The following is a 121,896-nucleotide window of genomic DNA, read 5'->3' as shown; positions in this document are numbered from 1 at the left end:
TGAAATGGTAATACAACATAACAAAACGGTAACAAAGAAAAATTTAATTTTAACAAATGTAAACAATAATATACAAATTATGTGAAAATACCTCTGTTGAGATAAACTGTACTGGTAACTAAATGAGGGAAATGGATCAATGTAATCTTTTAGTACACATACAACCTATAAGAACACAAAGATGCTCAATTTCTAAGATTGTAATTAAATTTATATTAAACAACTTGTGAAAGACATATAATGCTAAAACTGTAGTGCTAGAACAGGGGGATGGGTGGAACATGTTCCCAGAGTGAGACTCCTCGGGTTTGCCTCCCGCACCACTAACCAGTTGAGTATCCCTTGCTTAACCTCTTTGCTTCTGCTTCCTTTTCTGCAAAATGGAAATAGAATCTACCTCACAGTGTTGTTATGAGAATTAAATGAGTAAATACATAAAGCAGTTTGGACAGTGTCTGGCCTGAAGTGCTCAATGCTTCCTATATTAGAAAATAAATCTGTGCAGTCCTCACCCTATCACTTCTCTATTAAAAACCCATCATTAGGTCCCTATCATTGACCAAAGGAAGTTATCCCACTCTTAATCAAAATATCTTCTTCATACATCGCCTCCTATTTTGGCTGTCAGTATCTCCCTCGCCAGACCGTAAGAGCCCAGATCCTCTTCCACTATCAGTTCCGTGGCAGGCATTCAAAAATTAGTTATCGAACTTTTTTCACGAGGGACAAAGGTCCTTAAAAAAGGAAAGAACTCTAGAAGCGATTACAAATCACCATGTGAAGTTTACGCATTAGAGCACTTAAAGAGGATTTACAAAACAAATTGTCTGCAGACTGGCCAACCACGCGAATCCACCACCAAGCCAAGCTTTTTAGTAAAATTGTTTCTCACTGACGTCACTCTATCATTGACCTCTGACGCACAGGAGGCGGGATTATGGAGACAGCTGGACTTCTTCCTGCTCCTCCCTCCTCCACCGGACCGGCTGGCGCAGTGGCCAGCCTGCCTCTGGTCGATTTGGTGTTTCCATTGGTCAGTTTCCCAGAGGAGGCTGGCTGTGGGGCTGACTCCGCCCCCCTGTGGGCGGGGTCTCTCCGCTAAAGGGGCTGGGGACGGTGGGGGGGGTTGCTGTAGCCGCCATCTTGGATTCCGCGGTAGCGGTGGCGGCAGTAGGGCGCCGCGTCTGGGGAGTGGCTCTCCCCTCCCCCTCCCCCCGGGTTCGGTGGCGGCGGCCCCTCCCCCTGGGGGGGTGGTGCGACGGCGGTGGCATCTACGGCCATGGCGGCGACTGCTGCTAACCCCGGTAAGGAGACGGAGGACTGGGGTGCCTCTAAAGGAGGACGTGCCGAGGGGGTTGGCAACTCAGGAGACCAGGGCTGAGGGGCCGTAGTTGGGGCTGAGGGCGCTGGGACGCGCGGGGGTGGCGAGGGGGCGGTGGGGGAGGGGAGTGACCTGAGGGAGGGGCCGGACTCTGGGGAACTGGAGAGACCCGAGGTGGAGGGAGGGAGCGGGCGGGTGGGAGTTGGGGGTTCCGTGCCGCGAGTTCTGTTGGAGCGGCTGCCCGCGCTGCGCTGGCCCGCCTCCACTCTTCTGGCAGCGTTCTGGTGTGCGATGTGGTCCTGTTTCAACCCTCTGCCCACTGGAGCTGCTTGATGCCGAATAACTGTGGGCAGAGTGGCTCGTTTCACTTTAAAAGTAGTTTGGATTCATAAACACCGGACCACGTTGCTATTTAGCGGAGGTGTTACTTCCAATCGTTTAAATATTTAGACTTTAAGTTAAAAAAATCTTTGAATATATACTCACCGTTTCTCTAGGCTATGCCTCCCCCCCCCACCTCCCTCCTCTTAATCCCGGGCTATACTTTGAAACTTGAGTTTATGTATTGAGGTGCCTCTAGTGCCTTTAGCTGCTGAGGGCCGAGGTTTGTGTAATGGTTGAGGTTCAGGACCGGTCTTGCCAACAGCAAGCATCCAGAAAACCAGGTTTAAATCTTGTTAGGTGTGGGTTGAGGCACTTCCCATTCTTTAAGAAAAGTTCAGTTCCATGCCATTTCTCAATGAACCATCTCTTCAAAAGGGAGTGCTTGAACATTTCAAAAAAATTTAGCCAGTCATGTCTAAGAGATGGAATGGGGTGTAGTGCAGCAGGTCTAGACAGATAGGTCTTCAAATTCCTAGTCCCAGTCCTTTTCCCACTATATTACAGTTACTTCTCCTTGGGAAGTATTTCATTTTAGGGGTCCTAGTTTACCTTGGTGACGTTGGCCATTCTCTTGCAAAATAGAATGCTTTCCCAGAAATCCATTTCTTTGATAGCCTTACAAAAGAAATGAATTTCGAGGTGGGGGCGAATTTCTTGAAAATACAGCAGTGGCCTGGAGGAATTCACTGCTGTTCCGACGTTGAAATTTAAGTTGGATTTTTTTTCCGTGTCTCTGAAAGGCAGTATTATTTTGCAATAGCCAGATTTTGCTGTTACAGTTGAATCACTGTGAAATTTATTGTCCTTCCTACTGTGTTTCTGGGAACAGACCTATTTAAAGAAGTTAATTTGTCACGTGGCGATATCATATTTTTAAATCGTTTTAGTTTTTTTAGAGGAAAAGGAGATAAAATTAATTGCTAAAATTCTATTGCAGGAAGTGCTGAGTGATGGAATAAAATTGGAAAGATGCTATTATTATGGCAGACCTGACTGTGTAGTAAAATAACCTGTTAACTAGGGAGTAAATAAACAAGATTTTAAACTGACAACACATTGCAAAACACTTATATAACCCTAGTCAAGTTGCAAAGTATTTCTCTTATTAAGAGGTGGCCTGCGTAAACAAGTTTAGTGCATATGTCAGAAGCTTTTTCCAGCAGTGTGGGTGGGGTTGCTTTATTTTGTTTTGCTTTTTAAACAACAGTAACCAGAATGACAGTGTCTTGACCACATTTTCATTAGCTGATCAATATCAGCTAAATCTGTAAGCAGAAAATAGCATTTATTTGTGTAGAATACTTGCTAATGAAACAGTTGATTTTGTTTGTTGTCCTTTAGCAGCCTGCTTCTGCGATTTCTAGATTTCTTTTTTGATGTTGAAAAATTCTTCCATCTCTTCCAAGTTATTGATCCCACATTCAACACATGATGATTAAATCAGAAAATGTATTTTCTTCCTTCATTTCTCCTTTTACCCCTTTATATCAGAAGGAGGAGATCATAGATGTATTGTGGACTTTTAGTAGCCTGTTGCATTTTGGGAAATGAGGACCATGACTGGAGAGACACAGGGTGGAAATGTACTGTGCTCAGTGAAAAGAAAGTAAATGGTTTTCAGGTCAGAATTCTGTTGCATGGTCAAACCTTCTTTCCTTAAAGCTATTTTGGGTGCTAGGGACATCTTACCTATTTCTTTGAGTTTTTTCTAATTTCTTTTTCTGGTTGTTAAGTTTCCCTACAGTTCTGTCTTCAGATATGTCTGCAAAGGATTTTTGTAGTCTCTAAGCTTCATTTGAGTTAATCGTTAGCGTTAATGACAATGCTTGATGATTGTGTTAATTGTACTCAGAATATGATTTAGAGACCATGGGTGGCCCTTCAGTGTCTTGCAGGGGATCTGGTTCCTTTGCATTTTTCACTGTGTCTTAACATGGTGCTGGGTCAAAAGAAGAGTAAGACATGGTTTATACTGTACCCTCCAAGAGTTATGTTGAAGTAATAGTTCTAATGTGATGATGGCTTTTTTTCTGTATGAATTGGTAATTCTTAATATTCTATTATTTTTCTCTAATTCTACTTACCATTGGCAAGTAGAAGTGGATGGGTAGATGGTCCATGAAGTCTTAGGCTGTATCTTTCTTGTTTATGGAATACTAACGATTTTGAGGAACACTTTTTAAATTGCACGTGTGATTTGTAATGCATTGGCTAAGGCGCTGGTTGGGAAGAGGTTGGGTATTTGATTTATAATTCAATATTCAAACCAGAGCTGTGAAGGAGTTTGTAGGTGGGTAGGTTTTTCCTCTCTTGATTCTGGTGTTCTCATTAGTGGAGATCTCTTTTTGTGCTATTAGGGACCATTTATTGTGGATGGAGAATGTGGTAGAAGGCAAAGAAAGGAACACTATTTGGGTTTGTAAGGCTGACATTTAGGAAAATTTTTCTTTTCACACAATTTTCACCTATATAAATTATAGTTTTAAAAGCATCAATTAACAAAATTCTTTATTTTATTTTATTTATTTATTTTTTTCCCCGAAAGCCCCAGTAGATAGTTGTCTGTCATAGCTGCACATCCTTCTAGTTGCTGTATGTGGGACGTGGCCCCAGCATGGCCAGAGAAGCGGTGTGTCAGTGCGCGCCCGGGATCTGAACCCAGGCCGCCAGCAGCGGAGCGCGCGCAGTTAACCGCTAAGCCACAGGGCCGGCCCGAAAATTCTTACCCATTACCTTTACTTACCTTTATCAGGTACAGGAAAATAGGAATTTATGCAGTGTAAAATTAAGATACCAAGATGCTTTATTATATTCTATTGCAAAAACCTTTTTGAAAAATGTTTAAATACATTTTACTAATCCAGCAATTGAAATACAATTAACATTTTTGAAAAAGAACGTTAATCTGCCTACTTTTTATGCTGTTAGATTTGTGACACTAACCTGAATTTTCTCTGTTTTCTAAGAAATTAAGAAGTAGATACTTCTGCATTCCTGGAACTCTAGTTTTCTTGTTGTTTTGAAATAGTGATCTCTCAGCTTAGTTTTTTGCTTTCCAGCCCTACCCCTCTACTCAAACAATCCACTAACAGATCAGAGTAATATGTTGTTTTATGGATGTTTTGTGAAAGTCTTTTGTGGTTCGCTGCTATGGATGACTTTGTTGTAAGGCAATAACAATAGGGATTTCCGCAGTGCCAAGTGATGGTTGATCTTCAAAAACTAAATTGCAACCCTCAAGGAAACTAAACCCTTTTTCCTTGATTTTACTTAGGCCATGACATCTTGGGGTTATTTAATTCCAAGACTAGTAAAATTTCAATCCTTAGTTGTGGAAACTGTCTTTGGAGCCATCTTTCTTTTTTTTCTTCAGGCTGTTTACTATATTTATTTAAATGTTAATTTCCTGGTGGTAGAGTCCTATATAGAAGTGCAAGGGTAGCCTTTCTGTGAGTGCTATCCTGTGTCTCTGCGGTTGTATAGCTGATTTCATTTAGATGTAACAATAAAAGAATACATTTAAGGCCCTTCTGAAATGCAAGGCCTGAGCTCAGTGGAGTCTTTCTGGGCCTGTCATCCATACCCAATGATAGGCCCTGCTCGTAGAGTTATCTGTTTTTAAGAATGCTGCATAGTATGGCATGGTGACTTCAGTAAGTTGACATCAGTGAATGTTGGAGTTGGAATCAAGATAACTCCCATATTTTACACGTAAGAAACAAAACCAGAGAAAGGAATGGGCACATTTATTAAACATTTATTAAGTTCCTACTATATGCCAGGCTACACGTTCCTGTTTTGTTGGCTATTCTGTATGTAGGAAACCATCTCTCACTTTCCAAATAAATTCGCTAAATTTACCTCTCTTTTCTTCATTTCTTCATTTTGTATTTTACCCTCCATGTCCTCCTGTAGTTGAATGGACAAACTAAGTTTATGACTTTAACATTATAGTTGGAATTTAAGTTCCATGAGAGCAGGACCTTCAGCTTCCTTGTTCACTAGGGCACTCCAGTGCTCACAGCGGTGCATGGTGTGTAGGACTAGAGTTCAATAAATGTTTGTTGAAATGAAATGAAATTAATGTTGTAAAACCCAGCATCGGAGGTTCATATCTTTATGCACTATTAACATGAAAATACCTTTGAAAGGAGAACGCTAATTAAGCCATTAATATCATGAATTAATTTATAATAGCTAACATTAATAGTTACATGCCAGCTATTGTTCTAAATATATTATCTCACTTAATCCTCATGTTTATTATCTCATTTAACCTTTACAACAATCCTAAGAGATATGTATTAATATCTTTGTTTTACATATGAGGAAACTAAGGCACAGAGTGAATAAGTAGTTTGTCTGAAGTCACATAGCTAGTAGTGGGTAGAGACAATTTGATTGCTGGCAGTTCGTCTACACAGTTAACATTCTTAATCTCTAAGTTGTAAGACTTTTTCCGTTGTGACTTGAGTCACTTTCTACTGAAATGTGGTACGATGGATATCTTTTGAGAAGGAGGAGGGTGGGATATTGTCTTTTTATGTAGATGAAGAAGGTAAAAGAGCAGTTTGGGCAGCTAGGAGGGCAAGTTGCTGGGATGGAGAGGTGAGTACAAGGTGTAAAAAGGAGCTGGAAGAGTGTCGCAGTTCCTAAAATCTTTTCTATAACTTCCTATGTTTTTTCCTCGTAGTTGTTTTTCAGCTCTTTAGATAATTTTTAAGGTTCTTACTGGAATCCTTCTCCTAGTTCTTTGTACCTCAGAATTGTGCCATTATGGTGAATCTCTCCTTGGACTTGGCTTCAGAGACATTGCATTGCTTGTTCTTTCTTACTGTTTCTTCTTTGTCCCTTTTGCCTGCTCATTTTCTTTTTCTTGTTCATTATGCTTCTCCTTTTCTAGTCTCTCTCTTGGGGCTAGAACTCTTAACTAATTAATAAGCCAGTCAACTTCCTTCGTTTGTATCTATTTACCCACCTTCCTACTTGCTTGCCCTCCTGCCTCAATTAAACATTTATTTGGTAACTACTGTATCCCATTCCCTTCATTTATCTTTTATGTATTGAAGAGTCTCTAAAATTTTCATTCCTTTCTTCTCACATAAGCTTCTTTCCTATATTTTTATCTATTTAAAAGACATCTCTACTCCAATAATCTTTAACATACTATTTATGTATATGTCTACCAGTATTGCCTTCAAATCTGCTGCCCTTCCTAACTTTTCTGTATCTTTCATGACTATGATAGTTTTTCCAGTTCCCCAGGCTAAGTAACTAGAAGTGTTTGGATTCTTTTATGCATTATCTGGTTGGTTATCACATCTTGGTTTTTTCGCATTAAAAAAAATTTTTTTTTAACATATAAAGATATTAAAACATTTTTTAACTGTTTAAAATATATAGTTAAAATAGATAACATTTAAACATTTAAGCACGTATATTTAAAAAGTTACTTTAGGGGCTGGCCTGGTGGCATAGTGGTTAAGTTTCCTGCTCTGCTTCGGCGGCCTGGGGTTCGCAGGTTCGAATCCTAGGCTCGGAAAGTATGCACCACTCATCAAGCCACGTGTGGTGGCGTCCCACATATAAAATAGAAGAAGATGGGCACAGATGTTAGCTCAGGGCTAATCTTCCTCAGCAAAAAGAGGAGGATTGGCGACAGGTGTTAGCTCAGAGCCAGTCTTCCTCACCAAAAAAAGAAAGTTATTTTAATCAAAATTATCCATGCTTATATTTAAAGACTTAGTTTGGGGGCTGGCCCAGTGGCACAACTGGTTAAGTGCGGGCGCTCCGCTGCGGCGGCCCGGGGTTGGCGGGTTCAGATCCTGGGTGTGCACCGACGCTCCGCTTGTCAAGCCATGCTGTGGCGGCGTCCCATATAAAGTGGAGGAAGATGGGCATGGATGTTAGCCCAGGGCCAGTCTTCCTCAGCAGAAAGAGGAGGATTGGCAGATGTTAGCTCAGGGCCGGTCTTCCTCGCAGAAAAAAAAAAAAGACTTAGTTTTACATGATTTGTTACAAAAACAACAGTCCTCTACCCTCTTCTCTTAGTTCCTTCTCCCCAGTGACAACCGTTTTTCTCTCTTTTAACCAAACTTTTTGTTTTTGTTTAAATAAAATGCTACAGAAGTAAAAGACGTGAGTTTTCAAATTGAAGGGGCCAGACCAGTGAATGAAAACACACCCACATCAGGGCACGTTATCATGAAATTTCAGCATCAGATACAAAGAGTATCCTACAAACTCCAGAGAGAAGAAAATTGGTCAGTTCAAAAGAATCAGGAATCATATTGGTCTTGCTTCTCAGTAGTCATACTGGAAAGTAGAAGACAATAGAGCAATGCCTTCAAAATTCTGAGGGAAAATAGTTTCCAACTTAGAATTCCATTCCTAGGCAAACTATCAGTTAGCGAAGGAGAAGAAAGATATTTTCATACATCCAAGGTCTCCCTTATACTGTTTCTCAGGGACTTACTAGAGGATGTACTTCAGTAGTAGGAGAGAGTAAACCAAGAAAGAGGAAACATGGAATACAGGATAGAGGCAGTACAACAGGAGAAAAGTGAAGCATCCATTTTGCATACATTGCTGTTAGTTTCCCTGTTTTCAGTATGGTACCCTCACTTTCATCTTTGCCTGGTGCTCCCCAGAGGTCTAGACTCTTCGAAAAATAAATCAGTGTTTTGACAGGGTGGATGAGGGGCAGTTTCCCTGCTAGAAGGCACTGGGAGAGGATCTGGGAGTCCACCTGCCACTTAAACAGATGTTGAACCAATCCTTTTTATTTTAGCTTTCATTCACCCTGTCCCCCACTCCCCCACAAAGAGGTACCTGGAATCACCAGTTCCTGAGACTTTGGGGGATTCCAACGTGTAAATTGAATTGGTGTTCTGCTTTTTCTCTTGCTGACTTAGGATTCAGTTCTCTTGGGTCTACCAAGGCAATGTTCCCAGTTTGTAAAAATTTATTGCTCTATTCTTCCATTTTTTCCATCCGTGTGGTTTTATATCTTGCATAAAATTGTTTTTCTCCTTTATATAATTTCTTGGGGGGGGGAGGGAAGAAAGTAAAGAAAGTAAAAATAGATGTATGTATTTAACCCACTATCCTTGTTCAGAAGTTGCGTAGTTTTAAAATTTTAGAGGTTCCTTCACCTTTTCATTCTGCTATCATACTAGTTTAGGCCTCTGTCACCTCATTTTTATTTAATCTAATCTGTCTCTCTGCTTCTATTACTTCAAACTTTAAATCTGTCATATTAATCTTTTAATTTACATTTTCTTCTTGTCACTCAGACTTAAAGGTATATTTTGTCTTTCAGTTGCTTATTGACTGAGGTCTAAGATTTCATCTTGGCATTCAAGGCCTTCTCATAATTGGGTAGCACTTGACATCTTGTTTTTTCTCCTAAATATCGACTCTCTGCTCTGTATAGGTCTGTTTCCCTACAGCTCTTCATAGCTATTTTCATACCTCCCTTTAGGATTTGCTCATGTCCATTTGTCTATGTGGAATGCCTTTTTCCTGTCCTTTACTTTTTCTGAGGCCCAGCTTGATCTATCTTTTTGAAACTTCCTGACTGGCTGCATGCCTGCCTGCCTGTCTTGTTTCCTTTAGTTTTTCCTTCCTATTGAGTACCTTCTCTGTGCTAGGGATTATGCCAGACCTTAATTTAAACCATCTCAGAATCATCTTTTCTTTCTCTAAATTCCTCTAACTCTTAGATCCTTGATAAACCTATTACTAAAAGTATGAACTTGATTTTCTTATGGGAAAAAATCGCTTTTTCTTAGGAAAGTTACTTATATTCACTATTTAAAATTTACAGGATGATATAGAAAAAGTTAACAGCAATGACGTATAAAAATATACTCAGTCTTACTAATAATAGAGAAATGCACATTAAGTCGACAGTGATAATCATTTTATACCTAGAAAATTAGTAAAAATTTGAAGGATTGCCAAAACTCAGTGCTAGTGGAGGTATGGATAATTTGATACTGTTGGTGAGGCTCTTAATTAATATAATCTTGTTGGAGGGTAATGGGCAAAGTTTTAAATGTGCTCCCTTAGACTCAGCAAGTCATTTTCAGAAACTTGTTAGTATAGAAACATTGGCACCTGTGCATAAAGATACACAAGGATATTCATTGATACATTATTTATCAATGATAGTGATAGTTTGAATGTTATATATACATACATTTGTACTATGAAGTACTATACCTGTAGCTATTAAAAAGAATGAGTTAACTCTGTATTTATTGACATGACACACCTTCCAAGATATATTGTTACATGGAAAAAATTTAAGGTTCAGAAAAAATATAATATGATCCCTTCCATTTTTTATGTAAAAATTATCCAAAACTCTATAACATATGATATATAGAAAAAAAGATCTGAAAGGATTCATATCAAAATGTTAACAGCAGTTACCCTTAGGGGGGGAAAGTGGGATTGAGGTGTGTGCGTGGAGAATTTTACTTTTGACTGTTTGCTTCTATGTTGTTTGAATATTTTTAGAGACTTCTACATTTGATTTTCTGTATATTTATATTGTATTTTAATATATTACTTTTGTAATGAAAAAATTAACAATGGCAAAATCAGTTAACATTTTGGTGTTTGATATATTTTTATAAAGTGACTGTTTAAAGGGTACTTAAAGTGTGTCAGGCACTATGCTAAGCACTTTTCACATGCAGTTATCTAATTTAATCTTCCCAAAAGGTAGGTACTGGTGTTAGCTACATTTTACAGATAAACTCAGATTAAGGAATTTGCCCAAGGTCATACAAGTTATAAGTGATAACTCTAGGATTGGAATCCAGGTTTATCTTACTTTAGAGTTTGAGCTGTGTTCTCTCAGATTTTCAATATGTGCCATACACAAGGCATACACATATACATTTTCTTTTTTAAAAATTGGGATCATGCATTTTCTGGTTGTAAAAGTAGTATATGCTTAATGTAAAAGGCAAAACAAAATGGATATACAGAAAATCAAATGTAGAAGTCTCTAAATGCCATCCCAAAGATAATCACCGTTAATAGTTTTATTGTGTAACATTTGCTCACTCCATTCTAGCCATGACATCATCCACACTATTTCTAGAACTTAATAGGCATGCTCTCACCTCCTGGTCTTTGCACTCTGCCTAGAATGCATTTCCCCCAGATACTTGCACAGTTTATTCTCTTACCTCCTTCTGATCTTTCCTTAAATGTTACCTTTTCAGTGAGGTCTTCCCTTACTATCTAAAATTGCTACCCTCCTACCCTTGAACATTTACATACTTCTGATTTGACTTCTCCTGGTTTATTTTTCTCCATATTTATCACTATATAACATATTATTAGATTGAGCCATATGAAGTAACTGATATTTTTTACCTGTAAAATTTCAGTTTCATATTATCAACCTAATTTATATTTTAATTATTTCTTTTGTTTATCTCTCCCACTAACTTGTAAAATTCATAAGAGTTAAGACTTTTGTCTGTTCTATTTATTGTTTTATCTCTAGGGCCTGCAACAGCATGTGGCATATAGTAGACATGCAATAAATATTAAATGAATTCTTCCAGGCTTTGTTATGCATATAAACTTTAAAGAAGATTATATTATATATACTTTTCTGTAGCTTATTTTTCCATAATCATATATGTGGATAGCTTTCCATTTCAAAGATATAGATAGACCTTAAAAATTCTTTTGTATGTTTAAAATATTTTTTTATTGTGGCAAAATACACATAACATAAAATTTGTCATTTTAACCATTATTAAGTGTACAGTTTAGTGGCATTAGTATATTCACATTGTTGTGCAGTTGTCACCACCATCTGCCTCCGGAACTTTTTTTGTCTTGCAAAACTGAAACTCTGTACCATTCCCCAGTCCCTCTAGCCCCCCGAAACCACCATTCTGCACTCTCTCTCTGTGAATTTGACTATGCTAGGTACCTTATATAAGTGAAATCATATAGTATTTACCCTTTTGTGACTTATTTCACTTAGCATAATATCTTCAGGGTTCATCTCTATTATAGCATATTGCAGAATTTCCTTCTTTTTTAAGGCTGAATACTACTCCATTGGATGTATATGCCACATTTTTTTTTAATCCATTCATCTCGATGGACACTTCAGTTGCTTTCACGTCTTAGCTATTGTGAACGGTGCTGCAATGAACGTGAGTTGTACAAGTATCTCTTCGAGGCCCTGCTTTCAATTCTTTGAGTATATACCCACAAATGGAATTGCTGGATCATATAGTAATTCTGTTTTTAATTTTTTGAGGAATCTCCATACTGTTTCCCATAGTGGCTGCACCATTTTATGTTTCCACCAACAGTGCACAAGAGTTCCAGTTCCCCCACATCCTCACCAACACTTGTTATTTTCTTTTTTTTTTTTTTTGTTTATGGTGACCATCCTAATGGGTGTGAGGTGATATCTTGTAGTTTCGATTTGCGTTTCTCTAATGATTAGTGATGTTGAACATCTTTTCATATGCTTATTGTCCATTTGTATATCTTCTTTGAAGAGATGTCTATTCAAGACCTTTGCGGATTTTTAAATCAAGTTGTGTTTTTGTTATTGTTGAGTTGTTGGAGTTCTTTATATATTCTGGATATTAATTCCATATCAGAGATATGATTTGCAAATGTTTTCTCCCATTCCATGGGTTGCCTTTTTACTCTGCTGATAGTGTTCTTTGATGCACAAAAGTTTCTAATTTTGATGAAGTCCAGTTTATCTCTTTTTTTACTTTTGTTGCTTGTGCTTTTGATATGTACAAGAAATTGCCAAATCCAATGTCATGAAGCTTTAATTCTAAGAGTTTTGTAGTTTTAACTCTCATTTAGGTCTTTGATCCATTTTGAGTTAATTTTTGTGTATGATATTAGGTAAAGAAGGATACAACTTAATTCTTCTGCGTGTGGATATCCAGTTTTCCAAACATCATTTGTTGAAAAGGCTGTCCTTTCCCCATTGAATGGTCTTGGCACCCTTGTTGAAAATCATTTGACGATACATGTGAGGGTTTATTTCTGGGCTTTCTATTCTATTCCATTGGTCTATATGGCTGTCTTTATGCCAGTACCACACTGTTTTAATTACTGTAGCTTTGTGATGTATCATCATTTTAATGGTGGGTATTTGAGTATCCTCTTTATCTAGTGTTAAAGGCAGTTATAAATGTTTGGGCTTGTAATAGAGGACATGCCTAGGGGCCGGCCCCATGGCTTAGAGGTTAAGTGCGCACACTCCGCTACTGGCGGCCCGGGTTTGGATCCCGAGCGCACCGACGCACCGCTTCTCCGGCCATGCTGAGGCGGCGTCCCACATACAGCAACTAGAAGGGTGTGCAGCTATGACATACAATTATCTACTGGGGCTTTGGGGAAAAAAAGGAGGAGGATTGGCAATAGATGTTAGCTCAGAGCCAGTCTTCCTCAGCAAAAAGAGGAGGATTAGCATGGATGTTAGCTCAGGGCTGATCTTCCTCACAAAAAAAAAAAAGAAGAAGACATGCATAAAAGAGGTTTTGCGTTTTGAGGTTAGGTGTAGTTTGTTATAAATATAATTTGGAGGTAGATTTTAGGAATAATAAATAAAACATTAAAAAACATGTACAAATTGGTTCATATTTTAGACAACTTGGGAATATGATGACTTATTGTTACCAACATTTATTTTTGAACATTTTATTATCTATTCAACTTTTTTTTGTGTGTGCGTGTGTGAGAAAGATCAGCCCTGAGCTAACATCCATGCTAATCCTCCTCTTTTTGCTGAGGAAGACCGGCTCTGAGCCAACATCTGTTGCTAATCCTCCTCCTTTTTTTTTTTCTCCCGAAGCCCCAGTAGATAGTTGTATGTCATAGTTGCACATCCTTCTAGGTGCTGTATGTGGGACGCGGCCTCAGCATGGCCGGAGAAGCGGTGCGTCGGTGCGCGCCCGGGATCCGAACCCGGGCCGCCAGTAGCAGAGTGCGTGCACTTAACCGCTAAGCCACGGAGCCGGCCCTCTATTCAACTTTTAATGCTTCCTTTATAACTCCTGTTTTCCTCAGTCATATGATTTCAATGACTTAGTTCTGTATTGTTTCCCTACTTCAAGAAAGGAAGTTACGTTTAGAAGTAGCTTTTCTGTAAATCTAGAAGACTATGATGACTGACTAAAATATGTTATATTTACCATTTTTCTGTAATTTCTGTCAAATTGTCATTTTAATAGAAGTACTTGAGTTCAGTGCACTAAGAATACTCCTTAACTATACTATCCTTACATAACACCAAGTTCCTCTTCCCTTTAAAAGGAGCTAATCTTAGTAAATCAAATCCAGAGTATATTAAAAGAATCATACATCATTATTGTATTAGTTTCCCAGGACTGTTGTGACAAATTACCACAAACTAGAAGGCTTAAAACAACAGATATTTATTCTCTCACAGTTCTGGAGGCTCAGAGTCTGAAATGAAGATGTCATGAGGTTTGGTTCCTTCTGGAGGCTCTGAGAAAAAAACCTCTCCCTCTTTTCCAGCTTGTAGACACATCACTCCAATCTCCGTCTCCCTCTCCAAATGTCCCTCTCCTTGCACTTGTAAAGATAGCAGTCATTGGATTTAGAGCCCACCCTAATCCAGTGTGACCTCAGTCTTACATAATTTTATCTTCAGAGACCCTGCTTCCAAATAAAGTCACATTCTGAGGTTGTGTGTGTACATGCAGTTTTATACTATTCAACCCACTACAAGTATTGAGTAGGGTTTATTCTAGGAACTCAAAGATGAGAAAACCTGTATAATTCATGTCATTAACAAACTAAAGGGGCTGGCCCTGTGGCTTAGCGGTTAAGTGCGTGCACTCCACTGCTGGTGGCCCGGATTCGGATCCTGTGCACGCACCGACGCACCGCTTCTCCGGCCATGCTGAGGCCGCGTCCCACATACAGCAACTGGAAGGATGTGCAGCTATGACATACAGCTATCTACTGGGGCTTTGGAGGGAAAAAATAAATAAATAAAATCTTTAAAAAAAAAAAAAAACAAACTAAAGGGAAAAAGATGATACCTCAATAAATGCGTTACAAAAGCATTTGTTTCTGATAAAAGGAATCCATTCCTGATTTTTAAAAAATGGCTGTTAAATCAGAATAGAACTAAACCACCTAAATTAAGTCCAGTGAAATCATGAATAAGTCAGAGATATCAATATTTATTTTGGAGATTATCTAGACCAAGGTTGCTTAACCTTTTGTATGACATGGACCCCTTCGGCTGTTTGGTGACACCTGTTGAACCTTTTTTCAGCCTCGTTGGGTCATTGTGAGAATAAATGAGAGGTGCACAAGTTGCTCAGCACAGTGTCTGGCACACACTGAAGGCTTAGAAAAAATGTTATTATCACTAATTATCTATGCATTCACTGCTCCCCCTTTACTTCCTGTAAAATCAAATAGCAGTACTTCTGCTTCGCAGGTCGGAAAGTTCTTATTGCACTTTCGTGTCACGCCCACCCCTAAATAAATACCTCCTCTGATCTGGGCCAAGTTGGAGCCCCTCGCCAGGGGAGGAAAGACTCATCTGGTGCATGGTGGTAAAAGTTGGTGAACTGGCTGCTCAGGGCCATGGGCCCCTCAGATCGCCCTGGGCTGTGGCTTGCTCTCCCTGTTGAACCCTTCTTAGAATGTTATTCTGTGCATAAAATAGCAATACATAGTAGTACAAAGAAATAAATTCTATTAAAAATACAGTTATCAAAATATTAAAAATTACAAATTTATGATAGAGTAATTAATGTTTATTAATGATAAATAGCAAGATGTAGTGACAAGTTGAATAACTACCATATTTTTATAGTATTGACTCTAACAATAATTCTAGATATTTGTAATAACTGTCATGTGATATAGAAATATCTGATTTCTATTGATGACAGAGTCACAGATACTGCTAATACTACTGTGGTTTACTGTCTACTGTCATAATTGAAGGAAATGCTAAATTTTAGTTAGAGATTAACGAAAATAAAGATATAATTTTTCCTCGTCCAAGTTCACCCCTCCCTCCTGGGATTTTAGCCAGTGACCCACAGATTAAGAACTCTTGCAATAATGCAATAAGAGAAGAAAACAAAATGGTGTAAATATTGAATAAGGAAGGGAAAATAGTCATTCCTTGCAGGTGATGTGATTGTATACTAAGAAAATTCAATAAACTAAATGCTTTTTGATAAGATAATTTAGTAAAGTTATTTGGGTACAATATAAATATACTGAAATCAATAGCTTTCTTTTATTCTAGCAATAATCAGTTAGAAGTTGAAATGGAAAAAAGATGTCATTCACAGTAGTATTAAGAACCATAAAATACCTAAAAATAAATAGAACGAGAAAGATGTAAGACCTATGTAAAGAAAACTATAAAATTTTATTAAAAGACATTAGAAAAGATCTGAATAAATGTAAGACATACTCTTTTCCTGGATGAGGAAATGCAATATCATAATGCTACTATTCTTTCAAAATTAACATAAATTTAATGTAATTGAATTAACCACATGAGTTTTTTGTTTGTTATTAGAACTTGACGTAGGTTTTAAAGTTCAAAAGGAAGATAAAGTGTATGACGTTAAAAGTGTTTTTGAAACTTAACTAAACTTTTTATTTTGAGATAATTTTAGGTTCATATACAGTTAAGAGAAGTAATGCAGAGATCCCCTACCCTTCACCCAGTTTCCCCCAATGGTAGTATTTTGTGAGACTGTAGTACAATATCGTGAGCAGGATATTGACATTGATACAGTCAAGTTAAGACTGTTTCTATCATCACAAGGGTCCCTCATGGTACTCTTTTAGAGCCACACCCACTTTCCTCATACCTCCATCCTCTCCTTAATCTCTGGCAGCCACTAATCTTTTCTTTATTTTTATAATTTTATCATTTCAATAATGTCCTATAAATGGAATCATACGATATGTAACCTTTTGCAGTTGGCTTTTTTCACTCAGCATGATTCTCTGGAGATTTCATCCAGGTTGTTGTGTGTATCAGTAGTTCATTCCTTTTTGTTGCTGAGTAGTATTCAGTGATGTGGGTATATATCACAGTTTCAACCATTCACCTGTTGAAGGACATCTCTCCCCACTCCCCCGCCCGCCCCTCCCCCTCCCTCTTTTTCTTTCTTTTCTTTCTTTCTCTCATTCGAGGAAGATTAGCCCTGAGCTAATCTTCCTGTATTTTATGTGGGACACCTGCCACAGCGTGGTTTGATAAGCGGTGCATACATCTGTGCCCGGGATCCAAACCTGCAAACCCCAGGCCACCGAAGCGGAGCGCTCGAACTTAACCACTACGCCACCAGGCCGACCCCAGCATGTTTAGTTTTTAAAGAAACTTTCCTGAGTCACTGTACTGTATTACATTCTCACCAGCAATGTATAAGTGATCTACTTTTTCTGTATCCTTGCCGGCATTTAGTATTTTTAATTTTAGCCATTCTGATGGGTATGTAGTGCATCTCATTGTGGTTTTAATTTGCATTTCCCTCATGGCTAATGATGTGGAACATCTTTTCATATGCTTGTTTACCCTTTGTATCTTCCTTGGTGAGTTGTGTCTTCATATCTTTTGCCCATGTTCTAATCAGACTGTTGAGTTTTGAGAGTTCTTTTTATGTTCTAGGTACAAGTCCTCTGTCTGTTGGTGCATTGTTTTCTCCCACTCTGTGGCTTGTCTTTTCATCTTCTGACAGTCTTGCACAGAGCAAAAGTTTTTAATTTCAATGAAGTCTAATTTAGTTTTTCCTTTCATGAATCTTGCTTTTGGTGCCAAGTTTGAGAACTCTTTGCCTAGCCCTAGATCCTAAAGATTTTTCTGCGTTTTTTCCTAAAAGTTACGTTTAAGTATGTGATCTATTTTGATTAATTTTTGTATAAGGGATAAAGCTTAGGTTGAGGTTCATTTTTTTGCCTGTGAATGTACATTGCTGTAGCACTTTTTGTTGAACAGGCTATCTTTCCTCCATTGAATTCCTTTTGCACTTTTGTTAAAAATCATTTGGGCATATTTGTGTGGATCTCTTTCTGGGTTTCATTGATCTATGTGTCTGTCCCTCTGCTAAGACTACACAGTAGCTATACATTAAGTTTTGGAATCAGACTGATTCTTCCCACTTTTTCTTTGTCAAAATTATTTTAGCTATTATAGTTCCTTTACCTTTCCATGTGACCCGCCCCTGGTGGTCTAGTGGTTGAGATTTGGCACTCCCACCGGCAAGGCCTGGCTTCGTTTTCCTGTCAGGAAACCACACCACCCGTCTGTTGGTTGTCATACTGTGGCGGCTGCATGTTGCTTTGATGCTGAAAGCTGTGCCACCAGTATTTCAAATACTGTCAGGGTCACCCATGGTGGACAGGTTTCAGCAGAGCTTCCAGACTAAGGCAGGCTAGGAAGAAGGACCTGGCCACCTACTTCCGAAAAAATTGGCCACAAAAACCCTATGAATAGTAGCAGAGCATTGTCTGATATAGCACCAGCTGGTGAGAGGATGGTGCAAGAAGATAGGGCAAGTTTCAGCTCTGCTATATACAGGTGTTGTTAGAAGTTGGAATTGATTTGATGGCACTAATAGCAACAAACCTTTCCATATTAATTTTAGAATAATCTTGTTTATATCTGCAAAAACATCTTGGTAGAATTTTGATAGGAATTGCTTTAAACCTGTATATCAATTTGAAGAGAATTAGCATCTTTAGTATGTTGACTCATCTAATCCATGACCGTGCTGTCTCTCCATTTATTTAGATCTTTGGTTTCTTTCATCAGCATTGTGTAGTTTTCAGCATAAAATTTATAAATTTATAAATATTTATATATTTATAAATATTTTTACTTTTTTATAATTAGAAATGGTTTTGTGTTTTTAATTTTGGCTTCTATGTATTAATTGCTAGTATATAGAAACACAATTGATTTTTATATGTTTATCTTACGTCCTGCAACTTTGCTGAATTCACCTGTTCGTTCTAGGAGGTTTTTTTTGGTAAATTTCTTAGGATTTTCTACCAAGACAATCATGTCTTCTGCAAATGGGGACAGTTTTATTTCTTCCTTTTTGATCTGTATGCCTTTTACTTCCTTTTCTTGCATTTTTTGCACTGGCTAGAAGTTACCATGCTATGTTTGAATAAGTGATGAGAGTGACTATTCTTGCTTAGTTCCCAATCTTGGGGAGAAAGCATTGTCTTTCTCCATTAAGTATAATATTAGCTGTGGGTTTTTTCTTTTTTTTTGGTAGATTCTTTTATTAAGTTGAGGACATTTCCCTCTATTCCTGTTTTTCTGAGTTTTTATCGAGAATGGGTGTTGAATTTTATCAAATGCTTTTAATGCGTAGGTCAATATGATCATGTTATTTTTCTTTAGCCTATTAATGTGGTGAATTATAATGATTGATTTTTAAATATTGAACCAGTTTGCTTCCCTAGAATAAATCACACTTGGTCATATTATATAATTCTTTTGCACATTGCTAAATTCTATTTGCCAATATTTTGCTAAGGATTTTTGTATCGATTTTCATGAGGAATATTGATCTCTAGTTTTTTGCTTATTTGTTTTGTTTTTGTACTGTCTTTGGTTTTGGTATCAAGGTAATACTAGCTTCATAAGGTGAATTGGTAAGTGTCCCCTTCCTCCACTAGTTTATGGAGGAAGTTGTGTAGAATTGTTGTTAACTCTTCTTTAAATGTTTGGTAGAATTCTCTGGTGAAATCATCTGGACCTGGAGATTTCTTTTTTGAGAGTTTTAAAATTACGAATTGAATTTTGTGTTGGGTCTGTTGTTTTAGTTTGTGTTTTTTTCAAAGAATTGGTACATTTTGTCTAAGTTGTCTGATTTATGTGTGTTATTCTTACTGTTCCCAGTTATCTCTTTGGTTTCTTCAGGGTCTGTAGTGATATCTCTGTTTTCATTCCTAATAATTGGTAGTTTGTGTCTTTTTTGTTTGTCTTGCTAGAGGTTTGTCAATGTTATTGATCTGTTTAAAGAACCAGTTTTTTGTTGCATTTATTTATTTTCTCTTTTCAAATTCATTGGTTTTTTTTATTACTTTCTTCCTTTTGCTTGCTTTGGGTTTATTTTTTTCTCTTTCTGGGTTTTTGAGGTGGAAGTTTACGTGATTGATTTGACTTTTCCCTCTTTTCCAATATAAGCATTTTAGTACTATAAAATTTCCTCTGAGTATAGCTTTTGCTGTGTGTTACACATTTTGCGATCTTTTATTTTCAATTCCATTTTAGTGCATTGTGTTTTTTAATTTCCTTTAAGACTTCCTCTTTGACTCATTGATTGTTTAGAAGTGTGTTGTTCAGTGTCCAAGTATATGGAGATTTTCCTGTTATCATTCTGTTACTGATTTCTAGTTTGATTCCATTGTGGTTAGAGAATATAGTCTATGATTTCAATTCTTGTAAATTTGTTGAAGTTTGTTTAATGGCCCAGGATGTAGTCTGTCTTGGTGTATGTTCTGGGGACACTTGAAAAGAATGTGTACCTGCTGTTGTTGGGTGGAGTGTTTCTATAAATATTAGACCCTGTTGGTTGATGGTGTCATTGAGATCTTCTGTATCTTTGATGACTTTCTAATTGTTCTGTTAATTGTTGAGAGAGGGGCGTTGAAGTCTCTAACTATAATTATTTTATCCTTTCTGTTCTGTCGGTGTTGGTATAACATATTTTGCAGCTCTGTGTTTGGTGCATATACACAGGGTTCTTCTTGGTGGATTGCATCTTTGTTACATAATGTCCTGCTTTGTCTCTGGTAATTTTATTTGCTCTGGAGTTTACTTTGTCTGATTATTGTTATTAATATAGCCACTCTTGCTTTCCTTTGATTAATGTTTACATGATATATCTTTCTCCATCCTTTTATTTTGAGCCTGCCTCTACTGTTGTATTTGAAGCGTGTTTCTTGTAGACAGCATGGGTCATGTTTTTAAATTTCTCTGCCAATCTGTGTTAACTGGTGTATTTAGACCATTTACATTTAATAAAATTATTGGTATGTTAGGGCTTAAGTCTGCCATTTTATTTTTTGTTTTCTGTTTGTTTTTTGTGCCTTCCTATAGGTAATTTGAACATTTTTTAGAATTCCATTTTGATTTATCTGTAATGTTTTTAAGTGTATCTCCTTGTATAGCTTTTCTAGTAATTGCTGTAGTGGGCATTCCATTATATATACATAACTTATCCCAGTCTATTGTTGCTGTCATTTGACCAGTTTGAGTAAAGTGTTAAAATCTTAACTCCCTTTACCCTCCCTATTTATAATTTGTCTTAAGTATTTTCTGTATGTACGTTTATAAACATATCAGCATTGTAATTTTTACTTCAACCATCAAAGATAATTTAGAAAACTCAAAAGGAGGAGGAAAGCATATTGATTTTACCTATATTTTTGCTTACTGTGTTCTTCTTTCTTGATATTCCAAAATTCCTTTTATAATTTCCTTTGTGTTTAGAGAACTTTGCCATTCTTTTAGGATTGGTCTGTTGGTGACAAATTCTCCTTAGTTTTCCATCATCAGAGAATGTGTTGATTTCTCCTTCATTTCCGAAGGGTGTTTTCACTGGGTATAGGATTCTGAGTTGGCAGTTAGTTTCTTTAAGCACTTAAAAAATATTATGCCACTTTCTTTTGGCTTCCATGGTTTCTGATGAAAAACCTGCTGTCATTTGAATTGTTTTTCTTTTATAACTAAGATGTCATTTTTTCTCTGCTCTCAAAACTTTATCTTCAGTTTTTAGAAGTTTAATTGTGATGTGTGTTGGAATGGATTTCTTTAGGTTTATCCTTATGGAGTTTACTCAACTTCTTGAATCTGTAGGTTACATCTCTTGCCAAATTTGGGAAGTTTTCAGATGTTATTTTTCAGCCTTGCCTTCTTTCTCCTCTCTTTCCAGGACTCTAATGGCATAAATATTGGATCTTTTGTTATAGTTACACAGGTCCCTGAGGCTCTGTTAACTTTTTTTCCTGTTCATTTTCTTTCCCATTCTATTTTCTTCCTGTTCAGATTGGGTAATTACTAGCGTTCTGTCTTACATTTCAGTGATTTTTTTCCTTTGTTCCCTCCTTTCTAGTGTTGAGCTCATCCACCTAACTTTTCGTTTCAGTTATTTTTCAATTCTAAAATTTCTATTTGGTTTTTCTTTATATCTCCTATTTCTTCACTGAGACTATTTCTTTAGTGGGCCTTTCTATTTTTTCATCTGTTTCCACTGTGTTAGTAATTGCTTATTGAAACATTTTTATCATGGCTGCTTTAAAAATTTTTGTCAGATAATTCTAACACCTGTGTCATGTCATTGTTGGCATCTGTTGATTGTTATTTTTCATTCGTTTTTTGATCTCCATGGTTCTTGGTAGTGAGTGATTTTTAGAAAATTGAAGCCTGGACATTTTTGTATTATGTTATGTGACATTGGATCTTATTTAGACTTGTTTTAGCTGGCTTTCACTGATACTCCTTTGGAGGGGAAGAGGGAGTGCTGCCTTGTTATTGCTAGGTGGAGATAGAATTCCAGGTTCCCCACTCAGCCTCTGTTGACACCTGAAGTGGAGGCTTCTTGTTACTGCTGAATGGGGATGGAAGTTATATATATCCCCACATGGTCTCCAATGACACAGTGGGGGACAGGTTCTTGTTTCTGACCAGAGGAAATGAAAGTCCCAAGACCTTTATTGGCCTTCTCTGACACCATCCCGAAAGGAGTTTTGGGGGTACTTTGTTACCACCTCACAAAGATGGATATTTGAGTTCCCCACTCAGCCTTTACTGGCAGAGTACAAGCGGAGTCACAGTTTTCCTGTGGTATTTGGCTGGAGTAGAGTAGTTGTCCAAGAGTTTTCTGTCTTGGTAAGCTGCCCCTTTTCCTGGTCTTTTGACTAGAGAAAGCAGGCATTTTGGGCCGCTATTTCTGTAGGTACCCCTTCATGTTCCCAGGTGGCTGACTTTTTCAGCCCCATGTCTGGGATATGTGAGGCAAAAAGAAAACCAGGAAAACTCATCACTGTATCATTCCTTGAGTCCTGAGATTCCCAGCTGGTCTGCCTTCTTCTTTCCACCTTTCAGAGTATTCTTATGTTTGTTTTATATATAATGTCCAGGACTTTTAGTTGTACTTAGCTGGAGGAATAGGGAAAAGTACATCTACTTCATTGTCCTGGAAGCAGAAGTCAGTATGTGACATTTAATAAGAAAATTTTGTCAAATAAATTAATGAGGAATAGAGGACTGTCCTATTTGATAATTAAAGTGTACTGTAAAGCTGTTGTAATCAGAGGTGTTCATTACTGACACAGGAGCAGGAAAATATAATAATACAGAATAAAAGTGTAGAAATACATCAGTTATCTATAGACACTGAAAGTATAATAAAGGAGTCATTTAAAATAAGTGAGGAATGGATGGACTATTCAGCAAATGATATTAGAATAATTAGTTATCCATTTGGGAGAAAATAGAGTCCTACCTTATGCCAGGTAGGCATAAGGTAATAAATTCCAGGTGGGTTAAAAATCTAAATGTGAAAAACAAAAGTATTATAAGAAAATATAGAAATAACCTGGAGGTTGGTGAGCTTTCCTAAGCAAGACAGAAATCCATGAATTATTTAGGAAAACATTGATAAATTTACCACCATAAAAATGCAAAGTGTTGTATAGTTAAAGGCAAGTATAGGTGATGAGAAAATATTTGTGATACGTAATAAACAAAGGGCTTAATATCTTTTATATACCAATAGATCCTACAAATTAATTAGAAAAAGACATTCAGCATAAAAATATTAAAGATATGAAGAGTCAGCTCATTAATTTCAGATGACTAATAAATATAAATATAAATAATAAATAAATTAATTAAATAAATATAAAAAGAAATAAAATACAAATTAAAACAGAGCCATCAGCCCAACCATTTTTACCAGTCAGATTGGGTAAAATTAAAAACTATAACATCCAGGGTGCCGGCCCGGTGGCATAGTGGTTAAGTTTGTGTGCTCCACTTCGGCAGCCTGGGGTTCACAGGTTCGAATCCCAGGCATGGACCTACACACCACTCATCAAGCCATGCTGTGGTGGCATCTCACATACAAAATAGAGGAGGATGGGCGCGGATGTTAGCTGAGGGCCAATCTTCCACAGCAAAAAGAAGATTGGCAACAGACATTAGCTCAGGGCCAATCTTCCTCACCAAAAAAAAAAAAAAAGTGTAATATCCAGTACTGGTGAGGGAAATAGGTACTGTCATATCCTTTTAGTGGGAACATAAATTATAGCAGCCTTTTTGGAATGTACTGTAGCAGTATCCGTCAGAATTTTAAATGCTTATATACTTGGACATTGCAAATTCCGTCTCTAGGAATCTATGCTAAATAAATAGCAAAACATTTAAAGTTCTATACCTAGATGTTCTTGGAGCATTATTTATAATAGAAAAAAAAATAGTAAAAAATTTATTATAGTAAAATAGTAAAGAAAAACAACCTAAATGTCAGTCAGTTGGGAAATGGTTGAATAAAATATGGTATATTTATACAATGTGAAGTCATAAAAAAGAATGAGGTATGTATGTCTCTGATTTTGTGTGAGTGTGTATAGATATCTGTGATGTATATTTAAATGACAAAAGCAATTTGCAGATCAAGATTCCATTTTTATTAAGAAAAAACATGTCCGTTTTTGAGTAGAGACATAGGGATGTATAATCTGAGGGAAGAAGTAAGATAAGATGAGATCAGCTGTTACCAGTGGTTACTTCTGGATGATGAGATTGAGTTGGAAAGAGAGGGGAGGGGTACAGGGGGCAGGAGAGGGAGCCATGATGAGGGATTTACAGTTTTACTCTATATAATTTTTTTTTGAGTATTGGAATTTAGGTGATTTTTATTTTTGAGTCTTTATGTATTTTCCAAATAAAGTGAATCAAAGGAGCTAAGTTATATATATTTGTTGTATGAGTGAAATGTATAAACTAGTTTGTGTTTTGGATTAATATTATGTCACTTTTACAAGCTTTTAAAGGTGAAGGCTGTAGAATATAGTACTCCCTCTTCCAAACTCGATGAAGTGGGAGGAATTGAAGTTATGTATAGGGAAGTCTTTTACCAGTGTAAGAATTCAAGAAGAGCAATCTGGATATGAGCATTTGGGTTTTCCAGCAAACTAATGAGATTTTATCCATACCTTGAGCTTTTCTTCTAAGTGACTTGATAATGATGATGTTAAGCAAGGACCGTCTCTTTTAAATGTGTATTTCTGTTTTTTTCTGACAGAAATGACATCAGATGTACCGTCACTGGGTCCAGCCATTGCCTCTGGAAACTCTGGGCCTGGAATTCAAGGTGGAGGAGCCATTGTCCAGAGGGCTATTAAGCGGCGACCAGGGTGAGTTTGGGTATAGTGTGTCACAGATGTCTCTCCTATAAATCAGCCTGATTTAGTTAGTTGCTGAACCCTCTTGGCTATTCCTAACCCTCTAACTTCAATGGGTTACTTACTACACTGCTGACAGATAACTCTCTTTAGTCCTTGGATTTTTTTTTTTTTGTGAGATCAGCCCTGTGCTAACATCTGCCAATCCTCCTCTTTTTTTTTTTTTGCTGAGGAAGACTGGCCCTGGTCTAACATCTGCCAATCCTCCTCTTTTTTTTTTTTGCTGAGGAAGACTGGCCCTGGGCTAACGTCCGCCAATCCTCCTCTTTTTTTTTTTTTGCTGAGGAAGACTGGCCCTGGGCTAACATCCGTGCCATCCTCCTCCACTTTATATGGGACGCTGCCACAGCATGGCTTGACAAGCAGTGCGTTGGTGTGCGCCCGGGATCCGAACTGCCGAACCCCGGGCCGCCGCAGCGGAGCACGTGCACTTAACCGCTTGCACCACTGGGCTGGCCCCTCTCTGGATTTTTTCTTTATAGAAATTTATAGAATTGATGTTTTTATCTAAGTTTCTTATAAGCAGTTTTTTTTTTTTTTTTGGTTTTCTTCTTCCTTCCTCCCTCCCTCCCTCCCTCCCTCCCGTCCCGTCCCTGTCCCTTCCCGTCCGTCCTTCTGTCCGTGTTTCTTTCTTTCTGTCTGTCTTTTCTGTCTGTCTTTCCTTCCTTCTTTCTTTTTGCGAAGAAGATCAGCCCTGAGCTAACATCCATGCCAGTCGTCTTTTTGCTGAGGAAGACTGACACTGGGCTAACATTCGTGCCCATCTTCCCCTTAAGCAGTTTTTTTTTTAAAACCAAAAATTTTTGCAAGGTGAAGTACTGTGGCTAAGCCCAAAGATTTCACTGTTGCTGAGAAAACTTCGCTGCTTTCATTAAGATTTGTGTCTGCGTTCTCAAAATCTTTTTGGCAGGCTTTTTATTTTTCTGAATTTAGAGAATGCTGAACTCTAGAATATTGGTTCTCAAAGTTATTGATATGTTGCTTGATTTGGAATGTAGAGTGCATCAGTTCCAAAAGTATTTATTAAATGCCTAATTAGTGTAAGGCATTGTGCTGATTGCTAGTAGGATACAAAGATAAATGAGATACAGTCCTTGTCTTTAAGTAGCTTATGTTCTGACAGGGATAATTATTACACACATAAATATAATACAAGATAGAATATGTCAAGTTTGCTAAGAAAGAAACAAATATAGTGTTGTGTATTTCAGTCTATGGAAATAGCACAATTGGTTTGTAAAGACTGGAAAAGGCTTCAGAAAGGAGGTTGCTTTAGAAAGCCCTGGAAGAATAGGTAGTATTTTATCCATTTTTTGGTATTAAACGGCCCTTTTTTTTTCCTTTTCTGTTTTAAAATTATGTAGCTAATATTATAGCTAGTCTTTGTTTCATCCCACCAATAGTAATGCAAGAGTGATCCTTGGGTTAAAGTGGTGACGTGAGTAAGATATTAAGACTTGCTATGTCTCCAAGAGCTTTACACATTTTAAGTCATTCACCAAGGCATAGGGTGAATAAATAACTTAACCAAAGTTCTAAAACTAGTAAATGGAAGATCTGTGATATGAACCTTGGGAGGTTAGCTTTACAGTCCACTCTCTTAAATACAGTGTTATGGATATATATAATGCAAACAATTAGAAGCAATATAAATATCAAAATTAGGAGATTGGTTCAGTAAGTTATAGTGTATTTAAAAATGGAATACTGTACATGCTATTAGAAGTGACTAATATGTATCAGTACAGAAAAATGTTCACAATATATTGAGAGAAGAGCTTACAGTGTATGTAATATACCGCTGTATTGGAAAAAAATACGTATAACGTGTGCATAGCAAAAAAATTGAAAGGATACTCATCAAATTTTTGCATGATGGGATTATGAGAGACTTATCTCTTCTTTTGTTTTTAATTGTTTCCAGATTTTCTGAAATGAATGCGTATTATTGGCAATCAGGAAAATATATTAAAAGAAGTAACATGTATTCTTTTAAAGAAAGATTGGAAAATATAGAAAGTTAGAAAAATAATATAGCAATAATCCTACTACCTAGTCATCTTCCATCAGTTTTTTAGTGTAATTCCTTCATTCTTTATTTTGTACGTAGATCTTTTTTAAGAGTTATAATCATATAATTATATGAAGGCATACCTTGGAGATACTGTGGGTTTGGTTCCAGATCACAGTAAGGCAAATATTGCAATAAAGCAAGTCACACGAATTTTTTTGGTTTCCCAGTGCATATAAAAGTTATGTTTAGGGGCCGGCCCGGTGGCGCAAGCGGTTAAGTGCGCGCGCTCCGCTGCGGCGGCCCGGGGTTCGCTGGTTCGGACCCCGGGCGCGCACCGACGCACTGCTTGGCAAGCCATGCTGTGGCGGCGTCCCATATAAAGTGGAGGAAGATGGGCACAGATGTTAGCCCAGGGCCGTCTTCCTCAGCAAAAAAAGAGGAGGATTGGCGGATGTTAGCACAGGGCTGATCTCCTCACAAAAAAAAAAAAAAAAAAAAAAAAAAAAAAAAAAAAAAAAGTTATGTTTAAACTATACTGTAGTCTATTAAGTATACAATAGCATTATGTCTAAAAAACAATATACATACCTTAATTAAAAAATACTGTATTGCTGGGCCGGCCCCGTGGCTTGGTGGTTGAGTGTGCGCGCTCTGCTACTGGTGGCCCGGGTTCGGATCCCCGGTGCGCACCGACGCACCGCTTCTCTGGCCATGCTGAGGCCGCATCCCACATACAGCAACTAGAAGGATGTGCAGCTATGACATACAACTATCTACTGGGGCTTTGGGGGAAAAAAAAGGAGGAGGATTGGCAATAGATGTTAGCTCAGAGCTGGTCTTCCTCAGCAAAATGAGGAGGACTAGCATGGATGTTAGCTCAGGGCTGATCTTCCTCACACACACACACACACAAAAAATACTGTATTGCTAAAAAATGCTAACCATCCTCTGAGCCTTCAGCAAGTTGTAATCTTTTTGCTGGTGGTGGGTCTTGCTTGATGTTGATGGCTGCTGACTGGTCAGGGTGGTGGTTGCTGAAAATAAGGGTGGCTGTAGCAGTTTCTTAAAATAAGAAATTTGAAGTGAAGTTTGTTGCATTGATTGACTCTTCCTTTCATGATTTCTTTGTAGCATGCGATGCTGTTTGCTAGCATTTTACCCACAGTAGAACTTCTTTCAAAATTGGAGTGAATCCTCTCAAACCCTGCTCTTGCTTTATCAACTAAGTTTATGTAATATTCTAAATCCTTTGTTGTCATTTCAGCAATCTTCATAGCATCTTCACCAGGAATAGATTCCATCTCAAGAAACCACTTGCTTTGCTCATCCCTAAGAAGCAACTCCTCATCTATTAAAATTTTATTGTATGATTGCAGCAGTTGAGTCACATCTTCAGGCTCCACTTCTTATTCTGGTTTTCTTGCTATTTACACCACATCTGCATTTACTTCCTCGTCTGAAGTCTTGAATTCCTCAAAGTCATCCATGAGGGTTGGAATCACCTTCCAAATTCCTGTTAATGTTGATATTTTGACCTCTTCCTATGAATCATGAATGTTCTTAACGGCATCTAGAATAGCGAATCTTTTTCAGAAGGTGTTCAATTTACTTTGCCCAGATCTATCAGAGGAATCACACTATCTATGTAGCTATAGCCTTATGAAATGTACTTCTTAAATAATAAGACTTGAAAGTTGAAATTACTCCTTGATTCAGAGCTATAGAATGGATGTTATGTTAGCAGGCATGAAAACAACATTAATCTCATTGTACATCTCTACCAGAGCTCTTGGGTGACCAGGTGCATTGTCAATGAGCAGTAATATTTTGAAAGGAATCTTTTTTTCTGAGAGTAGGTCTCAATAGTGGGCTTAAAATATTCAGTAAACCATGTTGTAAACAGATGTGCTGTCATCTAGGCTTTGTTGTTCCATTTATAGAGGACAGGCAGAGTAGATTTAGCATAATTCTTAAGGGCCCTAGGATTTCTGGAATGGTAAGTGAGCATTGGCTTCAACTTAAAGTCACCAGCTGTCTTAGCCTCTAACGAGAGAGTCAGCCTGTCCTTTGAAGCTTTGAAGCCAAACATTGTCTTCTCTCTAGCTATGAAAGTTCTAGAAGGCATCTTCTTCCAATATAAGGCTGTTTTGTCTACATTGAAAATCTATTGTTTAGTGTAGCCGCCTTCATTAATTATCTTAGCTCAATCTTCTGGATAACTTGCTGCAGCTTCTGCATCAGCACTTGCTGCTTCACCCTGTACTTTTATGTTATGGAGATGCCTTCTTTCCTTAAACAACTCTGGAACCAACCTTGGCTAGCTTCAAACCTTTTTTCTGCAGCTTCATCACCTCTCTCAGCTTTCATAGAATTGAAGAGAGTTAGAATCCTTGCTCTGGATTAGCCTTTGGCTTAAGGGACTGTTGTGGCTTGTTTGGTCTTCTATCTGGACCACTAAAACTTTCTCCATCCCAGCAATAAGGCTGTTTCATTTTCTTATCGTTCATCAGTTCGCTGGAGTAGCACTTTTAATTTCCTTCAAGAACTTTTCCTTTGCATTCACAACTTGGTTGTTAGGCGCAAGAGCCTAGCTTTCAGCCTGCCTCGGCTTTTGACTGTCTTCTTCCCTAAGCTTAATTATTTCTAACTTTTGATTTAAAGTGACAGATGTGTGACTTTTCCTTTCACTTGAACACTTAGAGGCCATTGTAGGGTTATTAATTGGCCTTATTTCAATATTGTTGTGTCTCAGGGAATAGGGAGGCCTGAGGAGAGGGAGAGAGATGGGGCAAGGGCTGGTGGGTGGAGCGTCAGAACACACAACATTTATTAAGTTCACCATCTTACAGGGATGTAGTTCATGGTACCCGAAAACAATTAGAATAGTAACATCAAAGATCACTGATCACAGATCACCATAACAAATATAATAATAATAAAAAGTTTGAAACATTATGAGAATTACCAAAATGTGACCCAGAGACACGAAGTGAGCAAATGCTGATGGAAAAATGGCACTGATAGACTAGCTAGACGCAGCATTGCCATAAACCTTCAATTTGTAAAAAAACGCAGTATCGGCAAAGTGCAATAATAAAGTGAAGCGCAATAAAACGAGGTATGCCTTTAGTTTTGTATAGCCTGGTTTTTTTCATCTAATGGTATAATAACCTTTTTTTCATATTGTTACATATTCTATATACGCATAATTTTTAGTAGTTACATAAAGGAGTGTTATTTGTTGGGAGGTCATTAATATACTACTCTTTCATACCCTTTGATTTAATTCCTATTTGGGGATATTTAAATTGTTTTGAAGATTTTACTATTATATATATATTTTGGTACATAAATTTTTCCTCTATTTCAAGTTATTTCTTTAGGATAGATTCTTAGAAATGGAGTTATTGGGTAAATAGGTAGACTTGGACAGGTGATCAGGGCTCTAGGGAGGAAGAGGAATGAACGCTTTCAGGATTGATGCTATGTACTTCATATATAACCCATCTAGAGGCCCATAATATCAGGTTATCACGCTAGTAGAGACGCTGAGAGTGATCACTGGGTTAGGGTGGTAACATGAGTCACGTTTTAATTTAATAGAGTACAGAGATTAATAGGAGATTGGCCTACCTTGTTATCTGTAATCTTCCCTAATCCCCTGAAATGAAAGTCACCTCTGCTTTCACTAATAGTCTATAGCATATTGATTGTGCTTTTCTCATGGCACTTTCCTATTTTCACTTGTTTTATGTTTATATTTGTCTAGACAAAGAGTCTCTTGAGGGCAAGTCTCTTGTTTTCACCTCATCTAGCCCAGTGTCTTGAATGTAGCATATATTACATGTTTATTAGATGAATGAAGGAAAGAAGCATATTTAACAACCTTTTGAGGTCTTAAATTGCTCCCTTATGTAACATCACTGTTTTGAAAGATGTTTCAGATAGCTGGTAACATAGCTTAGAGTACTCTATAGAAATGAAAAAGGAACCTGAATTATTCACATTAACTTTTTCTTGTCCTTTTTGAGTGGATTTCTGCTCCTTTTGTAGAGGTTGTACTCTGATGTGAAACTTTGGCAAAGGTGGACTGCTACCCTAGGAAAATGTAAGGTAGCAGTAAGTACTTTTTTTCGATTGCCCTGTGTCTTTGCCCAGTTTGGTGCAATGAGGAAGAGGTAACGTAGCTTTGCTTGACTTCTGTCCACTTCCTCTTTTCCTTCTTCCATTAAGGTGGGTGTTCAGGTAGCTTGTGGGTTGAGAATTTTTAATTTCTTAATATTCTGCATTATCAGTAGGCTTATAATATTTATTGTTGGCTTTCCCCAGGTTGGATTTTGATGATGATGGAGAAGGGAACAGTAAATTTTTGAGGTAAGATTTTGAAAAACTTTCCCTAGATTTCTGATATTAAAAATTAGTTCATGATCTTTATATTTCTGACTTGTAATATTTTTGTCCTTAGGCATAAGAAGAGTGCTTTATCCTAAAACTAAATTTTTCTATTATATTTTACCCCATAAAATTTTCAGGCATTCTGTAAATAGCTCCAGAGGAAGAAGCTCAGTAAAGAGAGGGCAGAGAATTTACAAAACCTGCTGTATCAGTTATCTATTGCTTTGTGGCTTAAAAACAACGTTTTATTTCTCACAATTCTGTGGATTGGCTAGGTGGTTATTCTTCTGATCCTGCCTAGACTTGCTCGTAAGACTGCATTCAGCTGGGAACTGGACTCAGCTGACATAGCTGGGTATCTCTTTCTTTGTAGTCTTTTATCCTTGAGGAGCCAGACTCAGTTCCTTTACATAATGATGGCTACAATCGAAGGGCAAGTCCCAAAGTTCTTATCAAGCCTCTGCTGTATTGACATTTGTCCCATTGGCCAAAGCAAGTCATATGTCAAGTCCTGAGTCAGTGTGGGAGGGGGCTACACAAGGGAGTGGAAATTGGGAGGTGTAATTTGTTGGGAGGTCATTAATGTACTACTCTTTCATACCCTCTGATACCTATTGACTTCTACAGAGCAGGAATTGAAATTTGTATCTTTGAGTAATGAATTTTGTGGAGCACTGAAAACAGACTTTTTGATATATTGATGAAGGAGTTCTTTCAGAGAAGGGAAATACTTATTCTTGTTGAAGACCAATTACTTCGCTTTGTTTTTAAGTAAGGAAAACTGTAAGAGTCAAAGAAAGGAAGATAACCTTGACTGCAACCTGCCTTTTTCCCCCCAAAGTTGAAAATATTACCTAGGTAGTGTCTATATTGGAGAATAACAAATATTTAAGGAGAATAAACAAAGGAGCCTTATTTTTAAAAAACATTATTTTAGAGCCAGTCCTGATGGCTTAGTAGTTACAAGCTCGTTGCTCTCACAACTTGGGCAGCCTGGGTTCGTTTCCCAGTCGTGGAACCACACCACCCATCTGTCAGTTGCCATGCTGTGGTGGCGGCCCACATAGAAGAACTAGGACTTACAACTAGGATATACAACCCCACATTGTGGGGCTTTGGGGAGACAAAAAAAAAAAAGGAAGATTGGCAACAGATGTTAGCTCAGGGCGAATCCTTCCCTGCAAAAAAAATATATATATTTTATTATGTCAGGGCCCAGATTTCATTTCATTCATTTATTAGTTTATTAACTAAAATTTTTAAAGTAATATAAATATATTTTATTGCAAAATTTTTAAACAGCACAAAGTTATATATAGTGCAAGTACATCGTCTTTTCACTTTAGACCCCCAGAACCCTTCCCCTTAGACAAAACTAGTTTCCAGTTTATTGAGTATCCTTCCAGAAATACTCAGTGTATATTTGTGTATTTAAATGTATATGTGTGCACCATAAACACACTTGTAATCTCCTCAGTTTTTGTTTTTAAATAGAGGATGCCCATATTGTAAATTGTTTGCTATTTTAGTGTTATAATACTTAATTCAGTCAGTGATATCTATCTATTTTTCCTTTGTTTTTTAGTAATGTTTAAAGTTAAGGCTTGTATTTCTAGCTACTCACTAGTTGCTAAACCCTGCCAGATATTCTTGAAAACAACAACCGTGACTTGGCTGCCATGAAGAAATAGTTGCAAAATATTGGAGAAAATAATTCTCTAAGAGAGCTCTTGAGACTTAATAAGTGTAAATAAATGTGAAGAGCAGAAGAGATTTCAATTTCTGGGAAAGGATAGACTTTTTCAAACAGTTCTATTGGAAATTACTCCAACGGAGAATCCCTAATTATAATGGTAGATGCAATTAGTGGAACTATATTGTGCATATCAATGGGATAGCGGTAACCACTGGTCTTATTTATATCTGTTAGCTCTAGCCCTGAGTCATTGCCTCCATTTCCACAAGATGTAGTAGTTACAAACTATAATCCAAAAAGGTTCACTTGTCCTTTCCTCAGCCATTAAAAGAGACTGTCACAATTCATCTTACCAGATGGATTATTATGCCTGTGAGAGGCATCACCAAATTGCTTTATTTGACCATCAATACATTTTTTTTTAATTAGAATTTCCCACTCTGGTCAATGAGTGAAAGCCTTATTTGCCTTGTATCTGTAAATCATCGTTAAATCTCCTCGGTGACGGATGCTACTTTTGAAAGTTGTAATCCATTATGTCTTTTCATCACTTTGTTCAAATGTTTTGTTATATTCTCCAGACAACATATATAAAATAATTTTTAAGAATATCAAGGCTTTGGGGCCGGCCCGGTGGCGCAAGCGGTTAAGGGTGCGTGCTTCGCTGCGGCAGCCCGGGGTTCACCAGTTTGAATCCTGGGCGCACCGACGCACCTCTTGTCAAGTCATGCTGTGGAAGAGTCCCATATAAAGTAGAGGAAGATGGGCACGGATGTTAGCCCAGGGCCAGTCTTCCTCAGCAGAAAGAGGAGGATTGGCAGATGTTAGATCAGGGCTGATCTTCCTCACACACACACAAAAAAAAAATCAGGGCTTTGAAACTCGAGGTACAGTATCAGAGTTATTAGTATCTAGAATAGTGCTTCTCAAACTGGAATGCATGTACAAATCTACGTCGGGTTCTTGATAAGATGAAGATTCTAATTCACTAGGTCTGGGGTAGGGCCCAAAATTCTGCATTCTGATAGATTGCTAGGTGATGCTGCTGCTGTGGTCCACTGACCACACTTTGAGTAGCAAGGATCTAGAAGACTCATTCTTGAGATTCAAAGTTATTATGTAAATTATAGGTCTGTTTTTTCAGCCTAGGTCACTTGTTTTCATTAGGAATTTGTAGCATCTGATATATAGCTTATTTTGTGTCCTAGAAACAGACTATTTGTCCGTGAGCTGAAATTCCGCCATACCCCATGTTTGCTCATTATTCTACTTCTGTTGTCTGGTTATTTTCAAAAGCTTTGAAAATTCTTGGGGTCACATTAGTTGAGGATTATAGCCTCAACTATAGTGAATGAGCACTATAAATTCTGGCTCTAATTTAGTAACTGGTTTAACTGCAAATTTTGTGAGACTTACCTATCTCCCAAAAATACTTTCTGCCGAAAGTTGATAGATTTTTGCTATGTCCTGGGGCAATGAGAAGAGGAAAATTTAGATCATCCAGAGAATAATGTTTTTAGAGTTAGGTTTTCCTCTCTCAACACATCCTCCTTTGTAGTTTCTGTAGTAGCAAATAGGATTTCTCACTTATTAAGTAGAAGTTGTTGGGATGAATGGATTGTGTTTCCTTGATCAAAGAGATAAAGTGTATTGTTTAAATCATTATTTAAAACTCTTAAAAACTTCTGCACATCAAAGGAAAGTGAAAAAGTAACCCTGGAGTGGGAGAAAATATTTGCAAATCATATATCTGATAAGGGCTTAATATCTATAATATATGAAGAACTCCTACAACTCAATAACAAAAAAACAACCCGATTTAAAAATGGGCAAAGGACTTGAATAGACGTTTCTCCAAAGCAGATGTACAGATGGCCAACAAGCATATGAAAAGATGTTCAACATCATTAATCATAAGAGAAATGCAAATGAAAACTGCAGTGAGATATCACTTCACATCCATTAGGATGGCCACCATCAAAAAAAAAAAAAAAGGAAAGAACAAGTGTTGATGAGGATGTGGGGGAGTTGGAACACTTATGCACTGTTGGTGGGAATGTAAAATGGTACAGCCACTATGGAAAACAGTATGGAGGTTCCTAAAAAATTAAAAACAGAATTATCGGGCCGGCCCCCGTGGCTTAGCGGTTAAGTGCTCGCGCTCCGCCACTGGCGGCCCGGGTTCGGATCCCAGGCACGCACCGACCCACCGCTTCTCCGGCCATGCTGAGGCCACGTCCCGCATACAGCAACTAGAAGGATGTGCAGCTATGACATACAACTATCTACTGGGGCTTTGGGGAAAAAAATGGAGGAGGATTGGCAATGGATGTTAGCTCAGAGCTGCTCTTCCTCAGCAAAAAAAAAAAAAAGAGGAGGATTAGCATGGATGTTAGCTCAGGGCTGATCTTCCTCACAAAAAAACCAAAACCAGAATTATCATGTGATCCAGCAGTCTCACTTCTGGTTACGTACCCAAAAGAATTGAAAGCAGGATCTTGGAGAGATATTTGCACACTCATGTTCATTGCCCCATTTTTCACAATAGCCAAGAGGTGGAAGCAACCCAAATATCCATTGACAGGTGAGTAGATAAAGAAAAGGTCGGGGCCGGCCTCGTGGCTTAGCGGTTGGGTGTGCGCGCTCTGCTACTGGCCGCCCGCGTTCGGATCCGGGCGCGCATCGATGCACCGCTTCTCTGGCCATGCTGAGGCCGCATCCCACATACAGCAACTAGAAGGATGTGCAGCTATGACATACAGCTATCTACTGGGGCTTTGGGGGAAAAAAAAGGAGGAGGATTGGCAATAGATGTTAGCTCAGAGCCGGTCTTCCTCAGCAAAAAAAAAGAGGAGGATTAGCGTGGATGTTAGCTCAGGGCTGATCTTCCTCACAAAAAAAAAAAAAGAAAGAAAGAAAATGTGATATATATTTCCAATGGAACATTATTCAGCCTTAAAAAAGAAGGAAATCCTGTCACATGCCACAACATGGATGAACCTTGAGGACGTTATACTAAGTGAAATAAGCCAGTCACAAAAGGAGAAATATGTATGATTCCACTTATATGAGGTATCTAAAGTAGTGAAAATCGGGGAGACAGAAAGTAGAGTGATGGTTGCCAGGAGCTGGGGATGAGGTCGGGGTGAAGGGGATGGGAAGGGTAGTGTTCAGTGGGTATAGAGTTTCTGTTTTGCAAGATGAAAAAGGTCTAGAGATCTGTTGCACAACATGTGAATATAGTTAGCACTAGTGAACTGTGCACTTAAAAATGGTTAAGATAGTAAATTTTATTTTACATGTTTTTTGTCATAATTAAAAACAAAACTGTCCCTAACCTCACAGTGATGCTGACAGGGCAGTCAGCTGTGCCCTCATGAGATTGTCATCTTTTTTGGAATGTCTGATAAGTAAGGGTAAAGGAGACATCAGAAACCTGACAAAATATAGTTATGGATTTTTTAAGTTCTATGGGATGCGGTTATTATCTCTATTTCTTTGTGATGCTTTTCCGTGGTTTTTTCCCTGTTGAATATTTTTTGTATCCCTTTTTAGTTTTCATTTTAGAGTGAAATAGACATAACAAGTGTAATGCTTTGGGCTAATCCTTTTTTTCCTCCTTCAGGTGTGATGATGATCAGATGTCTAATGACAAGGAGCGGTTTGCCAGGTAATGAGGTAGAGCATCTTGGTCCATGTTGTAGGATCAGGCAATTCAAGCATACTGAGTTTTAATTTTATCTCAGTGAGAGTTAATTTCTCTGTCCAGTCTCTTTCCTATTCTGAAAGCTGGCAGAACTTAGTGTTATAATTATTGTTTATGTTCAGATAACGAGGCTTCAGACTAATCATATATCTTAACACAGTGTTTTTCATGTATATGCTAGCTGTAGAGTGTGCTTGCTGAATGTCCACAGGAACACAAACAATACAGATTTCTTTGTTGCGTTTATTATTAAATGAGTCTATAAAGTCTGTACAGATCATGGTTTTATTCTTTTAAAAGTGACAACAGAAAAACAATTTTTTTGGAGACTAGGGTTTTGATTGCAATAAATTTGTTTACATTATCTGTCAAGATTGTGAAAAATACTTTGCTTTTTTATTAAATAAATCCTTCTCAACTCAGATATTCTATTTTTAGAAAGTTCATCCTGTATATTATTAAGCAGTAAATTATTTTTTTAAAAATTGTGTTTGCAGCCACCTCAGAAAAATGAATAATCCAAAATCCAGTGCTTAAATGAGCACTTACTATTTATTCATTGCTGATGCTGCTGGTCTGCGGACCATGCTTTGAGAACCACTGATGTAGAGAGCTAAGAAATATCAGTCAGAGTAGTTTAAAATTACTCTGAAGCAGTACGATGCCATCATAGACTTTGAGTGAGAGGATAACATAAAATACCTATGGACTTTTTCTCTAACAGCAGTATATGGGATTGATAAAACAGAGGCATTCTAGTCAGAGAGGTAGATAGGAGGCTGTTGAAATAATAAAACAGCTGTAAAATCTTGAGGGCCTGTGCTAGAGTGGTAGCAATGGCAATAGGAAAGGAGTGAATTTAAGAGGTTTTTGAAGAATTTGTTTATCGAAGCAGATACTTATACACACTTCAGGATGTGAATCATCTCTAAAATGAGAAGTTAATCATAGATATTTAGGGATTAGTTTTTCAAGCTGCATTAGAAAGTCAAGTATCAAATAGCAGCATTGGTACAGGTTCACAGTCTCTTGACTGAAATTCCAAAAAGCTGTGAAAACATGACCTGAACTATTTTAGTCTTCATTTGTCCTGCTTAATGTAAATATTTATACATTCATGTATTTCATTCAGAAGTATTGGAGTGGATAAGGGCTTATGGATCTGTAGGAATAGGAATAGTAGTAATAGGAATTTCAGATATTTAACTTTGAAACAACAGAACTCGTTCATTTAAGGTATGATTTGTTAAGCGAGTTTTCTTCGCATATCCTCCTTGGGAATTCAGTAGAAGGTCTTCAACAGCTGAAAATGTGTGAAGTTTCTCAACTTTTTGAAAAAATGATTTGTAGTTTATTGAGGAACTATAATAATTCAATGAACATGAAACTATAAACTACTTAATATCACTCAGTTCTCTTTCTCTTCTAGTCAGTGTACATAAATTTTCACATGGTTCTCATCGTTACTGTGTTATTTTGAGTCTCTTTTTTTCCCGCTGACCATTTTATAGAAGCTTTCCCGTATATTGATAAAGTCATTGTACTTGTCATTTTTAATAGGTAAATAGTCTTTCAACCTGTTATGTCGTACTTTACTTAGACATTTTATTTGAGGCTTCATAATTAATTTATATATATATGTAAAATGGAATTGATTACTGATACACTGGCCTACCAACACCAAGGTGTTTCTTCAGTTGCCACCAATCCTTGGAGTATTTCAGTTTTCCAGAGAAACTTAGTGGTAATCCTTTGTAGCCCCCTCCAGGGGAAGAGGAGTTGGTACTGGGGATCCAGCAGTGTTGTTACTTTATTACAGAGAAATGGGAAAGTGACTGAATAGAAATTTACTACTTAAGGATCAAATCAATGATAGGGGATATGCCAGAAACCTTCCTCTTAGGTTTAATTTATATAATTTCTCCAGTGACACCTGGTTGGTTATTTTGTCTGTGAATGCATGTGGGTTATAGAGAGAGTATATTTGTGACCACTTGTTTGACATTCTTATCATGATTTACTCTTTGATTTTTTTCATTATAGAATAGCATAGGTGGATATCACTTTCTTTCCAGATTGGGAGCAGTGTGTGAGAATGGTATTTCCTTGTTTGGTTCTTGTTCAAACTGTATATCCTTGGTCTCCACAGAGATTTACTGGCAAATGCTTTCTATATTCAGATTACGTTAATTTATAATGAATATTGGCCTTGCTTTTATGTTGATCTTTGTCCTGTAAGTTACTTTTTCTTTATCCTAACAGATGGCTTTGTAGAGTTACAGGCAAGGTTCCTGTCCATATTTCCATTTTCCTTTCTCTTCTGTGCATCTATTTTGTTCTATTTCCTTTATCCTGTCCTCTCCTCGCCTTTCGTCTCCTTTCCTTTTCTTTCTTTTCCTTCTCTTTTCTCTCTTTCCTTCCTGCCTTCCTTCTTTCTCTCTTTTTATTTTAATTTTAGCTTAGTTCATTAATTCTGTTTTTAGGTCGGATGATGAGCAGAGCTCTGCGGATAAAGAGAGACTCGCCAGGTAGGAGAACAGTGTCTTTTAGCATGATGAAGCAGATGGTGCTGCTTTTTCTATCCTTTTTCTTACTTGCTCTTTTCTCCCCCTTTATCTTTGTGTTTTTCCTTATCTGTGGCAAGAGAGGACAAGATTTTTTAGAAGTTTTTGTGTGATAGGAACTTGGGCTTCCCCCATCAGAAAGTGTGTGGGTTGAGGGAACTTTACTTAGGTTTTAAGAAATTGCTATTAGTTTTATAGTTTTCTCTTTTCCTTTTTATTGCAGCACCAAGTTTCACAGAATCAAAAGCTTTTAGAAACAATGCAGCTGTGCCAGTTGGTGCTTTAGCAGAGAAATACTCTTTTATCAGAAAACTAATAAGTATATCCATGTTTGCAATTAGTTCCCGGTCCTTAGGGCTTTCAGCGTTTACTCCACACCTCTCTAGAAAGCTCACTCATATTTTCCTATAGATTCGCAGCCTAGATTACTATGTCACAGCAGTACTGGTGTTGCTTTAGTGATTAAATCTTTTGTGGTTTCCTGGAAAAGTTTTAACAGCTTCGATGTGGCTATTTAAAAGGTCAGCCTTCTGGACTTGTGTCAGAAGTCTGTCAGATACTAGGAAGATGGATGCTTTAAGTTGGAGAGTAGAATTTTACGTTTCTCAGGCAGAGTAACTAAATATGGACTTATGTGGCAAGACCTTTTCACCATTTGGAGAGGAGACTCTAGAGTTCTCTTTGGAGACTGTTGTTGATAATGTAGAAATACTGTGAAAGAAGTGTTATGCCCGTATTTTTCTGTTTTCTGGTCTCTGTCATTTGGGATGACTCAGTAGGAGATAGGTCACTGATACCAACACCTATTTTTACTGCTTTCCTCTGCTCTTATCTCTCATTACCTCTTTTAGCTGGGCCACAAGCTCATTTTGATGCCATTTCAACTCATGCCTCCTACTAACTCACTCTTCAGAAAACTGATTTCACATTGTATGGTGGGAAGAGCATTGCAATCATTGGGAACGAGGGCAGCCCTTGGAAAAGCCACTTAATAATTACCGTTTGACCTTAGTTTGCTCTTCTCATTAAAAAAGTGATTTATGTTAGATTAGTTATTTTCTTTTTGTTTTGACAAAGAACTTTTGTTCAAATAGAATCCTTAAGTGGTAATAGAAGTAAATAAAAAAGATAAAAGTGAAGCTGCTCAAATAGAAGCAGGAATGTAGCGTATAGTTTGTTTCTCTCCTTGAGGTGTCCCCATGGAAGACACTATTGGGCTTTTCAGAAACCCAATTTGGATACTACTGGATTATTATTTGTAACAATGATATCATTCTGTCTTTATTTTGAGGAAGTCGCTATTGGATATGTGATCTACTTACCCTGGTGAGGTCTGCATTGTCTATTTTAGGCCTTTAAGCATCCTCCTCACCACTACACTCCTACTCTCCAGTTCACTTTGTCTCAAACTGGGGACCCATAAGGGACCTCTGGTAGATGGTATCTTACAGTCTCTTGAGCTCAGTGCACTGGCACCACACTCAGAGAAGGTAGGACTTCATGCATTAGTGGGACAAATAAAATGTCAGAATCTTTCAATTCTGCCTTCTAGTATTTAGAATAAGAGAGAAGCTTAGAGCAAACAACATTTTATAGACCAAGGGAATCTATACCATCAGTTCTTATATCAACTGTTGAGCAACATAATTGTGTTGGAAAAAATTAGTTATGTTTTCAGTCTTTAAAAAGTTGAATTAGTAAACATGGAGTCAACCAAGCTATTATTTGTCTTTGAGAAACTGAAGTGAATAAAATCAGCGTTTTTTAAGACTATCATTTCTTAAAACATTTTTTGTTCTGAGGGAGCGGTAATTTACATAGGAAGTGAAGTTTCAGGAGATAGAATTGCTGGTATCTGCTTATTCTCTGTCTGCCTTGTTAGTTTCTATTCCATGCTTGCTCTGCATGAGAAGGTTGGCAAACCTTATTCTAACTTCTGAGACTTAAACACCCCTAAATCTAAATACCACATTTCTTTAGCAGCTCACTTGGTATCCATATCACTCTCCCTGCTCCCAAATGGGCAGATATGACCACCTGGATGGGGCTTCTCCTCTCTCTCTCCATGCAGGGAAAATCATAGTGAAATTGAACGGCGGCGACGGAACAAGATGACAGCCTACATCACAGAACTGTCAGACATGGTACCCACCTGTAGTGCCCTGGCTCGAAAACCAGACAAGCTAACCATCTTACGCATGGCGGTTTCTCACATGAAGTCCTTGAGAGGAACTGGCAACACATCCACTGATGGCACCTACAAACCGTCTTTCCTCACTGATCAGGTCTCTGGGATGTACAACTCTGAGAGAGTCTAGAATCTGTTGAAAGTTTTAATCTTTTTGAAGTAATGACCATAATTCTGAATAGTGCATTATGTTGGGAGTCAGAGCAGAGCTGAGTCTGTAGATAGTTTAAAGGACAAGAATTCATTTCTTAGGGAAAACTTCAGACCATGGAAAAGTGAGTTTTGATCCCTGTCTGTAACGTTTATTAGCATTGGAACAGTGAGTAGAGAAGACTTGTGAACACCATTTAGCAAGCTCATAGGTATTTTAGAATTTCACTTATGAATACAGCCTACAAGGTGGAAGAAGAAGAATGGAATCACAGGGAGAGGAGATGGCTGTGTCCATGGAACCAGTTTTCTTCCTTGGCCTTAGGGTTATAGAAAGAAGAAGAAATTTATTTCTTATTCCTGAAGTGGCTTCCAGTTTTAGTGATGAAAGGAGTCTAACAGGCAGTCATCATTTCTTACAGATGTGCTCTGTTACATTTGATGCACTATGAGAAAAATAGAAAAGGCAAAAAACATTTCCAGCCTTTCAGGACCTCACTCTGAATATGAATATGTGAGTGGCGGGAGACACACATAAGTGAAAAATGATAAGAAAATGCATCCAGAGAAGAAATACCTTTTAAAAACTCATTAATAATGTATATGGTACTAGATAGATATATATTGGAGGGATGGTTGAAGTGAGTAGAATGACCAGGCCTAAGGGAAGATGATCAGCAAAGACTTCTAAGAGTAGGGAAGCCATATTCTGTTTTGATTATTAAAAATAACACATGGTTATTGCAGAAAAATTTGGAAAATACAGAAAGTATAAGGAAGAAAAAAATTGACCTGTAATACCACCCTTTTAGTCAAAGGATTAGAAGAAAGGAAGGAATATGGTTTGGAAGGAAGCACACATAGCACAGATTTTATATATATGTACATTGAAATAGTTAATCAATTTGTTCTAACAGTATACATACAGATATTGATTAAGCAAACGCTAGTTATGCACCTTTTGTGGGCTAACCAGGTGCTTTGTGCTGTGAGAAATATAAAGAATGGTAAGAGATAGTCACTGGTGGAAACAGACATGTAAGTAAATAAATCATAATAAACACAGAATCAGTTCTATAATAGAGGTGCAATAATAAGTTCTGTAGAAGTGCAAATATGGAAAACAAAGAATAGGGGAATAGTGTTGTAAATATTGGGAATAACTTGAGCACAAGCCTAGTGAGAATGATTGAGTTATTCAAGGAAAATCAAGTAGTTTAGCATGCCTTGGGAGATGTTAATAGGAAGGTAGGCTAGGACCTGATGATGGAGTGTTTAGGTGTTATGTTAAAGAATTTAGGTTTTGGGCCGGCCCCGTGGCTTAGCAGTTAAGTGTGCGCGCTCCGCTACTGGTGGCCCGGATTCGGATCCCGGGCGAGCACCCACCACCGCTTCTCCGGCCATGCTGAGGCTGCGTCCCACATACAGAAACTAGAAGAATGTGCAACTATGACGTACAACTATCTACTGGGGCTTTGGGGAAAAACAAAAAGGAGGAGGATTGGCAATAGATGTTAGCTCAGAGCCAGTCTTCCTCAGCAAAAAGAGGAGGATTAGCACAGATGTTAGCTCAGGGCTGGTCTTCCTCAGCAAAAAGAGGAGGATTAGCACAGATGTTAGCTCAGGGCTGATCTTCCTCACAAAAAAAAAAAAAAAGAATTTAGGTTTTAATTTTTAGGCAGTGAGGAGCCATCAAAAATGTATTAGTAATAAAAAAAGACAAAATCGTCCCATTTGCAACAACATGGATGGACCCGGAGGGTATCATGTTAAGCGAAATAAGCCAGACAGAGAAAGACAAACACTGCATGATTTCACTCGTAAGTGGAAGATAAACTAACACACAGACAGAACTGTTTGGTGGTTACCAGGGGCAAGGAGAGTGGGGGGTGGGAACAAGGAATGAAGGGATACATTTATATGGTGACTGACAAACAATAATGTACAACAAGAATTTCACAATAAAGAAAAAAAAATGTATTAGTAGATGTGGTAGCATTTTAAGGGTGAATTGGAGAGAGTGAAAGCAGGGAGACCACTTCATTAGTCTTGGCGTAAGATGACTATGACAGTGACATGGTATTGGAAAATAGAATTAATAAAGCTGAGTTATCCTTGGAGTGTGGGAGAGAGTAGTTAGATTTTGAGGTTTGTAGCCTGAGAGCAAGGTGATACTGTTAATTGAGAAAGAGAATGCTGGAAGAGCACAGAGGATTGTTTTTTTGGAGGGGGAAGTAATGACAGGTTTTGAGATGTTGCAGTTGAGTTGCTAGTAGAATATCTATTTGGAAACGTTTAACAGATACTTGGAATTCAGGTCTGCTTAAAGCTCAAGAAAAAAATTAGGCAAGTCTAGAGATGTAGACTTGGGTATCATTTCATAGCAGGGAGGAGTGAATATGATTTCTCAGGGAATAGTGGGTGTGGTATAACTAGAGAAGAGAATTTAAGATAGAACCTTGGTAATGCCTACACTGAAGACTTGAACAAAGGAAACGGAGCCTGAAGCAGAGAGGAGACATTTAGAAAGGATGCAAAAGTTGGAGTGCAGTGTCATAGAAGCTAGGGGAAAATAAAATTTAAAGGATAGAATGGACAACATTGTCATATTCTGCAGAGATTAAGTAAAATGATAAAGAGCCATGAAGGAGTCTTTCACTTGCCAAATTGAATTGGCAATTGGGAAAACATTAGTAACCTCCTGAAAAAAACATGAATGCAGTGGTTTAGAGTGAAGATTGCAGTGGGATTGAGAAATAAATGAAAGGTAAGAGAATAGAGCCAGTGAATACAATATTATTCTTAGTATAAGCTTGGCACTGAAAAAGAGAGATGAGTTGGGCAAAGTTCAGGGAAGATTTGTATAGACTTGAGAAACGTTGATTACATTAATAGAACTGAGGGAAAAGAGAGAGAAAATAGCAATATTTGTAGAGCAAGATCCTAAAAAGAAACCAGAGAGGGTGAGATCAGGAACTCAATTATTAGGGCCGGCCTGGTGGCGCAAGGGGTTAAGTGCGCGCGCTCCGCTGCGGCGGTTCGGATCCTGGGTGCGCACCAACGCGCCGCTTGGTGAGCCATGCTGTGGCGGCATCCTGTATAAAGTGGAGGAAGATGGGCACGGATGTTAGCCCAGGGCCAGTCTTCCTCAGCAAAAAGAGGAGGATTGGCAGATGTTAGCTCAGGGCCGATCTTCCTCACACACACGCAAGAAAAAGAACTCAGTTATTGTTAGTGATAAGCCTTTTTATTCCCCATCTTGAGTCGTGAGGTAAAGAGGAGGAGGTGGATAGAGACATTGAGGAAATGTCTGTTGGAAAAGGCATTCTTGTCAGTGAAGGTAATTACATTTATGGTGCAAAACTGTAGCTTTGGATCAGGCAGGAGCCAGCAATTGCTTATGGAGGGATACATATGGCCTGAAGTGTCTTACTTCTTTCCGTGAATAATAATACTTGGTTTTTCAGAGTTCAGTATTAACTTTTATTTCTCTTCCTTGGGCAGGAACTGAAACATTTGATCTTGGAGGCAGCAGATGGCTTTCTGTTTATTGTCTCATGTGAGACAGGCCGGGTGGTATATGTCTCTGACTCAGTGACCCCTGTTTTGAACCAGCCACAGTCAGAATGGTTTGGTAGCACACTCTATGATCAGGTGCACCCAGATGATGTGGACAAACTTCGTGAGCAGCTTTCTACTTCGGAAAACGCCCTGACAGGTATGAGTTATGTGGATGGAAAATGAATGGAAAGTCCTTCCTTCTTTTTTTTTTTTCTGAGACAGAAGAGGTGTTTCAGCTCTTAAATTTGTTCATTGACTCTGGCAGGGCTTCTAGAATTTTCTCCTTTAATATAATCAGTTCTTTTTATCCACATGCAGATAATACTCTTTGTAGCTCATCCTTAGAAACTGTTTCCTTAGTGACAATGCTCAAATAAAAGTTTACTTTAATCTTAATATTAGTGTAAATAAAACAGTAAAAGCCAAACCTACAATAAACTTGTTCCATTCTAAAAGAATTAAATTATCCATGTTTCTGTCTCATTTGTATGGGTAATTACCTGATATTTTTTCCACCCAGTTGTGCTTGGCTTTGGCTTTGTACCAGGTTCTATGATGGTAGATTTTTATTTTAGAGGCGTGTAGTTATCAGTCAGTGTATAAGTTTCTTTTTTTTTCCCTCTGTATCTGTACTATTTTTCTGACTTGTTTTTGTTTTGAGTTTTTTCCCTCTATTTTAATGCTGTTCAGTCTTTTTGCCCAGAGTTTGGCTAAAGGAAACAAGTCACATCTGCTCCTCAGCAACTCTGGAAAAAATTTTAAAGTGGAAGTAGATCAAAACTGGTAATTAAAATAAAATGCAGAAAAGTCCATTATGGTCATAATGTTGGTGTTTAATTTCCCCCTCTTTTATGTTTTTATGGATTTCATTTTTCTAGTTCTTCTTTTTCCCAAAAGTTGCCTTTCTTTTCTGTATACTAGAGGGACGAACAGTTTTGGCTTGAGATGGATATGTTTCTATAGCATATAAGATTGTTTTTAAACCAATGACATTCACTCTGTGTGTGCGTGTGCACATGCATGTGTATAAAAATAATTAGACCTGAGAATATAGCCTTGCCTCTTGCTGGCCACCATTACTTTCCACTCCTACCTTCCCTTGCACAAGGTTATTTTCAGTGCTGCCTTTGAACTTAAGAGTAAGATTCATTGGTAGGAATTGAGGTATTTTAGGCTTGAAAAAATTCGTCTCCTACTTGGCCTATTCTGTTATTAGCAAGGATATTGGAGGGCATGAATAGGATACTTACTTATCTTTGCCTCCAGTATCTCTCCCCCTCTTCCTCACACACAAGAATGCACTGTAGACTGCTCTTCACATTCTTCTTCAGGGCGTATCCTTGATCTGAAGACTGGAACCGTGAAAAAGGAAGGTCAGCAGTCTTCCATGAGGATGTGTATGGGCTCAAGGAGATCATTTATTTGCCGTATGAGGTGAGTGTCAGGCTGAGAATTGTGATTTGACATAGGAAGGACTAAGAGCTGAGGGTTTGAGTTCTGGTCAGAGGAGTTAAACTTTTAAATCCAAGCTCCAGTTGGATTAAATTTAACTCTCAAGACCCACATGGGTTGTAACACAGAATAAAGTGTTTGATAAAGCGACTAACATTTACTGAATGCCGCTTATGCCAGACATTATGATAGGTGCTTTATGTCTGTCATCTCATTTCCCACAACTGCCCTGTAGGGTAGAATTCATAGTTACTATTTTGCTGATAGAAAAACAGACTCAAAGAAATTAACCTCCCAGGATTACATAGATATTATCTGAAACAGGCTTTCATTTTAATCCACAGACTCCAAAACCTATATTTTTCCCCAGTACATCATGAGACAACATCCAAGTACTCAGACCATTTCGGCATTTTTTTTTTTTTTTCCCATAGAAATTTGAGACTTTCTTATGTCTTTTGGTTAGTATTTAGTGTTTATAAATTATATACTATATATTTTAGGATTCTGAAGAAAGGATGGTGGTACTTTCTACACAGGTAGAAATGACATCTCTTAAAAGTCACAAAATAAGTTCAGGTTGTATAATGGAAATGGGCTACATTGTACTGAGAGGATGCTTATTAGAAATGGTGAGTAGGATATTAAGAAAGGTTTCCTGGAAGAGTTACAAAATTGATTATTATGTGGCATAGTGGTTTAGAGTAGCCTCTGGACCTAGATTACTGGATTTGCCACTTATTATCTTCTGAGCTCTTGAGCAGGTTAAGTGACTACTTTGCGTTTTGATTTCGTCATCTAATATTGGGAGTTATATTAATATCAACCTCATAAAGTTGTGAGGATAAGATGAATAAATATATGTAAAGATGCTTAGAATAGTGCATGGCACATATTAAATTCTATGTAAGTTTTATCTATTATTTTTATTTTGAAGAAATAAGAGAGAGAAAGTAGAGAGAATGGGAGAGAGTGTCCCAGTATGTGGACATGGCTAATGCAAAGACATAGGCAGGAGCAAGATAAATAATAACAGGGCCGGCCCCGTGGCTTAGCGGTTAAGTGCGCGCGCTCCGCTGCTGGCGGCCCGGGTTCGGATCCCGGGCGCGCACCAGGGCCGGCCCCCGTGGCTTAGCGGTTAAGTGCGCGCGCTCCGCTGCTGGCGGCCCGGGTTCGGATCCCGGGCGCGCACCGACGCACTGCTTCTCTGGCCATGCTGAGGCCGCGTCCCACATACAGCAACTAGAAAGATGTGCAGCTATGACGTACAACTATCTACTGGGGCTTTGGGGGAAAAAAAAATTTCTAATAAGAAAAATTGTCATAATAAATCAAAACTTTAAAAAAAAAAGATAAATAATAACAAAATGTAGCAGATAGATGGGGTTACAGTATAGAGCTGGAGTCAGCAAACCACAACTCTTTATTTTTAAATTTTTTTTTATTTTGTAAATAAAGCTTTATTGAAACAAAGTCATTCCCATTTGTTTACATATTGTCTGTGGCTGCTTTATGCTATAATGGCAGAGGTGACTAGTTGCAACAGATTGTATGGCCCACAAAGCTGAAAATATTTACTATCTGGTCCTTTACAGAAAAAGCATACTGACCCCTGATGTAGAGAATCTCTCTATTTGAAGGACATTTGGAACATCTTGACTTCAAATTCTAGGACAGTTATAAGTTTTAGAAATACCAAACTTGACTTCTTTATCCCTCCTTGTTAGGAGCGTTGTTACCAATTTCCTGTGTCTAGTTGTATCCAGAGTCTGTTATCTGGCTGTTAGCGGATGAAAAGTTCTTTGATAGTACAACTTAATTGCTTTTAATCTCTGTTCATTGAAACAGATGTGGCAATAGCTCTGTGGACCCAGTCTCCACGAACAGACTGAGCTTTGTGAGGAACAGATGCAGGTGAGATGCTAAGCAGTGAAAAACCAAGAGATGGCCAAGTTCCTGTAGAGATCATCACTTTTTCAACTATTTTACTGTAGTACTTCCTTTAGCAACCCTTGCCGTCATCCCTCACTTATCAGTTACTTTTGTTTCTGGCAGTGTTTTCCTGAATTTCTGAAGCTTCTTTCGCTCATCCTGTTTAAGGAAGTTGCCCTATCACTTGACGTACTTGCTTCCTGTTGCAGTACCTTTCAGTTGCTTTACTTTGGCAAGGGTCAAAAATATGGTGGTCACTTTTGGGTGGGAATGGCCCAAGTGTAGTTGTCCTGTTTTCTAAACACCCAGGAGGGGCCAGCCCGGTGGCGCAAGAGGTTAAGTGCGCGCGCTCTGCTGAGACGGCTCACCGGTTCGGATTGCGCGTGCGCACCGATGCACCGCTTGGCAAGCCATGCTGTGGCGGCGTCCCATATAAAGTGGAGGAAGATGGGCATGGATGTTAGCCCAGGGACAGTCTTCCTCAGCAAAAAGAGGAGGATTGGCAGATGTTAGCTCAGGGCCGATCTTCCTCACCAAATAAATAAATACCCAAGAGCCTAAAGTTAAAGGTACTAAGCCAGCATTGCCTTTTAAGTGTTACTGGGTAAGTTTTCTCCTCACACCTGTAATTCTTCTAGGAATGGACTTGGCTCTGTGAAGGATGGAGAACCTCACTTCGTGGTGGTCCACTGCACAGGCTACATCAAAGCCTGGCCCCCAGCAGGTAGGAAAGTTGGATAGTGATTTCTCCCTTGGTGTAGCAGATTCCTCACAGAGTCCAAGAAGGTTAGCTAACATTTATCGTGTTAATTTTAAGCAGTAATGACATTAGCACTTTTTAGTTTATGTACTTTATAAACCATACATTTGAGGTATACATGTTCTTTCATACTTCTGTATAGCTCTCAAAGAAATACTATTTTTCTTGGTAAAAAGAAAGTAACTATGCAAAGAGTAGAGAGAAAATGCAGTCTTCTTCCCTTTCCACATAAAACATTGAAACATGGGCTTCTGTCTTTTCCAAAGGACATAAATAACTATTGGTATTTGGTTTAATGTAATTATTGGTTGTTTGCTTACTTGAAAAGTCACAGCTTGGGAAAGACATCTGTTCTCTGCCTATGATATAGTCACAGAATGAATGGCTATCTTCATATGTGTTTGGTTTGGCCAGCATAGTTTTTTAGAATACTTTGGGTGGGACCTGTACTCTGCAGTTTATCACAATTAATATGGGTAAAATATATGAATTAATATATATAAAAATACTTTAAACAGTACCTGGCATATATGGTAAATTCTGTATAGTTGTTTACCTTTATTCTTATCTTTCAGCACACTCTATTATTTTATACCTAGCCTTTTCATACCTACATGTATTATCTTTACCTATCTGATTTTTGAAGGCAATTCAGTTTGAGATCCCTATTAAACCTTTTAACTTCACCTCTCTGAAGGTGTCTCCCTTCCAGATGATGACCCGGAAGCTGGCCAGGGGAGCAAGTTTTGCCTAGTGGCCATTGGCAGACTGCAGGCAAGTATGAATTTTCCACATCTATATCATCCCTTTTCAATGAAAAGAAATCTTCAGGACTTGTTCATGTTATTTTTCTTTTGTTCTCTGAATACAAATGAAGAATTCTGTAAAACTCCAAATATTTGGAGGAATATGGCATTCATAGTTAACATTGCTTCTCTTGGATTTAGCAGAAGCCAAAGACGATGAGAGAGGGAGGGAGGGAGATCTTTTCTGCTTATCTTTCATATTTTTAGCTTTACGGTGCTGAATTTTCTATTTCCAACTAATTTCTTTTGCTCCTATTCAAGAGAAGAAAGATCTTTTCATTTTATCATTATATGACTAACAATAGAGAAGTGAAATTATTTTGATTTTTCTCGTAAAAATAGATGAGTTTCTTCGTTTCTTGGGACTATAATTTTCCAATCTGAATAGTGAACACTGTGTAGCGAAATGAAAGTAGGTGGGTTTGGGTTTAATGAATTTTCATCTTTCTTTACAAAGTTGGTAAAGAGAACATAAGTAGGAGGACAGCGTGATCTCATGCCTTCTCTGATTGTGATTGTAATTTTTTTCTTTTCTGGATGACATGTGAAAGTTTAGAACTTCCTAAAAGTGGGAGCCTCGTATACATGACCATGAGGAAATGGGAAATACATCTGTAAAGAATGGTGTCATTTTATCTCATTTTTATCTCTTTTCTTTCAGGTGACTAGTTCTCCCAACTGTACAGACATGGGTAATGTTTGTCAACCAACAGAGTTCATCTCTCGACACAACATTGAGGGAATCTTCACTTTTGTGGATCACCGCTGTGTGGCTACTGTTGGCTACCAACCACAGGTGAGGAACTGGAACTGTTACACCACTGATACTTAGGCCTCTGTTTTGCCTGGCTCTGCTGAGATTATTTAATCAGGTAATTCCAGAGATAGCCAAACATATCAGCCTCAGCTCAGAGAAAGAGATGATCTTATTCTCTCAATAGCTAAATTTATTCTCAGCTTCCTACCAAGGTTATCATCTGATCTAGAAAAAAATCTGGCTTGTGAAACCAGGTGGGAGCAGCAAGTACAAATATGTATTTATTTTTGTTATTGATATTAATACAGATAATGATGCAAAAATGCTCATTTTAATTAGTTTTAATAGTATGGCCACATGTAGATAATTTGTGTAATCACCTAGATGCATAGTAACCCACAAAATATACAAATTTAGCGCCAGTTATTATGATTTTATTTAGATTTCTCATTCAGCAGACTGGGTAACTGTACCCAAGTTGAGAAATAAGTCATTATATAAACTTTCAAAACTATCGCGGCCAGGAGGAACTTCTGGCTCTGGCTGTGTGAAGTGGCTGGTGAAAAACAGGTCTTGAAAGAGAAGAACAAAGTTAGAGGGTTTACAGTACCTGATTCAATACCTATTATAAAGCTGGTGTTAATCAAGACATTGTGGTATTGGTGTAAGGATAGATATATGGTCAATAGACCAGAATAGAGTCTGTTCTCACATTTATGGTCAATTGACTTTCAACAAAGATGCCAAGATAATTCAAGGGGGAAAGAAGTCTTTCCAACAAATGGTGATGGAAAAATTGGATATCCGTATGCAAAAAAAAAAAAAAAGAACTTAGACTCTTACCTCACACCATACATAAAAATCAACTTAAAGACGTAAATATGTAAAAGCTAAAGTTACAAAGCTTCTAGAAAATCTTTGTCATCTTGAGTTAGACAAAGGTTTCTTATATGACACTAAAAGCATGATTTACAAAAGAAAAAAATGATAAATTGTATTGCATCAAAATTTGCCCTCTTAAAAGGACATCATTAACAAAGTGAAAAGACCAGTCACAGAGTAGGAGAAAATATTTGCAAATCATATATCTGAAAAAGAATTTGTATCCAGAATATATAAAGAACTCTCACAACTCATTAAGACAAACAGCCAATAAAAAGGGGCACAAGATTTGAATAGACATTTCACCAAAGAAGAAATATGAATGGCATATAAAAAGATGCTCATCATTATTAGTCATTAGGAAAGTGCAAATTAAAACCACAATGAGGTACCAATGTGTGCCCACTAGAATGGCTATAATCAAAAAGTGTTAGTGAGAATGTGGAGAAACAGAAGCCTTCATACGTTGTTGGCAGATGTAAAATGGTATAGCCACTTAAGAAAAACATTTTGGCAGTTTCCTAAAAAGTTAAATATAACTTACCCTGCAGCCTAGCAATTCCACTCCTAGGTATTTATCCAAGAGAAATGAAAACATATGTTCACTCAGAGATTTATATACAAATGTTCATAGCTGTATTAATAATAGCCAAAAAGTGGAAATAGTCTAAATGTCCACTAAGTAGTGAATGGTTACACAAACTGGTATATTCATGTTAGAATACTGCTGAGCAATAAAAAGGCATATACTATTGATACATGCAACAACATAGATGAACTTCAAGAATCTTAAGTTAAATGAAGGAAGACAGGTCCAAAAGACTACACGTTGTATGATTCCATTTATGTGAAATTTCTAAAAAAGGCAAAACTAAAGAAGCAGAAAGCAGATCAGTGGTTGGCTCGGGGTTTGTGAGCAGGGATTGACTACAAACAGGCACAAGGGAACTTTGCAGGGCAGTGGACATATTCTAAAACTGGATTGTGGTAATAGTTGCGCAACTGTCTAAATTTAATATAGATCATCAAATTGTACACTTAAAATGAGTGAATTATATATATGTAAATTATACCTCAAATCTAAATAAATGCAGTTAAAATAAATGTATGATATTCTGAAAAGGAAAAATGCTCTAGAGGCCAGTTGCTTAGCAGATTCTATCTTCTTTTTTTGTCCTTTTTTTTTTTTCCTTCCTCCACACTTATCTATAATCCTAGGATAAAGAGAGGAGAAATAAAATCTGAGTCCCCTTGCTGATAGGCCAGGAAAGTTAGATGATCGTAAGAGTCAATCTTACTCTTCTTTTTCTCTTTTAGGAACTCTTAGGAAAGAATATTGTAGAATTCTGTCATCCTGAAGACCAGCAGCTTCTAAGAGACAGCTTCCAACAGGTAACTTTTTTTCCTAGTTTGGGTCAAAATAATATTTTCATGTAATATCTCTTATCACATTCATTCCACAACTACTTATTGACCACTGATTAATGAAGTACTGTGGCAGGCATTACATTTTACATTCTTTAGTACTTAACCTGTATTTTTAAGGAACAGAAAATGCTTTGAAACTATGGATAATGTCCATGGTATTTTTGTTTGGCTTTGGCTACTCACTGTCTTGTATCCGACTAGCTGTATCTAAGGAGCTGTCTTTAAAGTATTTAAAATATTCTAGGTTTCACTGAATTGTGGATAGTAGTAGAAAAATTCACTTCACAGTTCTTTTATAGATAAGTGAGAGTTGACTCTTAATTGTAATTTTCAGGCCCTAAATCCTGAAAATATCGGGTGAATTTAATTTCAGGACAGACTTGGCTTTAGGTAGCAGTTCTTACTTTATATTAGACTAGTTAATTTTCCTCTTTAAGCCTCAGAGGTATCCTTACTGATACAATGGGTATAATAATAGTACTTCAGAAGGTGGTTGGGAAGATTAAATAAGGTAATGCATTTAAAGCACATAACTCAACTTGTAGAGGAAATCAGACAATGGCAGTGAAAAGTCTCTCTCTGTATTCTAAGTCCTCAGCATCACCAATTCCATCCACTCAGCTGTAGTTCACAGAAGGATCACATTTCGTGTATGTGTAGTGTCAGAAAAACTGTTCTGACTTCTGTTGAAACCGTTCAAAGCTAAGGACGTGGACCTTTGGCAGTGTGAGAAGATATTGTACAGTATATTTTAAAGTCATGAAATTCATAAGCCTGATGCTTTTGTCCAGAGTATCATTTTATCACTTCTGGAAAATGTCTATTTGAGAACAGCTTTAATGGCCCATATATACACTCTAATCTCAAGGTTATTATTCTGACGTCAGTTGCTATAATTTTATTTTTTATTTTTATTTTTTAAATTTTTATATAATTGCTAAATTGTACTTTTTAAATTTATTTATTTATTTAATTTTTTTGTGAGGAAGATCAGCCCTGTGCTAACATTCGATGCCAATCCTCCTGTTTTTTTGCTGAGGAAGATTGGTGCTGAGCTAACATCCGTGCCCATCTTCCTCCACTTTATATGGGATGCCACCACAGCACGGCTTGACAAGCAGTGCGTTGGTGTGCACCCGGGATCCAAACCTGTGAACCCCGGGCCACCGAAGCAGAGCGCGTGCACTTAATCACTTGCGCCACAGGCCGGCCCTGCTGCTATGATTTTAGAGTACATAAGTAAAGGTGCTTTTTAATGTGCAGTCAACAGCTGCTTGCTTAATTGCTGATTTCTAGATTTTGATGTTTCTTAAGTCTAGATGGTTTTTTTTTTTTTTTTGCTTTTCATTACATAAATTTAGTTATTTCGAACAAAGCTTGTTTTCCTTTTTTCCTTCCATTTTGGTACTGCAGTGCTTTGTTTCACACTTGATTTGTAAAAGTTTTATATCTATATCTAAAATATGCCATTTTATTGTTAAATGAAGTATGTCCCATTTTCTGCTATAATTATTTCTCAGTCATATTATTATGTCAACAGTTAGTTACTGCCACACTCTTGTCAGCTTAAAACATAAGTGTTATCACTTACTTTTTCTTAAAAAACAATTTAAAGTGTAGGTATTTTGAAGTACTGGGCTTATACTTCAGTGGAATATATATGTACAGCAATAAGCAGGTTTTCAAATCCAGTACTTAGTTTGTGTACAACTGTAATTATGTTTATTGTGTATATATTATACAGAGCATGTGTAAGTATTAAAGGCTACTTACTATTGTTTAAATGCAGATATTCACATCTCATTTCTTTTTTATCATATTAAATAAATGTTGATGTTCTTTAAAAAAAGAAAAAGCACATAGCCTAGTGCTTGACATATAACTACAAAATAAATGTTAGTTGCTAATATTATTATTTTTTTATTGTTAGAGAGGGAAGGACAAAAGATTATTTTCTATTCCATGAGACTACTAACTAAAATAATCTAAAATTACTTTCTTTTAAAAAACAAAAGCAAAACAAGACTAAGGCCAACTTAGTTTTATTTATAGAAACCTCCACAGGTGCTGTGAAAACAAATTCTCAGGTTGGGGGAAAAAGCTAGGATTAAGGAGCAATGTGTAAGTTATATTCGGTGTCATTAAACATACAAATTTCTAGTATAGACTTGTAAAGCTAGATCAGCATATCTTTAAGGAGCTTTCCAAGGGAAGTGGAGAAACATAGTTTTTTCTCTCCTGGAAATAATTGTTACTCCTTTTTGACTTTGACTAGAGCGTCAGATAGCTTGGGACTCTGGGAGGAAACATGATAAATATACCTCCTCGTTAGTCACTTAGTTTTCACTCCTCATCATGCTTTGGTTGGTAACATAGAAAGAGACTGGTACTTCAAGGAGAGTGACACAAGAATCTTAGGGTTGTAGAAATGGGAAATTGAAACAAAAGTTTTCTAAAGAAAATTTCTTATGGGTTTCATTGACAGCATGAAAACTTTTTCAGGTGGTGAAGTTAAAAGGCCAGGTGCTGTCTGTCATGTTCCGGTTCCGGTCTAAGAACCGTGAGTGGCTCTGGATGAGAACCAGCTCCTTTACTTTCCAGAACCCTTACTCAGATGAAATTGAGTACATCATCTGTACCAACACCAATGTGAAGTATGTACCCTAAAGGCCTTTTCCAGTGTTGGGATTTCTCATGGGCCGAGTTGCTTAGCCTTACCAAGCTACGTCCTTCTCTTCTACTTTTCTAGTAGTAAACACCAGTAGTTTGAAGTTCCTCATCTTCCAACTTCTTAGAATTTTGAGTAGGTTATCCAGGTAGAAAAAGATTTTAACAAATAATAGTTTGGAGACTAGGTTCTGAGATCTGGAGGGTTTGTATTTCAATTTTATGCTTCAACTCATTCTAGAAAGGATTTTTTTTTTATACACCAGTTTATTGCTCTAGTCTGGCAGGATTTTCCTCTAGAGGAGGTGTCTGCAAACTCTTTCTGTAAAAGTTCAGATCATAAATATCTTAGCTTTGTGGGGCATATGGTCTCTATTGCAACTACTCAACTCTGCTGTTGTACAAAAACAGTCCTAGACAAGTGAAATGAACAAAGATGGCTATGTTCCAGAAACTTTTATTTACAGAAATAGGCAATGGACTAGATTTGGCCCATGGACCATAGTTTGCTTTAGAACATAGCTGCATCCACTCTTTCATTAGTTTCTGTTGCTCTATTCCTTGATTCCCTTCTGTTTGAGCTTTCTTTCTCAGCTTTGTAAAAAATAATTTTATTGAGATAGATTTCAGATACCATACAGTTCCCCCATTTAAAGTGTACAATTTTTTTTAGTATATCACAGGGTTGTGCAACTATTACCACAATATAATTTCAGTACATGCTCATCCTCCCTAAAAGAAATCCTCATTAACAGTCATCCCTCCACCCAAACCCTATACAATGACTAGTCTACTCTCTGGGCATAAATGGAATCATACAATATGTGGTTCCTTTATGACTGGCCTCTTTCACTTAGTATAATATTTTAAGGGTCATACATAGTGTAGCACGTATCTATACTTCATTTCTTTTTTCTTTTTTTTCGTTTTGGTGAGGAAGACTGGCCCTGAGCCAAGGTCTATTGCCAATCTTCCTCTTTTTGCTGAGGAAGATTGGCTCTGAGCTAACATCCATGCCCATCTTCCTCTATTTTTTGTATATGGGATGCCACCACAGCACAGCTTGATGAGCAGTGTGTAGGATTAAACCTGCGCCCGGGATTTGAACCTGTGAACCCCAGGCCGCCAAAGCAGAGTGTGCGAACTTAACCACTATACCACCAGGCCGGCCCCTGTACTTCTTTTTATTACCGAATAATATTTCTTTGTATGAGTATACCACATTTTGTTTATCCATTCATCAGTTGATGGACATTGAGTTATTTCCACTTTTTGGCTACTAAGAATTCTGCCATGAACATTTGTGTACTAGTTTTTGTGTGGATATGTTTTTATTCTCTTGGGTATGTACCTAGGAGTGGAATTGCAGAGTCACATGGTAACTCTGTGTTTAATCTTTTGAGGAACTGCGAAAACTGTTTTCCAAAGATGCTGTACCATTTTACACTCCCATCAGCAACGTATGAGGGTTCCAGTTTCTCCACTTTCTTTCTTTTATTGTACTCATCTTAGTGAGTGTCACTTGTCAAGTTACTGCTTTTCCATTTAATCTGTCTGTGTAGAATTGGCCTTGAACCTACCTTTTGAAGATCTGATTATAAATAATTAACAAGTGGAAGTAATGCCTGGTGACAACATTGAGTCTGTATCCTCCACTTCAATTTTTAGGGCTTGTAAAGTTTAATTCTTTGCTAATTAACTTAGTGTAACAGTGGATTGAATTAGAAATATTTGTTAACTTAGGTTTCAGGTATATGGTTATGGTCATTGTAGTTTTTAATTTTTTTTGTTTTTGCATCTTTATACTACAGAGCAACCATTGTTTTGTGTTTCCATTTTGCTTAAATTTTGAAATTTTTAAGTCTTTTTAAGAACTTGTTTCTGGAAATAATGGCTTTCCCCATTTTTACATACAGTTTTTTCCACCAAAATTAATTTTAATAAATTATTAATTATTAATTTTTAATAAATATTCTTTATAGAACATTTGGGAAGTATTGAAAACTCTAAAGAGAAGGAAAAAATTCTCATTATTCAGAAATAGCCTTTGTTAATGTTTCAGTGTACATACTTCCAGTTTTTTTACTTATGCTTTTTTGTAAACACAATATAGAGATACACCCACACACCCACACCCCCCCACCCACCCACACACCACCCCCCAACAACTAGGTATTGAATCCCTAAGAACCGAAACAGGATGAACCCTTGTGCCATAGGACATAGTTTCTGTTTGTACCATGTCCATAGTGTGAATTATTTGCTGAATCTGAAGTTATAGGTGGCCTGTAGGATTGGACTCAAAAGGGGAATTTATTAGTGATTGCCCCGCCTACAGGTGAATCTGTAGATCTTTATGTACAAACAGAGTCAAATACTTTTTTTTTCCTCTGTTCTGTATGCTCTCCGTTTTCCCAGGAACTCCAGCCAGGAACCACGGCCTACACTGTCCAACACGATCCAGAGGCCACAGCTAGGTCCCACAGCTAATTTACCCCTGGAGATGGGCTCAGGGCAGCTGGCACCCAGGTGAGAAATGATGGAAGAATCATTTATTGAGCAGTGACTAGCCCAGGGAATGGCTGTCTGCAATCCTATTTTTTTGTTTGTTTATTTTTTTTAAGCCCCTTTTAAGATTCTTTCTAAGTATCTTTTTCCCTGTTTCTCTCTTCACTGGCGTTTAACATATAGGCAGCAGCAACAGCAAACGGAATTGGACGTGGTTCCGGGAAGAGATGGACTGGCGAGCTACAATCATTCCCAGGTTAGTGTGTCGTCTTTGAAGAGGATGGTGAGCATTTCCTTAAGAAATGTCCCCCAGTGCCAGTTAGAGTGTATGTGTATCTTTATATGAATTTAGGGATTATTGAATTGTCATATTAAACCTTTCATGGTTATTTTTATCATTGTATTCCACAGGTTTCTGTTCAGCCTGTGACAGCCACAGGGCCAGAACACAGCAAGCCCCTGGAGAAGTCAGATGGTCTGTTTGCCCAGGATAGAGACCCAAGATTTTCAGAAATCTACTCCAACATCAATGCGGGTATGTTTCTTCTTTGTTTTCCTTTTAAATTCTCATCTTGATCACTTATGATGGGCCTGCTGCTGCTCAGTCAGTAGTCTTCCAACATATTTCCACTTAATTATAATATAATACATCATGAATAAATAGGAACTTGCTGAACTAATATACTACAGCCCCTTGACCGGCCCTCCCCCAACTCCTTTTGGTCCACAGATCAGAGTAAAGGCATCTCCTCCAGCACTGTCCCTGCCACCCAACAGCTATTCTCCCAGGGCAACACATTCCCTCCTACCCCCAGGCCGGCAGAGAATTTCAGGTGAGCCCCATATGTGTGTGCTGCTTTATAGGGCAACTGAGAGATTCAGTTGCTGAATCCAAGTTTTATTCTTCCCTAGCTTTCTCTGGTTATTTCAGACAAAGCAATGGAACTTGTAGGGCCTAGGATGAGGCACGCTGCTTTTCTTTCTCCTATTTCTTTGCACCTTCCTATTGCCATGTTCTGGGTTTCATCTCTGTGTGTCCTGATCAGTGTGTGACTGTCAGTCTGTCTCGTCTTTTCCAAATTCTGTTATGAAGTTTTCCTTAACCCTAGGGAAGTCAGGGGACTGTAGGGATAGCCCTAGATTGTCCTGTGATTCCTAGATTCTGTGATAAACCTATCCTTTTAATCCTTTACCTCACTGTTTGTTCACTCGTAGAAATAGTGGTCTGGCCCCTTCTGTAACCATTGTCCAGCCATCAGCTTCTGCAGGGCAGATGTTGGCCCAGATTTCCCGCCACTCCAACGCCACCCAGGGAGCCGCCGCAACTTGGACCCCTAGCACCCGCCCAGGCTTCTCTGCCCAGGTAAAGCTTCTCATTTGTCTGTCCCTTGTGTATAGTTTTTTGTTTGGTTGGTTGGGCTTTTCTCCATATGTAAAATTATTGTTGTCTATCTTAGACATTTTTTCCTCAAAACCCCCCCACCTTCCAATATGAATCTTTGTTGATACTAGCTTATCAGATAATTAAAAACCATGGATAATCCAAAAATCTCAGAGTCTATAGTTTTCATATATTCACTTTAAATCAGAATTGCTCACATAAAACGTGTTGAACAGGTTTGATTTTCAGATTTGTTTTGGAGTAAATTCTAAGAAATTTCCACTTTGGCCTGGGCTACAAAATATAGGAACAAAGGAGAAAATTAATTACTAAGTCACACACAGTGGTGTCTATTTAAAAAAAAAACTGTTGAAAAATCCTTATATAATATATATGTGTATATATAGTATATGTTAAGCCTAAAGCTAATATTCTTTCATATATTAATATATACTTATATTGCATAAGTAATATTTTAAATGAAAAAAACAAAACCAAAAGTAGGCTCCAAAATTGTTATACGCAGTATGATCTCAATTGTATAAAAAATGCATAGGAAAATAAAAACTGGAAGAAATTATCCAAAAATGTTAACCATGTGCTTTGGTGGTAGAATTATGAATGATTTTTTTTCATTTACTTTACAAATATTCCACAGTGCTTATGCATTACTATTATGGTGAGGAAAATGTTTAGTTACAAAAAAAAAGACATCATTAGGAACAAATGAATGCAATAAGACTGAATAATAAAATGATGCAAAGTGTTTTTTCTCTCTGTGTAATACTATACTGTTATTAATGCCTCTAATTTTTATAACTTTACAGTTTATAAAATGCTTTCATTTAAATCATTTTCATTTAATTCTCACAACTCTAAATGTATACTTATTTAAATCTCATAGTTTTACTTTTTGCACTTTATCACAACTGCCTAAAAATAGTGTCAAGGGAGATTGAGAGTTAATTAGAAGAAATATACAGTAGGAATTAAGTGATGAACTTGTCTCAGAAGAATGCAGTGATTGACAGAGGATTGACTCTCGTAAGAATGGTATGTGCAATAATGTTAATGTTCCATTTGTTGTTCTCTATCCCTTTCTCTCTTTTAGCAGGTGGCTACCCAGGCTACAGCCAAGACTCGTTCTTCCCAATTCGGTGTGGGCAACTTTCAGACTTCATCCTCCTTCAGCCCCATGTCCCTCCCTGGTGCTTCCACTGCGTCACCTGGTGCTGCTGCCTACCCTAGTCTCACCAATCGTGGATCCAACTTTGGTGAGTTTAGATAGAAGGAGGGTAACAGGAAAATCACACCACTAAAGAAAAAGATTTGATAGTTAAAATGGTTTGCTTGTGTCCTGGGTGCACTGACCTAAGGATGGAGAAATGCAAGGTGATAGTCTATTTGGAATTTAAAACCTACCCGCATGAAAAAGACTTTAGCACATAGAACAAAAAGCATGCAAGGTATTACAAGTTTAATAATACGTGAATTTAACCTAAATGAGCAAAGGACTCTTTTAAAAGGCTACCTAGAGAAGGAAAATTAATTTGGGGCTGGGTTTTGAAATAAAAGAGGCATTGATTGACAGAGAGAAAGGCAGAAGGTATCTAAGTAAAATTAATGACTTATATGTACTTATGTGCTTGTTTCTCCTCTCCAGTGGAGTTAGTAGATGGAAGTTGTTTATTCTTCATTGCTGTATTTCTAGCTCCTGAGACTGGACAGACTGCAGGACAATTCCAGACACGGACTGCAGAGGGTGTGGGTGTCTGGTCCCAGTGGCAGGGCCAGCAGCCTCATCATCGTTCAAGTTCTAATGAGCAACATGTTCAACAGCCATCAGCACAACAATCTGGCCAGCCTGAGGTCTTCCAGGTGAGAGGGTGAAAAGACTTCAGAAAATCAGAAACTAGGAGAGGAAGGGTTAGGGAGGAGAGACAGAGAAGGAAGCATGCATGGATTGAGGTGTTTGATTTGGGGGAGTGGGGTATGTAGGAGAAGACAGATGGGGACATGTAGGAATAAATGTCATTAATTGGAAAGATTGTGAATTTAGTGTGACGGACAGCCTTTAACCAGACCATAGTGATGTGAGGCCATGCGAAGAAGTCAAAGAAAGTAATTTTAGCCAATTCAAGGAGAACCACATCCCACTTTATAGTAGCTTGGGTATATACATACTGATTATAACTATAAAGGTTGATTTACATAAGTCCTGAGGGGACTGCAAGAATGAATGGAATAATCTTAGGCAGGACAAAGGAAGAGCTAGTTTAAAACACAGGTTGAAAGAATGCAAAACACATTTTGGTGAAAAACAAATAGGATAAGAGATACTCCATATGCAGTGTGTCTATAGGGGGTTATATGAAATGTAGCAAGCAGATTTTTCTCCCTTTGAAAATATTGAGGACTAGAAAAGAGGAATGTGAAACTGTAGAAGGAAGACAGGGGACTAGGAAAAAAGGTTGTCAGTAAGGGAGTCAGAGTTGCTGGGAGGAAGGAAGGCTAAGAGAATTCAGCACAGCAGAAACTCTGGGGCCAGGGATGATGGTTCAGGGGAATGTTGGGAAGGAGCTCCGTAAGTGTGAGGGATCAAGTTGTGTGACTCACACTTATTCTTTTTCTCTTATTAGGAGATGCTGTCCATGCTGGGAGACCAGAGTAACAGCTACAACAATGAAGAATTTCCTGATCTAACTATGTTTCCCTCCTTTTCAGAATAGAACTGTTGGGGTGAGGATAAGGAGTAGGGGAGAAAAATCACCATTTGTTTTCAAAAAGCAAATCTTTCTGTAAACAGAATAAAAGTTCCTCTCCCTTCCCTTCCCTCACCCCTAATGTGTACCCCCTTTCCCTTCTGGCCTTTCCCTTGCCCTCCTGCCTCTCTGAGATAACATTTATAGAAGAAATGGAGTGAATCCTCAAGGCTTTGGGGACCCTTTGAAAAATTGAGGCTGGGTGAGGTTAAGAATGCCTTTCCTTATGTCTGCCGACCAGAAATTTGTGCAGAGATAATTTGTGCGAGGGTCAAGGGGCAAGTTGGAGAACCTGACATCCACTGTTTGCCTTGGATACTGTGTCATGTTTTTGTAAAGAAATTCTGACTAAGGTCAGGGAGAGAAGAAATATCCTCATATTTGAGGACCATGAAACATGGTAGGTATATATGGGACTTTAGGAAGTGAGCATAGGCTCTTTGTGCTGCCTGTGAGCAATTCCTCTGGAAAGAAATATGAGTGAGGAAATGAGAGAGAGAGTGAGTGTGTGTGTGTGTGTGTGTGTGTATGTTTGTGGGGGCACACGCACGTGTGCATGTCTGTCTCTGTTTCTCTCTCCCTATTAGGGAGTTATGCAAAATTTGTCCCAGATTTTATCTTTGTCTTTCTCTGTATTTTTCAAAGAGTCCTAAGGAGTTAAATCTTTCAGGTATTTTCCATTTAGTATTGCAGCGAAAGAGTATTTAAATAAATGTCTTTGCTGCACTTGACATCTATGCCCAGCCAATATGCAACCGTAAGCAAATATATAAAGTCTTCTGTTGATATGGTTGGTCTGTCATTGAACATATTTAGTGATAAAGCTGGGTCATTCCGGCTTTTGGTGCTCTCACCTTATATGGAAGATCTGCAAACGTTACAGAAATAGGCTGGCAAGATAAACACTTTCAGAAACCGCATACTTGGCCATAAGGATAATGCTGCATTTTTCTGTCAGAATCACATATGATGTGTGTTGTGTAGAGGTTATTTCTGCATGGAAACTCAACTTCTTGGATTAGCAATCCCAGTGAAATTCCTTACTGCTGGAGTTTAAACCAAATACCAAGCCTTCTTGCAAAGTAGCCTCTTTCATCGCATTCTCCAAGTATCCAGTCTGGCAAGAAACTGAGATTCAGGTCTCTTCTGGGCCTATAGTTCTTTCCTCTTTGCTCCCTCTCCAATCTTGAGATTGGATTTTGCTTTATAGTACAAGTGTAATAAATCCATGTGATAGATGGGACCTGGACTCCCATGCCAACAGGGTCACTTAATAATTAACTATAGCCATATAAATGTGGATACAGGTTACTACTCTCACTCTTTACCTTCCTCAGGTAACAGTCATGTGTATCAGCCTTTTTTTTTTTTAATTGGCTCAGGCCAGTATCTTAAGTGCAAGACTGAATTAATAAGGAGAAGACATATTAAATGTAGCCATAGGGGACTGAGGAGCACAGATGGCCTTGGAGAGGCTGAGAGAATGTCATTACTGGGTATCCCTCCTTTTTGTCTCCATTCTGGTGCCAGGTAGTGGAGTGGAAAAGGAGACAGTTTATTTTTTTATTCTATGTGCACACATACAGTATACATATATATTTATATCACAATTTAAGAAACCAAAAAGTTGAGTTTCCAATGAAATCTTTGTTTTTTAATAATCGACTTTTTAAATGTGATCAGGACTATAATATTGTACAGTTATTATAGGGCTTTTGGGGAAGGGGAGGGGAGGGAGAAGATGCTCTGGGGGTTTTGTTTCTGCTTTTCCTTCAGGGTTTTATTTTTGATTGTTTTGTTTTGTTCTTGGCCATTTCTGTACTGCTGGCATCTGTGCTGAGCCTTACAGTGGCAAAAATAATGACATGTAGCAAAGATTTTAAAACAAAATATTTTTTCCTTTTGTAAACTTGCTTGTGTTGTGTGATCTTGATTGTGGCTTTATTATTCCTTTCCAGCTCCTAAACAACAAACACCCACAACTAGTTGAATTTGTAGCTTGAGCTCCAAATATACAAACATAAAGCACAGTGTGTCTGTAATTTCAGGAAATCAGAAATCATAGGGCTGTGATCACTCAGCATTCCTTGGTTGTCCTCCTGATCCTGACTCATTCTGAGTAAAATCAGCAGGGACATCTGACCATGGGATGGGGGTTGGGGGATTGCCCTAGTCCCCGGGAGAGGGGGAGTAGGGCACATCTGGATTCCTTCCCCCAGTGTGGCATCTTCTTCTGGATTAAAAGGAATTAGGGATGGGGAAATTTAAACTATTCAGGTCTGGACCTGGTTTCCCTCTAGGACCATGTGGTTCATTAGTAAATCTTAAAACCCACAGACATAAACCTGTGTTCTTGAGGGTCTATGTTTGTAATCCAGCTAGAAACTGAATCTAGAGCCCATGTATTATCCTTTCTGTTCAAAGGACCCTCTTTTCCTCTTCCCCCATATCTGTTTAGGGAAGACAATGGAGTTTGGGGATGTGGTTTAGGGACTGAACTAGACTCTTATGATCTGTCACATGCCTGGATATTGGGGGAAACGTTTGGAGAAGCTCATATGACTGGATCTGGATCGGGGATTTTAATAATTGGACAGCTAATGTTCATCAGGCATCCCACCATCTGAGACTTTTAGCAACAAAGAAGTCACATGAGAGTTTGTCAGTGCTTATGGCACTGATTCAGGTGCTGTCATCAATAACCAGGATACTGTTTTTGGTTACTTTAGAACCGGTTTCATCTGGACTTTCTGGGCATATCCTTCCTCAGCAAAACCATATTAGGCTGGGAGAGCTTCCTGCCTGGAAGCAGTGACAACTTTTAGCCAACAAGCTTATAAAATATAAATGATTTTGGAGCCTGTGGCTTCTCATACATACTGTTGTCTAGCCTTTTGAGTTTATTCCCTCATCCCTGATGTAAGTGACAAATTCAGACACAAGGTTGAAAACTGAGGTTTCAAAATTGGAGAAATGGGTAATAACAGGAAAAGGGCAGGAAGGGATGTAATCCCCCAATGTAATAAATAACATATAATAAAGAAGAAAGATGGGGGACACCAGGACTGTTTCCTTCTATTTATCCAACAAAGGGAAGGTAAGTCCCAACTTGAGCAATGTGTATTGAGGCCTTTTTTTGTCTGCCTGAAGTCATGTGAAACTAAATAGCAAGTCTCCACCCTGGCACACACTCCGTATGCGCACAGAAACACTGCAAATCTGCTGCCCCCTTTCCTCCTCCCTAACCCCCCTTCTCTCAGCATTTCTGTCCCCGCCTCCCTTCCCTATCCAAATTTTCCAGCCAGCAGCTGGAGATGACTTCCGCAATCCTGATGGAATAAATCCACCACCCCTAGTCAGCCGCCCACATTATCCACACTTCCCTGCCGAAACGAGCCCAGAAAACAGATCCCCATCAGCAGGTAAAGTTTTCAACTTCCTACATCTTTTAGATTCTCATTCCTGCCAGTTTTCCATTTTAGGAGTATTAGGGATGTAGTGACTTGGGAATCAAAATGAACTTTTTAGGCTGTGTGGATGAAAACAGTGATGCCCTTCTTAGGTCATTTCCTGGCCAAAAAAGATCTGCCTGGAAATCGTTAGGATTCCTTCTATGATTTGTATATATATATGCATGGTTGTTAGTGAAAGCAAAGAATATAAGGAATCCTTTGCCAATCCCTCAAAAAGTGGCCTCTCTATGGAGGGTGTTCTCTTTTGGCCAAAGGTACCGAAAGGGTTAACTGACTAGTGGGAAGGAGGAGTGGTGTAGGGAGCTGGTGGGCTCAGTACTTCCTACTCAGAGACATCTCAAAGCCCTTAACACTTCAGATATTAAATGTCCTGCTGGACATTTTGCCAGTTTGCAAAGATTACCAAAAAAATGGGCTATAAATTCAAATATTATGCAAGCTGTATGACTTGCTACAGACTGTAAATTGTTCTTAAAATGGAAGACACATAATTCAAGCCACTGCAAGAAGTGAGTGAAGCTAGAGTAAACTTCTGAAAAGCCGTGCATTTAATGATCATAGAACATTGCTTTTCTGTCTTAATAGTCTTCTAACAAACTTTGGTTCTCAGGCTTTATGTCTTGTGACTCGGTCACAGAGGTTTTTTTTGTCAGAAAAGAAAGGAAAACCTTCCTGCCCACAGCAGCTGGTTGAGATTAGGACAGTTTCCTGCCTGAGGGGAGAGCAGGAAGAGAAAGGAGGAAGAAAAACACAAGAAGAATGAGGAGACAGTAAACATCTCAGAGAATAGCAAATACTGTCAACTTTTCCCTTGTCCTCTCCTGGCAAGATCTGGAAAACTGTCAGAATTCAGACAAAGAAGAGAAGAGTGCCTTGAAGAAATGATCAAGAAGCAAAACTTAGCTGGAAATCTCTTCTTTGTGTATTCTCCAACCCTATTCATCCTGCCTTGCACTCACTCACCTTGTCCATCTCCTCCAAGTCTGCTGGGGTCACTGGGGGAGCCAGGTGCTCAGCCCATCCTGATTGTCCATTTTCTACCCCTTTTCTGGTTGTCTGTGCAATTGTGTGTGTGTGTGTGTATGTTGATTCTCCCTAGATCAAAATACTTGGAACCAGATGTATCAGCACCCCGTCTGACCCCAGACCCCTTCTGACTACCATTGTTTGTTTTATCATATGGAAATCACCCTCAATTCTTTGTCTACCTTCCTCATAAAGCCTAGTTTTCCTTTGCTTTGTGGTTGGGAGGAAGGGATTCTTAACTTGGGTCCCCAGAATTATTGTGTGTGCATACATTTTTCTGGTGAGAGGGACTAGAGTGGGTTGCAAAATTTTGTTAGCTTCTCAAAGGAGTCTTTGACTCCCAAAGGTTGAGAAGCACCTGTCTGGGAATATGGCTCCAGTTATTTCCTCATCCCAAGTCAGGCTAAGAACCCCTTGGCAAATGGAAGAGTCTCTCCTAATTATCCCTTTCCCCAGAATGTGGGGGCTCAAGGTTCTACTGCTGCTGCCCGTGGTGAGCTTTGCTCTATATCCTGAGGAGATACTGGACACCCAATGGGAACTATGGAAGAAGACCTACAGGAAGCAGTATAACAGCAAGGTACCTGGGGACCCGGAGGGGAGCACGGTGGGAGGGCTGGAACCTGAGACCTCCAGTCGTAGCTTCCAGACTCTCTTCAATCCAAATACTTGAACCACTCCAACCAAGCAAACTTGTCCTTGTTCTTTAGCTCTTAACATATAGTTTTCCTTCCTACTCCTCAACTCATCCTCCATCAAGTCCTATCCTTCCTTTTTTTTTTTTTGTGAGGAAAATCAGCCCTGTGCTAACATCTGCCAATCCTCCTCTTTTTTTTTGCTGAGGAAGACTGGCCCTGGGCTAACATCCATGCCCATCTTCCTCCACTTTATATGGGATGCCGCCACAGCATGGCTTGCCAAGCGGTGTGTCAGTGCGCGGCCGGGATCCGAACCGGCGAACCCCGGGCTGCTGCAGCAGAGTGAGCACACTTAACCGCTTGCGCCACTGGGCAGGCCCCCTATCCTTCCTTTTCTTTGTAACTGTCTTATATTTCTCTTTTGGGAAGACTTCTCAAATTAATGCTATTAATCTATAAGCAATTTTTCTATACATCCCTCCAGAGCTTTGCATTCTATTTATATTTGTTTACATATTTATTTTTGCATGTTATTAATCCCATGGTCAGTTCCCCAACTAGACTGTAAACTCTCTTTAAGTTTCATCTTTTCTTCTGAAAACCTGCACAGTATTACATACATAACTTTGCACACAGGACACAGTCTATGCTAGTACTGATTATGCTCTGTTTAGGTGGATGAAATTTCTCGGCGTTTAATTTGGGAAAAAAACCTGAAGCATATTTCCATCCATAATCTTGAGGCCTCTCTTGGTGTCCATACATATGAATTGGCCATGAACCACCTAGGGGACATGGTGAGTTGCTCCTCAGCTCCTGGCTTCCTGCCCTGCTTGCCTTAGTTCCCTGCTTATGCCTGGCCTCTTTCTTTTTTGTCCCAGACCAGTGAAGAAGTGGTTCAGAAGATGACTGGACTCAAAGTACCCCCCTCTCATTCCCGCAGTAATGACACCCTCTATCTCCCAGACTGGGAAGGCAGAGCCCCAGACTCCATTGATTATCGAAAGAAGGGATATGTTACTCCTGTCAAAAACCAGGTACCCTCCTTACTCCTGGGTGTGAGTATGTAAACTGGCATGACCTCTTCCTTTTTCTTCTTTGTTCTTAAGGTAGGAGGGTACCAGGAAGGGGGGGCAAAGAATTAAGGTACCTCTCCCCATGCTAAGAGAATATAGCCTATTCCAATATTTAACTCATCAGCTATTTTCGTACATTTAGGTTGTCCTGGTTTTTCTTTTTTTACAAATATTGTTTCTGTAAGCACCCTTGTGCATATATTTTTGTGCACATGTACAAATATTTATGCAAAATAAATCCCAAAATTGGAATTGTTAGGTCACAGAGAATCCCTTCCAAAAAAGTTTTTGCAATCTTACATTCTTACCAGCTTGAGAATGTCAGTTTTCCTACAATGTTAACAACACTGACTGTATCAACCAGATGAACGACTGATTTAACATTCATTCAACAAACACTTATTTTCAGAACCTACCAGGTATAGTGCTAGTCAGTAGAGACTCAAGATGACTAAGACATAACCTGTGACCTCAAGAAATCTTCAGTCCTAAAAAAATAGAACAGGAGGGGCCAGCCCAGTGGCGTAGTGGTTAAGTTCGCGCGCTCCACTTCAGCAGCCCGGGGTTCGCAGTTCGGATGCCAGGTACAAGACCTACACACCACTTATCAAGCCATGCTGTGGCGGCGTCCCACATATAAAGTAGAGGAAGATGGGCACAGATGTTAGCCCAGGGCCAATCTTCCTCAGCAAAAAGAAGAGGATTGGCAACAGATTTAGCTCAGGGTGAATCTTCCTCACAAAAAAAAAAAAAAAAAACAGGAAAGAGAGAAAAGTTTACAATCTAGCTGAACAAATACTACTAATAATAGCTAGCACTTTTTGAGAGATTATTATGTGTCAGAAACTTATAAATCCTTTACATGAATTAACTTTTTTAATCCTCATAATCCCGTTAAGTATATTATTATTATCCACATTTTAAAAATAAGGAAACTGAGGCACAGAGAGGTTTAGTAACTTACCCAAGGTTACCTATCTAGTGGGCTGCAAAGCCAGCTCTACTCTGCTTTGCTATAGGTAACGGTAACAATAGTAACAACAGTTATCAATAGCAACAATAGCAATAGAACAATGCAACAGGTGTTAAATGAAGGGAAATAGGGAGACTTCGCAGCAAAGGGGACTTGTGTTCTGGACTTTATAAAATGTATGGAATTTCATCAGGCAGGTAGAGGGAAGAAACAACAAGTGTAAACAGCAATGACTGACAGTTTCTCTGTTATGCCTCTCAGGGTCAGTGTGGTTCCTGTTGGGCTTTTAGCTCTGTGGGTGCCCTGGAGGGACAACTCAAGAAGAAAACTGGCAAACTCTTAAATCTGAGTCCCCAGAACCTGGTGGATTGTGTGTCTGAGAATGATGGCTGTGGAGGGGGCTACATGACAAATGCCTTCCAGTATGTGCAGAAGAACCGGGGCATTGACTCTGAAGATGCCTACCCATATGTGGGACAGGTGAGACTGTCCCACACAATTATACAGCTCCTCCTTCCCCAGCATGATATTGTTTTCTGTTACCCTATCTTGCTTTCTTAATGGGATAATTTCCCACAGAAGGCGAAGAACATTCACACAATCTGGGAGAATTTAGGGAGCTTAGGCTACCGTAGCTCCTATCTGCCTCTCTGCCCTGGAGAAAAAAACAGAGGACAGATTATCCCATAGATCTCTGAGTAGGTCTCTATAACCCTCAGCTCAACTCCTCCACTCCCATCACGAATCCCTAAACCTACCATGCTAATTTCATGAATCATGTGTCTTTATTTTGTATGACTTCAGTGTGAGTTTTCGGAACATTTAAGCAAATTATGTAAGTTAACATGCTAAAGTATAAAATGAGAGAAAAAACAAGTTGTTTCATATTTATTGTAATTTTAGAGATCAACTCACTTCTTCCTATAAGATCTTTTAGTAACAGGAAGGAGATCTGAGGGCTTTTTATATACATGCGGTTGATAAATAATATAATATGAGGCCTTTGCAACAGGGGCCTTTGAAGCAAGAATAGCAAGTTTGAGTAATAAAAATAATGGCTACTATGTGCTAAGCCATGTGCTTAGTGCATTTTCTCACTTAATCGTCATAACAGCCCTATAAGGTAGACTTGTCCTCATTTTATCGGTGAGGAAATTGACGCTTCAGGAGATAAAACAGCATACTCAAATTCATACCACTAGAGATGTAGCAGACTTAAGATTTATCTACCAGATCTGTTTATCTACAGTAAATATTCCCAGGCATATGTTCTATACACATGTGCAAGAATTTCTTTACTAGAGTATAAATAATACCTTGGAACAGAATTGTCTGAGTCTTAGGGTATGTGCATCTTCTACTTTACTAGCTAATGTCAAATTGTTTACCAAAGTATTTGGAAAAATTTATATTCTACCTGCAGTGTATAAGAAATCCCACTGATTTACACCTTCAGTGAATTGACTATTTATGTTGTTTGTCTATTTTTAATTAGGTTTTTTTCCTCTTTCTTCCTGATTTTTAGGAATTTTTAAAAGATATTTGGATACTAATACTATGTGTGTTATAGATTGATGTTTGTCTTTTTACTCATTTTATGAGGTCTTTCAATCCAGAAAATTTCTTAATTTTAGTGTAGTAAAATTATTAATCTTTTCCTTTGAAATTTGCACTTTTAAAAAAATCCAGTAGCAATGAGTTTTATTCATTCATGTTTAGTCATCTGAAATGATGTCTGGCTGAAATAAAATACTCATTAATGTAAATGATTGAAAAATCCATTTCACTGGATACTCAACAACCTACCGAGTGAAGTCACTTCAACACATGCTCATGACATTGGCCACATCAAAACAGTACTTTATTTTTGTAAATTTCATCCCATTATTATTCCATGTTATGGTTTTTTAGCTGTGATGGATAAGGCAGAGAAATTGGAGGTTGTACCTGGAAAAAAATTTCTTTAATCCATGTACTATTTTCAGAAATATTGGGTCCCAAGTCCATGTTTGAACTCTGGCGCTGCTACTATAAGGTGCAGCATACTAAAGCTGCCCTAACAGATTAGCTTTTTAATTCTGAATACATCAGGCCAATTAGTGAGATAACCTGAACATGGCAAAATATTCTTTTTTGAAAAGTCAAATATTCTTTTGGCAACTTTCTGTTGTCACTTGATATCAAAAAATTAAATCCCAACAGTATATACAAAAAACAGATATATGTTTATAATTTTTTCCGTATTGATTAATCCAGACAGCCAATTTAAAGATTTGTGTAACTATATTAAAGAAAAATAAATACTATCAGAACTAATAGTCGATCACTCATCCATAGCTTGCATCATTTATTCAGTACTATATTAACCAGTTTGTTGAGAGAGAGTTTAACTAATAGCTCAGAGACTCTAAATAATTTAAATGAAAATTACATAATATTTGAAACCTTCTTTTGGAATAAAAGGAGAATTTGACTTCTAATTTCTGTTCTTCTGCCCCCTCAAATGATTTCTTTTCAGCATTTTAGAGCACTGTGGAATCATTTTGGTCTCATAATCAATTAAAATGAAGAATTAGCCATATAAGACATATGTTCCATTTTTAACATTCTGAATCTTGGGCCACTATTCTCTTGTATCTACTTTATAGTTTTTAAAAACAGTTCTTGTCCAAAACTGAAAGAACTTCTCTTCTCACAGGAACATGTGAATGAATGGAGGGACGTAAACAAAAATAAAATTTTAAAAAGAAGAGATCTGATAGGGCAGCAGCCAGATAATATAGTAATTTAAGTTCATTCCAGCTATAATGCAGGTTATTCTGACTTTCAAGTATCATGGCATGGCATCCTTCGAAATCCATTCCGAAGACAATTTATTTTACTTCTGGATCTGTGCAATTTTTGGCACTAGGAGGCATCAAGGGTTTGGATCATATGGCAGAGAACAAAGGAATCTTGAGAAATTATTAAGACAAGAGTCTATTGTAAATTTAGAATATTATGTCAAATGCTGCCAATATGGATATTTAGATAATGTATTCTTGTAGATGCAGCTTTAGGGCTTTGAAGGGGTCATGTCTGCTGGGAAAATGAATTGCCAAAAAGACTATACCACCCTGACGTGGGTTGCCTTTAGATTCCATACATGTGGCTTGCCAATGAAACATATCATTTTTAACTATACCTGCAAAACATAGTGTTAGAACTTCAAGGGTGGGCCAGCCCCACGGCTTCAGCGGTTAAGTGCGCGTGCTCCGCTACTGGCGGCCCGGGGTTCGGATCCCGGGCGCGCACTGACGCACTGCTTCTCTGGCCATGCTGAGGCCGCATCCCACATACAGCAACTAAAAGGATGTGCAACTATGACATACAACTATCTACTGGGACTTTGGGGGGAAAAAAAAAAGGAGGAGGATTGGCAATAGATGTTAGCTCAGAGCCGGTCTTCCTCAGCAAAAAGAGGAGGATTAGCATGGATGTTAGCTCAGGGCTGATCTTCCTCACACACACAAAAATAAAGAAAGAAAGAAAGAAAGAAAGAACTTCAAGGGCTAAATTGCTAAGTTCTTTATTAATTTGTTTTAGTGTCATGTTATGTGCTTTTACCTCTGTCTCTCATGACAGCACAAGAGTCCAGCCAAAACTCTTTGCCTTGCACTAGTTCCCCTGATACATGTGCATAGGGCCCGGTTCCTCCCTCTAGCTGGCCCTTGGCATTGGCCTCCTTCCCACACAGCAGCTGGTGTCTCCCTGCCCTCTGAGGCTCACATATACTACGTGGCCAGAGACGATTTGTGCTTTTAAAAAAATCCTATTTCAGAAATTTTTCTCTACCCTGAGGTAATAAAAATATTCTCTCTCTCTCTCTCTCTTTTAAGTTTTATGGTGTTTCCTTTCATATTATGTTTTTAAATCACCCGGAGATGATTTTTTTATACGTAGCAAGGCATCCACTTTTCCTATTCTTTTTTATAGTTGTCTAAAATGGTGAGGAGAGAACAGACCCTCTCTAGAGACTCGAGTTTGCTTGCCCCTGTTAGTTCACTGACATCACTCAAAACATTGGTAGAGTTTCTCTCTCACCAATTCATTGCCTGTTGCTCTGTCCTAGTCCTATTTCAACCTTGTTTTTTCCAGGATGAAAGTTGTATGTACAACCCAACAGGCAAAGCAGCTAAGTGCAGAGGGTACAGAGAGATCCCTGTGGGGAACGAGAAAGCCCTGAAGAGGGCAGTGGCTCGAGTAGGACCTGTCTCTGTGGCCATTGATGCAAGCCTGACCTCCTTCCAGTTTTACAGCAAAGGTAAGGAGCTGTTCCTAGAGAGCACAATCAACCGTCTCTTACAATGTGGGCTTGGCAGCTTCTCTAAGAGCACTGAGCATTTTCAGTACTTAGTTTCCATATTCAGACTGTCTGCCAGAGAGAAATTAGCAGCCGCCACAGCACAGAGCATCTCTGTCATAAACCTTCCTCACTCGGACGGGATTATACAGAGGGTCTCCTAGGCTGAGAGATCCACAGGGTGGCCCTTGGATTGCAGAAAGTTTCACCTTTGACAGTTTGTTTCCTAGGTGTGTATTATGATGAAAACTGCAATAGCGATAATCTGAACCATGCAGTTTTGGCAGTGGGATATGGAATCCAGAAGGGAAACAAGCACTGGATAATTAAAAACAGGTAATGATGGAAACACTACTTTTGTCGTTCAATCACTCTCTTAACACTCAGCCTCAACTCCAACTTCCCAATCTTCCCTTCTCTCTCTCAAATCAAAGAAAGTTGCCTCAGACTTTTCCATTCTACCTTCCCAATCAGAGGCTATTAATTCTAACATTTAATGGCCAGACAATAGTATGTAAAGCACATATTGGGCAGCTGCTCCACGTGCAAGGTGCTTAGTCACGTACACAAACAAATGAGCAGGATGTCTGCCTTCAGTGATCTCATAGCCCCTAAGAAAGACAGACCTAACTAACCAGAACATAAAGTAGCACCAACAACCAGCAGGAGCTTTGGAATTATATATTTTTTCTTTCTTTTTTCTCTAATGTGATCAATTTCTTAGGGAGGTTTCCATCCTCAGTCTGTCTATAAGCAGTAGGGAACAATGTAAAAGTTTAATGTCCCTTTGTGCAGCTCTTTGCCCTTCCAGATACACTTAGGATAGACATGTATAAGGACTCACCAGGGGCCAGCCTGGCTGTAGTGGTTAAATTTGTGCGTTTACCCCTTCAGCGGCCCGGGGTTTGGATCCTGGGCACGAACCTACACACCGCTTATCAAGCCGTGCTATGGAGGCATCCCACATATAAAGTAGAGGAAGATGGGCACAGATGTTAGCCCAGGGCCAGTCTTCCTCAGCAAAAAGAGGAAGATTGGCAATGGATGTTAGCTCGGGGCTAATCTTCCTCACACACACACAAAAAAACTCACCAAAGATTTTGAAATCTGCGAAGAGAAACGCTTTTCAGAAAAGAGAGATGAACAACAACAAAAAATTACTGTTTCCTTCCCTATTACTGGAAGAAATAAAACTACAGGGTACCTTGGCTTCCCATTTCTCTTTAGCCCCTGTGACTTTGGGGGAACAGATCTATGAGAATTATACTTTTCCTTTCCTCATTGGTCAACACCAGCCTAGCAGCAGCACTGATTAAATTTTCTGTCCTTGGTGCCCTTCAAGGAGCAGGAGTCCCTGACTCTGGGGAGTTCACAGCCAAAGCAGTGGTGTAACCAAGTTGGGCTGCTACCTAGAGGGCTGGTAGGATAGAATGTGAGGCTGGGAGTTGCTTCAAACCTGAAGCAACTTTTTATATCACGGTTCCAACTAACGGTGAGCCTGAACACCTTTCTAAGAAGGTGTTCCTTCTCCCACAGATTATATCCTGTGTTGTTCTTTTCTCGACTCCCAGTCCCAAGCACTTACCCTGTGCTTTCTTGATCATGTGCCAAGGGTGGAGGGCTGCATCCGAGAGAGCTGGGAGGAATAAGGGGCAAACACAGGTAGGATCAGGATCACTGGGGACCCCTGGAAAAGGGAACAGAGGTAGAGTACTGGTCTTAAGTAAAATGTATTGGGTAAGTGGAGAATTTGCTGGTTGGAGAAAAAGGACAGAAAACTCATGAAAACAACTTAGGAAGATATATAAACCAATCTCCCCTCTCTATCTCTCTGTCGGTCTGTCTGTCTCTCTTTCTCTCCCTCCCTGTCTCTCTCTCTAGTCTTCCATTCTCTTCACTTGTTTCCTTAGCAATCTTATCCATTCTCATAGCTTCATTCATCTCTCCTGTGGGGTTTACTCCCAAACCAAGATCACCAGCTTCAGCCTCTCTTCCCTCTTTCTTATGCTCTAGACTCACATTTTCAAGATTACTCTTCCTAAAACACGAATCAGATCATATCACTCTCCCAATCAGAAACCTTCAGTGTCTCTCCCACTATAATGGTCACATAGTCAAACTCTTTAGCCTGGCAGCAAAGATAATTCAACCTGATCTCAATCTACCTTTCCTGTCAGGTGTCCTATTTTTCAGCCACATGATCTCAACACATGCCTATGCTTTCCTGCCTCTATTACTCATTTCATACTCCTCCAGGGGTATCCCATTTCCACAAGTCTAAATTCTATTCAGCCTTTGGGCTCAGCTCAAATGCCACCTCTTACATTCAGCCTTCTTTGATCCCTTTGATCAGAAGCAATCTTTCCTACCTTTGAGACCTATAGCATTATGCCTTCTCTCCATTTCTTGATTTGAAACTCTTTAAAGGTAAAAACAGTCTTATTCATTTTTGTATACCATCAGTACCTAGCACAATACCCAGTAAGTGTTTTAATGAATAAATAAACCAAGAGTACTAAGTATTTTCCTTGATTGGTCCTACAGCTGGGGAGAAAACTGGGGAAACAAAGGCTATATCCTCATGGCTCGGAATAAGAACAACGCTTGTGGCATTGCCAACCTGGCCAGCTTCCCCAAGATGTGACTTCAGCCAGCCAACCCCATCCTGCTCTTCCGTTCCTTCCACGATAGTGCAAGTACTGATGTACTTTGGAAGGGAGTTGGTGGCCTTTCTTGAAGCAGATGTCATGATACAGAGATTGTCTGTTCAGTTTCCCCATTTGTTTGTGCTTCAAGTGACACTTTTTCTACTTTCCTTCTCTCCACCCAAGGCCTTTCACTGTGGCCACAGTAGGAATTTCCCTAACAGGTGTGCGTTCTCAGGCTAAGAGATGTGACCACAGCCTGCCCTGACTGTGTTGTTCTGGGGCTAACTCTGTGCAAATAGTTAGAGGCTAGAGATCTTCAGATAGGCTAGATTCTCATTCACAGGGACTAGTTAGCTTTAACCAATCTAGAGGACTAAGATGACCTGACTTCTCAGTCTCCAAGTTTACTTCTTCTATACCCTCAAGGTAGAAATTTCTATGTTTTTCACCCCAATTCATAAATCTACTCATAAATCTTTGGTGCAAGTTTACATGATACAAGAAATGTGTTTTCTTTGTCCTTCTTTGCATTTTTAAAGTAAAGCAAGTATTTATCTCTTGTCTGTAATTTAGTAAATAGCTATTTAGTAAACATTGATTTTGTGTTGGATACTGTGCCAGGTGCTGGAGACAAAAAGATGAATAAAACATATTCCTTATACTTGATGTGCTCATAGTTTCTTTGGAGAGACTGTCATATAAACAATTCACTCCTAATTCATTTATTTGTTCATTCCTTCAACCAACATTTATTAAGTACTTACTTATACTAAGAACTGTACTATGTTTCAGGGATTAAATGGATATAAGGAGACTTCAATATTTAATTCTATCTGTAGGGGGACCAGATTGACACATGAACCTGGGTCTTGAAAAATATCTAAGGCCCTTTCTGAGGTTCTAGAACCTAAACTTTTGCTGTCACCAAAAGAGGAAGTTGAAGCTCTTTCTAATGGTTTCCAAGCAGTATTAATTCTAAAGAACTTAGCTGGCTAGTAATAAATCAACACAACTGGTTTTGCCATTTTTCATAAAATGTTTATTGAGCACCTATTATTACCACTAGAAAGAGGTCATATTTATTGAATGCTTACCATATGTCAGGCAGTATTTTATTTCATTCTATGCAAAAATTATTTATTTTTGTATGTAAATATTTATTACCATGTGGTAAGCAGTGTATTTAAAGCTAGGAGGATGAAACAAATTAGTAAGACATGGCCCTGACGTAAAGAATGTTATAGACTAGTGACAGACATATAAACAACTAATAATACCAACCATAATGAAATAAATACTAATTATGCAAGCTCAGGAATGAGTCATTAATTCTTAACAGGATTTTAGATGAGGCTTCATTGAGAACAGAGCTTTGAAGGATCTGAAAGGGCAGAGAAGACAGGACAGGGGGACAGGTTGAGGGGAGAGAGGGCATATCAAGCCAAAGGCTCTGGGTGAACAAAGGTACCCAGAGAGCTGTGTGTGTGAATGGTGAGGGCTGGGGTGGCTCAAGGATAGAGTGCAAAGGCATACGTGGTAGAGCCGAAGTGAGAAAAGTAGGTTGGAGGTGAATCCTGGATAGCCTTGAATGCCTCCCATGTCCCAAGAAGTTCATACTTTATTTTATAGACACACAGGCATATTAGTAGCATCAAATATTTTTGAACACGAGAGAGACATAATCAAATCTATATTTTAGCAGTATTCCTCTGGTAGTGTTGTAAAGAACAAATAACAGATGAAGAACAAAATGGAAATGCAAGAAATTGGAGGAAAGTCAACACTTAGGAGACACTGCATGTATTCTATTTCTTCTCGAAGAAGGAATACTTCACAGAAGAATGACTCCTGAACTTTTTTGAAGCTTGAGTATGAGTTTGGCAGATGGGGTAGGTGAAAAACAGCTTTCTAGACCCAAAGCATAGCATATTCAAGTGTGTAGGAATGAGAGAGCACGTTCAGCAACCTGAAAGTAGTTTTTGTTGAGCTTTGAAAGGACAAAAGACAAGCTTGAGAGATGTCTCACTCCCCACTGGAGAAATCTATACAGTTCTGTTATTTTGATCTGGAATTTTTTCCTTCTGCCTAAAGAATATCCTTTAGAATTTCCTTTCGTATGGATATGTGGGCAACAAATTTACTCCATTCCTATATGTATTTGGGTTTATTTCTAGATTTTCTATTCTGGTACATTAATATGTATGTCTATACACAGTATAGATATACTGACCAGTATTACACATTTATAATGTGTTTTAATATCTAATAAGGTTAGTCTTCTCCTTATTATTCTTTTTTAGAATTTTTCCTGAATATTCTTGCTTTTTATTTTTTCCATGTGATCTTCAGAATCAGCTCATCAAGTTATTAAAAATCCTGCTGGTATTTTTATTTGGATCACATCAAATTTATATCTTAATTAGGGAAAACTGACCTCTTTATACTATTGAATCTTCCATCTAAGAATAAGAGGTGCCTTTATATTTTTTCAAGTATTCTTTTGTGCTCTTCTTATAGATATTGCTCATTTCTTGCTAACTTTTTTTCTAGGAAGTTTATCTTTAGTATGATTTTTTCAGTTTAAATGGGGTCTTTTCCAATATACTTTCTAATTAGATGTATATTTGAAAGCTATTGATTTCTGTTATATTAGTTTTTTGTACTCAGCTACCTTACCTTGAATTCTCTTTTTGTTTATGTGTTTTTCAGTTGATTCTCTGGGATTTTTTTTTAGTACATAAGTGTTTCATCCATAGAGGTAAATTTTACCCCTTTCTTTCTGATTTTTACCTCTAATTTCTATCTTATCTGTTTGCATTAGATAATATCTCCAAAATGATGATAAGCAATGGAGCTGATAGATCCTGACCTAGAAACATGATTATTTTTATAGATGCATGAAATTCCCCTGTAAGGATGTACATAAATTATTTAACTAAACCCTAATAAATTAACATTTATATTATTTCCAGTGTTCTCAGTTACAAATACTGCAATTAATGACTGATATTTTGACACAAAGAAGTTTTAAAATGATCATATAATTAAATCTCTCATTATATAATTTTTCTTTCATAATAGCAATATTACCTAACATTTATTGAGCTTTACTATGCAGCCCATGCCATGTTAAATTCTTTACACACAGTACTCTTATTATTGCCATTTTATAGATATCAGATAGCTTGCTGAAGGTAACCTAGCTAGTAACTGGCTGAGCCAGGAGGCAGACCCAGATCTTTTCTGCTTTTTATCTTCTTTTATAAATTTTATTATTATTATGTTTAACTTTATGTTATGGAACATTTCGAACATATACAAAAGGAGAGAGAGAGTAGCAGAGTGAAGTTCCATGTACTCATCATCCAGCTTCAACAATTATCAACATTTTCCAATCTTGTTTCATTTATCCCTCCTCCATTTTTTTTTTTTTAGTATTTTAAAGCAAATTCCAGATATCATTTTACTCATAAATACTTCATTATACATCTCTGAATGAGGAATTTTTTTTTATATAACCACCATGCCATTAGCACACCTAACAAAATTAATAATTGTTTCCTAATATCATTTAATATTTAGTACATTTTAAAACTTCTTCAATTGTTTAAAGGTATCTTTTAACTGTTAGTTTACTCAAATTAGTATCCAACAGATTTATACATTGCATTTGGTTGTTATTAAGTCTGCTGTGTTCTTTGACAGTCATTTTCTGTACCCACACTCTCCCCAAACATACTTACTTTTTTTTTTCTTGTAATTGCTTTCATGGAGAAGCCAGGTCATTTGTCCAGTAGAATGTTTCATACTCTGGATTGAGCTGATTACTTGTTCTTTCTGAATTCAAGGTCCTAGTGCTCTTAGCTACTACAATATACTCTGTTTCTTACTTTCCTTTACAGACATTATGAGGAGAAAATGAAAACTTACAACTGACAGCTCATTATACTTTCATTGGTACAGGTACTACAGAAGTCCTGGGCAGTTTTATTCTTTTACAGTACATATCCTTTTGGCTGAACTCTCAGGCTCTTCTGCCCTTGAAAAGCCTCTATGAGTCATTGACAGGTTTCATAATACTTACAAGTTGAGTTTGTCCAAGGACTTCAGGAATCTAGTTCTTCACCTCTGGCCATTTATTGCCTAAAGGCTTGTTTTCCGAGACTCTATGTGTAGATTTAACAGGATAAGGATGCCATGCTTCTGCAGATGACAAGATCTTATATGTCTAAAATTCTAAGGAATTAACTGAAAAACTGTTAGAACTAATAAAGGAGCTCAGCAAAGTTGCAAGGTACAAAATCAATATACAAAAATCAATTTTATTTCTATATAGTAGCAATGAACAAACTAAAAATGAAATTAAGAAAACAATTCCATTTACAATAAGAATTAAATAGAATCATCAAAAAGAATAAAATACTCAGGAACAAATTTAGCTAAAGAAATGCAACAAACTTCCAGTTATAAAATAAATGTCACGGGGATATAATGTACAGCATGGCAACTATAGTTAATAATACTGTATTGCATATTTGAAAGTTGCTAAGAGGGTAGATTTTAAAAGTTCTCATCATAAGAAAAAAAATTTTGTAACTATGTGTGGTGACAGATGTTATTTAGACTTATTGTGGTGATCACAATTCACAGTACAGTCATGCATTGCTTAATGACAGAAATTAAGCCAAGTTCTGGGAAATGCATCGTTAGGCAATTTTGTCATCATGCAAACATCATAGAGTATATTTACACGAACCTAGATGATATAACCTACTACACACATAGGCTATACGGTACTAATCTTATGGAACCACCATCTTATATGTGATCTGTCATTGACCGAAACATCATTATGCAATGCATGACTATATATAGAAATATTGAATCATATTGTACACCTGAAACTAATATAATGTTGTATGTCAATTAGCCCTCAGTAAAAAAATAAAGAAAAAGAAAAAATAAAGAAGTGCAAATCTTATACTCTGAAAACTACAAAACACTGTTGAAAGAAATTCAGAAGACATAAATAAATGGAAAGACAGTCTATGTTCATGGATTAGAAGATACAATATCATTAAGATGGCAATACTCCCCAAATTGATCTATAGATTTTAAAACTCCCTATCAAAATCTCAGCTGGCTTCTTTGTAGAAATTGACAAGCTGATCCTAAAATTCATATGGACATTCGAAGGACCCAGAATAGCCAAAACAATCTTCAAAAAGAATAAAGTTGGAAGACTCACACCTTCCAATTTCAAAACTTACTACAAACCAATAGTAACCAAGACAGTGTTATTACTAGCATAAGTATAGGCATATAGATCAATGGAATAAAATTGAGAATATAGAAATTAACTCTTTCATTTATGTTCAATTGAGTTTCAACAAAGGTGCCATGACAATTCAACAGGAGAAAGACTAGTCTTTTCAACAAATGCTGCTGGGATAACTGGACAACCATATATAAAAAATGAAGTTGGAATGCTACCTCACACCATATATAAAAATTAATTCAAAATGGTTTAAAAACCTAAATGTGAGAGCTAAAACTATGAAACTCTTAGAAGAAAACATAGGGATGAATCTTCCTGATCTTGCCTTAGACATGACACCACAAGTACAAGCAACAAAAGAAAAAATAAATTGGACTTCATCAAAATTCAAAACTTTTGTGCATCAAAGTGTCACTCAAGAGAGTGAAAAGACAGCCCACAGAATGGGAGAAAATGTCTGCAAATCATATATCTGTTAAGGAATTAATATCCAGAATACATAAAGAACTCCTACAACTCAACAGCAACAGAAACCAAACAGCCCAAAGCAAAAATGGGCAAAGGATTTGAATAGACATTTCTCCAAAGAAGATGTACAAATGATCAATAAGCACATGAAAATACGCTCATCACTAGCCTTTAGGGAAATGCAAATCAAAACCACAGTGAAGTATCACTTCACACACATTAGGATGGATATTAACTTTTTAACAAGTGTGGCAAGGATGTGGAGAAATTGGAACTCTGGTACCTTGCTGGTGGGAATGCAAAATAGTGCAACTGTTATGTAAAACAGTTTGAGGGTTCCTCAAAAAGTTAAACATAGAATTATCGTATGATCTAGGAGTTCCACTCCTAGCTATACATCCAAGAGAATTGAAAGCAGGGACTCAAACAGATACTTGTACACCAGTGTTCTTAGCAGCGTTCTTCACAATAGCCAAAAGGTAGAGCCAACCCAGATGTCCATCAACAGATGAATGGATAAACAAAATACGGTATATGCATGCAATGGAATATCACTCAGCCTTTAAAAAAAGAATGAAATGTTGATACATACTGCGACATGAAAGAACACTGAAAACATGATAAGTGAAATAAGCCAGACTCAAAAGGACAAATGATTCCACTTATATGAGGTATTTAAAATAGGCAAATTCATAGATACAGAAAGTAGAATAGGCTGGGGTCATTACCAGGGGCTGAGGAGTTATTTCTTAATGGGTGCAAAACTTCTGTTTGGAATGATGAAAAAGTTCTAAGTGGGGGAGGTTATGAATGTGTGGGGACAAGAAGTATATTGGAACTCTGTACTTTCAGCTCAATTTTGCTGTGAACCTAAAACAGCTCTAAAAAATAAAGTCTATTTGAAACAAAAAAGTTCTGAAAATAAATGTGGCGATGGTTACACAACATTGTGAATGTACTTAATGCCACTGAATTATATAGTTAAAAATGGTTAAAACGGTAAATTTTATGTTATGTATATTTTACCACAATTAAAAAAAAATCAAAAAGAGAAGTTCTAGTGACTATTTAAAGCTTTATTATCCAGCCATGTAATTCTGAATTAAACATTGCTCAATCACTGTTTTGTTGTTATTCCTGTCTTCTCTGCTTCTCTTACAGTCTATATTAGCAAATTCTGTCCCTCCATCTTCAAAATACAATATGAATCTAGCCACTTCTTTACCTCCACCACAACACCCCCCCAGACCCCCAGTTTAAGTCCCCATCATTTCTCCCCTGGACTTCTGTGGTAACCCTACTAACTTTCCTACTTCAATGCTACACTCTGCTTTACTGTAGCCCACACTATAGTCTATTCTCTGTACAGCAGATCACATCACTCCCCTGTGCAAAGCCCTCCCATTATACTTTCATTTATTTAACAAGCTAGGCACTGTTCTGGGAATTCAGCAGTGACAAAAATCCATGACTTCATTGAGCTTATATTTTAGTGAATTTAGAATATAATACAAAATTCTTAAGTAGCCTACAAGGATGATCTGTCCCAGGCTACCTCTCTGACTTCATTTCAGCCCATGGCCCTATGGAAAGTGGTTCTCTAAACAAAATTAGAATTCTGCTGGAAAGGAAGTGAGGGGTGAATGGTTGTTGTTAAAAAATGTTCATACCTACATAAAAGAGTACTTACCAATGTCCTCTCCCCAATGAGACAACCCAGGGCCTTACCTGGTTACTGTGTTTAGCTCTAAGACCAGGATTTTGCACTGATGTATACAGTCTTCCATATCAAGTTTGGATATGGACCTTGAGACCTGGCAACCTAAAACTTAAGTTTTTATCTATATCCAGTATATCTAAAAAATGATGGAGAAGAACAGGGTAACTACAATGAAAAGTCTAATTCTGGAAATGGGAGAATGGATGGAAAATAGTACATGGTTATCATTGGTCCATAGCATATATTATATCCTGCTAGACAGGAATATGGAAGACTCCATCCCTGGCAGTGGAGTGAGTTTCTTGGCCAGCCAACTGGGAACCTCCAGGTTTGTTCTCTGTGGGGATCTTCTTTATCATCCACCATGGCTCCTGGTTCTTCCTGCTAGATGATCTTGCTTGTCTCTTATTCTCCATAGCTATGCCACAGGTGGGCATGGGGTAAATGCCCTTTGGGGAGACCGACTACTCAACTTTAGCTGTGGTACAAATTGGGAGTCTAAAAAGGCAATAGACTGTGAGGCTTGGGGTTTCTTTGGTAATACAGTTCCCATAAAAGCTCAGTAGCCTTGGTTTAATTTCTTCTGGTAGTTACCACAGCCAAAGATTTTGTTTCTAGTTACTGTAGCCAGAGGGATGCAAAGCTTTAATGGGCTAGCCTTGGGACCTACACCCACCCCTGAAGCTAGGGGTGAATTTGCTTCTATCTTTAAGCCCAGGAGTGTGTGTGTGTGTGGAGGGGACCCCACTTTAAAATCAGAATGCTATTGCCACAAGAAGGAAAAATGGAAGCTAGGTGACAAAAACAAATAATGTATACTTTCAGACATCCTTAAGCTCAGGTATTCTCAACTTTCCTCCACCTCTACAGAGAGGACAAATGTTGTTCACATTTGTGATACGTTTCCATGGGTACACTCACAATATAACGTCAGTCTCTGGTAGCTATCCATAAACTCCCCTTTCCTCTCCCGGAAAGCATACTGGAATGCACGTATATCAAAGTGATGTCATTACAGCGATAACCTGAATCTGCTCTAATTAATTTTTAAGTATATCACTTGCAAATTTTGATACTTTATTATTATTAACAAATTTCTTATGACTTACCTTGCAATTGATTGTAAGACATCAAGTGTCTCACAACCATTTTTATATACTTGTTGGGGGAAGGGCCTTATCTTTGACACCCCAAGTACTCCTTAGTTACATCTTGTTTTGATCTCATGGTAAAACTAACCTTCCTTCTTTGAGCCCACATTGCCAGGTGACAGAGAGAAGCACCCAGGATAATGGGGGATGTCTACTGGGATCAAACATTTCCAGTGAATAATGCACCAAGCAGATAATCTTTACGGAAAAGTATTATAAATAATGTATATGTTCAATTTAGAACATTCTTTTTCCCAATGATTCAAGAATCCTATTTTCTTCTTCAAAAGGTGTAAAGTGGATAATTTTAACATCGAGTTAATTAGTTTTCTAGACTCTATTAACAGTATTTTTCATCTTACCTTTGTGTATTTCTTGGGCAGAAGGGTCAGCAACAAGTGAGCTATTTTAACTATGGAAATAATGTCTGTTATTAAATTCCTAGCACAAAGTTAATCACTTGGGTAAATTAACAGAGAATAAAACTAGCATCAGTATCATCCTAAATTTCAGAATCCTTTTCTTTAAGGCTAGTAAGATAGCTTCTCAGAGAAACTTGAAGCAGCTAACTTTCAGGGTACATGAGGCTAAGAGATGGTGACTTTAAAACCTCGAGAAGACACCATACTTCCTCATTCTGCTTTCATTTCCCTTTTCCACATAATTCAGGAGATGTTTCTTCATCTGTGATGGAAGGGAGACAGCATTCTAGATGAGATTTAGTAATGCACTATTGCAGATTTCCTTGTGTTTTGTTTTTAATCTCTCTAGTTAAATAAATTTGCAACAGCAAGTGTGCCCCATTTCAAAGGAACCTACTGTGCAAAAGTCCAATTTACAGTTTTGGAATGTTGCAGGATAATTTTTAATTTTATAAAATACATTAAGTGTACACAGGAATAGATTCTGTAATGACATGTTCCCCTAATGTATTTAAATACTATATTTGTTTATAGACTTATATACCAGGAGGAGAGCAAAAGAAGCAGAGAAACCTAAGGCTAAAAACCTCAGAAGCCACTACCAAATGGGTGATGAATCAGAAGTGAAGATAAAACATGTAGAAGATTATAATTAGGAAAATTAATCCCACAAATATTTTATTAGTTATTGCCTAAACATGTATCAAGCCACAGAACAATACAAAGATGAGTAAGATAGGATCCTGTATTCTCAAGTTAGCTAGTGAGATAAAACCATCTTATGTGATACAAATAGAGAGTAAGTTCAAAACTGTGTGGTACAATTTGTTTCATAAAAGTATATAGAATGAAAAGATGATGGAGTAGTCAGAGAAGACTCCATGGAAAGGCAGTACTTGAGGTGGATCTTGCAAGATAGGCCAAGGAATGGAGAGAGCCATTTCAGAAAGGCACAAATGACCATGCAATGTGGGAGGCCCACGAGACCAGCTTGACTACAGTAAAGAGCGAAAGTTAAATTGAGTAGAATGCTCAAGGATGGGCCAGATTATGCGGAAATGCAGCAGGCAACAGAAAGCATTTGTAGAAAATGGCATGATAAAAATGTATTCTAGGAGTACAATTTTGGCAGTGATGTACAAGATGAGATTGCAAAGTAGACTGGATTGAAGGCTGTTGAAAGAATTTAAATCATGTCAGTAAATATTTATTGAGTGCCTACTATGTCATTTGCATTATCTACTGTGGAGGATACACAGATGAGTGAGATATACATAACTCCTGTACTTAAGGGGCTAACAGGTAGATTTGTATAGCAAAGACAAAAATAATTGTAATTAAGAGGATGATTTTTCTGTTCTCAGAATCTTTGAGTCTGCCACAAGAGAGCCTCAGCATTGTAGAGGCTCAAAAAGAGACACCAAGTTGGGGATAAAGAAAGGTTTTTTGAAAGAGCTGTTTTCTGAGATGGGCCATGAAGGAGGAACAGGATTCCAAGAGGCAGAGATGAGGGAAGGAAATCCCAAACAGTGGGAGGCAAAATGATACTGTTGAGAAAACACTACTTTAAAACTGGGTTCAATCCCAGGTCAGCAACCAGTTCTGTCCTCTTGAACAAGTTATATGACCTCTCAGAACTTTAATTTCTCCTCTGTAAAATGAGGATAATAATTGTACCTACTTCATAGTGTTGTAAAGATTAAATAGTAGTACACAAAGGGTATAGCATATTCATTGACATATAATTGGCATCCGACAAATGTTAGCTAGGACTGTTAAAAGTTGAGTAAAAAGTGCAGAGGATGATAAGCATAGATGTTCTGGAAACATGAAGAAAACTAGTTTTGTTTTGAGTATAAAGTTCACGCGTTAGGATAGCTGTCTTAGTCTCTTCGGGCTGCTATAATAAAATACCATAAACTAAGTAGCAGAAATGTATTTCTCACAGTTCTGGAGGCTGGAATGCCCAAGACCAAGATACTAGCAGATTCAGTATCTGGTGAGGACCCATTCCCGGTTCATAGATGGCTGTCTTCTCACTGTGTCTTCACATGGTGGAAGGGCCAAGGGAGCTCTCTGGGGCCTCTTTTACAAGGGGAATAATGCCATTCATGAGGGCTCCACCCTTGTGACCTAATCACCTCCCAAAGGTGCCACCTCCAAATACCATCACACTGGGGATTAGGTTTCAACTCTGAATTTTGGAGGACTCAAACATTCAGTCTATAGCAATAGCGAAGATGATGCTGTAAAGACAGGGTGATGCTTTTTTTTTTTTTTTTTTGTGAGGAGATCAGCCCTGTGCTAACATCCGCCAATCCTCCTCTTTTTTTTGCTGAGGAAGCGAACCCTGGGCCGCCGCAGCGGAGTGCGCGCACTTAACCGCTTGCGCCACCGGGCCGGCCCCCAGGGTGATGCTTTTTTTAAAAAAATAGATTTTAGGGGCCGGCCCAGTGGCATAGTGGTTGAGTTCACATGCTTTGCTTTGGTGGCCCGGGGTTTACAGGTTTGGATCCTGGGTGCCAACCTACACACCACTCATCAAGCCAGGCTGTGGCAGCGTCCCACATACAAAATAGAGGAAGATGGGCACAGATGTTAGGTCAGGGCTAATCTTCCTCAGCAGAAAGAGAAAGACTGGCAACAGATGTTAGCTGATGGCTAATCTTCCTCACCAAAAAAAAAAGTCTTAATTGTTTTAGAGCAGTTTCAGGTTCACAGCAAAATTGAGCAGAAGGTACAGGGATTTCCATATACCCACTGCCTCCACACATGCACAGCCTCCTTCATTATCAACATTCCCCACCAGAGTGGTACATTTGTTACAAGTGCTCAACCTACATTGACACATCATTATCATCCAAAATCCATTGTTTCCATTAGGGTTCACTCTTGGTGTTATACATTTTATGGGTTTAGACAAATGTATAATACATGTATCCACCATTATAGGATCAGACAAAGTAGTTTCATTGCCCTAAAAATCCTCTGTGTGCCATCTATTCATCCCTCCCTCCCCCCTAATTCCTGGCAACTACTGATCTTTTTACCGTCTCCATAGTTTTGCCTTTTCCAGAATGTCATACAGTTGGAATCATGGAGTATGTAGTCTTTTCAGTTTGGCTTCTTTCACTTAGTAACATGCTTTTAAGTTTCCCCCATGGCTTTTCATGGCTTAATAACTTCACTTCTTTTTAGCGTGAAATAACATTCCAATGTCTGGATGTACCACAGTTTTATCCATTCATCTACTGAAGGACATCTTGGTTGCTTCCAAGTCTTGGCAATTATGAATAAAGCTGCTATAAACATCTGCATGCAGATTTTTGTGTGGACATAAGTTTTCAACTTTTTTGGGTAAATACCAAGGAGCACAATTGCTGGATTGTATAGTAAAGTATGTTTGGTTTTGTAAGAAACAGCCAAACCATCTTCCAAAGTGCCTTCATCATTTTGCATTCCCACCAGCAATGAATGAGAGGTAAGTTATGATCCTCTGTATTCGCCTGTCAGACTTTGCAATTTTGAGGGCAGTGGTTTGCTCTGTGACCTTACTTCTTTTATGGATCTAAGAAGAGTTGTTCATTTTTCGACTTATTCAGCTTTTTACTTGTTGTTGTTGTCTTGTTGTTAAAATGGAGTAGCAACTTCCTAACTTCGTACATGTCAGACCAGAAACTGGAAGTCTCAGGTAATGCTTTTTTTGTACAGAATCTGGAATACTAAGATAAGGACTTGTTCTTCAGTTATTGGGCAATATGGAGTCATTGAAGATTTTTGAGACAGGAAATGTTCTGATCAGATCTCTGGTTTAGGAAAAGAAGTGATGAGGGTTTAGCCCTGTGTAGTCCAATGTGGTAGTCACTAATCACAAGTGGCTGTTGAGCACTTGAAATGTGGCTAGTTCCAAGTGAGATGTGCTGTAAGTATAAAATACACAACTGAATTTTAAAGACAGTACAAAAAAGAATCTCATTAATAATTTTTTGATTATGTGTTGAAGTGATAATATTTTGAATATATTGAGTTAAGTGAAATGTAATTTTAAATTACTTTTACCTGTTTTGTTGTTTGTTTTTTTTTTAACTTTTAAAATATGGCTACTAGAGAATTAAAAATTACTATGTAGCTTGCCTTATATTTCTATTGGAAAGCACTGTTCTAGAGGTGGTAGAGGAATGATAAAATAGTGAATCAGGGATTTGCCCTTCCAATATGGTGACCTAGGTAATGGTCAGTGGTAACCTTCCCACTGAAGACAAATAGAAAAACTGGAAAAATATAAAAAGCATCTACTTGAAGCACTCAGAGACCTAACAAGGTCAGTGAGGACTTACTGGAACAGATTAAAATCTCCAGTATTGTAGTTTGAAGTGTGATGATGAGATATTTAAGTAATCAGGAGAAGGCCAGCACTTCCCTAGCTCAACAGAAAATTCCATCTCGATATTTCTATACAATAATTTATCACTCCAGCTATCATAAACTTACAAAAATGAATTCCTAAGCTCTCCATCACTCAAAATAATAATAATTTATCACTTTCATTCAATCAAAAAACATTTCCTGAGCACCTACTCTGTGCCAGGCTCTATGTTAGCTTAAGAAGTCTGCTACGTCTGCCACACCAACACTCTCCACAGTCAGTTACTTCATCTCTCCCCGCTATTGAAACAAAGATTGATATGATAAAAGCCAATTATATTTTCATGAAAGGCAACATATTCTAGTGGTTAAGAGCACAAACTCTGGTGCCAGACTGCCTGGATTCTAATCTACCTCTTCCATTTACTAGCAGATAACCTTGGGCTAGGGGTAAGAATTGGTAAAATAGGGAAAATAATAATACTTACCTCACAGGATTATTGTGATGATTAAATGAGTTAATATATGTAAAGTGCTTAGAACAGTGCCTGGCCAGAGTGTCAGCTATATAAGAATTTGCTACCACTGTTATTAATGAGAATGAAATTCACATCTAAAACTCAATCTATGGAAGCCCAGTCTTAGGAGCTGCTGGAACAAGTATAATAGAAGTCAAGTCTCTTATGTTTATAGTAGTATTTCTCGTACTAGCGTTCATTGTATAAGTATAGTTTTTCAGCTATATTATGGGTTAGATAGGCTTTTGTTGGCTTGCCTAAGAAACTAATCATTACTTCACAATACTTCTTTAGAAGAGGGTATTCTTGGTTCTAAACAGCATCCTTACATGTCTTTTAGAACACAACCTTTTTGCAAGTTGAAAACTGCCTGTATGTATAGGACCTAAAACACATTGAATTGAAGAAGGCTTTTACGGGGCTTGCACTTGAACTTTACAAATATAATGAAGCAACTCTTATTCATTTTCAACCTTAATACCACCTTAGGTGTCTTCACAACCTCTGCTTTTTCTCTTACATTACTATTGGTTACAAGCACCTAGCATCTCCCCCAAAGGGCTGTGCTGATTTACCAAATCTGGCAGGATGTGAAAAGGAGAAATGGTTTAAAGGAAAGTTGATCACTCGTGACTGGGGCTCTATGCTCATGTTTCCTGTTTCTAATGTTTGTGGCATAGTGCCCACATTTCCACCATTTACTTCCACAATGACCTTGGACAAAGCTCTTTAAGTCCCAGTTTCCTCGTCTGTTATAGAATAGGGATACTGCTACCACCACCACCTCATAGGTGCAGCTGCAATTGATGTTTTCAATGTCCCTGACAATAGAATTAAATGGGAGCTTCAGAATCCTACCCCTTCCATCATATCTGTACAAGCTTTCAATCCCATTGATTCCTAGGGAAAATTAGTGGACCATAGAAAAGCTCTCCAATTTCTAGCAAGGGCATTTCTTTTTATTTTTTTTTTTTTTTTGTGAGGAAGATCAGCCCTGAGCTAACATCCATGCCAATCCTCCTTTTTTTTTTTTTCACTGAGGAAGACGGGCCCTGAGCTAACATCTATTGCCAATCCTCCTCCTTTTTTTTCCCTTTTTCTCCCCAAAGCTCCAGTAGATAGTTCTATGTCATAGTTGCACATCCTTCTAGTTGCTGTATGTGGGACACCGCCTCAGCACGGCCGGACAAGCGGTGCGTCGGGGCGCACCCAGGATCTGAACCCAGGGGCCACCAGTAGCAGAGTGCGTGCATTTAACTGCTAAGCCAAGGGGCCAGCCCCCAAGGGCATTTCTAATACCTTAAATAAAGGCACTACACAGTTCTCTTAAAAGTCTGGAGCATCCAATTTGATATGAAGTCATCTTTAGGCATATATCTTCTATACCTTCCAAATAGGTTTAGCAATCTGAGATAGAAATCATATTGTTGTTTTTTGTCCTTTCATATTTCCTTAAATGTTTCAAATACGTTAGCTGACTGACTAGCCAAGATGCCAACTTGGGAAGCTTACACCAGTGGTGACCAAACTTTAGTCCTCAGATTAGTACAAGTCCTTCATCCTTTCAGCAAATATTAGCTGAGTGCCTACTATGTGCCAGATACTATCCTGGGTGCTTGAGATACATCTGAAGGAAAAAAAGATCCCTGCCTTGTGAGATCTTTGTCCTTGACAATATTTTCATTAGTCTTCAGTTAAATGATTAAAATATGGACAGTGGAGCGAGTTTTTCATAAAACCAAATATATTCAACTTCTACATTCTAAGATTATTTCCTTCTTACCCTTTTTTGGTGTTACAATGCTCCTTCAGTTTTGAATTGATGATGAGTGTAGACACTAATTTTTAAATGTCCTAATTTGGGCCGGCCCCGTGGCTTAGCGGTTAAGTACACGCGCTCCGCTGCTGGCAGCCTGGGTTCGGATCCTGGGCCCGGATCCCGGGCGTGCACCGAGGAACCGCTTCTCTGGCCATGCTGAGACCGTGTCCCACATACAGCAACTAGAAGGATGTGCAACCATGACACACAACTATCTACTGGGGCTTTGGGGGAAAAATAAATAAATAAATAAGTAAATTTAAAAAATAAAAATAAAAAATAATAAATGTCCTAATTTGGTAAATGAAAAAGGTAGCAACCCTAAGTTGGCTCTCTAATATTTTCTGCAAATTTTATGATTCTGAAATCTGAAACTGAGAACTATCCTAATTCAGGCCAATATCACAACTTCTTATAATGCAAGTCTTGAACAAAATAAGAAAGATTCAAAGGGAAAGGAACTCAAAATAAGCATATTCAGTGCCTTCTGAGTCAGTCACTCCAGCCCAGTTGTATGTTGGTAAGTGTTTGACTGCCTCTCCAGAAAAAGGGTTTGCCTATTTCTCCCATAGTGGCCAATTTGAAGCTACCAGTGTAATGCTACTGAAGGTGGAATTAGGAAGAAATGGGCATAAGTAGTTCTTGTGAGCCAATACCAGTAAGAGCCAGCTCCAGCACACTACTGCTCCAGCCTAGTGTGAAATACAATATCCAGTCAGGTAGCAAGAGACGGTGAAAAGAGCGTGGACTTTGAGGTCCAGTTCTACCACTTACTTCCACAGTGATCTTGGACAAGCCTCTCTATGTCCCCTTTAGGCAACATCCAGGAATGAAGGCAGAAGCCATTTATCTGTTGCCCAATTACCATGTTCATGCTCTGTACTGAGTGTATGTTTATAGACCCTGTCAGGCAGAGAAATAATGACTGAAAAAAAAACATGGGCCCTTCTAAAAAAGGTTGTCTACATTTTTTATCTTGTTGAAAGAGATTTGTTCTTATGCACATTTTCTCATTAAGGAAATTCAACTATATATGTCTGGGGGTACAAATACATGTAAAGTCACCGAGGCTAAAAGCAAAAAATCAGATATGATATCAGATGTGTTAAAGAAGGACAGAGAAAAAGACAATCTGAAGTAATTAACAGTCCCACGATAGCTTTCTTCTTGAGTTTCTTCTGTTCACAATTTGGGAAAAACACGTTTCTAGTCTACCTTCTGAGACTGAGCCCTTGTTTCTCCAAACTTCACACTCCTGTTCATCCAACTGGGTACTACTATTTATTTAAAAATTGTAGATGCTCACAAAAATCTCTGGAAAGGCCAGAAAGTCAGTCAGGCTTGGAGATTATGTAACCAGGACCATTACCCAAAGCACAGAGAGAGCTGTTCAACCTACGGTGCTACTGAACAGGCACAATATTTGACATAAACACTACAACTCATACAGGTGACACTGGGGACAAGATGCCAGAAGATCTGCTGTTGCTGCTGCTGCTGCAGAACATCTCCTCTACCATCCTCACCAAAAGTCGGATTCTACATAGGCCTGGTTCCTCTCATACCCACCCCAAAATGATGTCTTATATGTGTGTGTCTGATTGGCAAAGTCTAGGTCACATTTCTGTGCCTTAACGGCAATGGAGGCTTGGAAACAAAGTTTTGGCTTCTAACTTGGAGAAACAAAATTTATAATGTGGGAAATTCTCCAAACATAGGAAGCTTGTTCAAAAGACACTAGATTGCCATAAAAATAAATGAGGACTATATACATACTACTATGGAGTTATTTTCAGGATTTAATTGCTAAAATATAGTTTCCAAAAACTTGAGAACATGGCTCTTAAACAAATATAAAATGGACACATGTCAAAGATTTTATTCAACTCATTAATTAATAAGGGATCAATAAGATATTAAAACTGGTTCAAATAAGAGCTTTTTTGATTTTTTTTGGTGAGGAAGATCAGCCCTGAGCTAACATCCATGCCAATCCTCCTCTTTTTGCTGAGGAAGATCAGCTCTGAGCTAACATCTATTGCCAATCCTCCTCCTCCTTTTCCCCAAAGCCCCAGTAGATAGTTGTATGTCATAGTTGCACATCCTTCTAGTCGCTGTATGTGGGACGCGGCCTCAGCATGGCCAGAGAAGCGGCGCGTCGGTGCGGGCCGGGATCCGAACCCGGGCCACCAGTAGTGGAGTGTGCGCACTCAACCACCAAGCCACTGGGTCTGCCCCTCAAATAAGAATTTAAGTGTTAGCTATTTACATTCTCTATTCAGTAGAATCTGCTAGACAAAATTCATTTGCATTGCTATGTACAGGAATCATTTGCATCCTTGTTAGTTTTTTACAAATTAACTCTACCCCTACAGAGTTGTAAAATAGCCTAGTCAATTAAAAGTCAATCAAAGTTACACATGCTTATAAAATCAGATAATCCTGCCCCTGCCTCCAGGGTCCTCTAGACAATGCCTAGCACTCCACTGAAAAGACACCTGATAATCTCTTTTGCCTATTTCTAAGTATTGAAAATTTTTTCTTAACACAATGTTAAGTGAAAAAAAAGCAAGGTGGAGAAAACTAGGTATAATATATTACCTTTCCCTTAACAAAAGAGGGATACTAATATATACGCGTATTTACTTATTTCTTAAAATGGAAAGTTAAACTATAAATTCTTTAAATGGTTACCTATCATCAAGGGAGGAAGGGATTAGTATAGAAAGGACAGACCTACAGGCTAAACTTCTTTGAATATACTTCATTTTGGTGATTTGGCTTTGGATTCATATAAATGTTTTATAATTATAAAACAAAATTACATAAATTTAAAAAGCATCCCTAAAAATCAGAAGTAAAGTGAAACAAATGAACGTAACTGTGTATACAGGTGATGGCATAACCATACAGGAAACTATTCCAGGTGACTTTAAAACACCGTGATTGACTTACATCCTTAGTGGGATATGGCCTAAGGGGGAAAAAAATCTGTCCCCTTTTAAAATCTTAACATTGTTCTCAGTAATAATCTCATTGGTGGTAGGCTTGATATTGTTATTTTGAAATATTATGAGATAAATTAAATGAGTACTTATGTTGGTATTTTAGAGAACTGAAATTTTCAGCGTGTTTGAAAAGAGGTACAGATGTAAGATTGATGAAGTTAGGTAAAAACTCCATACTCTTGAATTTGAATTTGAAATATCAGTGTGAGCTTGGGATCTATATTATATATATATATATATATATATATATATATATATATATATATGTGTGTATGTGTGTGTGTGTGTGTATATATATATATATATATATATGCAATTTCCTAGCTCTGTCTACTGAAAGACTAAGAAACAATGTTCAATCTGGTAAATCCAGGCACACTCCTGGTGCCTAGATATGGTATTTAAACACCATTTCCACTAAAACGAACGAGATCTCCTTGCAGAAATGACTGATTCCAGGTCTGGGGCAGGAGTTGTTCAAGATAAGCCTGCAATGGCTTGTCATACTAGAAAGAAAAGAACCTATTAAAGAGTGCTAATGTCATGCCAAATATAGAGACTCAGGACTCAGGAGCCAATTTGAATAAGTTCCCACTGACCAAAGATGGGACAATTTCAGTATCAATAAGGATAAAACTGCAATGGATTGAAACATATAAAATATGGTTAAATCTATGAATTCATAATGATACAAAAATAACTCAATGGTTTTGCAATGTATAGACATTGTTTGGATCTCAATTCAAACAAACTATTTTAAAAAATGCATAAGAGAGGGAAATGTGAATATTGACATGATGTTTGATGACATTAAGAAATTACTGTTAGTTTATTTTAGATATGATAATGGTATTGTGGTTATATTTGTTCAAGAGTCTTTATCTTTTACAGATACACACCGGAATATTTATATACGAAATAATCTGATGTCTAGGATTTACTTCAAAATAATCTGGGTAGTAGGAGTGTAAATAAAACAAGATTGGCCATGTTTTGATAACTGTTAAAGCAGGATAATGGTTCATGGGGGCTCATTTTACTATTATCTCCACTTTTGTATATGTTTAAAATTTTCCATAATAAAAATCTTTTTTAAAAAAAACCTAGCTGGCCACAAACATGAAAGTGTCTACTACAGATGAGAAGCTTCAACACTGTAATGATGTTGAATCTCCCCAAAATTATATGTATATGTAATTATCTATATAGCAATTCAATTATATATAACAATTCAATATAAATATAAATATATCAATTCAAATAAAAACTCTGACAGAATTTTTCAGGAAACTTGATAAACTGATTTTAAAAACTCATATGGAAAAGTTAACATGCATAAAATGCTAAGATAACTTTGAAAAAGAACAAACATAGGCATGGCAGGGGTGACTTGCCCTACTAGACATCGAGACACAGACAAAGCTGTTTTAATTAAAACTGTGTGGTATTGAAGGAGTAATAGATAAAAAGCACAGGTCAGTGAGCTCAGAAACTGACTCATGTATATATGGGAATTTGGTATATGATAGAGGTTCCCCATCAAAATGGGAAAACAAATAAAATAAGCTCCCTACCTTATACCATCCACAAAACTAAATCCAGATGAAATAAAGACCTAAAAGCAACAACGACTCTTAAAAAGAAAAAAATATTACATACTCTAAAACTATGAGAAATATATGAGTGTATCTTTATTACACTGGGACAAAGAAAACTTTCTTAAATACACAGAAAGCATAGATCATAAGGTAAAAGCTAAAAAAAAATTTCTTCATCAATATTTTAAAATTCCATATAGAAAAAGTCAACATAAGCAAGAGTAAAAGATACATGAAAGGCTGAGAGATTTTTTAGTATACATAACTGTCAAAGATTAGTAGCCAGAATATATAAAAAAGTTCTTACAAGTCACTAAGAAAAGCAACAATACAATAGAAAAATGAACAAAAGACATGAACAGGCATTTCACAGAAAACTCAAATGGTCAATAAATGTGTGAAAAGATGCTCAACCTCATTAGTAATTAGGAAAACGCAAATTATAAAAAATGATAGTTTATCTTGCCCCCACCTCTCCCCAGGTAACCACTCTAGCAGTTAAATGTATATAGGTGTTATCTTTTTTTCCATTAATATACTAACACATATTACTATCAATAAAGATATTTTTAATTGATGAACCAAGGAATAGCTGGATAAGAACAGCAGATCGTAGATAAGCTGTGTTAAAAGGAGTAAGACAGGTTTTCCTAGGAAATTGTAGAGGAAGCTGGGATTTTAGGAGCTTAATCCTAATCTCTTCATAACTAAATTTTCCCATCTGAAAATTGGTGTTTTTAGGTAAAGTGAATTAGCAAAATGATGAGAGATTAAAGGGTAAACTTGTGCTGTTCTTATTTTGCTGAGTTTGTTCTATTGATCTCCTCTGCTGGGGGCTCTTTTGGATGGCTTACTGTATCCACTTTGTCTCCAAAACCATAGGGAGGGGGCCGGAGGTCGCTGATCTAGTTAGATTTTAAATGAAACTGAAATGAAAGTTCACTTCCTCCTTGTGGATACCTCACGTGACAAGTTCCAATTTCTTTTTAAAGTTGATTTAACTGGTCTCTTTGCTGCCTTTGCAGTCTTTAGAGAAAGGCCACCTTCAAGCCTTCTTAGTATGGGAGGACCCACTGGTTCCATCACGTACGTACTGTCTGTTCTTTTTCTCTCATTTGGTATTTAAAGAATTCATTTGTGTTTTTAGCTTGCTCTGCCTGCCAGGTTTTATATCCTTGGTTTCAGGAAGTAAACTAAAAAATCATGTCGCTCAATTTGCCTCTTCTTTTTTTGAAAAGTTAATGTTTGCTTGAACATCTAAGCCTGAAGCTGAAATGTAGTTTTCTTTGGAATATAATTTGAAGATTTACATGGTTAAAATTCCAGCTGTTTTTAATTAGAAAGAAACAGAAAAGAAAATAGAATCCAGTTTGAGGGAGCTAGTAACTGAATTTCCATTAAAGCCTCTTTGTATTAAATATAGAAGTGGTGTTTTCAAAAGTAGTTAATTGCTTCCTTTGAAATAGATATTTTGATTGTTGGGAAAAAAAGTTAAAAAAATAAAATGACCCAAGGATGTGAAAGCAATACATGGGAGTTGTCTTTTAACTACCTATAAATGTTGTGGATATTTAAATAGACCAGTTAAGAAGAGCTCGTGTATTCAAAAATTATGAAGATAAACTGATTTTTCAAAGGTTTGCCTTCTTAAGGATAATTTTTTTTTTTCAAAACGAGGAAAGAGGATTTCCCTTGATTAGATTTGTTGGCAAATCCTGTACAGTCCCTGCTTCCCTCCCCACCACAACTCCCCCACCTTCGATGTAAGTTTTGGGAAATATTGGGAAATTTCTGAAAATCATTTTTTAAAGTGCTACTAAGTGTTGAAAGTGGTATTTCAAACATAAATCTGCAGTTACTCCCTGTGACTATATATCCCAGAAAGTTCCCTTTATAATTCTGATTTGTGATATTCTGTCCCTTTGACAGACTTTGCATTGCTATCTTTTGTTATGAAAAAATATGGTCACAATATATGCAGCTAACAGCTGCTCTTCCTATGTTACCTTTCCTTTAACAGAATGAAATGGCTGGTGTGGGCGCTCCTGGTGTGCTCCTCTGCAACAGCACAACCGCATAGAGACACCACTCTGGATCATCACTGGAATCTCTGGAAGAAAACCTATGGCAAACAATACAAGGAAAAGGTAGATGGGATTGCCACTTGTACAGTCTGCTTTTACTTGAGTACCCTGTGCTTTCTTCCCCTCAAAATTATATTCTCACAAGCAGTGTTTTCAATAAATGTTATGCAATCATTTCTTGCCAAATTCTGTTCTCGGTATTAGAGATATGGCAGGAAAAACAAAACAAAGTTCCTGTTTTTATGGAGCTTATATCCTTGTAGGAGAGACAGAAAATAAGTAAATAAATAAGTAGATATATAGTATGTTAGATGGTGATAAGTGCAGTAGAGAAAAAGAAAGCAAGGCATGGGGGGTAGAAGGGCCCTGGGAGACAGCTGTGACAGGCTGGGAATGATCATTCTATATGTATATGTGACAGAATGGTCAGGGAAGGCCTCACACATAGGTAACATTTGAGCAGAGAACTGATAGAAGCCAGGGAGCAAGCAAAGTAGATAACTGGAGTGAAGGTCCCAGGCCAAGGAGAAATGAGTGCATGTTTGAGGGACAAAAAGGCCTTATTTCACACAGAAGAGCTACCAGATGTTTCTTGACTCTCACTTCCCATTTTGTACTTTTGTTTTTATTTCAAAGCACACTTTTTGATCAATTTTAAGACCTTAACCATAGTGCTTCAAATAACTAAGTCCTATAACTACATAATATTTCTGAGTTTGTAAGCAAGTATTATGTACTTACTAATTTGATGTATGATTTTTGCATAAAAATGATACTTTTAGTAGTATGTGCAATGAGTTGTTTTCTTAGTGGTGATGAATTCTCCCCTCACCCACTCCTCTTTAGGACCAGGCCTCTAATTTCAAGGTTGACTAGAGTTAGATGTGCAATCAGCACCCCTTCCTGGTTAAATGAATGCTATCTTTCTTCCTAATGATTCAAGTCCCTCAGGAGGAATGAAAATGACTTTTGATTAATATCCTACCTTTATAATTTATCTCAAAGTTCACTTCTTTTTTCCTTTCCTATACTTCATTAGATTTATTTTTCTTTATTCCACTTTTTTTCCCTCTAGTGGTTTGGAAGTGTATCTGTACATGTCCATTACTGGGGTAACAGTAAAATCTTAGGGAGAGGAGGCTGCACCCAGACTTATTACCTGGAACCAGGGTCTGGGCCTGGGCTCTAACATTCAATGAAATGAGGCAGAAAAGAGCTGTTGCTGACTGCTTATTGGGCTATGTCTTATTGGAAACCCTGGCCTTGGGGGTGGGGGCGAGGGTCAGCAATTCTACGAGGCACCGTGTATATTGTATTCTATGTACATTGCATTCCTTGTAAATGAAGCTCCTGGAGGGCAACTAAATCAACAATCAGAATATGAATTCACTCTGGATAAAATTAAAATAATAGAACCCAAAATTATTTTAAAATAAAACTATACGTAACAGAATAACATCCATACAAATGAACAAGATATTGTGAAATCAATTAGAAATCCAATTAGAAATCTTGGAAATAAAAAATAAAGTCATTGAAATAAGAATCCAATAAAAGGGATAAACTCCAGACTGGAAACAGTTGGACAGAATCAGCAATCTGGAAGATAGTACTGAGGCATTCCACCCAGAAGGCAGTACATAAAAAGAAAAAGGAAAAACTTTGAAAATGTAGGTAAAAGAGGTGAAAGAGAGTTTGAGGCTCCAAAATACATCTGATAGAAGTTTTTGAAGAAGAGAATTAGATGGAATGGTAGAGAAGCAATATTTGAAGAGGTACTGGTTGAGAATTTTCTAGATATGAAAGAAAGTCCTGAGTCCACCAGTCAAAAGTACTCTCCCATCAAAAAGAGAGGAAAATAAAGAAACCCACATCCAGACACATGTAATGAAGCTGCAAGACATCAAAGAGAAAGAGAAAAATCACAATAGTTATAAAATAACAAAAGTTAAAAACAGAGGTACAACAATTAGACTGACAACAGACCTCTCCTCTGTAGCAACAGATAACAGAAAGCAATGGAGAAATATCTTCAAATAACTGAAGAAAAATAGCTAGAAATTTATAACCAGCTAAACTGTTTTTCAAGAGTGATGGTAAAAAAAGATATTTTAAAATGACTTATAAAGATTAAGTGAGTTTACCATCTACAAAAGATACTTCAACAATGAGCAGTTTCTAAAAAAATATTTTAGCATATTGAGGAAGTAAATTATGTATATCATAAAATGTTATTAATCACCATCAAAGCAAGTAAGAGCAAGAATTAATATCAATATGCAATCTTCCCAGTTATATTGGATATATTCATTTATTTGCACGCTCCCAGACAGATCCACATTTAGTAGAATGCTCCATAATATGTTGATTTAGATTATAGAGCACTTATTTGTTCAGGATTAAGTATAACTATGTTCTTTCTTCTTATCTTCTAGAATGAGGAGGTAGTACGGCGTCTCATCTGGGAAAAGAATCTAAAATTTGTGATGCTCCACAATCTGGAGCATTCGATGGGAATGCATTCATATGATCTAGGCATGAACCACCTGGGAGACATGGTAGGTAAATTACAAATAATCCCACTTTCATCTCTGAGTAAGCATGGTTTCTGTCTCCCCAAATGCAGTTTGAAGGTAAACAACAAAGGAGTATTCCCCAAATGCAGTTTGAAGGTAAACAACAAAGGAGTATTATCTACATATGTACAAAGTTAGAAAACAGTGAATTTAAGGACATAAGAATTCATACATATTCCTTATTTAGTCCTACTATAACCACTTTCCTTAACAAATCCCTTCTTTAAAGGAATATTTTAAACTCACAGACTACTATTGTTTTTATTTTTTAATAATTCTGGAAAGCATTGCCCAAAGACTACTCATAAACTTTTGGAGTAAGTTACCATACTTGTGTAAGTCTAAATTGACAATTTAATTTGGTCCGCCTGCTTTCTTAACAGAGGAGTGTGGGTATTTAATATCACAAATAATCTCCCATTAGTTTTTAGATTCTATTCTACCCTACAAAACTTTACCACTGTGGCCAAATTAAAATCATAGTACCCCTTAGAAGGGAACACTCTAGGTAGATTAAATTCCTACTTAAATGCAGGTATCTGTTTTGTAATTCTTTCTCACAAGGAAAACCAATTCAGTCCACTTTTTAGACAGCCCTTTTATAAAATTCTGCCTTGCTTTGAACCAAAAATCCACCTCCCAATAACTTCCAGTTTTTAACATCTTCTTCTTCTCCTTCCCAATGATTAACTAGGATGCTAACACAAAGTGTAAGACTATACAGACCCAGATAATTCACCCACCAGATAGCAGTAGCTTTGTTAGTCATAACTACCCCTAGTTTTTCTTAGTTATTAAATATATTTACAGTTACAGTTATTAGGATATTAAAAAGAAGGATATAAGTGAAAGGAGATATATATATATTTGCCTTGTAGACCAGTGAAGAAGTGATGTCTTTGATGAGTTCCCTGAGAGTTCCCAGCCAATGGCCGAGAAATGTCACTTACAAGTCAAATCCTAATCAGAAATTGCCTGATTCTCTGGACTGGAGAGAGAAGGGGTGTGTTACTGAAGTGAAATATCAGGTGAGTATTATCATTCCAGGCCTCTGTACCCTAGGTAGAGCTCTCTCTTCCTTAAACACTTAGTCTAACTACATAATCTGGCAGTGAATCTCATAAGTCCCTTATGTTATTTTCTAATTATTTTTGTTTTTCTTGTCTTCCCAACTAAACTGTAAGCTCCTTGAGGACAAAGTATGACCACAGATTGTACTTTATTTGTATTCCCCACAGTGCTTAGAACTCCAATGTTTAGAGCCACATAGACAAAAACCATGAACTAAGCAAATAGCTCTTTAAGACAAACTTTTAGTGTTCATGCTATCCATCGACTGCACTGGACCCTCCACCAAGCCAATTGCTTGAGAAACAGTATCCTGTGTGAGAGAATATCAATCAGGAAATTTCTCCCTCCATCTCACTTATGAATTTCAGGGTTGAAAGAGAGGAAAGAACTAGAGCTGAGAGTGGCCTATAAATTGTACCAGTCAAGTTAATTCATGACTAGGCTTGTATTGTTAGAACAAGCATTGCGGGCTTTATAAATTTGTTCCTGTTTTTGTATTTCCTTTAGTTTGCTTGTAAAAAAGAAAAAAAAGCTACAAAAATCCTAAATTAGTTAGGGATACCTAGGGGTAAAATACATGTATCACCTTAGAGGTTAGGGTAAGGGAGACAAATCAAAGTGTTCTGAGCAGCTGCCCCAGCTTGTGACCCATGAAAAACGTAAAAATTAAGAGGTGAATGATACTGCTAATCTTGTATTCTTTTCCACCTTGATATTTTTCTTTCAAATAGTTTTGGGTTTCTTACTGGAGCTTCTCTAAAATAAAATTTTGGGAAGACCCAATAAGCTACTAATTTGGGTGTTAACTATAAATAATTTAATGAGCTCCTTTTCCTGGGTGCTTGAGTTTTAATGGCTGATTTTGCTTTAACCAAAAGCAAACTGAACTGGCTTCCTTTGGGTAGAGAGCAAAGTGGGATGAGGGGAGAAAAGAGAGAGAACAATTATGATGGGGCTCTGGATCCTCTGCATATTTTAATAACTAAAACAGCTTTGTGTTTTTCTGTTTGTTTATGCTTCCCTGTAAAATATCTTTTGATCAAAAAATTCTGAAGCTAAAAATGTTTGAAAAATGCTAACCTTATGATTCAGGCATCATTTGGCAGGAGGAAGGGTATTTTAGGTCAAGGGAACCATCCCAGCTCCTCTCAAAATCACTTTACTGTAGGCATCTATCTCCCTCACTTATGGGTGAAGATAGCTGGGATTTGGTACATGCTCAGTAAGTACTGTTTCTTAATATATTTGAATATGACTGGGGCCGGCCCCGCGGCTTAGCGGTTGAGTGCACGCGCTCCGCTACTGGCGGCCCGGGTTCAGATCCCGGGCGCGCACCGACGTACCGCTTCTCTGGCCATGCTGAGGCCGTGTCCCACATACAGCAACTAGAAGGATGTGCAGCTATGACATACAACTATCTATTGGGGCTCTGGAGGAATAAATAAATAAATAAAAATAATTATTAAAAATATATATATATTTGAATATGACAATTATGCTCTGAGCTCAGCCATTTGCAAATCTTATCAAGGTTAGACCTTGCCTAGAGAACAAGCAAGTATTTAGTCTTCATTTCCATTGTCTAAGAAAGGAAATTGTAATGGGGGGAGCTCTTCCTGGAACTACTGACAGGGCTAAATGTTGGGAGTTGCTCAGTTTGTGTTATGGAAGTCATCCTTACTGACTTTCTATGATTGCCTTTGTGACTTTGTCCCTGTTTTAGGGTTCTTGTGGTGCTTGTTGGGCTTTCAGTGCTGTGGGGGCCCTGGAAGCACAGCTGAAGCTGACAACAGGAAAGCTGGTGTCTCTGAGTGCACAGAACCTGGTGGATTGCTCAACTGAAAGATACGGGAATAAAGGCTGCAATGGTGGCTTCATGACAACGGCTTTCCAATATATCATCGATAACAATGGCATCGATTCAGAAGCTTCCTATCCCTACAAAGCTATGGTGTGTCACGAGCAAACTTTTTGTGCTGCCCCATGACCTTATGCTATTCCTTGACAGACTGTCCTAAACTGCCACCACGACAGTTGCTTGAGAAGCAGTGTTGTGTGTGAGAGAACCCCTTCAGGAATTCTTAAGTTCTCAAGAGTTCTCTTTCTTATGCAGTAGCCTTCTTAATTTATCAGTGGCACAATGGTTTTAAAGAAGCAAGTAGAATTCATGCTTAAAAATGGATTTTCAGTGAACCTTTCTTAAAATTCTTTCTGTATATCTACTTGGTATTTAAACTCTTTTGTCCTGCAGTCTCCCATGCTCAACTTTATTCTCAGATCATGAACCACATCATTCTTCTACCTACTAAAAAGCCAAATAATACTCTACTCCTCCTCACAGGTTCATTACATATTTTGTTAAACAATAAGTAATATATCCACATTACAGAAAATTTAGAAACGATAAAAAATACCACTCAAAAACCTCCCACTTTAACCACTATTATTTTGGTTTATTTCTTTCAAGTTCTTTTTCCTATTAACCATTAAAAAACATAGTTGTAAACACAACAAACATGAATTTGTAACTTCCCCTTTCCCATCTGAAATATACTCTGTTTTCCAGAATATATGGTCTTTATAAACCGTCACATAAACTGCAGATCATCTTGCAGGCATTATATCATCAAAAAGATTTTAAAGCTCTAGTCTAGAGTTTATGATCTTTCTGTAGCATTCTCTTACAATCCACCTCAGAGTCTGAGGGACATTATCCTGGCAACTTTTACATGTATGAAGATGTTCACAATTTAAAACAATAGAATAGTTCTGTATTTCTTCTGTTATTGATGAAATGTGGAATTGTTAGGGTTTTGAAGATTTTATTTTCCTTTCTTTAAAAGGAGGAAGGAGCTTTAGACACTTGAAAAGGCTAAATGAGGAAAGAAAACATATTTGAAACCCAGACTTAAGATATTGGTAATTTAAAAAGGAAGTTGAAGTATACTTCTTTATCTGACTTATACTTTTTTGCAGGATGGAAAGTGCCAGTATGCCTCAAAAAATCGAGCTGCCACATGTTCAAAGTATACTGAACTTCCCTTTGGCAGTGAAGATGCCTTGAAAGAAGCTGTGGCCAATAAAGGACCTGTTTCTGTTGCTATAGATGCAAGCCATCCTTCTTTCTTCCTCTACAAAAGTGGTAAAAATTCAGATATATTATCCACTTATTATATGCTGCCATTGCACAATAAGAATATTATCCTTTCCTATCACTCCACCTCTGAATGCTTAGATTAGGCTAAACAGAATTCTCCATTTCATATATGTATTTTATACCCAGTTCTAATTAGTAAAGTAATACTTATCAAAGTTTACTAACACTACATGCCAAGCACTATGCTAAATTCTTTCTGTGCATTATCTCATTTAATCCTCACAATAACCCTATTTTACAGATGAAAAAACCAAGTCTTAGATGGGTTAACATGCCTAAAGTCACACACTCTGAAAGTGGTCAGCTGAGATTAGAAACTGGGCTATTTTCTCAGAGCCTGTGCTCCTAACCACTGTAGCCACTGTGTTCTGTAGGTGTAGCACAGTAGTGTGCAAGGAGGGACCCACGAAGGGTATGGCATTGTAGTAGACAAAGTAGAAGGTTATAGTCTTGTTTTTTGTTTTTGTTTTTGTTTTTTTTTGGTGAGGAAGATTAGCCCTGAGCTAACATCCATTTTTTCGCTTAGGAAGATTGGCCCTGGGCTAACATCAGTGCCCATCTTCCTCTACTTTATATGTGGGACGCCTGCCACAGCATGGCTTGATAAGCAGTGCATTGGTCCAGGGATCCAAACCTTCAAACCCCGGGCCACTGAAGCAGAATGTGCAAACTTAACCACTATGCCACTGGGCCGGCCCCTATAACCTTTTTTTTTTTTTTTTGTGAGGAGATCAGCCCTGAGCTAACATCCGCCAATTCTCCTCTTTTTTTGCCGAGGAAGACGGCCCTGGGCTAACATCTGTGCCTATCTTCCTCCACTTTATATGGGACGCCGCCACAGCATGGCTTACCAAGCAGTGCGTCGGTGCGCACCCGGGATCCGAACCAGCGAACCCCGGGCCGCCGCAGCGGAGCGCGCGCACCCAACCGCTTGCGCCACCGGGCCGGCCCCCCCATAACCTTTTTTAAAACCTCACCTTAAAGAGCATTTAAACTAGTAAAGGATGAAAATGTATGGAACAAATACTTTAGGAATAGATACAAAGAAATACAATAACTGACTGTATATAAGTTAAAAAATAATTAGAAAAAGGTGGCAGCTTATCAAAGAAGATTTCTGAGGGAACTGTGATTGGATTGATGCCAAACTTGGCAAGAAAACTGACAAATATAGCATTGAAGGCAAAGAATTATGAACTCTAAAGAGTTTAAACATGAGAGTATATTTTCCCAACATTTAGCTAACCTTGCCATTCATCCAAAACAATCTAATAAAAGTAACAACATTTTCAAATGTCCTTCATTGTCACATACCATTTACTCTTTTTCTCCATCTATGTTTTATTCTCAGGTGTCTACTATGACCCATCCTGTACTCAGACTGTGAATCATGGTGTCCTAGTGGTTGGCTATGGTAACCTTAATGGGAAAGACTACTGGCTTGTGAAAAACAGGTAATATATTTGCACTTTAATGTATATTTAATTAAAATCAGGAATTTGAGGGAGCCTCAGCAAATGCTTTCTTGTGATGATGATGATCATGATCTTGACAATGATAAACATTTATAGCTTCTTATAAAGTGACATTCTAAATTACTCAGTGCCCCCATTTCTTCACTTCCATTTCCACCTTCAGCACTTTGTTTTCATGACTTATCTTCTACTGATCATTCCTTCTAGGTCTCCTTTATGAATACTTATTCCTCTGCTTAGCCCTCAAATGTTGGTCTTTCCTCCAGAGCTCCATCCTCTGCCCATTATTCCTCCTATTCTACATTTTTCTTGGGTACCATCATTCCATTCTTATGATTTTAGCTATAATCAATGCTAAAGGGCCTTCAAATCTCTAGCTGTAGCTCTGACCTCTGCCCTGAACTTCAGAGTTATTTATCTAGATATATCCACCTCCATGTATCATAGTTTCTCCAAACTCAGAATGTCCAAGTAATTCAGTACCTTCTCCACTATATTGTTCCTTCTCCAGAACTTCCCACTTCAGTAAACAGCAACACTGCACAACATAGTCATCCAATTAGATACAGTGGATTTCTCTTAGATCCCTCCAGATCCAACCAAGGAACAAGTCAAACTAATTTCACCTCAGATCTGTCCTTGATTCTGTCTCTTCTCCATTTCTTCTATTATTGCTCTAGTTAAGACATCTCTTGTCTGCACTATTCCTATAGCCTTCTAACTGTTCTCCTTTACTCTCAAATCCGTCTTTCATACTACTTCCAAACTGCTTTGTCTAAAATATGAGTCTAGGCTTATAACTCTTCTACTTAGTACCACTCAGTGTAAAATTAATGTTCCCTAGTAGAGAAGACAAGTCATCTGTGTTGTGGTCCCTACCTGCCTTGCCAGCCTCAACTCCTGGCACTTGTCTCACACTTTTCATTCTAGTTATATTGAACCATACACAGTTATAGTTTCCATACATATCATCTGATCTTTAATATCTTCATAGCTTGGTTATGCTGTTCCTCTGCCTGGAATATCCTTTCTCCTCACTTGGTTTATTCCTCCTCTTCCTTCAAAGCCAGCTCAGACATTATCTATACCCGAGAGTTTTCCCTGAATCCTTGGTCTGGGTAACATGTCTTTTTTCTATGCTCCCCAAATGTCCTATGCATACTGGAATATTTTATACTTTATATTTAAGTTATATGTTTACCTATCTATCACTCCACTATTCTGTATGTGACTTTGGAGTAGAGATTATGTCTTGTCTTTGTATCCTCGGCACAGTATGTGGCACCTAACGGCCCCTCAAGGCATGAATTAGCTGACATCTATATAATCCATAAACAAAAGGAATGTAGCTTCTAGAGGGAAAGAAGAGAGGAAATATGAAAAGTTGAGACTTAAGCACGTTTAAAGTTTCTCCTTTTATTAGTTTTCCAGGGCTCCTGTAACAAAGTCACCACAAACTGAGTGGCTTAAACAACAAACATTTATTGTCTCATGGTTCTAGAGGTTAGATCAAGGTTGATAGGGTTGGTTCCTTCTGAAGGCTGTGAGGAAGAAAATTTTCAATGCCTTTCCCCTAGTTTCTGAAGGTTTGCTGACAATCTTTGGCTTTCTTTGGCTTGTAGAAGCATCACCTCAATCTCTGCCTTCATTTCTACAAGACTTTCTCTCTGTGTGCACGTCTGTCTCTAGCAATTTTCCCTTTTTATAAGATACCAGTCATATTGGATTAGGGCCCACCCTAATGACCTCATCTTAACTAAATATATCTGCAATGACCCTATTTCCAAATAAGGTCACATTCTGAGTTACTAGGAGTTAGGATTCCAACACGTAAATTTGGGGGTACACAATTCAACCCATAACACCCCTCAAATCTTTACTGGAAATACATAGTCTACAAATTATAAGCAAAGAAAAAGGTGCTTCTCTACCTTTTTCATGTCTGGCACACATAGAAGATGATAATATTTATATGACCCATTGGGAAAGTAGTTGAGGGGATCAATATCTTGGTTCACTTGTACCCCACTCACAACACTGAACAGCTTGGGTCTAGACCAGTGATAGCTTTTTTAAATGAAGCAATACTTTCATTTATATCTTGTTGACTCCCTACAGTGTTCTAAATTCCCTTCTCCACTGAAACTTCTCTTTTTGAAGATCATCTATATCTTTTAGTATTTAAATTCAAAACCTCTAAGTGTGCGCACCGCTACTGGTGGCCCAGGTTCGCACCCCAGGCGCACACCGACGCACTGCTTCTCTGGCCATGCTGAGGCCGCGTCCCACATACAGCAACTAGAAGGATGTGCAACTATGACATACAACTATCTACTGGGGCTTTGGGGAAGGAAAAAAAAAGGAGGAGGATTGGCAATAGATGTTAGCTCAGAGCCAGTCTTCCTCAGCAAAAAAAAAACAGGAGGATTAGCACGGATGTTAGCTCAGGGCTGATCTCCTTCACAAAATAAATAAATAAATAAATAAATAAATAAATAAATAAATAAATAAATTCAAAACCTCTTCTCAGCACTTATTCATTCAACAAGCATTTACTAGGCAACTACAATGTGACAGGCATTATCTAGGCCCTGGAGATACAAAAATTAATAAGAAATCATCTTCTCCTGAAGGAGCTCACAGTCCAATGTGGAATTGGATATATTTTTAAACAATAAAATACAACACATCATGGTACAATGATATATGTCTAAATGGCTATGGGACCATAAGGAGGAGATGCCTAACTCCTAAAGCTCCTAGAGAAGGTGCTACTTGCACTGAGTTTTCAGATGAGTGGAATTGTTCTTGTGTTGGAGGAGGAAAATCAGTTGCCCAATGACCCAAAAAGTATAAGCAATGGCACAGAAATGTGAAAGATTTCTCTGCTTTGTAAACTCTCTACTGCATTTATTTCTATGACATCTATGACATAGCACTGTCCTGACTCATTTTGCTATATCAACTTTAACCTTATTTCTTAGATTATTTTCTTCTACCTGTCCTTACATGTGGTATAGCTCTAACTCTGGCTCAACCAAAGCAAACTCATTTGTTCCCTGAGTTTGAACTATTGCCATTATGTGGATGACATCCAGTTCACAGTCTCTAAAAATGACCTCTCTACTAAGCGACAGACTTCCATGTCCAACTTCTAACTTGACAGCTCTGCTTGAAAAGACCAAATTCCCCCCTCACCTACCCTACTACCACTAAGAACTCTCTCTCTCTCTTTCTCACACACACACATACACACACACACACCTCTCTCTTTCCCTCAAGTTTAAAATCAAATTTCCTCTCTCCCTCCATCCCAACTCCCCTTCTATCTCCATCCTTGAAAAGGATTTTAGAATAAACTCAATGGGAAATCATTCCCTATTTTGGGTAATACATCACCATCTTCAGATTATTAAAGCCTTGGTATCATCTTGGGCTCTCCTTTCTCTCCCTTAACCCACACAGCCCTGTCCATTCGGCCTCTGAATCATACTTTATATGTATTTTCTCTTTTCCATTCCTAATGGCCCTGCTTTAATTCAGATTCCATTGTCACCCAGCTATGGAAGTATCTTCTTAAAATATAAGTCATGTGCCTCATGGTCAAAAGTTCTAAATAGTTTACCATTGTCCTCAAAATAAAGTCTAAACTCCTGGCTAGGCATTCAAGGTTCTTCATTATCTAGCTTCCAGTGTAGCTTTCCAAACTCTTCTTCCACTATAACTTAAGCATCCATACTCACACTCTGGCCACAGTGAACTACTTACTAATCATTCCCTAAGTTTACAGATACTTAGCTATTTCTATTTCTTTACTTATGCTGTTTCATCTTTCTGAAATGCCCTTAAGCCCATTGCTGCCTATAGAAATCCTACTTGTCTATGGTGAAATGGGCACTCTCATACCTTCTGGTAGAACAGTAAATTGTTACAATCCTTCTTGAAAGCAATTTGATAATATGAATCAAGAACTTTTTACATGTTCACATTTGTTGTCCAATTATTTCCATTTCTTGGCATCTATATGAAGAAAATAATCCTAAATATAGGGAAAACTTCATACCTAATTTATGTAAATTGTAGCATTCTTCTTTAATAGTGAAAACTAGTAAGCAACCAAAAATGCCTAACAATAGAGATGATATTAAATAAACTATGACATAATCAACTCTATGTATTAGAAATTATGTTTATTCAGACTATTACTAATAACCTAATAAAATACTTTGAATATATGTTTCAATGGAAAAATACATATAAATACAAAATTTATATATAATATAAGCATTAAATTAAAAATAGTATGCCCAATTTCTCTGATGTATGTTATACTAAAGGACCAGAAGGAATTATACAAAATGTTAATAATGGTTGTCTTTGTTCACCTTTATGTATTTTCAAAATTGTCTTTAGTAAGCAACTTATTACTTTTAAAATGAAAAGAATACCTCATTAAAAATCCTTTTCATTCCTTAGAACCTACCTCAAATGCTATCTCCTCCATACCCCATACATTTACTCAGAATTGTTTGTCTAACTTCTAAGTTTTAGCAATGCTTTACAAATTTAATTTTAGTGTTTAACACATTGTGCCTTGTGTTATAGCTATTTCTGTAAATCATGCTCCATTCACTAGAATATAAACTTCTTAAAGGTAGAATAGTCTCTTGTTCATTTTTGCACCTTCACTCATACATTGATTCAACAAACATATTAAGTACCTATTACGTGCCAAGCACAGTGCGAGGCACTGTGGGGATATGGCAATGAAAAATACAGCCTTTCCATCATGCTTCAAGGTACTCATAGTCTGATGGAGTCAGGGAAACAATAGGTTCATGTACAGACCACTGCAATAGAATGTAATAAACACTAAGGCAGAGGTATGCATAGACTGCAGTGGAAGCACAGAAGAAGAGTACTTGGCCTAGCCTGGGGAGTCAGGGGAGGCCTTTTACCTAGGTTATTTGACTGAATTTTGAAGGACAAGAAGGAATTAACCAGGTGAAAAAGGGCAATCAGAGCAAAGGAAGCTAAATGTGCAAAAGCCCAGAGGTGAGAGAAAGTGAGTGAGTTAAGGGAACTGCATGTTCTTTTATAAAGGTTGTAGTATAAGGTGCCTGTTAGAGAGAAATGCAAGATAGAAAGGGAACAAATTATGAAAAACCAGAGTGACTGCTGCCACTAAGTCCTAACAAGGAGAGATTGGACATGAACATGAATTCCAGGCTCCACAGAGGTTGACTCAAACTAAAATCCTCTTAGATCATCAAATTTGTTCTTATTGATCTCTCCTACTGCACTTCACACTCGGAATAAAACCCATGACCTATAAAAGCATGACAGTATCTGGCCTCAGCCTGTCTCTCCAACCATCTCTCCACGTACTTCCCCCTCTCTCAGCTCCAGGTATTCTAGCCTTGTTGCTATTTCTCAGACTCACCAAGCTTATTCCCAGCTTTCTTCCCAGATCTTGCATCACTTGCACCTTCACTTTACTTAGGTCTTTGGTCAAATATTTCATCAGAGAAGCATTCTCTGACTCCTCCATCTAAAATGTAGCCCTGGCCCAGTCCAGTGATATAGTGGTTAAGTTCACGCACTCTGCTGTGGTGACCTGGGGTTCACAGGTTCGGATCCCGGGCATGGATCTATGCACTGCTTATCAAGCCATGCTGTCGCAGGCGTCCCACATATGAAGTAGAGGAAGGTGGGCACAGATGTTAGCTCAGGGCCAATCTTCCTCACCAAAATAAATAAATGAATGAATGAATGAATGAATGAATAAATAAATAAATAAATAAAATGTAGCCCTGACTCCCAACACTCTGTATCTCCTTACCATGCTTTATTTTTCTTTATAATACTTATCATATCATATCGTATTATTTATTTCTTTGTTTACTGTATGTTTCCCCTATAGAATGTAGGCTTTAAAAAGACTTGTCTATCTTGTTTACCTGCATAATCCTAATGCCTAGAATAGTGTCTGACTCAGCATAAGAAGCTCAGGACTGAAATTTATTACAAAGGAAATTGATGTATATTTTAGAAGGAATGTCTAATAAGTTAGCAGTCTATAATATGCAGGGAGAAGAAGGTGACCAACCATCCTGCTTTGTCAAAGACTAAGGGGTTTCCAGGCCACAGGACTTTCTTTTTAAAGCCAGGAAAGTCCCAGACAAACTGAGACTGTTGGTTACCCTAGAAAAAGGCTATGTTTTTTTAAAAAGTGGATGGATTCTACTTGAGTCCAATCAGATGGACTCATCCTTGGATAATAATAAAATTGGCTACCTCTACTTAGTGAGCATTTACTAGGTACAGACACTGTGCAAGTACTTTAAATACATTTTATCATTTTTAATTTTTAGGGTAATCTATGAGATAGGCATTTTATCCCCACAATACAGAACAGGCAACTCCTGATACTGAGAGAGTTAAGAAATTTGCCCAAAGTTGAACAGTTTGAGTAAAAGGGCTATAGAGTTAATAAAAATAAACAACTTGGTAAGGACTGGAATGAACATTTGGAGCAGACCTTGTACAGTTCTGAAGGTAAGAATTTGTCCTCAGATATTTATTTAGCTTGAGATTGTGTGTGTGTGTGTGTGTGTGTGTGTGTGAGGAAGATTAGCCCTGAGCTAACATCCGTTGCCAATCCTCCTCTTTTTGCTGAGGAAGATTGGCCCTGGGCTAACATCCGTGCCCATCTTCCTCTACTTTATACATGGGACGCCTGCCACAGCATGGCTTGATGACTGGTGTGTAGGTCCATGCCTGAGATCTGAACCTGCAAACGCCGGGCCGCTGTAGCCGAGTGTGTGAACTTAACCACTATGCAGCCGGGCAAGCTTTTAGTTAGTTGTATTTTTTTTTTTTTTTTTTTTGGTGAGGACATCAGCCCTGTGCTAACATCTGCCAATCCTCCTCTTTTTTTCCTGAAGAAGACTGGCCCTGGGCTAACATCCGTGCCCATCTTCCTCTACTTTATATGGGATGCCGCCACAGCACGGCCTGCCAAGCAGTGCGTCGGTGCGCGCCCAGGATCCGAACCAGCGAACCCCGGGCCACCGCAGTGGAGCATGCACCCAACTGCCTGCGTCACTGGGCCAGCCCCTAATTAGTTGTATTCTTTAAGGGAGGATTAGCAGGACTCAGTCAAAAAGAGGTCTGAGATCTTCTACTAAGTTTGGGATAGTTGATCTTGGTCTATACAGCTGGGAATGGAAAAGTCAGTCATCTAGATATTGAATGGGATCTGGGACTCCTAGATCTCCCTGACTGAATTCATACTACTAGTAATAAGAGCCTCAATTCAACTTTCATTACCAAAACTTAGGTCCAAACTCAGTTCATCTAAAATTTTTTGCCTATTTTTTAAGGCAATGAAATAACTATATAAGATAAGTAAGATAGAGTTAGATATGATTTATGTAAGATCCTAGGTGTTCTGGTCTGAATTTCATTCCCCATACTACCTCACTCACACGAATAATGTAGGGATAGGGATAGTATAAAAGTTAGAGTAGGGTTTGGAGTAAAACAATCCTAGATTTGAACCCTGGCTTCACAATTTACCATTTGTGTGACTTTGCACAAGCCACTTTGCCACTCTGCCCATTTTTCTCTTTAGTAAAAAGACGATAATACCCAGGTTGATGATTGAGTGAGATAATATATTTAAGCTGCTTGGCGCAGAGTAAGCGCTCCATAAACGGCGGCTGTTAATATTAATAATAGCTTGGCCAGAATTTATTATTATTGCTTTTGCTTATCAAATTGGATACTAAAAGAGCACCATATCCACTGATAAGAGGTGACAGTGGAGTCTGGATTTTATTCTGAAGGAATTGGAGAGGCATGAAAGGATTTTAGGCAGGGGAGTGGCAATAAATGAAAGAAATCAAAAACAGAGCCCATGAAAGAGTTTAAGAAGGAATGACCAGAGAAAGAAGAGAAAATCAGGACACAGCAGTATCTTAAAGCCAAGAGAAGTGAGGTGGAAGTAGACCACCGTGTTGAATGGTATGAGAGAGAAAAATAAGACCTGAAAAGTGTCCAGTGAATGGCTAACATATAGAACATTTAAGGCCTATGAAAGCACAGCCGATTTAAATTTTACCACTTGTCTTCCTGCAATCAACCTGTACTTAGTTTCTCCACTGCAAGCAAAAACACAATCTTCCTTTGAGTCCCGAGCAAAAATTTGCAACAGCTTCCCTTTGCCTATGGAATTAAACTACCATTTCCTCAGTCTACTATTCTAAGCTCTTCATATCATGGCCCCAAACCAACTTTCTATCTTCTTTTCCTACCACTCCCCTAAAGACATACAATTTTCCTTTCAACTAAATTTCTTGCTGCTCTCCAAATACAAACACAATAAGCATTTTCTCAATTTCATGCTTTTATTTGTATCCTAGTTATAGCACTTCACGAATTCTGCCTCATATTATAATTATTTGTATACCTACAATTATAAAATCTCAGAATCATAAAGAACTTCAGAAATCATTTCTCTTACAAGGATTTTGTCAGTTTTTTCACTAGTCTGGGGCAAAGTGAGAAAAATAAGAATATTTTGGTGAATCTTTCATAAATCTAAATTTATTTGACTCAAAGGACTTAAAGGACTTAAATTAGAGATTATGTCCTCTGAAATTTTGTTTTTGGTGTCAAAATGTCCTTTCTTTTACGACATGATAGTGATAATAAAGATTACTTTTTTTTTTTATGTTGGTACTTGCTAATTTAAAAATTGGTAACTTTATGTCAATCTGCAAAATTTTGAAAAAATTCTCAAAGTCCATGAAATCAAAAAGTGGGAGAACCATTGATCTCCTCTAACCCTTCTCTGACCCATGAATTCCCTCTGCAACATCTCTGACAAGTTATGCAACCTCTGACTGAACAATTCCAGTGCCAGGGAGCTCACCTCCTCCCAAAGTAGCATATTCCATTTTTTAACTATGAGAAAGTCTTATCTCACTCAGCTCCACTTCTAGGTCAAAAAGCTGTTTGAGAGCTGCACTTTTTATGGCTTACTTTAGAATTCCCTGCCCTATGCATTTTCCATAGTAGTCGCTCAAAAATATTTCTTAATTGACATTCACTAAAGGAATTTTAAGTTTGATAGAAAATCATTACCTATGATCCTATTATGCAGAAACATTTAGAGATGGGGCCTTAGAAAGGATAATAATACTCTTTTCCTGCAGAAGACATATTTACAAAGTAGGAGGATTAAAGGTTTGGCATGGACCTTATATTGTTTTTCTTAGGTATTAAGTCTATTCATCAATATAGAACCAAAGCCTTTCAAACTATCTTTGAAAATTGCCTAAAAACCCTGGGGAAATTATTATATAATTTTGTTCTAATTTTATTTTACAGCTTTTCATATATAATCACTTTAGGAGAAAAACAATCTAAGAGATAAAAAGGTGATAATATGCTTTGATTGTATTCATTTGTAATTTTGTGTTATTTCTTTTTCTAAAGCTGGGGCCTCAACTTTGGTGACAAAGGATATATTCGGATGGCAAGAAACAGTGGAAATCATTGTGGGATTGCTAGTTTTCCCTCTTACCCAGAAATCTAGAGGATCTCTTCACTTTCAAACAAGTCAAGAAAGATAAAACACTTTCTCTTAACCTAATTTTACCTGCTGTAACCAGTACAAATGTGTGTCATGATCAATGTATATTTATTGTACTAACAGAAAATATAGTTCGATTCATCTACTTTTTTAACTTTGCAGATCTTGGAAAAAAGTCTGCTAAGTAAGTTAATAATATACTACAGATACAACTGTATGAGAACTGATCAACAAAAGAGAATCTGTCATGTTTGTCATTGTCTTATTTTGCACTTTTTGTCTTTTTAAGTCCCCTAATATCCTTTGGTAACTCGATGGCATATAAATGCTTAATAAATATCTGTCCTTTCAACTTTGTATCATTACCACATCCCATCCTTTTTTTATTCTTAGGTAATTATTATACTCTATCAAGAGAATGTAAATTGTGGTATCCTGGTGATGGGCTATGGCAACTTTAATGGAAGAAACTATTAGCTTAGTAATGTCTTGAGGGCTCAGATTGTATCTTTGTGAATAAAAAGATTCAATAATTTTTTTAAATCAATGATAAAGTAAAGAACTGCTTAAGAGACAATCTATTTTCATGCACTTTGTAAGAATTATTTTAATGATCAACAATTAATATACTAATTCAAATTATTTTTACCTAGTCTTTAGCAACTTGGCTAGGACCTTTTTTGGGCAAATAATTAAGTCAACCTGAATAAAATAAGCAAACTGCATTTCTTTTAAAGTATTTCACCACTCATATTTTTATCTAATTCAGATTGATCTTCCACACAACTGATCTAGATTAGTAAACAGGTTCTGAATAGGCAGCAGAAACTTTAAATTTTGTAAGTTCATGCCTATGACATGAAAAATGTGTGGGATGATGTTATTAGTATATCTTAAACTAAACTTAAACTAATTTCACTATCTCTGGTTCCCTCTCCATTAAGTACATTTTAAAGAACAAGAATTGCTAACTATAAAAATATGGTCATAATATATGACTATCATTAAAAGTTAGAGAAATATTATAGTTAAAAAGTAATTAGTTGATTATTCTTTCATTTTCATTTTTCCCACAACTTTTCAAGCACTGTAAATGGAACAAAAACATGGGTTCTTAACCTTTGTCAGTCTGAGGAAGCCTATAGACACCTTCTCAGAATAATGTTTTTAAATGCATAAAATACATAGGATTATAAAGAAAGCAGATTATATTGAAATACAGTTATTAAAATGTTAAAATATAAATTTGTGCTATAGTAATATACATGCTTCTTTATAAATGTATTTATATAAATATAAATTCATATAAATGCAAGTTAATAACTATCTTAAATTTGAAGTAGTGATGAGTATAAGTGATATTTGAGGATATCTCAAAAACTGTAATGTGATATGAAAATATCTGAGTTTTCTTCTAGTGATAAAGTTTCTTCTGGTGATCATATTGCTAATATTACCATGGTTTATGGACCACATTCAAAATCGAAGGAAATGCTAACTTTCAGTTAGAGGGTAGTGAAGATAAAGATGTAATTTTTTTTCCCATACAAATTCACAAATTCCCTGAATTCTATCCATGGATCAGTTAGAAATCTGTTGATCCCAGGTAAAGAACCCATGAACTAAATAAACAGAGTGATGAAATATTTAACAAAAATCTTTATGGTATGTCCAACATAAGGGGAAATTTTTAGCAATAAGTAATTTCACATTTATAGAAATAAAAGGTTTTTTTTAAATAAAAAGTTTAAAATAAAAAAGAAATTTAAGAAAATAATTTTGGAACCTGTATATAGGATGATTTGATGAAAGTAAAAAGAAGGCTACTAGCCAGAAGATATTATGGTAAGTATATATGCGAGGTGATAAAACCCTGGACAAATTTAGCAGCTGTGAAAAAAGAAAAAAATTAAAAACAAATAAAGAGCAAATCTGGGAGTTACCATACAGTAAAAGTTGACAAAACTTTTAACTGAATAATAAAGGTAAAGGAACAAGAGGATTTAAACATTCCAGAACTAGGAGTCCACTGGACAATGCCATTAAAAATGTATAAGAAGGGGCTGGCCCAGTGGTGCAGTGGTTAAGTTCGCACGCTCTGCTTCAGCAGCCCAGGGTTCTCGGCCCGGATCCCCAGCACGGACCTACACACCACTCGTCAAGCCATGCTGTGGCGGCCTCCCACATACAAAATAGAGGCAGATGGGCACAGATGTTAGCCCAGGGCCAATCTTCCTCAGCAAAAAGAGGAAGATTGGCAATAAATGTTAGCTGAGGAACAATCTTCTTCACTAAAAAAAAAAAAAGTACAAGAAAAATGTGAAGACAGAGACTTATTATTTCTTTAAATAAAATTACCACAACGGTATGAAACTAGAAATCAACTATAGGAAGAAAATCAGAAAAGCCACAAATACGTGGAGATTAAACAAAATGCTACTGAACAACAACTGGGTTAACAAAGAAATCAAAGAAGAAATCAAAAAATACCTGGAGACAAATGAAAATAAAAATACGACATGCCAGAATTTATGGGATACAGCAAAAGCGGTTGTAAGAGGGAAGTTTATAGCGATACAGGCCTATCTCAACAAACAAGAAAAATCTCAAATAAACAATCTAACAATGCACCTAAAGGAACTGGAAAAAGAAGAACAAACCAAGCCCAAAATCAGTAAAAGAAGGGAAATAATAAAAATCAGAGCAGAAATAAATGAAATAGAGACCAAAAAAACAACAAAAAGAATTAATAAAACCAAGAGCTGGTTCTTTGAAAAGGTAAACACAATTGACAAATCTAAAGCTAGACTCACCAAGAAAAAAAGAGAGAAGGCACAAATAAGTAAAATCAGAAATGAAAGAGGAGAGGTTACAACAGATACCTCGGAAATACAAAAGATTATAAGAGAATACTATGAAAAGCTATATGCCAACCAATTCGACAATCTGGAAGAAATGGATAAATTCTTAGAATCATACAACCTTCCAAAACTGGATCAAGAAGAAGTAGAGAATTTGAATAGACCAATCACCAGTAAGGAGATCGAGACAGTAATCACAAACGTCCCCAAAAATAAAAGTCCAGGACCAGACGGCTTCCCTGGTGAATTCTACCAAACATTCAAAGAAGACTTAACACCTATCCTTCTCAAACTCTTCCAAAAAATTGAGGAAGGGGGGAAGCTCCCTAACTCATTCTACGAAGCCGACATTACCCTGATACCAAAACCAGACAAGGACAACACAAAAAAAGAAAATTACAGGCCAATATCACTGATGAACATCGATGCAAAAATCCTCAACAAAATACTAGCAAATCACATACAACAATATGTTAAAAAGATTATACACCATGATCAAGTGGGATTTATTCCAGGGATGCAGGGATGGTTTAACATTCGCAAATCAATCAACGTAATACACCACATTAATAAAATGAAGAATAAAAATCACATGATCATCTCAATAGATGCAGAGAAAGCATTTGACAAGATACAGCATCCATTTATGATAAAAACTCTGAATAAAATGGGTATAGAAGGAAAGTATCTCAACATAATAAAGACCATATATGAGAAACCCACAGCTAATATCATCCTCAATGGTGAAAAACTGAAAGCCATCCCTCTAAGAACAGGAACCAGACAAGGATGCCCACTGTCACCACTCCTATTTAACATAGTACTGGAAGTCCTAGCCAGAGCAATCAGGCAAGAGAAAGAAATAAAAGGGATCCAAAGTGGAAAGGAAGAAGTGAAACTGTCACTATTTGCAGATGACATGATTTTATATATAGAAAACCCTAAAGAATCCACCAGAAAACTTTTAGAAGTAATAAACGAATACGGTAAAGTTGCAGGATACAAAATCAACATACAAAAATCAGTTGCATTTCTGTACACTAACAACGAAGTAGCAGAAAGAGAAATTAAGAATACCATCCCATTTACAATTGCAACAAAAAGAATAAAATACCTAGGAATAAACTTAACCAAAGAGGTGAAAGATCTGTACACCGAAAACTATAAAACATTTCTGAAAGAAATTGAAGAAGACACAAAGAAATGGAAAGATATTCCGTGCTCTTGGATTGGAAGAATTAACATAGTTAAGATGTCCATACTTCCTAAAGCCATCTATAGATTCAATGCAATCCCTATCAAAGTTCCAACAACATTTTTCATAGAAATAGAACAAAGAATCCTAAAATTTATATGGAACAACAAAAGACCCAGAATAGCTAAAGGAATCCTGAGAAAAAAGAACAAAGCTGGAGGTATCACACTCCCTGATTTCAAAATATACTACAAAGCTATAGTAACCAAAACAGCATGGTACTGGCACAAAAACAGACACACAGATTAATGGAATAGAATCGAAAGCCCAGAAATAAACCCACACATCTACGGACAGCTAATCTTTGACAAAGGAGCCAAGAACATACAATGGGGAAAAGAAAGTCTCTTCAACAAATGGTGTTGGGAAAACTGGATAGCCATATGCAAAAAAATGAAAGTAGACCCTTACCTTACACCATACACAAAAATTAACTCCAAATGGATTAAAGACTTGAATGTAAGA

General features: G+C 37.7%; 3 protein-coding genes across 7 annotated transcripts; all 3 read left to right on the top strand.

Annotated features, from left to right (window-relative positions):
• Positions 1-1,179: 1,179 nt before the first annotated feature.
• ARNT (aryl hydrocarbon receptor nuclear translocator) lies at positions 1,180-64,737 on the top strand. Of its 4 annotated transcripts, none has more exons than XM_058539070.1 (22): positions 1,180-1,304; positions 25,060-25,171; positions 31,563-31,607; positions 36,950-36,994; positions 39,514-39,558; positions 41,666-41,879; positions 45,437-45,650; positions 46,825-46,927; positions 48,794-48,859; positions 49,516-49,601; positions 50,335-50,411; positions 51,105-51,239; positions 53,400-53,474; positions 56,013-56,164; positions 58,596-58,706; positions 58,869-58,941; positions 59,097-59,220; positions 59,416-59,518; positions 59,901-60,048; positions 61,181-61,340; positions 61,778-61,944; positions 62,706-64,737. In XM_058539070.1, exons 1-22 carry the CDS (start codon positions 1,280-1,282, stop codon positions 62,793-62,795), a joined length of 2,370 nt encoding a protein of 789 aa, XP_058395053.1. In that variant the 5' UTR covers positions 1,180-1,279; the 3' UTR covers positions 62,796-64,737. The 4 variants fall into 4 exon arrangements, with proteins under 4 accessions (XP_058395053.1, XP_058395055.1, XP_058395052.1 ...); XM_058539069.1 differs by having other exon boundaries at positions 1,181-1,304; positions 61,178-61,340; XM_058539072.1 differs by lacking the exon at positions 39,514-39,558.
• Positions 64,738-64,832: 95 nt separating this feature from the next.
• CTSK (cathepsin K) lies at positions 64,833-77,686 on the top strand. Of its 2 annotated transcripts, XM_058539074.1 has the most exons (8): positions 64,833-66,250; positions 67,784-67,907; positions 68,640-68,762; positions 68,847-69,002; positions 70,276-70,494; positions 74,152-74,317; positions 74,587-74,692; positions 76,901-77,686. In XM_058539074.1, the coding sequence occupies exons 2-8, from the start codon at positions 67,785-67,787 to the stop codon at positions 76,998-77,000; spliced, it is 993 nt and encodes a 330-aa protein (XP_058395057.1). In that variant the 5' UTR covers positions 64,833-66,250; position 67,784; the 3' UTR covers positions 77,001-77,686. The 2 variants fall into 2 exon arrangements, with proteins under 2 accessions (XP_058395057.1, XP_058395056.1); XM_058539073.1 differs by having other exon boundaries at positions 64,833-67,907.
• A 20,639-nt stretch (positions 77,687-98,325) lies between these two features.
• Positions 98,326-117,667, top strand: CTSS (cathepsin S). The gene is made up of 8 exons (XM_058539067.1): positions 98,326-98,437; positions 99,372-99,498; positions 101,871-101,993; positions 102,890-103,039; positions 104,806-105,033; positions 106,059-106,224; positions 107,591-107,693; positions 117,219-117,667. The coding sequence occupies exons 1-8, from the start codon at positions 98,412-98,414 to the stop codon at positions 117,316-117,318; spliced, it is 1,023 nt and encodes a 340-aa protein (XP_058395050.1). The 5' UTR covers positions 98,326-98,411; the 3' UTR covers positions 117,319-117,667.
• Positions 117,668-121,896: the final 4,229 nt, after the last annotated feature.

Source organism: Diceros bicornis, chromosome 4, assembly GCF_020826845.1.
Source record: "Diceros bicornis minor isolate mBicDic1 chromosome 4, mDicBic1.mat.cur, whole genome shotgun sequence".
In the NCBI taxonomy this organism is placed as follows: domain Eukaryota; kingdom Metazoa; phylum Chordata; class Mammalia; order Perissodactyla; family Rhinocerotidae; genus Diceros; species Diceros bicornis.
This window is presented reverse-complemented; position numbering and strand designations above follow the sequence as displayed.

Coding starts and splice junctions, on each gene's coding strand:
- ARNT (XM_058539069.1), top strand. CDS start 1,280: ATGGCGGCGACTGCTGCTAACCCCG. Junction 50,412..51,104: donor TGGCCATTGGCAGACTGCAG/GCAAGTATGAAT, acceptor CTTTTCTTTCAG/GTGACTAGTTCTCCCAACTG. Junction 56,165..58,595: donor TGTACCAACACCAATGTGAA/GTATGTACCCTA, acceptor CCGTTTTCCCAG/GAACTCCAGCCAGGAACCAC.
- CTSK (XM_058539073.1), top strand. CDS start 67,698: ATGGCTCCAGTTATTTCCTCATCCCAAGTCAGGCTAAGAACCCCTTGG. Junction 68,763..68,846: donor TGAACCACCTAGGGGACATG/GTGAGTTGCTCC, acceptor TTTTTGTCCCAG/ACCAGTGAAGAAGTGGTTCA. Junction 69,003..70,275: donor TTACTCCTGTCAAAAACCAG/GTACCCTCCTTA, acceptor TATGCCTCTCAG/GGTCAGTGTGGTTCCTGTTG.
- CTSS (XM_058539067.1), top strand. CDS start 98,412: ATGGGAGGACCCACTGGTTCCATCAC. Junction 98,438..99,371: donor GGACCCACTGGTTCCATCAC/GTACGTACTGTC, acceptor TTCCTTTAACAG/AATGAAATGGCTGGTGTGGG. Junction 105,034..106,058: donor CCTATCCCTACAAAGCTATG/GTGTGTCACGAG, acceptor ACTTTTTTGCAG/GATGGAAAGTGCCAGTATGC.